Source organism: Canariomyces notabilis (genome assembly GCF_033297395.1).
Source record: "Canariomyces notabilis strain CBS 508.74 unplaced genomic scaffold N656scaffold_34, whole genome shotgun sequence".
NCBI lineage: Eukaryota > Fungi > Ascomycota > Sordariomycetes > Sordariales > Chaetomiaceae > Canariomyces > Canariomyces notabilis.
The window spans coordinates 133,241-260,494 of NW_027041856.1; the positions used below are offsets into that span (position 1 = coordinate 133,241).

At 55.0% G+C, this 127,254-nt stretch overlaps 40 protein-coding genes and 1 non-coding gene across 41 annotated transcripts in view; 19 read left to right on the top strand and 22 right to left on the bottom strand.

Annotated features, from left to right (window-relative positions):
- Positions 1-1,964, top strand: part of N656DRAFT_761987 (uncharacterized protein) — a 3,253-nt gene extending 1,289 nt beyond the window's left edge. Inside the window, exon 2 of the mRNA XM_064813256.1 lies at positions 1-1,964. This exon is cut by the window's left edge and continues 872 nt beyond it. Within this exon, the coding sequence (XP_064665751.1) occupies positions 1-1,752 (1,752 nt within the window). The 3' untranslated portion in view covers positions 1,753-1,964.
- A 401-nt stretch (positions 1,965-2,365) lies between these two features.
- On the top strand, positions 2,366-4,550 carry N656DRAFT_740393 (dihydrolipoyl dehydrogenase). The gene is made up of 5 exons (XM_064812797.1): positions 2,366-2,529; positions 2,598-2,653; positions 2,711-2,790; positions 2,861-3,565; positions 3,634-4,550. The coding sequence occupies exons 1-5, from the start codon at positions 2,471-2,473 to the stop codon at positions 4,249-4,251; spliced, it is 1,518 nt and encodes a 505-aa protein (XP_064665752.1). The 5' UTR covers positions 2,366-2,470; the 3' UTR covers positions 4,252-4,550.
- A 235-nt stretch (positions 4,551-4,785) lies between these two features.
- Positions 4,786-7,278, top strand: N656DRAFT_839948 (desaturase-like protein). The gene is made up of 2 exons (XM_064818921.1): positions 4,786-5,414; positions 5,509-7,278. The coding sequence occupies exons 1-2, from the start codon at positions 5,209-5,211 to the stop codon at positions 7,055-7,057; spliced, it is 1,755 nt and encodes a 584-aa protein (XP_064665753.1). The 5' UTR covers positions 4,786-5,208; the 3' UTR covers positions 7,058-7,278.
- A 1,264-nt stretch (positions 7,279-8,542) lies between these two features.
- On the top strand, positions 8,543-9,304 carry N656DRAFT_848824 (uncharacterized protein). The gene is made up of 2 exons (XM_064819313.1): positions 8,543-8,847; positions 9,021-9,304. The coding sequence occupies exons 1-2, from the start codon at positions 8,785-8,787 to the stop codon at positions 9,153-9,155; spliced, it is 198 nt and encodes a 65-aa protein (XP_064665754.1). The 5' UTR covers positions 8,543-8,784; the 3' UTR covers positions 9,156-9,304.
- Positions 9,305-11,619: 2,315 nt separating this feature from the next.
- N656DRAFT_784468 (ARM repeat-containing protein) lies at positions 11,620-16,078 on the top strand. Its single transcript, XM_064816176.1, has 9 exons — positions 11,620-12,179; positions 12,308-12,470; positions 12,563-12,730; positions 12,793-13,450; positions 13,522-14,408; positions 14,457-14,575; positions 14,635-14,714; positions 14,787-14,946; positions 15,083-16,078. The coding sequence occupies exons 1-9, from the start codon at positions 12,112-12,114 to the stop codon at positions 15,615-15,617; spliced, it is 2,838 nt and encodes a 945-aa protein (XP_064665755.1). The 5' UTR covers positions 11,620-12,111; the 3' UTR covers positions 15,618-16,078.
- A 10-nt stretch (positions 16,079-16,088) lies between these two features.
- N656DRAFT_784469 (uncharacterized protein) lies at positions 16,089-17,608 on the bottom strand. The gene has a single exon (XM_064816177.1). It carries the CDS (start codon positions 17,370-17,372, stop codon positions 16,293-16,295), a length of 1,080 nt encoding a protein of 359 aa, XP_064665756.1. The 5' UTR covers positions 17,373-17,608; the 3' UTR covers positions 16,089-16,292.
- A 553-nt stretch (positions 17,609-18,161) lies between these two features.
- Positions 18,162-22,618, top strand: N656DRAFT_792711 (uncharacterized protein; the record flags this gene model as incomplete). The annotated part of the gene is made up of 12 exons (XM_064817104.1): positions 18,162-18,707; positions 18,747-18,798; positions 18,838-18,842; positions 18,879-19,181; positions 19,212-19,304; positions 19,347-19,640; positions 19,674-20,002; positions 20,039-20,190; positions 20,224-20,309; positions 20,349-20,405; positions 20,439-22,129; positions 22,201-22,618. 12 exons carry the CDS (start codon positions 18,162-18,164, stop codon positions 22,616-22,618), a joined length of 4,026 nt encoding a protein of 1,341 aa, XP_064665757.1.
- A 60-nt stretch (positions 22,619-22,678) lies between these two features.
- N656DRAFT_817380 (uncharacterized protein) lies at positions 22,679-26,174 on the top strand. Its single transcript, XM_064818400.1, has 11 exons — positions 22,679-23,267; positions 23,397-23,494; positions 23,535-23,818; positions 23,900-24,005; positions 24,142-24,327; positions 24,369-24,535; positions 24,574-24,601; positions 24,669-24,731; positions 24,905-24,961; positions 25,008-25,222; positions 25,453-26,174. The coding sequence occupies exons 1-11, from the start codon at positions 23,117-23,119 to the stop codon at positions 25,673-25,675; spliced, it is 1,578 nt and encodes a 525-aa protein (XP_064665758.1). The 5' UTR covers positions 22,679-23,116; the 3' UTR covers positions 25,676-26,174.
- On the bottom strand, positions 26,175-28,238 carry N656DRAFT_444872 (peptidase C14). Its single transcript, XM_064809672.1, has 4 exons — positions 27,966-28,238; positions 27,411-27,794; positions 26,912-27,350; positions 26,175-26,587 (listed from the first exon to the last, which is right to left on the bottom strand). The coding sequence occupies exons 2-4, from the start codon at positions 27,790-27,792 to the stop codon at positions 26,344-26,346; spliced, it is 1,065 nt and encodes a 354-aa protein (XP_064665759.1). The 5' UTR covers positions 27,793-27,794; positions 27,966-28,238; the 3' UTR covers positions 26,175-26,343.
- A 2,211-nt stretch (positions 28,239-30,449) lies between these two features.
- On the bottom strand, positions 30,450-33,120 carry N656DRAFT_784473 (uncharacterized protein). The gene is made up of 2 exons (XM_064816178.1): positions 32,660-33,120; positions 30,450-32,408 (listed from the first exon to the last, which is right to left on the bottom strand). The coding sequence occupies exons 1-2, from the start codon at positions 32,691-32,693 to the stop codon at positions 30,682-30,684; spliced, it is 1,761 nt and encodes a 586-aa protein (XP_064665760.1). The 5' UTR covers positions 32,694-33,120; the 3' UTR covers positions 30,450-30,681.
- Positions 33,121-34,476: 1,356 nt separating this feature from the next.
- Positions 34,477-36,231, top strand: N656DRAFT_696252 (uncharacterized protein; the record flags this gene model as incomplete). Its single annotated transcript, XM_064810691.1, has 1 exon — positions 34,477-36,231. A coding segment is annotated over one exon (1,755 nt), but the record flags the coding sequence as incomplete, so codon positions are not given.
- Positions 36,232-37,962: 1,731 nt separating this feature from the next.
- On the bottom strand, positions 37,963-39,071 carry N656DRAFT_792715 (uncharacterized protein; the record flags this gene model as incomplete). Its single annotated transcript, XM_064817105.1, has 2 exons — positions 37,963-38,919; positions 38,997-39,071. The coding sequence occupies 2 exons, from the start codon at positions 39,069-39,071 to the stop codon at positions 37,963-37,965; spliced, it is 1,032 nt and encodes a 343-aa protein (XP_064665762.1).
- A 2,372-nt stretch (positions 39,072-41,443) lies between these two features.
- On the top strand, positions 41,444-43,959 carry N656DRAFT_718485 (uncharacterized protein; the record flags this gene model as incomplete). Its single annotated transcript, XM_064812286.1, has 3 exons — positions 41,444-41,824; positions 41,892-43,623; positions 43,697-43,959. 3 exons carry the CDS (start codon positions 41,444-41,446, stop codon positions 43,957-43,959), a joined length of 2,376 nt encoding a protein of 791 aa, XP_064665763.1.
- Positions 43,960-44,549: 590 nt separating this feature from the next.
- Positions 44,550-47,536, bottom strand: N656DRAFT_848833 (nucleotide-diphospho-sugar transferase). The gene is made up of 2 exons (XM_064819314.1): positions 47,133-47,536; positions 44,550-47,065 (listed from the first exon to the last, which is right to left on the bottom strand). Exons 1-2 carry the CDS (start codon positions 47,289-47,291, stop codon positions 44,981-44,983), a joined length of 2,244 nt encoding a protein of 747 aa, XP_064665764.1. The 5' UTR covers positions 47,292-47,536; the 3' UTR covers positions 44,550-44,980.
- A 3,176-nt stretch (positions 47,537-50,712) lies between these two features.
- N656DRAFT_718657 (response regulator) lies at positions 50,713-52,936 on the bottom strand (the record flags this gene model as incomplete). Its single annotated transcript, XM_064812297.1, has 5 exons — positions 50,713-51,377; positions 51,443-51,638; positions 51,693-52,574; positions 52,641-52,781; positions 52,865-52,936. 5 exons carry the CDS (start codon positions 52,934-52,936, stop codon positions 50,713-50,715), a joined length of 1,956 nt encoding a protein of 651 aa, XP_064665765.1.
- Positions 52,937-58,301: 5,365 nt separating this feature from the next.
- Positions 58,302-59,121, bottom strand: N656DRAFT_784486 (uncharacterized protein). The gene has a single exon (XM_064816179.1). It carries the CDS (start codon positions 59,020-59,022, stop codon positions 58,522-58,524), a length of 501 nt encoding a protein of 166 aa, XP_064665766.1. The 5' UTR covers positions 59,023-59,121; the 3' UTR covers positions 58,302-58,521.
- Positions 59,122-59,228: 107 nt separating this feature from the next.
- N656DRAFT_802049 (uncharacterized protein) lies at positions 59,229-63,192 on the bottom strand (the record flags this gene model as incomplete). The annotated part of the gene is made up of 4 exons (XM_064818200.1): positions 59,229-60,346; positions 60,393-62,488; positions 62,544-62,692; positions 62,752-63,192. 4 exons carry the CDS (start codon positions 63,190-63,192, stop codon positions 59,229-59,231), a joined length of 3,804 nt encoding a protein of 1,267 aa, XP_064665767.1.
- A 1,473-nt stretch (positions 63,193-64,665) lies between these two features.
- Positions 64,666-66,404, top strand: N656DRAFT_792720 (cysteine proteinase; the record flags this gene model as incomplete). The annotated part of the gene is made up of 6 exons (XM_064817106.1): positions 64,666-64,968; positions 65,023-65,117; positions 65,175-65,271; positions 65,319-65,500; positions 65,563-65,771; positions 65,827-66,404. 6 exons carry the CDS (start codon positions 64,666-64,668, stop codon positions 66,402-66,404), a joined length of 1,464 nt encoding a protein of 487 aa, XP_064665768.1.
- A 939-nt stretch (positions 66,405-67,343) lies between these two features.
- Positions 67,344-68,361, top strand: N656DRAFT_718687 (CDP-diacylglycerol-serine O-phosphatidyltransferase; the record flags this gene model as incomplete). Its single annotated transcript, XM_064812301.1, has 4 exons — positions 67,344-67,416; positions 67,526-67,621; positions 67,715-67,908; positions 67,987-68,361. The coding sequence occupies 4 exons, from the start codon at positions 67,344-67,346 to the stop codon at positions 68,359-68,361; spliced, it is 738 nt and encodes a 245-aa protein (XP_064665769.1).
- Positions 68,362-69,353: 992 nt separating this feature from the next.
- Positions 69,354-72,730, bottom strand: N656DRAFT_832531 (threonyl-tRNA synthetase; the record flags this gene model as incomplete). The annotated part of the gene is made up of 13 exons (XM_064818663.1): positions 69,354-69,840; positions 69,901-70,450; positions 70,507-70,518; positions 70,609-70,871; positions 70,922-71,048; positions 71,104-71,129; positions 71,180-71,571; positions 71,652-71,709; positions 71,771-71,790; positions 71,861-72,107; positions 72,164-72,175; positions 72,246-72,305; positions 72,364-72,730. 13 exons carry the CDS (start codon positions 72,728-72,730, stop codon positions 69,635-69,637), a joined length of 2,340 nt encoding a protein of 779 aa, XP_064665770.1. The 3' UTR covers positions 69,354-69,634.
- Positions 72,731-73,005: 275 nt separating this feature from the next.
- On the top strand, positions 73,006-75,549 carry N656DRAFT_762036 (uncharacterized protein; the record flags this gene model as incomplete). The annotated part of the gene is made up of 4 exons (XM_064813257.1): positions 73,006-73,828; positions 73,962-74,121; positions 74,191-75,314; positions 75,372-75,549. The coding sequence occupies exons 1-4, from the start codon at positions 73,416-73,418 to the stop codon at positions 75,547-75,549; spliced, it is 1,875 nt and encodes a 624-aa protein (XP_064665771.1). The 5' UTR covers positions 73,006-73,415.
- Positions 75,550-76,193: 644 nt separating this feature from the next.
- N656DRAFT_792724 (uncharacterized protein) lies at positions 76,194-78,216 on the bottom strand (the record flags this gene model as incomplete). Its single annotated transcript, XM_064817107.1, has 5 exons — positions 76,194-76,355; positions 76,428-77,018; positions 77,074-77,187; positions 77,247-77,896; positions 77,961-78,216. 5 exons carry the CDS (start codon positions 78,214-78,216, stop codon positions 76,194-76,196), a joined length of 1,773 nt encoding a protein of 590 aa, XP_064665772.1.
- Positions 78,217-80,609: 2,393 nt separating this feature from the next.
- N656DRAFT_784493 (uncharacterized protein) lies at positions 80,610-82,651 on the bottom strand. The gene is made up of 3 exons (XM_064816180.1): positions 81,860-82,651; positions 81,593-81,785; positions 80,610-81,514 (listed from the first exon to the last, which is right to left on the bottom strand). The coding sequence occupies exons 1-3, from the start codon at positions 82,183-82,185 to the stop codon at positions 81,014-81,016; spliced, it is 1,020 nt and encodes a 339-aa protein (XP_064665773.1). The 5' UTR covers positions 82,186-82,651; the 3' UTR covers positions 80,610-81,013.
- Positions 82,652-84,206: 1,555 nt separating this feature from the next.
- N656DRAFT_772030 (Metallo-hydrolase/oxidoreductase) lies at positions 84,207-85,106 on the bottom strand (the record flags this gene model as incomplete). Its single annotated transcript, XM_064813897.1, has 1 exon — positions 84,207-85,106. The coding sequence occupies one exon, from the start codon at positions 85,104-85,106 to the stop codon at positions 84,207-84,209; it is 900 nt and encodes a 299-aa protein (XP_064665774.1).
- Positions 85,107-87,121: 2,015 nt separating this feature from the next.
- Positions 87,122-89,035, top strand: N656DRAFT_718654 (cysteine proteinase; the record flags this gene model as incomplete). The annotated part of the gene is made up of 6 exons (XM_064812296.1): positions 87,122-87,206; positions 87,261-87,497; positions 87,568-87,681; positions 87,745-88,523; positions 88,628-88,858; positions 88,934-89,035. The coding sequence occupies 6 exons, from the start codon at positions 87,122-87,124 to the stop codon at positions 89,033-89,035; spliced, it is 1,548 nt and encodes a 515-aa protein (XP_064665775.1).
- Positions 89,036-89,493: 458 nt separating this feature from the next.
- On the bottom strand, positions 89,494-91,019 carry N656DRAFT_446691 (uncharacterized protein). Its single transcript, XM_064809673.1, has 6 exons — positions 90,818-91,019; positions 90,567-90,747; positions 90,335-90,451; positions 90,117-90,234; positions 89,956-90,027; positions 89,494-89,868 (listed from the first exon to the last, which is right to left on the bottom strand). The coding sequence occupies exons 1-6, from the start codon at positions 90,847-90,849 to the stop codon at positions 89,594-89,596; spliced, it is 795 nt and encodes a 264-aa protein (XP_064665776.1). The 5' UTR covers positions 90,850-91,019; the 3' UTR covers positions 89,494-89,593.
- A 171-nt stretch (positions 91,020-91,190) lies between these two features.
- N656DRAFT_802059 (NAD(P)-binding protein) lies at positions 91,191-92,705 on the bottom strand (the record flags this gene model as incomplete). The annotated part of the gene is made up of 8 exons (XM_064818201.1): positions 91,191-91,289; positions 91,340-91,675; positions 91,731-91,889; positions 91,945-92,086; positions 92,141-92,232; positions 92,283-92,377; positions 92,440-92,516; positions 92,575-92,705. 8 exons carry the CDS (start codon positions 92,703-92,705, stop codon positions 91,191-91,193), a joined length of 1,131 nt encoding a protein of 376 aa, XP_064665777.1.
- Positions 92,706-93,014: 309 nt separating this feature from the next.
- N656DRAFT_784499 (PCI-domain-containing protein) lies at positions 93,015-94,861 on the top strand. Its single transcript, XM_064816181.1, has 2 exons — positions 93,015-93,504; positions 93,589-94,861. Exons 1-2 carry the CDS (start codon positions 93,237-93,239, stop codon positions 94,479-94,481), a joined length of 1,161 nt encoding a protein of 386 aa, XP_064665778.1. The 5' UTR covers positions 93,015-93,236; the 3' UTR covers positions 94,482-94,861.
- N656DRAFT_802061 (Gaa1-domain-containing protein) lies at positions 94,729-98,376 on the bottom strand (the record flags this gene model as incomplete). The annotated part of the gene is made up of 9 exons (XM_064818202.1): positions 94,729-95,268; positions 95,369-96,422; positions 96,488-96,733; positions 96,790-96,900; positions 97,303-97,474; positions 97,534-97,721; positions 97,790-97,871; positions 97,954-98,091; positions 98,193-98,376. 9 exons carry the CDS (start codon positions 98,374-98,376, stop codon positions 94,729-94,731), a joined length of 2,715 nt encoding a protein of 904 aa, XP_064665779.1.
- Positions 98,377-99,272: 896 nt separating this feature from the next.
- Positions 99,273-102,600, bottom strand: N656DRAFT_718638 (aconitate hydratase; the record flags this gene model as incomplete). The annotated part of the gene is made up of 4 exons (XM_064812293.1): positions 99,273-100,757; positions 100,827-100,879; positions 101,696-102,407; positions 102,490-102,600. The coding sequence occupies 4 exons, from the start codon at positions 102,598-102,600 to the stop codon at positions 99,273-99,275; spliced, it is 2,361 nt and encodes a 786-aa protein (XP_064665780.1).
- A 438-nt stretch (positions 102,601-103,038) lies between these two features.
- N656DRAFT_784501 (uncharacterized protein) lies at positions 103,039-104,214 on the top strand. The gene has a single exon (XM_064816182.1). The coding sequence runs from the start codon at positions 103,428-103,430 to the stop codon at positions 103,875-103,877; it is 450 nt and encodes a 149-aa protein (XP_064665781.1). The 5' UTR covers positions 103,039-103,427; the 3' UTR covers positions 103,878-104,214.
- A 747-nt stretch (positions 104,215-104,961) lies between these two features.
- On the top strand, positions 104,962-105,569 carry N656DRAFT_784503 (uncharacterized protein). The gene is made up of 3 exons (XM_064816183.1): positions 104,962-105,160; positions 105,215-105,394; positions 105,444-105,569. Exons 1-3 carry the CDS (start codon positions 105,111-105,113, stop codon positions 105,556-105,558), a joined length of 345 nt encoding a protein of 114 aa, XP_064665782.1. The 5' UTR covers positions 104,962-105,110; the 3' UTR covers positions 105,559-105,569.
- A 753-nt stretch (positions 105,570-106,322) lies between these two features.
- N656DRAFT_784505 (uncharacterized protein) lies at positions 106,323-108,815 on the top strand. The gene is made up of 3 exons (XM_064816184.1): positions 106,323-106,559; positions 106,646-106,693; positions 106,762-108,815. The coding sequence occupies exons 1-3, from the start codon at positions 106,451-106,453 to the stop codon at positions 108,432-108,434; spliced, it is 1,830 nt and encodes a 609-aa protein (XP_064665783.1). The 5' UTR covers positions 106,323-106,450; the 3' UTR covers positions 108,435-108,815.
- Positions 108,816-109,536: 721 nt separating this feature from the next.
- N656DRAFT_t140 lies at positions 109,537-109,636 on the bottom strand. The gene has a single exon. It is a non-coding gene; the product is annotated as a tRNA-Ser (tRNA).
- A 940-nt stretch (positions 109,637-110,576) lies between these two features.
- On the bottom strand, positions 110,577-110,813 carry N656DRAFT_718729 (uncharacterized protein; the record flags this gene model as incomplete). The annotated part of the gene is made up of 1 exon (XM_064812302.1): positions 110,577-110,813. The coding sequence occupies one exon, from the start codon at positions 110,811-110,813 to the stop codon at positions 110,577-110,579; it is 237 nt and encodes a 78-aa protein (XP_064665784.1).
- Positions 110,814-111,804: 991 nt separating this feature from the next.
- Positions 111,805-112,011, bottom strand: N656DRAFT_684830 (uncharacterized protein; the record flags this gene model as incomplete). Its single annotated transcript, XM_064810609.1, has 1 exon — positions 111,805-112,011. A coding segment is annotated over one exon (207 nt), but the record flags the coding sequence as incomplete, so codon positions are not given.
- N656DRAFT_848851 (uncharacterized protein) lies at positions 111,981-112,516 on the bottom strand (the record flags this gene model as incomplete). Its single annotated transcript, XM_064819315.1, has 2 exons — positions 111,981-112,338; positions 112,398-112,516. The coding sequence occupies 2 exons, from the start codon at positions 112,514-112,516 to the stop codon at positions 112,053-112,055; spliced, it is 405 nt and encodes a 134-aa protein (XP_064665786.1). The 3' UTR covers positions 111,981-112,052.
- Positions 112,517-113,206: 690 nt separating this feature from the next.
- N656DRAFT_792735 (uncharacterized protein) lies at positions 113,207-114,480 on the top strand (the record flags this gene model as incomplete). The annotated part of the gene is made up of 4 exons (XM_064817108.1): positions 113,207-113,225; positions 113,282-113,381; positions 113,443-113,589; positions 113,667-114,480. The coding sequence occupies 4 exons, from the start codon at positions 113,207-113,209 to the stop codon at positions 114,478-114,480; spliced, it is 1,080 nt and encodes a 359-aa protein (XP_064665787.1).
- A 412-nt stretch (positions 114,481-114,892) lies between these two features.
- On the bottom strand, positions 114,893-115,782 carry N656DRAFT_718497 (uncharacterized protein; the record flags this gene model as incomplete). The annotated part of the gene is made up of 2 exons (XM_064812287.1): positions 114,893-115,559; positions 115,622-115,782. The coding sequence occupies 2 exons, from the start codon at positions 115,780-115,782 to the stop codon at positions 114,893-114,895; spliced, it is 828 nt and encodes a 275-aa protein (XP_064665788.1).
- Positions 115,783-117,429: 1,647 nt separating this feature from the next.
- N656DRAFT_718658 (uncharacterized protein) lies at positions 117,430-118,536 on the top strand (the record flags this gene model as incomplete). Its single annotated transcript, XM_064812298.1, has 1 exon — positions 117,430-118,536. One exon carries the CDS (start codon positions 117,430-117,432, stop codon positions 118,534-118,536), a length of 1,107 nt encoding a protein of 368 aa, XP_064665789.1.
- A 3,873-nt stretch (positions 118,537-122,409) lies between these two features.
- On the bottom strand, positions 122,410-125,709 carry N656DRAFT_784513 (uncharacterized protein). The gene is made up of 2 exons (XM_064816185.1): positions 123,156-125,709; positions 122,410-123,066 (listed from the first exon to the last, which is right to left on the bottom strand). The coding sequence occupies exons 1-2, from the start codon at positions 125,649-125,651 to the stop codon at positions 122,803-122,805; spliced, it is 2,760 nt and encodes a 919-aa protein (XP_064665790.1). The 5' UTR covers positions 125,652-125,709; the 3' UTR covers positions 122,410-122,802.
- Positions 125,710-127,254: the final 1,545 nt, after the last annotated feature.

Genomic DNA, 127,254 nt, shown 5'->3' on the forward strand with positions numbered 1-127,254 from the left:
GCCAATATTCCGGAGAAGCGAATACGCGAGAACCCATACGTTGCCCCCTCGACAGGGCGGACTACGAAATACGTGCCTCCATCATTACGCAAGGAGTCCGGGTCCGACACTGAACTAGCGACCCGCATTCGCAGACAGACACAGGGTCTGGTGAACAGGATAACCGAATCCAACATGCTGAGCATCATTGGGGACATTGAGAAGCTGTACCGAGAGTATCCTCGGCAACATGTTACCTCTTCGCTGGTCGATTTGCTGCTGATCCAGGTCTGCGACCCAACGAGCCTGCCAGACACACTCCTCATTTTGACGGCCGGCTTTGCCACGGCTGCTTACAAAGTGCTCGGAACCGACTTTGGAGGTCAGCTCATCCAGGAAGTGGTGGAGCGGTTCCAGAATTACTACGAAGAAGCCAGGACTGCTGCTTTGGAGCGGCCAGATGTACCGAAGCAAACATCAAACCTCATCACATTCGTCTCAGAGCTCTACAATTTCCAGCTCATCGGGCCCAATCTGGTTTTTGATTACATCCGCATGCTGCTGGAGAGCCTTTCGGAACTCAATGCCGAGCTACTGCTTCGTATCGTGCGAATGTGCGGCCCTGCTCTCCGGCAAGACGATCCTATGGCGCTAAAGGACATTGTTTCATTGATTCCCCCGGCCGTTGCCAAAGCAGGCGAAAAGAACCTCACGGTCAGGACGAGATTCATGATCGACACGATCACCGATTTGAAAAACAACAAGATGAAGGCCGGCGCGGGCGCTTCGGCGGTCATCTCGGAGCACACCACTCGGATGAAGAAGCTCCTTGGCCAGCTCAAGTCAAGAAAGCTCAAGGCAACGGAGCCCATGCGAATGGGTCTAAAGGATATTCAAGATGCGGATAAGAAGGGTAAGTGGTGGCTAGTGGGTGCGAGCTGGGCAGGAAGGCCGTCCGATGAGAAGGCTGCAAAAAACGCAGCAGGTTCCGACAAACACGACAGTGATGACGAGAGCATTGTCTTGGATGATGTAGAGGATGGCCCGGACCTAGGTGAGCTGGCTAGGGAGCAGGGCATGAACACCGAGGTCCGGCGATCCATCTTCATTTCCATCATGTCAGCCATGGACTACCAGGACGCCTACTTCCGGATCCTCAAACTCCGGCTCAACAAGGAACGCCAACGGGAGATAGCGAACGTCGTGATCCGGTGTGTCGGTGCAGAGCAGCATTATAATCCCTACTATACGCTGATAGCCAGGAGGCTCTGCTCGGAGCAGCGCGAAGTCAGATGGGCGTTCCAGTCGAGCCTCTGGAAGCTATTCGGGCGGATGGGCGAGTCCGGTTTCGGCGACGAGGACGAGGAGGTGGACGAGGAGGAAGACGAGGCGGTGGCGATGAGACGCCTGGTCAACACGGCGAAAATGTTTGGGGCACTCGTCGCGGGCGGAAGCTTGGGGCTTGTCGTGCTCAAACGTCTGAACCTCCTGTATCTGCAGAAAAGGACACGGGATTTCGTCGAGATCATGCTCGTCACTACCCTACTGGAATGCCAAGGCGGCGAGAGACCGGACGAGGCCATCACAAAGGTGTTTTCGGCGGTCGACTCGGCCCCTGACTTGGCCAGGGGTCTGAAGTACTTTCTTAAGAAGGTTGTCCGCAAGACTGACCTGGCTGGCGGGAAAAAGAACACGAGGCTTGTCCGGGACGGATGCAAGCTGGCCGAGGCAGCGGTTGAGAGCGCATTGGCCAAGGCTGAGGAGCTAGTATGATGAGGTCGAAGGGCGAAAGGCGAAGAGCGAAGACATTTGGCGCGTCGAGGAGCATACCTAAGTGAGCTAGGTGCTCAGGCAAAGGGCGTTTACACCGAGGCGAAAATGATGTCACGGAAAGAGGACATTTTCAACTGCCTAGGTAGAGCATGTAACTACCTGACTTTACCATTTTATCTATAGAGATACCCAGGTATTGATGCCATTTGGATGCTGCTCTCCAAAAGTCAACTATGAGCATAATCACGTAAGCAGTCGCATCCTTCAGTTCGGAGATTCAGCAGCGGCTGCTCGAACGTTCCCTGGGACTACAGGGGCAAAGGAACGGCAGTGGCCATGTGGTGACCTACACGACGGAAGAGTGCGGCATTTGGCGGCATTGTGGGTTCCGATGACGGCCAGGTCCCGGACAGGGCCGGAGGCTGACGGGTTGACACCGGAAACTGGGAAAATTTATAGCGGTCTCGCGGCCAAGCCACTGCAAAGTGCAAACAGTGCAAAGCACCCCCTGACCAATCCCCGGCTTAAGCTTGGACGAATTGATTGGAGACGCTTTTTTTCCGTGACAACAGCGCCTCAAGCAATCCCCAACAAACTTTCAGCGACACATCCGCCACGAATTCTCGACGCAGCGTATCTTGCGCCGGACATTCTCTGGGCAGTTACTCTCTTGCCTTTCTTTTGCGCCGCCAATTTCGAGACCGTTCCAGCAGCCAAGATGCTGTCACAGAGATTAATAGGCCGGGCAGCGGTCAAGTCTGCGTTTAGGCCGTCAGGGTAAGGACCGTTCCAGCTCCATGCGCAGAAAATGACTCTGGTGGCTGACTTTGGGTCCCTGCATCAAGGCTACCCTCAATTGTCCCTGCATCCAGATGGAGGAGGACGTATGCGACAGAGGCTGGTTAGTAGTGGCGAAGGAGGTTTGGATTGGCTCTTACGGCTGACTTGCTGTGTGCAGAGGAGAGAGACCTCGTCATCATCGGCGGCGGTGTCGCCGGCTACGTCGCCGCCATCAAGGCTGGCCAGGAGGGCATGAAGGTAAGACAGGACGGGGGAACGCAAAATCTGCCAGATAGCAACAAGGAGCTAAACAGTCTTGGACAAACAGGTCACATGTATCGAGAAGCGCGGCGCACTCGGCGGAACCTGCCTCAACGTCGGCTGCATCCCGTCAAAATCGCTCCTCAACAACTCGCATCTCTACCACCAGATCCTGCACGACACAAAACACCGAGGCATCGAGGTCGGGGACGTCAAGCTCAACCTGAAGCAGCTGATGAAAGCGAAAGAGCAGTCGGTCTCGGGCCTGACCAAGGGCGTCGAGTTCCTGTTCAAGAAGAACGGCGTCGAGTACATCAAGGGCACGGGCTCGTTCCAGGACGAGCACACGATCAAGGTGCAGCTCAATGACGGTGGCGAAACCAGCGTCGTGGGCAAGAACATCCTCATCGCGACCGGCAGCGAGGTCACTCCCTTCCCGGGCCTCGAGATTGACGAGAAGAGGGTCATCAGCAGCACGGGCGCCATCGCTCTTGAAGAGGTGCCCAAGAAGATGATTGTCATTGGTGGCGGCATCATTGGTCTCGAGATGGCGTCGGTGTGGTCGCGGCTCGGAGCCGATGTCACCGTGGTTGAGTATCTGGACGTGATTGGTGGGCCTGGCATGGATACCGAGATTGCCAAGAACATCCAGAAGATCTTGAAGAAGCAGGGCATCAACTTCAAGACGAGCACCAAGGTCGTCAGCGGCGAGAAGACAGGTGACGAGGTCAAGGTCCAGATCGACTCTTCCAAGGGCGGCAAGCCCGAGACGGTGGGTTCTTTTTCTCATTATGTCCCAAGTTATAGAATATCTTGGGGCAGAAGCTGACCATGGCACAGCTCGAGGCGGACGTTGTCCTCGTTGCGATTGGCCGTCGCCCGTACACGGGCGGTCTCGGCCTTGAGAAGATCGGGCTCGAGCTCGACGAGCGCGGCCGCGTCATCATCGACTCGGAATACCGCACCAAGATTCCCCATATCCGGTGCGTCGGCGACGTCACTTTCGGCCCCATGCTGGCGCACAAGGCCGAGGAGGAGGCCGTGGCGGTGGTGGAGTACATCAAGAAGGGCTACGGGCACGTCAACTACGGGTGCATCCCCGCCGTCATGTACACGTTCCCCGAGGTTGCGTGGGTGGGGCAGTCGGAGCAGGACCTGAAGAAGGCGGGCATCAAGTACCGCGTTGGCACGTTCCCGTTCAGCGCGAACTCGCGCGCCAAGACCAACCTGGACACGGACGGCATGGTCAAGATGCTCGCGGACCCGGAGACGGACCGGCTGCTGGGCATCCACATCATCGGCCCCAACGCCGGCGAGATGATTGCCGAGGGCACGCTGGCGCTAGAGTACGGCGCCTCGAGCGAGGACATTGCGCGCACCTGCCACGCGCACCCGACGCTGGCCGAGGCCTTCAAGGAGGCGGCCATGGCGACGCATTCCAAGCCGATCCACTTTTAACGTGTGAGAGGGCGCAAGAATCTGGGCGTGGGCTTTCATGTGTACTCCTGTAACTGTAGTTTTGTTTTCCCTTTCGTAAGGCATTGCAGTATTGGTAAATGGACTCGGCCAGCCGGCAAGGCAGCTTCAAGCACTACATAATTCTGTTTTCATTGCAGGCGAGCGACGGAAGCAGCGCCGTCTTGGCTGCCGTTTGTTGCCGAGGAATAACTACGGTTTACACATAGAGCATGGATGGGTTTCACATGAGGCTACGGTATGGCATCTCGCAGCCAGATAGTTATAGATTTGAATTCATGGTACAGTAGTTATTGCATTGATCAGGTGAAGGGTGAAATACCTAAGGTAACGTATCGTAACAAACAAAGGCCCCCTATTCCCTACCAATTGTCAACTCCTTCAACAACACGTGGATAGACAGGACTCGGGAGAGTCTCATTGCCAAGCCCATGTAAGTTTGTAAGTTGAAGGTAGTGTCAAACCCTAACCCTTTCTGTACAATCATCACGTTAATTTCACCTGCCCCTTGCAGGTTCCGCTCCTTCTCCTTGGCGATCCATTTGATGATCGTACCACAATTCGAGCCAGGCACCGTGCAACCTACGGTCTGTCCAGAACTTCCACTCAGGTCTCTAGTTACCTTACCTTACCTGTGTTCATACATGCCACCAGGTGGGCATGTCGCGAATCTTTGACGACAGCAGGCACTCGCTGAATTGAACCGGAATAGCTGTTCACGGCAACTTTCACTAACTTACTTTACAACCGTTGTTTTGCGTTGTTTGAACCGACTCGGAGACTCTCTTGAGAGCATCAATCTGTTGTTTGTCCTTCTCGCCCCTACTACCGGTATTTGCTTCGCCAACCATACCTCACCTACCTCACTCATCCCCGGCACAACACGTCTGTGAGGGGAGCTGAACTGGCGGGCGGTGAAGGGAAAACGCAGTGAGCGCCATGGCTCAGGCAAAGAACCGGATCGGTGGCCGGACATACCCCGTCCTCTCGCGGCGCGAGATTGAGGCCCAGATCGCCGAGGGAAGGAAACTCATCATTGTCGACCAGCATGTGCTCAAGGTGGACGGCTGGCTCAAGTACCACCCGGGCGGTGACAAGGCCATTATGCATATGGTAGGGAGGGACGCGACGGATGAAGTGAATTGGTGAGATTCGCTTTATTTTTGGTTCTCTTTTTTCACATGATTTTTTTCCTGCCGAACTCACCGGGGGTGGTCTATCGCTAACTTGGGAGAACAGCCTTCACTCCCCAGAGGCCCGCCTCATGATGGACAAGTACCGCATCGGGAGGATCGAAGGACGCTGGAAGAACTTCCTCCCGCCTATCCAGGGCGGCAAGTTTCGGCCGCGGCTTAGTGATGGGGAACAGGAGGAGGAGGAGGAGGAGGAGGAGTATGACCGAGGGCTGTTTCCGCAGCTGGCTAGGTCAGAGGCCACGGCGTCGTCGAGTGCTTCCGCTTCACGCTCGCCCTCCCCAGTGTTTGACTCCCATAAGGCTGAGACTGGTTCTGGCCTCCGTAACCGCCTAGCCGCAGGCCAGGGTTCGCCATCTGCCACGTCCCTCTCGTCGGTCGACGATGCGGCGCCGGAAGGGCCGATTGACGGCATGGCCCACTTGGATGTGCTGACGCGGAAAGAGATCAAGCTCGACCTCGCCAAGTACCCGCCCCCAGATCCGGCCGTGCAAGATGCCATCGTGGAGAAGTACCGTCTTCTGCATGAGCGCATCAAGGCCGAGGGCCTTTACGACTGCAACTACTGGGCTTATGCCGTCGAATCAGCGCGCTATGTCACCTTTTTCGGCCTGATGGTTCTTTTCCTTCGGTGGAAATGGTACGCAGCCAGCGCCTTTTTCCTCGGCGTCTTCTGGCACCAGCTGGTGTTCACGGCCCACGACGCGGCGCACATGGGCATCACGCACAACTTCCAGATCGACTCGCTAATCGGCGTCTTCATTGCCGACTTTCTCGGTGGCCTGTCGATCGGCTGGTGGAAGCGCAACCACAACGTGCACCACATCGTGACCAACTCGCCCGAGCACGACCCCGACATTGAGCACATGCCCTTTTTCGCCATCTCGCACCGCTTCCTGGGCAGCCTGCGGTCGTCGTACTACGAGCGCGTCATGGAGTACGACGCGGCCGCAAAGTTCTTCATCTCGCTGCAGCACCACCTGTACTACATCGTCCTGCTCTTTGGACGCTTCAACCTGTACCGGCTGTCGTGGGTCTACCTGATCATGGGGCAGGGGCCTCGGAAGGGCGCGGCGGCGTGGCACCGGTGGGTCGAGATCGCCGGGCAGGTGTTTTTCTGGACCTGGTTCGGGTACGGGGTGTTGTACAAGAGCATCGACAGCAACTGGTCGCGCTTCGTCTATGTCATGGTCAGCCACATGGTGACGACGCCGCTGCACGTGCAGATCACTCTCTCGCACTTTGCCATGAGCACGGCCGACCTGGGTGTCGGCGAGTCGTTCCCGCAGCGCATGCTGCGCACCACCATGGACGTCGACTGCCCGCCCTGGCTCGACTTTGTGCACGGCGGGCTGCAGTTCCAAGCCATCCACCACCTGTTCCCCCGCATCCCCCGGCACAACCTGCGCAGGACGCAGCGGCTGGTGCAGGAGTTTTGCGACGAGGTGGGTATCCCCTACGCCCTGTACGGCTTTGTCGACGGCAACAAGCATGTTGTTGGCCGCCTCGCCGACGTCTCGAGGCAGGCGGCCATCTTGGCAAAGTGTCAGAGCGTGTTGGCTGGGGCTGGGACTGGGCATGGGCATCACCACTGAGCTTACACGTACTACACTAACGTTAGTGTACTACTGTAAAGTTTGTGGTGTTGGAAGAGGTACTGATCTTAGGTTGGAGGATTTGGTTAATCACAATGTGCTGTTTTTCTTTTTTTGGCCTGTGCTATTACACTGCGTCTCGTCTCGTGTGAAGGCATCTCCCCCCAGGCCCTTCGGGCTGTCTGCTCCGGATCGTGGCAGAGATCCTGTCACCGCCATTCTGTGCCTTGGTGGCGATGGTGTTCACCTACGATGTTTTATCGACGCGGACGCTGGATGCAACAGACAAAGTACCTAGGTAGGTTTAGCCTATGAGTGCACATTAGGCCCTCCTATGACATCCCAAGTCTATCCTCTCAGGCGGGAGCCAAGGCACTGGATCAGCCCCTCCTTTTCCATTGCATCCTTCGCATGCAATGCTACGCTAGCAGACGCAGTGCTACTGCCGCTCCATGCGTCCGCGTTCCTTTTAACCATGGACTCGGTTCCGATTCCTTGTTCCTCCCAATTACGGAGTAGTGGTCCTTAATTATTGTTTGATGCCCCAGACAGACCAGGGAGCGGCACAACAAAAAAAAAGAAAATCCAAGCTGATGCTCAAGGGAGCTGAACAACACAAGTAGCGTTGCCGAACCTGCTCATAGTTTATCTCGGCCCGTTCCTGGTGGTGTTGTGCACGGCAACTTGAACCGACTACAACAGCAACTGATGTTAACTAGGTAGTACTACTTATCTCATCCAAAGTGCCTAGGCTCGAGCATACACTGTGTAGATCGCTACTCACAATGCAATAGGTAGATCGGATAGATAACGCTGGACCATCTTTACACTCTACGCTACTTTCCATCTCTTCTTTCACAGCTCTGATCAAAGTCCCATCCCAGCCCGGCATTCAGTTCCCGGCCTGCTCCCCCACTCCCGGTCAGCTTCGGTTTGGGCGAAGTCGCTCGCTGACTTGCATCAGCTAAGTTCCCCCGGCCACTCTTTCCCCCCAATGAGATTCTGAAGCGCCATCATGCCCATGTCGACAACAACACCCATGTTCCTTGCTGGCTTAACTTAACTCAACTCTTGCCTCGAGGACTCAAGTTATTTGTAGGTACTTGTACCATAGACGTCACCGAGTGGGAACCCGGCCAAACATGGCTTCTCTCTGGTTTGCTTTGCTTTGTGGAGACCGCTATCTCAGATGTCGTGATCACGGGTCTTGCCGACAACACCAAAAGAAACGTGGGGAGAGCTGGACATCAGACTGCAGAGGCCCAACAAATTACCGGCGTACCGTCAGCTTTGGGAATTGCGGCGAGTGGCCATATGCGCTGTGTGTATCTTGGCTTGAGATTTTTCTGCTGGAAAAAGCAACTCTTGATCCAGATGTGCAGGGCACCGAAATACCGGCGAAGGCACCAGTACACATACATACACTAGCATAATAAATTGGACAGATATTTCATCCTGCTCCATCCTCGTCTTAGATATAAGACGACGGAGGCTGTTTATCCACTCTTCCCATGACCGACCGACCTTCAGGATTCAACACCTTCCATCCAAATTACTCTGAGCCAAGAACTACCGCTCATGTCAGGCGCCGCCGTGATCTAGCCTCGTACTCCGGCGTAGAAAGCAAGCCTACCTCGGTCCCCACCTTCAGCCTTACTCGGTACAATACCGTACAATAGATAATACCCTCAGCTACCTGACCTCAGTCAAGACGGAGCACAATAACCATGGGCAAGGGCAAGATGGACGAGGCGGCCGCCGAACGGATCCGCAAGGCTCGCGGCGAGAAGGTAAGTAGACGTTAGTTAGGTGTTGTATACCCTGCATAGTACACATCCTTGCCCGCCTACCTCGGGAACTCCCTGTCCCTCCCAGTTATCGTTTCCCTGCATCACCCGTATCGTTTAGGGCTCAAAGTAAGTTCGGTTACCAACGGTGTCAAACTAAATCAAACACACAACAGGACGGCTTTGCCCGCCGGGCTTCGATGGCCGCGCGGCAAAATAAGCAGGGCGGCGAATCACCCTCTGGAAAGAAAGGGGACAGTGGTGGTGGTTGGGGAAGCAAACAGCAAGGTGGGAATAAGGGGAGCAAGTAGGAGTTGTGCTGCCAGTGGCCGAGATGAGGAGCATTAGAGAGAAAAGGCGAATCACATCCGATGGAGATGGAGTTGGGGGGGCTGGCATGATGTTGGAGCGAACCGCTTCCCCCAGACGGATAGGACCGGAGACAGAACACCGACAGTAGGCTCGAAATGTATGGGCGGGTGGGCGGAACTGTGGGGGAAGGAGGCGCGCGTATAATCAGGACAGCTCTCCCCCTCCTCCCCTTGAACCCTGACGAGACGAGAATCCACCAGTGAGGAGGTGGGAGGAACAAGTAGCGGCATGCAATGGGAACCTACCTTAACGTCAAATCATGGCAAGCCCCAAGAGAGGGATACCGGCGAGAGAGAGGCGGGGGCCGATGTCACAGACACGTGGTTGTTGGGAGCACCACATGACGGGTGCGACAGGAGCGGTCCGTGGGGAGGGACGGGATGTCTTTGCTTTTGCATTTGCATGGCGGCGGCTATGTATTGTATTGTGCAAAGTAGTTGCCGGGTTCGGGATTGGTTCTGTAGCCGGCGCTGTGGGCGACACAATATGCCCAATATGCAGGGTCGCGGTCAGCACCCCCGAGGTTTTTTGTTGGTGGGGGAAGTACAACAAGGCTTCGAGTGTCTCTCGTGCGGTTGGTTGTCCCAGTTCCTGTACAACCGGTAGGGAAGTCTGTTTCCTCAAAGACAGGGGGGAATCAGAAGTCGTAGCTTACCTCTTGAGACTCCTGCCGAATAGACAGTCCGCTCGCCGTGACTTTTAGGGCTCTCTCAAGTGAGTTGAGGCTTATGGCGTGCTTGGCCTAACCGATCTGTCTCGGGTAGCTTCTCCTGGGCTGTTCACCGGTTGCAGGGTCAGTACAGTACTTCGTAAGTATTTGCTGATATGAACGTACGTACTGTAGCTCTTAAGTACCTATTGCACACACATAAACATGCAAGGACTGGGTACACAGGACCAATACTTATTTAAATTGGCAAGGGTGTGGCTTGAAGTCAGGCCATCTTGTTTCAACCGTGAGTCCAAATGCAGACGAGGGGACCAGTCAAGTCGAGCGGTCAGTCATCAGTAGGCTCTCCGGTCTTCAGTATCTTCAAGGTAGAGTACCACGGACAGGAAGACCGGATGGACCTCAGAACCTGATGGGGATTTAACCTCATCACTGGGCGGTGTCTCCGATGCGCCGAATGACGCCCACCCGCTCACCTGCAACGGAGCAGGCGCCGCAGCTGACAAGCCCCCAGCCGTCTGGTAAGGTATCTTGCTACAGGTATTATCAGCAGCAGCACATACCAAAGCCGAGGCACTCGCAAAGATTAGAGGGTGGCATTCACCTCGCACACAGTAATGCCTTGTCATGAGATATCATGAGGCAGTCTCAGCACCGTGACGGAACTGCTCAGAACTAGAAGCCTGGATCCTGAGATCGACAATTTGGAGATGCCAGGCACACCAAGTTCAGTAGTAGGTACCTATAATGATGTGATAACGCTGTAGTTAGATAACTTGTAACACGCTGCAGTGCGCCACGGCAAAGTCAGTTTGGCGTATTTGGCGTGTTTGGCGTCCGGTGCTGGGCTTGTCTACGGATCGAGGATAAGTGTTGGTGAGAGACGGTTGAATAGGCCCGGGCATGAGACGACGAGAAATAAGCCACGCTGTCTCGCCCAGGTCCTACTCCCTGAGTAGTATCTGGGTGAAAATTGCGAGATTGGCAGGTCATACTTCGTATAGCCCACCGTGGAGCGCGATGTTGGAACGACGAGAGGGAGGGTGCTCTTTCCCCTACCTCTCCGTACACTAGTTTCCAGGTAGGTTCCTTCTGCGCACCTCAACCTTACCTTGTTCCGTACAATACCCAAGGTATGTATCTGTAGCCTACCAGCTAGGCTGAGCACGTTTTCAGCGTTCTCACCCCCTAGACGATGTAGTCGGCTAACTTCTTGGCGAGAATGGAACTTTATGGTGTTGTACTGACCCCAATTCTCTTTGAACGAAGTAAAAGTAATGAAATGTAAACATCCAAGGTACCCAAGGTACGTTAAGCGTGTGCCGGATTCAACAAACGGATGATGGATGGTGCTCTTTCACTTCAGATGTCGATGGCATTGCCTCTTTTCCACACTAGCTTCAACTCAATGCTGCGAAGGCAGGCACGGCCAACGTTGGATGCAACTCAGGCGCGACGACGTTTGGAGATGCTGAGGGTAAGCCCCGAAGTGCCCAGCCATCATCGACGCCTTGCCCTTTCTTTTGTTTTGGCGCTTGCATGACAATTGATGAGAATTCACGGATAAGCTTCAAACATTGCAGTGGCATTTCAGGTTGCATGTCACAGATTCACGAAGCAATGAGTACAGTACGGACACTGTAGTGGTTACTGTGAAGTACATGCAGTGCCATGATCACTCACTGCAGTGCACCCACATGTTACGGTCTGAACTGTGGTCGGCAGCGACTGAAGGCATCATCAAATTAACAACTCCGACTCATCAATGTACATGGAATACCAACATCATCTTTGCTATGCGGTGATCCTGCATCGTCCGGCCACCATTACGGGTCCCACATATCGTCCCCGCTTTCGACTGATCTTTTGGATTGGAAGCTTACCCGCTGTAATAGGATTGTACTAATCTACTGTATTGCTTTACCTTACCGTCCCACAGTCTGCCACCTTCCTGCCCAACCGACAAGACACGGCGCAAGTCAGTCTGGTCTCCGGTCGCACATTCGACAGAGGCAATCAACTGGTGAGACAGGCCCGAGAAATACCGACCTTCCTCCGTCCGGCAACGCACTGCTAGTGGCACCGTCCCGTCGCCGGGAAATCACGACGTGCATCCCGTCCCTCTCCAAGTTCCATGAGGCTTGCACGTGCACAGTAACGCAGGGGAGTCGAGGCCCTGAAGGGGGAGGACTCCGCAACAGGGGAAAGGAGAAAATCTGAGAGCCATGGACGCCGCTATTCAGCGGGCTCTTAATGATAAGCTCTACGATAAACGAAAGGTTGGCGCATTAGAGTAGGTCATCATCTATCTATCTGCCTTTGCCCGTGTGTCTCACTGCCCGTTCGGGTTCCATACCCGTCGATTCTCGTCATAATATTAGCCGAATCTCTAACCGCCAGCTCTCTTCCCCCCTGACATAGACTCGAGCGGGTCATCCGCGAGCTCGTCGCCGCAAGCGACTACGCCAGAGTTGAGTCCATCCTCGACCAGCTCTGCAACGAGTTTGCCTATGCCGTCCACCAGCCCCATGCACGAAACGGAGGTCTGATAGGCCTTGCTGCCGCCGCCATTGCTCTTGGCTCGGTACGTCTTCCCCCCGTTCCTGCATACTATTGTACGAGCCAGAGTCGTTCACTCACACTCGCCCCCCTTTGTCTCTCCCCCGCCATGTTTAGGAGCTTGCCAGATATCTCGAAGTTATCGTACCACCCGTTCTAGCTTGCTTTACTGATCAGGATGCCCGCGTCCGGTACTATGCGTGCGAGGCTATGTATAACATTGCCAAGGTAGCCAAGGGGGAAATACTGATATACTTTAACCACATATTTGATGCCCTCTGCAAGGTATGTTTACTTGATAGCCTGCTGTTGCTGGTGGAATCTGACCTCAGCACCTGGATTCTCAGCTGGGCGCGGACTCAGAACTGTCGGTAAAAAACGGCGCCGAGCTGCTGGATCGCTTGATCAAGGATATCGTCTCGGAATCCGCCGCCACATATGTTTCTGTCTTGGAGCAGCCACCGCCATATAAGGAGGACGATAAGGGCGCCCCAGACGAGACTGTTGAGCTGCCCACAGCCTTCTCTCTGAAACGCTTCATACCGCTACTCAGGGACCGGATATATGCGCTTAACCCTTTCACCAGGACCTTCTTAGTTGGCTGGATCACTCTTCTTGATTCCATTCCCGATCTGGAACTGGTCACTTACTTGCCCGAGTTCCTCGGCGGCCTGTTGCGTTTTCTCAGTGACTCGAACAGGGACGTCCATACCGCCACTCAGGGCTGCTTGGACAAGTTCCTCAACGAGATCAAACGCATTGCCCGCATCAAGAAGGGCATTGCCGAGAGCAAAAAATCCAGGGGCGATGGCAAGCGCAAGCGGGTCGACTCGGTCGACAGCGGGAGCGCCCATCCCCAACTGGAGGAAGGGGACGAGATCGAGTCTGAGACGGCCGACGATGACGACACGGAGAGCGAGGATGATTGGATCCCCGGTCAAGATGTCCAAATCAACTACAAAGCCATCCTTGAGATACTGACTGCCACTCTCGACTCGCCGATGGGTAAGTTCGATTGCGTACAAGGTACCGTGTTAATACTGGCATGGTATGATGCTAATGCCTTTCACCAAAAGAAGACGGCCTGCTCGAGTCGCTGCGCTGGGTAGTCGAGTTCCTTGATATCTGCCCAGAAGAAGTGCTGCCCTTTACCCCAAAGATATTGGCCCATCTCCTGCCCGCCATGGCGAGTGGCGTGGAGTCAATCCGCCAGGCCGCTGCTCGAGTCAACACATCCTTGATGGACTACGTCGTCTCCCTCTCTGACGAGGCAGAGCTGGGAACACAGGCCCCGTCACGGACTCCTGGACCCGCCCCACCAGCCGGGGAGAGACCAGACGGCACCACAAGCGCCCGGGCTTCGCTCTCAAGCTCGAGGGAAATCGATTTGCGCAGTCCTACGCCGGCGCAGGCAAAGGCCACGGGTCAGACACTGACCCAGGACACCCAGCCTCAGGCAGACCTCGACTACGCTGCTGCCGTGAACTCACTGACACTGCTGTTTCTCAACGACCACGAGGCCACTCGCGTCGCCGCACTCACGTGGCTCATTATGCTGCACCGCAAGGCGCCGAGGAAGGTACTAGCATTCAATGACGGGACGTTTCCGGCTTTGCTAAAGACGCTGTCGGACCCTGCCGAGGCGGTCGTGACCAAGGACTTGCAACTCCTTTCCCAAATTTCCAGGAACAGCGAGGATGACTACTTTACAAACTTCATGGTCAACCTGCTCCAGCTTTTCTCCACGGACAGGAAATTGCTCGAGACGCGTGGGAACCTCATTATCCGCCAGCTCTGCACCAGCCTCAGCCCTGAGCGCATCTACCGCACCCTGGCCGACTGCATCGAGAAGGAGGAGGACGTTGAGTTTGCAAGCATCATGGTCCAGAACCTCAACAACAACTTGATCACGGCGCCAGAGCTCGCCGAGCTAAGGAAACGGCTGCGGAATCTTGAGACCAAGGTAACGTCTCCTCTGCCCTTGGATATTTGCGTGAACTGACAGTGTCAGGACGGGCAAACCTTTTTCGTTGCCTTGTTCCGCTCGTGGTGCTACAACGCCGTCGCCACCTTTTCCCTGTGTCTACTCGCCCAGGCGTACGAGCAAGCGTACAACCTCTTGCAGATATTGTTCGACTCCACTCTTCACTGCCCTCACCAGCTTCCAAGATTTGCTGACAACTTGCCAGTGCCGAGCTAGAAATGACGGTTAGCATGCTCATCCAGATAGACAAGCTCGTGCAGCTCCTCGAGTCGCCCGTTTTTACCTGTAGGTACTGAACGTTATCCTATTCAAAGCATGTGGCCGGCTGACTCACGACTACGCACACCGCCCGTCTAGACCTCCGCCTGCAGCTCCTCGAACCGGAGCGCTACCCACACCTGTACAAGTGCCTCTACGGGCTGTTGATGCTGCTCCCGCAGTCGTCGGCCTTTGCCGCCCTCAAGAACCGCCTTAACTCGGTCAGTTCGATCGGTTACCTGCACATTGCGCCTAGACCGTGAGTTTTACCCCTGTTTCTCCATCCTATTCATGGTTTTAACCTCGTCTGTCCTCTCCGACTCCTGAAATGCTTCTCAGCGACTGCAAACCAAAGTCGCACCACGACTTACTTGCTCATATGCTGACATAAGCAGCAACGCCACCACCCCCAGCGTTCCATCATTTGACCGCCCCAACCGCCTCAAGGGGAGCAGAGAGGAGGGAATCATCCGGTGGAATGAACTGCTCGAGAAGTTCCGCAGCGTGCAGGAACGTGCAAGGAGAGCCAGACGTGCGGGCGGGCCAGAGGGCGATGATGTCGGAATGGGCATGGGGATGGGCGAGTTGAGGATTGGCGGTGGTGGTCCCGGTGGTGGTCGTCTCGGTGGCGTCGGCGGCGGGGGTGACGACCCCAGGCAACCTCATCTTCTTCATGACCCGATGGGGAAGATGGGTGCTCCTGCCGGGGGAGCTGGCGGTATGGGCAGCGCTGCTGGCGGCGCCGGCGGAAGGAGTGGCGCTGCATACCCCGGCGTTGGAACGCCGGTTGGTGTCAGGGCACCGACGCCTACTTCGGCGGGTGCTGGTGCGAATAACAAGGCTGAGCCGCCCGCAAAGGTGAGATCCGGGTTGGGGAGGCAGTTTGGAAGGCTTGGAGGCGCTGTTTCAGGGCGGAGCAAGCGCAGCTAGTTTTACTTTTCTCTCTCCTGTTTCTGTTTGTCCTGTTTTTGTGCTGCGGTCATGGCATAGCTTTGGGCTCCGGGGGTGCTGTTTGATTTGGCTCTGCTTGTTATCCTCCAAATCATATGGATACGGCTGGGGTAGGGTTTCGCGTATTTTCTGACAGCGAATGTTTCCCCCTAATTGCATAGAGGCTTGCTCATGATTCTGGTCAACTTAAGGTCAAGGTCAAGCCGGTGATTTGTGGATGCCGCCGGCGCAGAGATGGCGCGCGCTACCCCTAGTCCCCGGGAAGTGAGACTAAACGGCTGGGCAAGTACATACGGCAATGGTGCATAGGAGGGCCAAAATCCAAACAAAGTGAAGCAAGGAAACGGGACGGTAACGGTGAACATGTGGATGCAGTTGTACTCGGTTCACTTACTGAATTGCCGTCTTGTACAGCAAATTATGACTGATATCTATTTCAGTGTACATGTATCAACGTAAACTGCAAAACTCATTGTTGCCACAACAACTACTCCTTGGGTGTACATACAAGTACTATCCAGTACAAGTCACAAGGTCCGTACAATCCCCGCGCGGCTATTTGTAACCACTCGTCTAGCGGACAGTAGATCAACACAACCCTCTTCCTCACCCACATCTCCGTCGGCACTCTTTACTTCCTCCCTACCCCGCAATCTACCCCAACCCGGATCGCCCCCCTCCCCCACCCTTTCTAGGCGAAGCCCGCTCGACCAAGCCCTCAAACACCTCGTCGCGGCGCATCTCCATGCGCCGCAACTCGGCTCGCAGGCTCTCGAGCTCGTGCCGCGCCCGCTCCGTGTCGGGCGGCAGGCCCTGGAACGCGCGCACCTGTGCCTCGAGGTCCTGCTTCTGTGCCTGCAGCGCCAGGTAGGACTCCTCTTCCTGTCGCACCTGCTCGATCGAGGGGGTATTACTGGTGGTGGTCGGGGAGGAAAGTGATTTAGCCCGATCCCGCAGCTCGGGTACACGTGAGGAGAGGGCCTTGATGCGGCGCTGGGTTTCGAGGTTTTGGAGGGCCAGGGTGGGAGGTGGATGGTAGCCTTGCCATTGCTGCCATGGACTTGATTTGTCGTCGTCGTCGTTGGCTTGCGGTTTGCGGGCGGCTTCGGGGGCGTTATTGTCATTGTCGTCAGGATGCTGGTGAGGTGAGGGTGAGGGTGGACGGAGAGAGGCGGAGAGGACGCGGGTGCTGGCCGCTTCGCGGTTCATGTAACCCGTGAGGACATCCAGGCGAGAGAGTGTCTGTTCCAGCGTCAGAGACTCGGCGGTCAGCCTGATCAGGGACTCGGCCAGGGATGGCGGGGTTGGATGGGCGATTCCGCTCTGGACCGCCAGCGCGGCCATGCTGTCCAGCGCGATCTGTCCGTCGCGGGTGAGGGACCTTTCGAGAGAGGCGAGAATTGCTTCGCGGGCGTCGCCGAGTGGGTTGTTGTTGTTGTTGTTATTGTCTGGCTCGGACTGTGAGTGTGACTGGGCCTGGTGGGCTCGGAGTTGGTCTAGCGCCTCGGCCTCGAGCCGCGCGATCATGGCTCGCTCCTCGTCGGCTGCCTCGTTGGCGACGGCGAGAGCCAGTAATACCCGTAGAGTGTCGGCATTGCGCTCAAAAGATGGCGGGCCGCGGGGGAACTTGCGGTGCAGCCAGGCGTCGATGTAAGACCAGTCTTTGGCAGCTGAGGCGGCGGCGCGTGCGACTGAGGGCGAAAATATTGCGGCGTTTGGGGGAAGATGAGCCATTTTCACTCGCTGGATTCTAACTCGTAGGCCATGTATGATGATAAAACTGTTGTTGACGGCTGCGGCTTGATGCTACAGAAACGTCTTAGAGTAGCTGCCGGTGTGAAACTGTGAAGCCAGCCAGTTCCACTTCGCACCGCAGATAATGGTTGTTTTAGGGCTGGGTATTATGTGAGAGGTCAAATTTATGGCATATAAGATGAAACTCACACTTATAAAGTGAGGAACACCACATACTGTATTCACCAAAAGTTGAAGTTCTCATTTAGTTACTCGGCGAGGCCTGTAGTTAGGGTGTGTAAGTTGACCCCTGCTCCTTCTTGAATCTGGCTTGCCGTTTGTCTGATGCCGGGAGTTGAGTGGGGCTACCATCGTAAGTAGGGAAGTGAACCAGGGTTAGAAGTGAACCAGCCCCATACGTCGCTAGCTAATGCCAAGCCGTGGGAGAATCAGGATCAGCTCCCATTGGCCGTGGTTCACTTCTAACCCTGGTTCACTTCCCTACTTGCGATGGTATGGGTCACTTCAGCCTGACGACCCCACCAAGAGCCGTGGGCTTTGTTGATTGGCCAATCTGCTCAAAGTAAACAAACCCTTGCGAGGGCCATTCATGCCTCGTCACGTCAAATGCTTGGACGCGACTTCTCCGCCCATAACTACCATTATTCTCAGTCGCCGCCGCCCACGAACGAAAGAGACATTCTCGGCCCCAGACCTCAAAATTACTGCCCATGACGAGACATACATCGATAGCAAACGCGATTTAACACCACATTTATCCGCGGCGCCATGGTACAACCGGGCATCGGCGGTCTCGACACGCCGCGAACCAACGTGGGGGACGCGACTTACCTTAGCCGCAGGCCCGACTTCGACATATCACAAGAGTTATCCTTTCAGTCACCCTCAAAGGACGGGAATCTGTTGCACCAGCTCCGCAACGGCAACCGCCCCAGCCTCAAGACCCCGCGCGGGAGTCGCGCCCCGTTTGCCGATCGGCAGAATCTCCCCGCTGGCCTCGGCGGGCCCGAATTCACGCCGCTGCTCAAGTCGGCAACTAGGAACAGCGCCAGACGGCATGCCGCTGGCAAGGAGAACGGCCGAGCGACGCCCGCCTTCCTCGACAGAATCGACGAAGACATGACGCCCATGCCCGCTGGCGAGACGAGCATGTACGGCGCCTCTCGCAACACGTCATCCTTTATGACCAACACCCCGCTCCCGGTCATGGACAGCAGTAGTACAGCGTCCACCCCCGTGGTCATGCGGCGCCGCGACAATGCAAAAGGGCCCCTCGAGGACGGAAACCAGTTGTCCCTGCGAGAGCAGGAACATGTCATTGACAAGATAGAAAAGGAGAACTTTGGCCTCAAGCTCAAAATCCACTTTCTGGAAGAAGCGCTCCGCAAAGCCGGCCCTGGATTCAGTGAAGCTGCTCTCAAGGAGAATACCGAGTTGAAGGTAGACAAGGTAACAATGCAACGGGAGCTGCAGCGGTATAAAAAGCACCTCAACTCGGCAGAAAAGGACCTCGAGAGCTACAGGCAGCAGATACTCGAGATGCAGGAAAAGGCCAAGCGGAAGTATGCCGACGAGAACCAGCGTGCCGAGATGGACCGGCTGCGGCAGGCACTCGAGGACAAGGACGCCGAAATTGACCATCTTCAAAGGCAGCTCGAGGGCGAGCAGGGTGAGCGTGACAAGATCGAAAAGTTGCAGGATGAGATTGGCGACTTGGAGGCCGACCTTCGGAGGAAGGACGACATCATCACACAGCACGAGGATGAGATTGAAGAGCTAAGGGATAAGGTAGTCGAAGGCGAGGAGCAGCTGAAAAAGACGCAACGACGCATGGTGGAGCTGGAAGAAAAGGCACAGGACGGGGACCGTCTCCAAGAAGCCAAGGACACCATTGAGGACCTCGAGGCCAGTGTGCGGCGGCTGGAGCAGCAGATTGACGACATGAAAGACAAGCTTGACGACGCAATCTCGCAGAGAAACCGCGCCGAGGCGGACCTGGAGGAGTTGCAGGAGGAAATGGCCAACAAGTCTGTCGTCACCAAGGGCCTCTCGCGGCAGATTGAGGAGAAGATGGCCCGACTGCAGGCCGAAGCCGACAAGGCACGCCAAGAATGCAAGGCACTAGAAGACGAGCGTTCGGCGCAGCAGAAGGAGATGGATGGCATGAGGGCCAAGCTGAGTGAGGCTCGCGAGGAGCGCGACTCTGCCGAGCGCCTTCGTCTCTCCCTCGAAGCTCAGCTGGAGACGGTACATACGTCTCGGCGGAAGGAGATGGATGAGCTGAGGCACCAGCTCAAGGAGGCCCGAGAGGAGCGCGACTCGGCCGAGCACATACGTCTGACGCTGGAGTCCAAACTGCAGCAAGCACAGGCTGATCTAAACAGGAGAGCTGACGAGAAGGAGATTCTCCAAACCCGCCACGATGCATTGACAAACGAGTCAGTGTCACTTCAAAGAGATGTCTCCAACCTTCGGAAAACCGTCGCAGAGCTTGAGGATAGTCTGGAGCGGGAGCGGCAACACGGGCTTGATATCGAGCGTGACATCCGGAATCAGTTCAGGGAAGAAATCGAGCGGCTAAACGACGAGATCTCGGACCTCCAAGCCGAGTGCCGTGAGAAGGATAACCTCTACGACAATGATAGCGAGAAATGGGAGAATGAACGTCACAACCTAGAGTCTGAGCGAGACCGCGCCGAGGAACGGGCTGCTGGCCTCCAGCGCACTATTGACAGGCTGCGAGATGCCGAGGGTGCCTTGTCGGACAAGGAATCCAAGCTGCAAGAGGCCCTCCAGAGTGAAACAGAACGCCACAAAAAGGAGGAGAAAGTCTTGAGCACGCAGATCGAACAGCTCCAACACGATCTAAGCTCCAGGCAGGCCATGTTGGAGGACCTCCGCAATGAGCTGTCAGCCGTCAGGGACGCGCTTCGCCAGTCTCAGCTGGACTGCCAGTCACAACAGGAAAAGGTCGAGGCACTCGAGGACGAGGTCGAAATCTTGCAAGCCACAGTCGACGAGGAGTCGGAGAAGGCACGTTTCGAGCTCGAGCAGGCGCAACAAGAGTGTGACCGGTTGAAGCAGCAACTGCTTTCTCTTCAGGCAACCGCGGACTCGGCGAAGGCTTCTCCAAGCGCCAAGCAGACAAGCGAGACCGTCTCTCGCCTAAGGTCCCAGCTTACTGATGCCACTGACGAGGTGTCGAAGCTTACCGAGGAGCGCCGGACACTGCAGGACCGGTCGGCAAGCTTGGATGCGGAGCTTCGCTCCGTCCGGGCTTCACTCGAGAAAACGAAGGCGGAGCGCGATGAGCTTGAGGCAGAAATCGACCGCCTCAAGGAACACGGCGAGGACACTTTCAAGCTTGACCAGGAGAGGCTCGACTTACGCGTCTCCAAGACAAAGCTAGATTCCGAGCTGCGTCGGCTGAAGGAAGAAAACAGGGTCCTGGATGGACGTCGGCGGGAGGTTGAAGAGTCTCTGGAAAAGGAAATCGAGAGGGCAGCCGCTGAGGAAGATCGGCTCCGGGATGAGATCCGCGACCTGCAAACACAGTTACGACAATCATCGAATAGTCAAGAGCTCGCGGCGCTCCGCCGAACCATCCGCGAGCTCGAACGGCGTGTTGAGGACTATGAGACGCGGCTGGCTGCCTCCCAATTACCCGCTCAGGGAGGCGACGGAAATAGCGAGCTCTCGTTTCTCCATCGTGAGCTTTCTGCTGCCAGAAAGAAGGAAATCGAGCAGCTAAAGCACGATGCTACTCAAAAAGAGACCATAAGGTCGCTCAAGCGGCAAATCGCCGACCTGGAGCGCAAGGTGCACGAAGCAGCCCTGGATCGTCTGGCGACATCCCCGGGATCGTCAAATGGGGGCTCAGCGCAGAAGGCCGAAGTCTCGGAGCTACGCCAGCAACTGTCCACGGCCAACCAGTCAATGCATGAGCTGAAGAAGGCGCTCCGCGAAGCCGAACGGAAAGCCTCCGCCTCCGCGCGCGAGCTTCAGGCTCGTCTCGAGGAGCTTGATGACGAGAAGTTGGTTCTCGAGCAGGCTCTGGAAGACGCGCGCAGCGCTGCGGAAGAGTCCGCTGCGGCACACGAGGAGGCACTGAAAAAATACAAGAGCAAGCTAGAGAAGTACAAGCGAGAGCGAGACGGTCTGGCTGCCCGCCTACGGGAACAGAATCACAACAATAGCAACCACAGCGGGCTCAGCGAGCTATCCCTCGAGGAACGGCGCGACCTGCACAACATGCTGCGCGAGTCACAGGTCACAGCGGACAAGCTCGACCGCGAACTGCGCGAGCACCGCGAGGCGCTGGAGGAGCTCATGGGTGTTGAGTCGTCCCTCCGCAAGAAGCTGGACCGAGCCCGCAGCGAGAGAGCCGCATATCGGGCTAGCGCCCAGAAGCTGCAGAAAGACTTGAAGAAGCTCAAGGTGGAGAAGGACAAGGCCGAGGCTGAGGCAGTCGCTGCTGCCGCCGCGGCTAATGAGGAGCGCGCCTTGGTCCTTTCATCGCAGAGCGCGGCCAAGCCGGGTCTCAGGAATGGAGTAGACACGGACGCTATCATCCGGGCCGCCGAGGCCGCCGAGCGGAGGCACGAGAAGGAGATCCGCGGAATGGTGATGCAGATGGAGTGGCTTAAGGCATGTTGGGAGCGCGAAGCAAGGCTGCGTGGCGACGCCGCCTTTGCCAAGCACTACCTCATGCTGCAGGTACAGATCCGCGACGCCTGGTACGTTCCCGTTCCCCCCCCCTTTTTTTTTTACCTTTTTTTGAGCTAACCTCGTCCCCCCAACAAAACAGCAACAAAGCCGACCTGGCCATCATCAACCGCATCCGCGCAGAACTCAACCCCTCCGCGCGCTCCTCCGCCGCCGCTGCAGCGCTGGGCCAGCTCAGCCCCGTCCGCGAGCACACGCAAACAACCAGACGACGACAAGTTCTTCCGGCAACCGCCAATTATAACCCTGGTGCCACCAATGCCGGTGCAATGAAGCGGGTCCTCAGTGCGGTGCGATTTGTCGTCCGCATGCAGATTGGGGCGCGCAACTGGGCCCGCCACGAGCAGGTCCGCCGGCGGCTGGCCGACTGCTTTGAGGACATGGAGAGGGAGGAGCGCATCAGGAAGATGAGGGATCTCTGGCGCGCAAAGGTGGCTACTGGTACTACTAGTAAGGGTGTTTCTTCTGGTGCGGGTACTTCTGCCGCGGCGGCGGTGTGAAACTATTGTAGAGAGGGAGTTTGGGGTTCGGGATATTGGGTTTGTTTCCGCTGAAGTGGACTGGGCTGGACCGGGCAGACTAAACTGGGCTGGGCTGAGTTAGACTGAGTGGTTACTGTTCATCTCGGTTGGGTATACCTTGTCTTGCCTTGGGTTGCCTTGCTGTCATGATAGGGATGTATTCTTTTGTTTTTCACTTCCTGCTCATGGCTGGCGCGGCTCATCCGTTGGTTGGTATTGTACTGTACATTTTTGGGCGACTTGATGACAGGAAGTTGGCGGTCGGTCTGCATCAGGTTTGAACACAGGTAGTATCTTTTATCACACAGGGGTAGGGTATGGTCTTGACGTTCTGTACGGTCAAGCTGCTCATTGGAGCTGGCTAGTTCTGTAGTCATGGCTTTTATACGGTCCTTAGGACATGATCCTCAGATTGTAGGCCGTCTGGGAAATTGTGAGGGTGAGAAATGAAAGGGCTGTTATCTTCTAGTGGGCTTGATGGTCCTTCTAAGCAAGGTAGTGATTATGGTACTGCTCGCGCTCCCGAGTGTCTGCGGTTGTCTGAAGAGGATTGAAGGAAAGGTGGGATTGGGTTGTCCAGTCTTTGGGTGTAGCGTCCTCTTCGACTCCCTCTTGAAGCGGGACTGTAGTATGTAGGATAAGTCGGGCTTTGTAGTGTCTAGGTACTCTAACAGGAATGCTGAGATAAGTACGAAGCAAAGAATACAGCTCGACGGGAAGGGGAAAAGCTCAGTTGACTGTAACTTTGCAGCTACAGAGGGCATCTGGCGGAAGCGGTTGGGGAAGGAGAAGGTCAGACTGAACTGGGTATATAGGTCAAGTCCACCTTCCTACTTTCACCCCCCACCGGGTAGAGTGAGATAGGTGCCTTAGTTAGGTGGTACACAGCAGACAGCAAGCACAACATACCAGAGGCCCTCAGTTCGATTCCTCTCAATCCGCTCCCCTTAGTTCTGACCACGGCCATCTCTTGATCGACCTTTACAGCCATACTCCTAAGTGCATCCGTCCTCCGAGGGAGGACACCTCGTGCTATCTCGCTCTACGCGAGAGTGACGAGGGCTGGGACAGCCAGCACCAGGAGTCGCAGAACTCCATCACCTCAAGATTGCGAACCCCCGCCCGACTCATCACTGTCAATTCCCAAGAAGGCGTTACACCATCCAGGAGGCTACAAGAGTAGCAGAGTCAGTCGACGGACAGTTTGGGGGGTGTCGAGGATCTGGAGGCAGCAATAGCTGCGGGAGATGCATTCTTCAGGGATCTCAAGGAGCTGCCCCAGACCCAAGCCTACCCTGTGACAGCATTTCGACAGCAAAGGCGGCGAGGAGAATTTCAACAGCCTCCTTGCGTGTATCAAAGGTTGGTATGACATCACCAGCTCGTCTTAGAAAGCGATAAAGTGGGCTCGACGTAGGTATTCCCCTTGCTGTGAAACCTGCTGTCTATATCTGACTCGACTAGACTGGTTTGTCTCCCTCGCAAGCGCTTTGAAAATGTAGGCCAACTTTAAACGGAAGCACGGAGATCGCGTCCCCAAGGCTCATGACTTCGACAACGAAGTCATTTCACATTTGTACCGGACTATGACAACACACAAGGACTGGGAGGGAACCAACGACAAGTGTGCTCGAGTTCTTCGCCATGAACGGGGCAGGATTTCGAATAACTGCTATTCGAGGCATCTGGTACGGCCAAACGCGGAGGTGACATACACAAACCGAATGAGAGAGGTCGTGGAAGAGCCCAAGCCGAGAAGCCGGAAGCGGAGGAGCCGGAAGCGAAAGAGGAGGACGAGAACGAGAGCGAAGAGTCGGACGACTCAAGCGACGAGATTGTGGTAACGCCCACACGCCGCCCACGTGAAGCCACCAAGACAACCAGCAAGCACACGAGGTGAGAGTGCTGCTAGCTTGAACATGAACAAAACTCAGACAAGGGAGGTGGCAAGTGATGATCCATGTGGGTAGCTAGAAGGGAAAGTTAGTTGCCCGGCCCCTATCACGCTAGCTAAGCTAGGCAAATACAGGCAAAGCGAGGTGGCCAGAATGATATCCCTAAGTTCCTTGTCCGAATCTTCCTGGGAGTCAAGGTACGGCCAAGCGCGTCAGGGGTTCATGAAGGAGCCAAGGTACAGCCTAACGTGTCAGGAGTTAGTTTCAGTAAGAGCCAAATTCCAAGACAAGTCCGATCAAGATGGTAGACGATGCACAAAATACCGCGCTTTTTTGGCGACAACTACCTCCACTTCTCGACCGTCGAAAGGTGCGCTGGGTGCACTCCAACGGCGGTGTCCGATACCACATGTTTGGCAACCCGAAGGTCGGTCGTGGTGGCATAGACTATTCCACTGTATTCAGTCTCCCAGACACCATCAACTAACGGTCTCAAGTGTCCTGGACTGTCATGGGTCGGCTCCAGTGGCTTTCCCGCTCCCAACAACCCCATAAACTGCTCCATGCCGATCTGCTGTCTCTCTTGTCCGGTTCCCCTCGACTTCCTTTTCTTCCATCATGTGTTGTTCCCCAGCGGTTCGCAGTACGACTTGCTAGCCCCTGAGCCGGTGTGTCGAAAATCGAGAAGGTAAGGTACGTTAGCAAGAGCTGCAAGCTTAGGTAGGCTACAATCTCCCCACACCTCACTGGGTAAACGACCAAGATGGGTACTAAGGGCTCGAGGAACTCTTCCAGTCAGCGACAATGGAGTTTATCATCATCATCATCATGCTCATCATCTACCTAAGAACTGAGCCTTACCAACCAGCGAACAAAGCAGTTGCAGTATCCATGCAACAATGTATACCATACCTCCAGCTCATCCATCCATTCATCCATCCGACTACCTGTCAGTTACCATAAATCAGTACACTTCCAAGAAGAACTATCCCACTCTGCAAGGCCCAAGACACCGAGCCCAGATACCGTGTCCATCAACAAGACAGCTAAGCTAGGCAGGATAGCTAACCATATCCATCCACCCATCCATCGACCAAGCCAACTTTTCCTACCATCGTACATGGAAACGACCGGCTACTAGTATTATCAATATACTATATACTAGCACCAAGAGGATGAGCAAAAAAAACATAGAAACTACCCAGTTACCAATTCACTTCCCTCATTCATACCGATCGATCGATCCATCCATCGAGTCCAGCCAACATAAGTGATTAGCAATGCTTGCCTCCCGGTCCCAAGCTAACCACTCCCCTGCCAGATACCCAATCCAACTAGTAAACTACCCTACCCTACCCAAACCTACCCAACCAACACTATCAGCCGCTCCCACTAACCAACCTCACCGACAGACAACCTCCCCACAGACAACAGCGGCTGCAGCGACGACGAGCGAGAGAACGAGGGCGTAGCGACGGCATCGGTAAGCAGGGCGGCGCAGCGGTAAACGGTAACGGTCAGGCGGTACGAGGACGGTGACGGCGACGATATGGTACGGTACGGTATCGGAACAGGGCGGAAGCCATGGGACCTTAGGTAGGTACGCACGTGTATGTGTGCTGTTTGTGTGTGTGTGTGGCCAAATATGTACATCATTTCACATGACGAACAACAAATTGGTATCTATAACTCCGTGCGCGCCCAACCACCCAACCGGCAAAAGGCAAAAAGTCAGCACTCATTCATTCCTTTTGAAGAATATTAAAACGATTTAAAAATCTCTTGTGTGGCTTGAGAAATCTTTCGTGTTCAGTCCGGACACGCTTTAAACGTAGTCACGAGACAACGGGAGGACTTGGTGAAGGCGGCCAGGTGTCTCTCACCGAGGGGGTGACTACACGAGAGCTGCGGCTTCTGGGTGTAACGCGTCTGCAGCTCGTCCCGGATGCTGTTGAGCAGCTGCACATAGCTCTGCTGCGGGTTCTTCTTGAGGGCTGTGATGAAGGCCCACGACATGGCGCCCGTGGCCTGCGATGCGATGGTTGCGTCGGCCCTAGAGAGAGTGGAACGAAAAGTATTAGCCGGCGGTTTGGTCACCATGGGTGATGCCAGAAGAAAAAGAAATATCAAATCAATATGCGTCGAGGACCGGCTGGCTCGGTATACCATCGGCAAACCGGACCGCGTGCTTTGCTACAAACGCCAAGCAGCCTCGGCAGCCCAGTCGAGGATCGTCCCTCAACGAGCGATCCTGCAGATCAACGGCCCGCCAACCGAGTAAATGCACTTGGCGCCGTCCATAACGCTTGGTGGGAAAAGGGGTAAAATGCGGTGATAAAGACATCACCGGCATGCAATCAGAAAGGGGTATACGAACGAAGTCTGGTCGTCTTTGCTCCCAGAGAACATAATCACGTCGGCAGGTGACGTCTTCATAGCCAGAGAGCGGGCGTAAGCCTCTTCGCCGCCGCTAGCCTTCTTGAAGAAGCCAACGATGTTGCTAGCGACACCGCCAAGGTCGCCGCGGCTGTATGCGGATACGGCGCCGAGCAGGCCCTGGCCAGCTTCTTTGGCGAGGTTCGGCTCCTTGAGGATGCCCTGAGTGGAGTAGATGTATGGAAGATCAAGCGCAGTGCCTGAATGGCACGAGTCGAAAATGGCCGTCAGGCGTACGCCTGCTTGCAGCGGTCGCACCATGATCCTATGCATCTCGTCGTCGGTAATGTGGCCATTTTGCCGAAAATCAACTGGATAGATGACCTCGTCGTATCCATCGTCCTCGTCCCCGTCAAGATCCTTGGTCTGTCCACCATGCCCTGTGACCCATGTCAGATGCCGGCTCCCGAGGACCCGGGCGGAAACGGCACAGAACTCACCGGAGTAGTGGAAGAAGAGCGAGTCGTTGGGGCGAGCGTCCTTGACCAGCCAGTGCATAGCTCTCAGAATATTCTGCTTGGTCGGTTGGCTCATGGGATTCTGCTGGTCGTCGGTAAGGATAACCATATCCTCGCGCTTATAGCCAAAATTCTCAACCAGGTAGGCCGACATATTCCTGACATCGTTAATACACCCGCGGAGCTGGCCGCGCTGGTTGAAATAGTTGATGCCGATTAGCAGGGCTTTCCGACGCCCGGTGCACTGCGAATACTGGAAGGCAAACCCGTGGGAGCCGTATCCGTAGTGTTGAGTTGCTTGGGGCGGTGGCGGCGGTGCACTGTGATTACCGTGGACATATGAGTTGGAGTTCACCGTGGGCATGGCTGCTCATGTTAGCCCCCCAACTCCTCTTTCATGGCAGGGGCATGCTCACGAGGTCTTCCGTAATTGTTTGGAGGCGGGGGTGGAGGTTGATGATAGGTCTGCGGCGGGGGCTAGATGGCGTGTTGATTTAGTCCCTAGCACACGGAGATGCATGCCAACTGAGGACGGACCTGTTGGTAGCCATACGGCTGGGGTGGCGGCTGCTGATAGCCATAGCCAGGCCCTTGGGGAGGAGGAGGCGGCGGCGGCGGAGGCTGTTGGTAGCCGTAGCCTTGGGGACTGAGCTACGTTAGCTTCGAGTTCCAGAACTATCAACAATTCAAAGCATACGGATAGTAGCTAGCATATTGTTGCTGGGGCGGGGGAGCGTATCCGCCGGGGTGGTAGCCTGCGCCTGGATATCCGGACATGATCCGCAACTGTAGTCGACGGCGGTGCTGAAAGGGAGGTATAAGGTTGGGGCCCAAGGGTAGGCAAGTTCGGCGAGTGGCCAGAGATGGCCTCGCGAAGACACGGCGTCGAACGCGTGAGGTAGGGTGCCAGGAAACCCCGAACGCGGATTGCCCGAGAAGTTCCGGAGTTTTAATACTTCGGTTTCTCGGAAACGGATTTCGGTCCCAGAGAAGCCTCGAGGCGGTGGAGAAAAGCGGGGAGTGAAGGACGTGGGTGTGCTGACTGAGAAAAGCTTTGTGGTAGTCGATCCACCGGAGCAACCAGCATCAACACAACTTCACCGATTCTCAGTGCAAAAGCATGCAGCACTGCAGGAGTGATGTGTAGGATAGGGCGATTACATAGACGAGGAGAAGACGTGGCACAGAACCCCGGCCCAAGCCCGGGCAGAGCGAGCGGTCAAGGTAAGATAGGCTTATACCGGTACTTTGTATACGCGCATCGATCGAAGTTAAGAAAATCCAGGGGTTGAAGCTCAGCTGCAGGGGTCCCTGTCTGTTCTCTGTCAATGAGGAAGCAAAATCGATCAACGTTATTTCCGCGTTGCGAGGAGGGACGGGCGGACAGATCGTTGAACTCGCACACTTTGTTGGGCTACGTAGGGCGCTGAGAGCTCGGCATCGGATGGACACCCAAAAGCTAGTTATCAGTCTCCGCAACATTCGCAATAAGGCTGCTGGACCAATCCCGCCATGGTTCAATCCACGGCCGCCGGCTTCGGGCTAAGTGGGGTCAGCGGGCGTCAGCTGCTGGGATTGGCCACCTCGGCGCGGGATCGTGATGATCGCCAAGCATGTGGGTTGTGGATCGCGCGGGTGCAAGAGCCATTCTCAACGACCAGCTCGGTTCAGCACATCATCTTCTCTGACACACCTTGCCCCATGCGGCGCTTGTCCGTCGAGGCGACCTTTCAGCCGCCCAGGCCATCAGCTCGCTAACGTTGGCTGATATAACAGCTGATATAATCGCCTCTTGATTTTGTTGCCCTAATGCGTCTGCTGTAACGTTGTGTCCCAGCTCTGAGGACTGGAGCTCAACTAGGAAGTAATATCCTTGGAGAGAATCTCGCGCTCGCCATTCCTCGACATTTTAGACCCGAGGAGACCGTGCTTTCTCTTGGCCCTTGGGTGTTCCTCATGGCACGTGTGACAGGACAGGTGCCAAATGTCCTATAGGTGATGGACGATTTGCATGATTGCATTGGCCGAGCCAATGGCTTTCAAATGCCCATCATCCTGGATTAGGTCTGCTGCTCTTTCCTCATCTTTCAGTTTCATCACTGTTCAGTCAGGCAGTGACCTTCCTCAGTCGCACGCAGTTGTCAAACTCGTCGTGGTCTAGCGGCGGATGTTAGCAGCGCTATCCATTGGTCCTCAATCGGGATTTTCGTAGTGGGGCTGCTGAAGGCCATTGTTGGCCACTCAGAGCTTCTAGAAAAGCCAGGGCTTGAGAAGTGGGTACATCCTCCACGTGTTCGGCGACCTAGGGTTGTTGCTCTGCAAATTCTTCCCTTGTCTACGGAGTAGACTCTGCCGTACCTAATAACCCAAGGAAGGGATGTTACTATCCAGAATGGGCTGGTACGCAGCACCAAACCCAATAGATGCCATGTTGAAGCAGCATCACCGTCATGCGACGCGAGATGTCAACGTTGGTCTTCCCTTTGTCTGTTTCTCAAGCCGGGACTACCGGTGTGTTGTCTTTGATCAAAACCTTAGCCCGGACCCCTGTCCCATCTCTCAAGTTCCTTGCAACATCCAAGATGGTCAAAGTTATCATGTTCACTAGAATGGAGGGCAGATCATCAGCTCTGCAAGTGCAAGAGCCCCCGTAGTACTGAACACGTACAGTACTGTACATATATACCTTACCTTAGTTCCCGGTGGCGATGTGACAGTGGCTGATAGAGTACCAGTTTCTTGGGACACGAACCTGAATCCAAACGGCTGAGGCTGGCAATCTCCGTATCGGCAGAGAAAAGGGACCAGCCCACCACGAATCGGTGGCAAAAAATGATCTGGATGCCTCCTTTAGCTCACCGCTTGAACCCGGAACCTGCAGGTCATTCACGGGAGATGTGCCAAGGGCCGCCTCAAAATTCAAATTCGGCATATCCGGATCTAGGTAAGACGAGTCCGTCCCTTAGACAAGCTCATTCTCAAAAGTGAAGTCAGAAAGGTCCAATCTCGCGGTTTACGGCTAATACAAGCCTGGTGTCGATGTCTGTTGACCTAAGGCGCTATATGTACGCGAAATGGTTCAAGTCAAAATCGTGCTGGTCTTCGCTGAAAACTCATGTCTCTATGCACGTACCGGCAGATATATTTATCGTTCCCAACTGACACGAGATGCTCTAAGCCGCCTTTTCTGCCGCTGGTTTCATGACCTCATCTTCTCGTTTCTATCCCAACAAGCATCCAACAATCATGTGTCTCATATCCCAGTCATTTTCACATCTCCCTGCCCTTGTTTTCCAGCCTGCTCATTCTTGCCTTGATTCTCTCTCATGAGCCAAGCCATCATGCACCAGACAAGCTGCATCGCCTTGACGCGATCCTCAATCTTGAAGAAGTCGAACCATGGGCTTCTCCAGACCTCCAGCTTCCCCCAGCACCTCCCGTTTCCGGCGTCCTCCGTACCCTCAGGCTGCCCTTCCAGGACAGCGAGCAACCGATCCGGTACGCGAACCCTTACCACGCTGACATGGTGCAGCACCGAGCTCACGACATAGATATCATCATAATCTGCACCCCTGGCGCGCCCAATGGCCTCGTACCTGGCCTTTTTATCCCAAGTAGATGCCGGCGGCCGAATTGCACGGTAATTGTCGTACATAGGGTGATTGCCCGATTTTTTGAGGCGCTTAGCACCCTTTGAGTCCCTGCTGCTGCTGGGAAGAGAGAGCGCGCCAGGGCGGGAAAAGGGTCGTCGAGGCAGCGAGACAGCCTCTGCCCTTGTCGACGAGGGAGATGACGAAGGGTTCTCAGGGGGCGGGGCGTCCTTGTCACCAACCGTCTCGTCGGCACCTGACTGCATCTCCACTTCGCGGCCGATGGGCCCTCCGGGCCCGCCGCCCCAGCGTGGCTTCGTCGCCCACCAAGCGTTTTCGCCGATGCGCTTCTCGGTGCGGCCCTCGCGGGCGCGGTGCTGCGCCGTGATGAGCGCAGCGACCAGTTCGCGACCCAGGTCCAGAACCGATTCTCGGTCGGCAGCTGTCGGCCCTTGGCCGCTGCCGGCTGCAGGGAAGGTTGTGGTGTGCCTTGCGCTGACGGCGGCGAGCGGGCCTTCGACGATGCCAGCCCGGGCAGCTTCTCGGGTGGCAGGGCTCCGGAAAATGAAGGTGCACCCCGAGGAGAAGTAGGAGCTGCGCGGGGAGCTAAAGGCGTTGGATGTGATTTGTAGCCGTGGTTCGACTCGAGGTACTGACACGTTGCATGTGAAGTCGTACGCTACCAGCTTTATGAAGGCTGTGATGATATTTTGGCGATATTCAGGTGGCATCTGGGCGCCGGACCCGGTGCGGTAGAATTGCACCTCGCCGGTGGCATTCTCCGAAGCCTTGTCACTTTCGGGAGCAGCAGGGGCGGTTTGCCCGTTGCTCTCCCCTGCCTTCACAGCATCGTCTTCCAGTTTCGGTGGCTTTGATGTGTCTTCCCAAAAGGAAGTGAACAGCTCCAGGTGTCGGTAGAACTCATATGCATTCCCCAGGCGGGCTTGGGGTTGGCCCATTGGAGCCGGTAGCCTGCGGACTGTCCGGTAGGCGGCCTCGTTTGGGATGGAGAGCTCCCGTCTGCGCTCCAGATACGTCTGGCAGCCAGGTGAGAGGTTGCCCGTGTTGAGGCGTTTCCGAGTGCTCTCATTGGTGGCATGCACCTCCTCCGAGGAGAGGGCTTCCCAGACCTTAAAGTCCGGAATAAAAGAAGGGTCCGGAATCAAGGCGGACGGGGGAGCGTCCGGGATCACGTGTGCTCCAAGGGCCTCTAGGTGAGAAATCGAAACCTCGGTCGGCCGGACAATGCCCTGCAACAAGGCAGTAAGCGGTTTTGGCGTCCGGGCATCAGAGGGATCACGGTCGCGGAGCTGCGGGTAGCACCGAGGCAAATTGATTGGTGTGGGCGGGGGCACATCCTTGGGAGGCGCGTTCTGTGCTGCCGCAATGACTAGACGACCGGATTAGATCAGGTTAGACAGGGGATTGACCGGTGCCGGGGACGATCACACGAAACAACGACGGCCAAGAAGCAAGTTGCATTTGCATGATGGTGCTTATGGCAACAGCACATCCGGCAAGACCTTTCCACTTCCTCATGGTTCTTTGAGCTGGGAGAGCTCAAAGAGGGAGCAGCAGCACACACCAGAATGCAGCAAGGGAACCTGGACGTGTGAGTGCGAGCAAGAATGACCGACTTACCCATATGACCAATGTTACCAATGTTTCCGAACATGTTGGCTTGGCCGGCTAGGGCAAGTGCGGTCGATGATCAGTAACCTAAGGTAGGTGCCGCATAGGTCTCGCGGCGCAAGCCTCTTCCCCAGACGTCGGGAATCCGTAGCGGCCGTGCTCGACCTGGGAAGTGACGTGGGGACAGGTGAGGCAGATGTTTGGCAAGGTCCGGGACTCCGATAGGTAGGCGAGGTAAGTCACGCCTAGCTCCAGCTTTACGATCTGAGCACCAAAACTAACGAAGGAAAGAGCCAAATGCAGCCTCCTCTACGAAGGTACAATACAGTGTGGTCAGTGCTCTTGGGCACGTCAATGTTCCGAGTCGTTTCCACTGCGCTCTCCCCAACACTGATAGGTGATATAAAGAGTGCGCTGCGAGGAGAAACAGCAAGCGAAGTTGAGAACAGAAGAGGTGATCGCTGGCGAGGGGTTGCTTGAGAGCGGGGAGAATCAACATTCCGTTGGCAATGCATGAGATGCCACTTAGAGTAGCGAGAGGTGGACCGTGCACCCCTGGGCAGTAGCACAGTACATACACCCTGTCACCCACTGCAAGAACGCCAGATGAGAGCCCCACTTGACTGAATGTTCTTTCTTCACTTACAGCCAGGCCAACATGCTACTTGGCAGCAGCAGATATGAGCGATCAAGATAGGTCGATGGCTCTCTACGTTTAGTTCTGTCGATGAGAAGTTGGCAAGTTCAGATTCTCATCACAACGAGACTGAAACTCCTTATAGAGGGATGGTGCTAAACATTAGTACCTTCTCTACTCCGTACTGCTCGATTCGGTACTGCTCTACGACTACCCACCAGAGATTCGCGGAGTGCAACACGTATCGGCTCTGGCGATTTGTGGGTACCAGCGTTTCGAGTGTTTCCTTATCTGCTCATCGCTCGTTTCAGGGGATCGCGGCAAAATAAATCCAAGAGATTGAGAATTTGGTCTCTAAGCGACACTACGGGGAGTCCATTCTACCAGCAGATGCCGCAGCAACATTGTCTTCGAAAAACAAATCATATTCATCTGGATTGCCAGAAATTATGACCAGTCGTCCCCCAAGGCGTGTTAACGTGCTCCGAGGGCTTGGTTCGAGATCTCGCTACACTACATAAAGGGAAGGTTACCCCTCAAGGAACGGGTGCTCGGATCTTCCCCCACAATCGTCGTGCCTCAAAAGCGTCAGAGACCAGGGATCAGCCAAGCGAAGAGCCTCAGGGGTGGAATCGGCCGCCCGTCTTCGACTTTCCAACTCGGATGACGTGGTTTCCCAGCCAATCACAGCTTTCGTTGTGCCCTATTCCGGTCCATCAAACGGCAGTTCGTCCGTGCGACAAGTCAGAAGTCGTTCGAGCCGCTGACGATGTCTTCAACTCTCTTCGTGCCTCACCGTCCCGCCAAGACATGACATCGCTGTCCCGGCGGGCGTGGCCCTCCTCATCCCCAGATCTTCCATCTTGCACCGTCTCCGCCTTCCCATGGATTCTTCCCGGTTCACCTGCCTCGCCATGAGTTTCTGGTGTTGTGTTTAGCCGCGACTGTCTCGCTGTCTTGCTTGCTTGTCTCCTTTGACAGGAGCCTTCCCTTTCTTTCTTCGCTTAGAGAGTAGAGATCTTGATGATTCTCGCAACAACTTAGACGGCCCTAGCGGCCAGACATTATTCGCTTCTTTTCAATGCCCTTCTTGTTTATATTCTTCTTCTAAGAGATTCCGCCATATTTGTTTGTTTGGAGCGACTGGCCTCGCCATTAGGGAGATTGTCTACCAGGGGGAACTTTGACCATGGCCTCGAATGGCTTACCAGCGGGCGCATTCCTGACCACGATCGAGGGGCGGCGGTGTACGGCTGTTCCCCGAGTACAATCCGCGACGGCAATCGACGCAAACGGTTCCTCACAGTCTGCTGCGACAAACAGTCCCGTCCAGACAACGCCGAGTTCAACATTGGCAGCGATTCCGGTGGCAGGTGGAAACGCAGATGCCAACCCCGTAGAATCAGATTCTACGCCTCCAGCGAGTACGACGAGCTCTTCCCCGGTCTTGCTCACTTCAAGCATCCCCTCAAGCTCTGGCATAAGCTTGGGGCAAGCCACACAGGAGCGTCAGTCAGGGCCTTCGGCACTCTTACCGACGCCTCCCGCTGCGGTTCTCCCGCCAGCTGGAGGCGCTACTCTCCAGTCCTTCACTATCCTTACAGACGCTACGTCTTCACGAGAGGCAGAGCAAACGTCTGTGGTGCAGAGCAGTAAAGCTGATAGCAGCGTAATAGCGCCGGCGGTAGATACCTCAATCGCGCCCACTCCACCTCCACTGGTCCAAGGTCCAGCGGCAACCCCCCTTAGCACGACCATCGAATCGCCGCAGTCATCAGGAGACAGCGGGGCGTTCGCAGCTCCAGATGCCTCCTCAACGAACCCCGCTCTGACCGCGCTGCCCAGCGTAAATAGCAATGCAGTTCAGTCGACAGTGGCCGTGGCTGGCGGCGTCATTGGTGGCGTTGTTGCCATCAGCATTCTCGCGTTTTTCATCTGGTGGTGGAGACGAAAGCTACATCGGAAGAGGAGAAGCACGCTTCTGACACCGCTCGACGCCGTTCCGTCCTTTGACCGGAACGAGAAAGGGGGCTACATCATCACCCGCGGTAGCATAGGACCGACACCGGTGGCTGAGAAGGTCAAGAACGTGCTGGGGCAGAATTTCAGGAGGTTCCAAGGTCACCTCCGTAACAAGACGGGCGGCAGTGCACCTTCTGTGAATCTTGACCGGGGTACTTCGCAGTTCATGGACCCGAAGGGCACACGCGGTCCAGCAAATTCGGGCATCGTTGGGAGTCGGGTGACAACGAAGGATCGTTTCACGGACTGGTGGTCACGGCTCACGGCGGATATGACCTTCAACTGGCGTCTGCGCGCCAAGCCTGTTGCGACGGGCAATATGACGGCGGGTATCACTCAGGAGAAGAGCCCAGCCGTTGGTGCCCAACCCGATTTCTTGACCCTGCTCAACATGGACGACCGCGAGCTGGACCGAGAAGCCCAGAGGCGACGCGCGAGTATTTCACGCAAGAACGGCAGCGACGGCTTCCTAGGCGGGCTGAACCTCAACTTTGGCAGCAGCCCAGGGGATAACCCCTTCAGCGACACAAATGCCATCGCTCACACCTCAGCCAAGCCCGCGCCGCTCGCAATCGGTGGTGGTCAGCCCCTCAATCCCTTCAGCGACGCAAATGCCATCCGCGATGCCACGATGCCTCCTCCAAAGCCGAGCACCTACGTGGCTGACATTCGCCGCTCTCGCGGCCACTCGGTCAGCACCAGCCGGCAACCGAGTACACTGTATTACTACACCAACCGTGACAGCATCTACTCGGCAGTTGGCGGCGGCCGCGGCAGCGTGGGTGCAGGCGACGACGACAGCAACAACTTCCGCAACAAGTTCCGCTCCGACCCGTTTGACCTTGAGCGCACCATCAGTAATAACAAGAACGGCGGCAGCGTGATAAGTAGCACTGCCGGCGTCGCCGGCAGCGAGGCCAGTGAGGCCGTGCCCGTCCGTACCCCCCCTGGAGCACACCGTGCAAGGGCCGACAGCTTCACCTCCAAGTACTCGAGCGGCATCAGCCTGGGCGATGGCTGGAGCGACCCGGGCCCGGACGTCGGCCCGGCTGCTAGGTCGGACAGGGACAGGGCCTCGCCTACCCAGGAGTGGAGGGAGAGGTTGGAGAGGGAGCAGCGGATGGTAGTTGGGAATAATGAGACTTCTTCTTGGGATGCAAATATGCAGGGGCGGAGGCAAAGTGCCGGTAGCCAGAGGAGCGTCGGGGTGGGGAAGGCTATGTGATGCGATACGAAAACCTTGCGATGGAATTAAGCCGATGGTCGATGCCTTACGATATTGTTCTGGTTATGTGTGTCTCCTATTGGAGTGAATGGGTATATGTATGTATGTTCCTGCCAGCTGGTTTGAATCAACTGGGATACGGACTCTGTGGTTCGTTATCTGTATGCGCATACTGCATTATGTACAAAGAATCTTCTGCGTGCTCCTTCCTCTTCGTTCTACACTTACCCGCCTGATTAGTATTCAGTGAACAAGCGTTGCCTGAGCAGAATACGGTGTCAACCGCCTTATTGCTATTCTGGTGCTGAGACGATTACTTTGTACCTTTCCCTCAGATCATGGATCGCAGTAATGTCCAGAGAGGAGTAACTAATGAGGAAGCGGATATACCACCATCACCAAATTTCCTTCGGCTCGCCTATACGCTGTCTTCAGGGGCTGCCCGTTACCTAGCAACCTGCGCCTGCACGACTCAGGGGGAGAGCCAACATGGCTTCAGCACGGTGCATAATTCGCAATAAAACATGGGTGGACAATGAACCAATCATCGGATCAATTCGTACCTGAATATTGACTGACCTATTCCGGAACCGAACGACAGTTCTGGAATTCAGCTCGAGTATGCACTTTGATCTGTATGTACCTGAACTGATCTTGGGCACAGTACGGAGTACGTTCATGCACATATTCCGTCCCACCAACCCCTCTTCCAGAAGGTGTAGCGGGGAAGTAGGCTATCTGATTGGCCAGTTCCGGCGCGACACGACACGCGAAAAGTCGCGGGAGTCGCGTCGTCTTCCAACAACCGCGTTAATTGGCGGATTTGTACATCCAGACCAGAGCTGCCGCCAAAGAATACCTGACCAAGGCAGGCCAATTGATTTCCAGTCGTGCAATCCCATCTCCCTCGAGAAACCCATCTCCCGCCCCCCGATCCCACGTCCATCATACAAACAAGCACACACACGCTAGACCCGGATATCCTCCAACCGGGCTTGCTCAGCTCAGCCCTCCTCCAGAGCCAAGGTTCCATCCCCTGCATACTTCATATCTACACATCATTCCACCCGAATTAGGAAATAGCGTCGTCAAACAAAGGGAAGTTTCGCGATTGCTAGTAGTATCGGTACGCAGTTGATGATGTCATTTGTTGAGTTGCTGGGTCTCAATGTCGGTTCACTGGGGATGAGGTGATAGAATGACGACCTGAACTCCGAAAGGGGCCTGGGATGATCGTTGGGACACGAATAAGCGAGGTGGGAAGAAGGTTTCCGAGAAGAAAGCTGAAGGTGGCAACGCTCAGCAGAATATGAAGGGGTAGTAATCTTCCAATGTTGATAGACAGGGGAACATAGACCTAAAGGAATAGAGCCTAGATCAGATGAAGGGACAAAGGGGGTATCAGAAATCCAACGACCCGGCGCGGTGTCAAGAAGGGGAGTCGTCAAATGTAAGGCGTCTCTTTGCAACGCTGCGTGGTGTCTTGCCTCCTGTGAGGGCCACGGGTGTCTTCCAAGGCTTTTGCGCTGGACTAGGTGTCATGTGAAGGAATTCGGCAAAATCGAAGCCGAGGCCAGGAGTCGCCGGGTATGGGTTCCCACCGCCGGGAGTAGTCATCATGGATGATGGTAGCGCAAGCTTGTTCTTTGGTGGCGGGGTGGACGGAGGGTCCATCCTGTTCCTGGGCGGGTTCGCGGGCGACGGGGATGCCGCCAGATACAGAAGCAGATCTGCTCCCTCCTCGCCAGACCTGGACTCACTGACCGACCCTTTGTCCCTGGCCTTCTTAGCCAGGTTGCGGCTCCGCATTGGCGGAGTGCGGGGCGGCGATACGCGGATGCGGGTTGTGTGGAATGAGTGAGTAGGGAGATCATCTTCATCGTCCGAGTTGGCTGCGTAGTTTGTCGACGCCAGCACGTCGCTGGCCTGCCGTGACCCCAGGTAAAAGGACAAGTCTGGACCGGTCGAAGTGGTGAAGTGTTGTTGTCGTCTCGGCTTTATCGGCGATGACTGGGTGAATTGGTGATGGGTGGTGAAGGATCTGTGCGCCGTGGGAGACTGTCGTGGCCGCTTACTGGGGCTCGAGAAGATGTTGTCGAACGAGGCGAGATAGGTACGTTTCCGGTGGCCGGTACTGCCATTGCTGGATCCAATTGCATCCGAGAAGAGAGGGGCTTTGAGGGGCGAGCTCATGAGGGTCCTTGTAGGATAGGGAAGCTCAGATGCGCTCGAGGAAGAGTCGGATAGAATGTCTCCTTCGTGTACTCGCTTGCGCCGGATTTCATCCTCGAACTTGGGCTCGATCGTGTCCAGGGTCTCGTTTACTAAATTATGTTTCGTCTTGAACTGTGCTAGTGCGAGACGGTTCTGCAGTCTCCTGGCCATCTGATGCAAGCATCTCAAGTTAGCGTGCCATCAGCCCTCGCAAGGGAGGAGTTGAGACGGAACGGCCATGACGGTACCTTGCTGATTTCGGCCCTCTTGAGAACCCTATCCGCCACAGCCTCTGGCTGCTTTTTGAACGGCGACGACATCATGTTTGTAGAAACATCGATTTGCATGCATGCAGGGGAGTCGAGTCGATTCTGGTGGTTGTGGAAGAGGATTTCGGGACAGGAAATTTGAGGCCGGGGTTGATTGGATGGGTCCCGGATACTGGGCGCCTAAGCGCTGCCGTGAAAGGGAGAGGTGTGTGCGAGATGGAATCGAAACGGATTATAGCCAGCACTTCAGAAACCCCCTGCCGCGGGAATACTCTATTCGACACACAGCCGTTGGCATACAGAACAAATGCAAAGGTGGCTGGATAGGTGGTGAGATTTGGAGGACAATGGAAGTTCGAATAGGTCTGAGTAAATTCACATCCATTCCTGTGGAAACGGAAGATTAGCTGAGCACAGTGGCCCACCCACTGCATTGAACTTGCGGCACAGGGCAGCTTGGAGGGCGAATGGCAGCAGCTCGACAGGCCTGCCCAGGGATGCTTTGGGCCATCAGTTTTACCCAGGTATAGGCCATCTCCATCGTGCCCTGCCAGGCAGTTGCTTCCCCACCAACAGGCAGACAAACACACAGCAGGAGCACCTACAGTAACATTATGTAGGTAAAGCTTGGTTAACCCTATCAAGTCAGCTGCTGCCAGTAATTTAAGCAACGGACAATCTCAAATTCAGCTCATAATCAGGGATATAACTTCACCTCATGAAACCGGGATTTTGAACGCGAACCTTGGTCTTGTTGGTCAGTCCTTGTTCCTGATGAGCAACGACATCATCGGGGCCGTTGCGTTATAAAACGTGGGTCGGCATCTCCACATGAATCCAGACCTATCCCAACTCGGCAGGCTAGAGTCGATCCGACTTTTTCAACTTTTGGACTTGTTTCCCAGGCGACAACGGCCAAACATGTCAAACAGTCCAAAAGAAGGCCATCCACGTTCCACGGAGCACATCTGGGGAGACGAAGAGTTTAATACCTGCCCGACGCACAGCTACACCAACGTTACGGAGCACATAAGGTGTCCTAAAGCCTACCCGAGACAAATTTGGTAAAGTGTCGGATGATCTTACATCTGTCTGCGGTGGGATGTTCAGAGAGCTGCCGCCCTCACGTACCGCCGCTTTCAAGGAACCTAGACCTGACGGGAAGAACTGGATCCCCTGAGCGTCAGGATCCTGCATCTCATGCTTTTCCGTGTACATGCAATACAAGTAAACCAGCGGTCTCACTCGGCCTAGGTACTGTACCTAGCCCGGCCCTTAAGTGACAACGATCGAGCTTCGATGCTTAACGTTATCCCTTGACTTTGACTTAGCTCTGGGGCCTGAAGCTGATTCGAATGGCTCAAGCTCGGCGAGCTCCAAGCAAGCTCCAGAGCCCAAGCAAAGCTCCAGGAGGAACTGGCTAACGGCGATGCTTAGAGAAGGCGTGGGATTGAGAGGAATCCCAAAGTTCGTATTGAAGGATTCTTCGCTTCCTCCTTTGGACGGAAGGTGGATGGATGCAGGCAGGCCTTGCTCTTTGATCTTCAAATCTCTCCTTCTCTTTTTTCCTTTTTTTTCTTTCACACGAAAACACGGTTTGCGGCGCGGGAGGCCCTAAAACGGACAAATCTGCCATCTTTGGATTTCTGGTTTCTTCCTGTTTCACTCCGGACCTCTTCCAGGTTCCACCGCTGCTAACGTTATCTCCCTGGTCTACACACCGCATCCATACAGGGAAGGGCGGCCGACGCAATCGCTTGGAAGTTGGAATCGTGGGTCCTTTGCAGTCCGCACCTTCTCGCTGATTCACGGACAAGTTCTCCGGTCCTCTTTTCGCTCAGCCACCGGATATCTGGTTGCATTATCATCTGGCTTTGTTGGGAGATCTGGCGAAGATCTGGCGCCGGGATGGGAGATAGGCGAATCTAGAGCTGCCTTGGTCCGAGACACACAGCAGAGACAAGTCCCGGCACAGGACGGTGCCTCGCGTCTGGCTATCGAACAGAGAAAAAATCAACCACTCAATCAACGGCTCCACGGCAGCCACGATGTAACCACGGCCAATTGGAGTCGCACATACGTCATCATCAACCGCCCCGACCGTAGTGCAACTGCCGCGTTGCTCAACGGGCGTTGGCGGACCACAACATGAACGGTGAGGATAAGGGCAATTAAGACCGTTATCCGCTCGAGAGCTACGGCGTGGCACTGCCGCCTCTCTTCCGCTGCCACCAGCCTCTTGGGAAAAGCCCACGTCTCTCTTTTATGCCCGAGCCTTGTTGCCGGCGACATCTCGGGGCACTCACTCACCCAAAGCTCTTTCCAAAGTGGACTCGGTCCCCTTCTCCTGCCTTGTGTATACTGTAATATCGTTCTGCGTTTAAATCCGAATCCGAGAGCACCAGCTCAAAGAGATCGCGCCAACCATGGCGCCTTCATTATTCAATCTTAAGGAGTTGCGCCGGCGATCAACGAAGGCGAGCGTCAAGACCAAACGGTCGACAGATACTTCAAGCGAGGCTAGCAATACCACAACTCCAACCAGCGGCTCCTTGACTCCCCCATCGATAAACCAACAATCAGATCCAGCCTTGGATTTGCAACTAAAATCCCAACCGCAACCCGCTCCAGCTGCTGCTGCTCCTCCAACGCGGCCGCAGCCTCATCCCTATCCAAATGGAGCCAGCAATCGATATAGCGTTTCCGGCATGGCTGGATTGGGATCCCCCGTGCCAGCCGGGAAAGGGCCGGCTCTGCCCGTCTCTCAATACTCACCTCGCATAACCAATGTGCCGGATAGCTCATGGGTGAGTGGGTTGCGGGCCCAAGGCAGGCCTTGGTTCATGTGCTAACACCTCGCAGGTCTACCAAAAGGTTCTCCTCGTTTATGGCACAATCGGTGACTTTTCTCATCGCGCTCTTGATGGCACTCTTACTGTGAGCCGGCTTGACGACAGCTTTCCCCCGACATCTTGGCCAGTGTGCAGCTCTCGCTTCAAGGCTCTGGTGTATCTAATGCCTGGTGCCAACCGCCTGCGGTTTGACTTCTCAAGCCCGAAGCTTGCCAACAGCGGCTCTTCCAACCCTATCCACGCCTCTTATCTAACAGTTCACATGATCCCGCCCATCGGCACCCCCCCGCTGCAGCTGGCGATTCTGCTCGCCAAGGACTCGCCGGGAACCTTCGACGCGGTTCCTGCTCGGATCGAGAGGGAGGGTAATGGCCTGGATATCGCAGTCCGTAAGTTCCGCATGGCTGCGTATCTGTGGCAGGCCTTCACTGCGGAGCAAATGTGGCGCAACAAGCTCGGGCGCCGCGTCTTTAGGTTCGAGGAGGAATGGACCACGGGCACGGCGAACCAGAGAGACAGGGAACACGGCACCCTCCGCTCGGAAGCACGCGTGCACGTAATCCGCATCGACAAAACGGTGGCCGAGCTCAGGGACTTGAACATGGCGCAGCAGAATAAGAATGCAACGGACGGTGGGGCGCTCCACGGCATTGCCGCAGATGCCGTTCGCAACTACTTCAAGCCGCTTCCGGGACAGAAACTGTACGTGTCGGCCCTGCTTCTCGACTCGCACTGGGACACCAACTCCAAGACAATCCTCGGCCATGCCGCCTTAGGCGGACGGGCCGGGGATTTGCACCTTGGAATCTTCGGGTCTCACTGTCTCCAGAGCTACCCGGCGAGCTTCGAAGAGATAGTCCCGGCCTTCACCGACTGCACACCGACCGACACCAACTACGTAGCCAACGACTGCAACGACGCCGGGAGCTCATGGGAGGCGGCCAACATTGGCATCGGCGCTCACCTGCACGAAACAGGACATCTCTTTGGCTTGCCCCACCAAGAGAGCGGTGTCATGGCACGAGACTATGTCACGCTAAACCGAACGTTTCTCATCCGCGAAGCCTATTCAACTCGGACGCGGTCCAAAGGAGGCTTGGTTTCGCAAGACGACGAGTGCACTTGGCATCGCCTCGACTGCCTGCGTTTCCGCAGCCACCCTTGCTTCCGCCTGCCCAACGATCCCGTGCTGAACCCCGACGACAGCGTCCAGGCGTGGCCGATGGAGGGTGGGAATCTGACCTTGACGGCTGCTACGGGCGTGGCGTATGTTGAGATCTTCGGCGAGGACGACGACCTGTGTCACGCCTGGAGCGAGTACAACCCGGCCGAAAACGGTGGAGTCCAGCGCCTCGTCGCACTGAGCGAGCAGGATTTGAGGAGCCGCCTGCCCGAGGGCAAACGCAAGGGCAAGCTGAGAATATCGGTCAAGTCCCATGGGGGCGGCACTCTCGACATCGACGACTTTGCCAAGCTCTGCTCCAAGGAAACAGCCTGCCTGAAGCTCCCCAGCGCGGTGCCCGGGCTGCCCAAGACGGCGTTCCGCGGGAAGAAGCTCGGCCTGTCCCAGATGCAGGGCAGCGCACCCCAGGAGCTGGTGTTCACCAGCGCACTCCGCCATGACCGCGTCCTATCACGCATCATCTTCTACCACGGTGCCGCTGTGGACGGCATGGAGTTTGTCTATGACGACGACTCGAGGCAGTTGTTTGGCAAACGTGGCGGGAAAGAAGGAGGGGATGTCTTTGATATGGGTGTGTAACTCGTGTTTTTGCCCAATCGACATGCACAGCCCGCCTGACTAACCTCCCTTGGGATAACTAACAGATATCCGCCGCGGCGAGTACATAACCGGCTTCTTTGTCCGGTCGGGCTTCTGGATTGACGCCATCCAGGTCTTGACCAGCCTGGGCAGGAGATCCCCGCTGTTTGGGAATGCCCATGGCGGCGATGCGTATGTTCTTCTCAGTTTCACCGTTTTACACCGTTTCCACGCGCACATTCTCCCGCTTCCCCCGTTTTTTGCCCCTTCCCACTTTCGAATACGACAAGACCTGTGTTTGTTTGCTGACTTGTGTCTCGCTGTGTAGCCATACCCTTATACCTCCCAGGGGATACAACATTTGTGGTGTCACAGGCAGCTGCGGGCCCTGGCTGGACGGCTTTTCGGTCATCATCACCAAGTGAGAGAGAGCCCTCAGTGGGGGCCGTTCAACAAACGAAACACAGTGTCGCACACACACTTGTGTACATACCCGTTGTTGTGGGTACCTATGGATTGGTGTTGAGAGACGTGGTGCACCTTGGACACAGCCGCTAGCGAAATGCGCAAATGCTTGGAACCTAATGAGCGTTTTCCTTATATTTGAAGGTATTACATATTGGTCTAGATACGGCACCGTACCATTGGTTCTGGTACTGCAGGAGGGTAGAGCTTCTGGTATTCGGCCGGGACACAGGATATCGCAGTCAAGAGAACGTCTGGGTCTCTTAATGGGTTGGCGGTTCACAAGTAATGTGGTGCGGACATAATAGATAGAAAAGCTGCTACGTGCTCAGGGGCGGGCTGGGATAAGTACAACTACCTACAATCATAACTACTTAATGATGGGAAGCGAATAAATAATTGCCATTTTTCCTAAGCTACCGAGGCTACTTAACTGGATTCACCTGAGATCGACCTGGGCATGTATATACATACAGTACTAGAACAGACACAGGGATTGGGAACGTTCTGGTCTCGTTCGATAGGGTTTGCTAGGGGATATATGTACAATACATAGCGTTGGATAGCAATCGAGGTCCTAGCTACCCTACGTTACTGTTTGCCTAGGGCTGTCTGTCTCTCCTGTATTGTATTGTACTGACCGGACGATGTCTCCCAAACCGGGCGAGACGGAGCAATATTCCAGGGACATGAGGAAAAAAGGTAATACCAAGCCTAGTCTCTCGGGATTCTTTGTCTACCCGTATCAGCCATATAGCAGAGGCACCGTAATGCCATACACACAAGCACCGACATCTACCCAGCTGTCTGCTCCTGGTCCCAGAGGGACGGTAGGCACCTCAGCACCGGAATCATCCAGAAATACTGATAGAGAAGCGCCGAATTCAGTCGCTATCCTCATCCTCATCCTCATCCTCCTCGTCCTCCTCCTCATCAGCATTCTCCAGCCACTCCACCAGCACGCGGCACTTTTCCTTGACCTTGGCCATCTCCTCGCTCTCCGAGGCCCGCTTATCCCCCCACCAAGCCAGGATACCATCCTCCTCCAACACGTCAAGACTATACAGCTGCTGCAGCATAGCGGCGAGGAGGGTGCCTGCGCGGGCGAGTTCGAGGTGCTGCTGGTGCTCGCGCTCGCCGAGCAGCGCGCGCTGCAGGGCCAGCGCAAACTCGGCCTGCTGGGTGACCTCGTCGCCGCCGACGCCGACCTCCTTGATGAAGCGCACGGCGTTGCGCTTGGCCGTGAGGGCCTTTTCGGCGGCCTTGGTGGGCTCCAGCCCGCCATGCTGCGGGTCGAGCAGCTCGGCGGCGCGCCTGCAAAAGGCGACGGTGATGGCGCGGCGCATGGCGCTGTCCGAGGCGTTGTTGGCCAGCCGGAGGCCCATGAACTCGAGCTTGGCCGAGTCAAAGTCCTCACTGTCGTCCGCGCGGAGGGCGTCGACGAGGCCGTGGACGGCGTCGTTGTGAAAGCCGCCCCTGCTGGACGCGTCCGAGGTGAAGGACGAGACCCGACTGCGGGTCTGGCCAGCTTCGCCGGCGTGGAGAGAACTGGCTGTAGACATGTTGTCTTCGGAGTCGTAGGCTCCTGAAGCGAGGGTTGATATAGATGATGTAGAGAGGTTGAGGGCCTCGAGCGAATAGATCAGTGAGCTTTGTAGGATCGAAGGGTCTCTCTGACCTTCCTCCTCGTCGTCCGAGTCTTCATCAAAGGTGGGTAATTGGTACGACGCGCCCTTGCCAGTTGGTCCGACGAGCGACGGGTCTGTCTTGGCTGTCTTTCCTTCGTCCGCTAACAAGGAGATCCGCGGGATTGGCCTAGGCGGTAGTTGGATGTGATTATCGATCTGTACGTTGTACGAAATTAGAGAGCCCTCCGGGATCCGACAGCCAGCGCCGACCACGGCCGAACACGCTATTACTGAGTGGACTACGGAAGTACCGTCCCCTATTACCGCATCATCCCAGATGTAGCTGTCCTCAATCCTCACGTTCTTCCCAATCTTGCACCGCCTCCCAATGACACTTCGGGAAATTGAACTCCCAGCCTGGATTTCTGTCCCTTTCCCAACGGCAGATTGTGCGACTTTGCTTCCCCTTTCGACTGAGACATGGTCCTCCATGTATGAACCGCCTTTTACTCGTCTGTAGGTTTGGCCGTGCAGCAAGTTGCTGTCTGGTACAAACGGGAGTGTCCACCGCTCGAGTACATCTCTGCTGATGCAATCGTACATCTGGAGGTTGCTGGCACGAGCCGCATAGCCGTCATCTAAAATTTCGGCATAAATCATTTTCCCATTCAACTCCCAGTCCTTCAGGACGCCATGAAGGAAGTTTTTCCGCGGCAACTCGTAGTCGAAGCTTTCGGACCACAGCGCCAGTACCTCAGGGGTACAGATGTCGATGCCGCAGTCGACAAGATCGCTCCGGATCTCGAACTCGCCGTGAGAAAGAAGTGATGGATCCAGGGTCAGGTAGTGGTCACTCTGCAGGGGATGTGTCTCTTCGTATTGCAGACACCGGCCCGTCGTTGAATCAACGACGAAAACGGGAGTAATCCCCCTCGCCTTTGCCGCCCGATGGGGCTGCTCCCCGACAGATCGCAGGACCATGGTCATGCAGTTATCCGAGCTTTGTTCTCTTCTTGCGCGGTGCTTCGCAAGCACGGCGTCCAATTGGATGTTGGAAACCAAATCGCCGTGGACGAGGATGAAGTCACCGGCAATCAGGCCTCGTTTATCCAAATCGCGCAAGAAGTCGCCAACCGAGTTGGCATTGGAGACACGGATGAAGTCGAGCGTAGCGAAGGGAGATATTGTGCTGCCGGGACTCCAACGCGGGGAAGCCTGAATGTAGTTCTCGACATCCTCGGAGTGTGCGCCGCAGTATATGAAGACTTCCTGGACGCCATTTGAAGCCAGGAACTCAAGCGTGTACTCAATGATGGGGACGTTGACGAGGGGCAGGAGGCACTGTCAAGAACATTGTAGTTAGCAAAGGGCAGTACAATGTATCAATATCAGTTACTGGACGGCCTACTCTAGGCTTCTCTAATGTAAATGGCTTGAACCTGTCTTGGAAGGAGTCGGCTAGGATGACAGCTTGGAGAACGTCTTCTCTCTTGTCGCCAGCGCCGGGCTTGGCCGACTTTTTCCCCTTGGCGGCGGCCGCCCCGCCCCTGCCACCTTGCTTGGACATGTATTGATTAGGTATCTTGAGACTTGAGGTTCCTAAATGGTGAATTGTGATTTTTGGTCCCGTCAAATGGATCGTGCGATATGAGATGTGCGATGCAGGATTGTATGTGAAACTACCGTCCTCTTGTGTTTTGGCGGAAACGACAAAGCTTGGAATGTGAGTCAAAGGTTGACGGCTTGTCCCACGATTCAGGTTCGCTGCAAGGTAGTGTGGGGCGCGGGGTTTGTGGCTGCAAGGCTGATGCGCGAGGCTCGATACTTTCCAGCACGGCCTGAGTACTTTGGGAGGCCAGAAGCCCTGTTAGTGCAGCCAAAATTTTTACACGTAAAAATCATCCTCTCGACACCCTTCTAACAGAAGCTGCGGGCGAACATGTTCCTTTTCCACGTCTTGTCCAATCCACCGTTGCAAGAAAATACCACTGCAGCACCGTAGTTACTTCAACGTCGTTTTTCATTGCTGATGGCAAACCACCACCCTACCGGAGCAAACGGACCAGCCAATAGTGAAACTACGAATTGAGACCCTACAACCGGAAGGCCTGAAGATCGGCTCACATTGATAGCAATGCCGTGCAACTTACCGTTCCCGTCCGGACAGGGCCCAATCTGTGCAGATGGGCCAGAACATCACGTCCCTGAGCCAGAACCGCAGCGCATTGTGCACCACCCCCACTTTCTGCTTCCGTTTCGATCCGTCCTAACTTCGAAGATGTTTGATCAGAAGCCTCCAGCTTGCGTCATTCTTTCTAGGTGCTACGAACAGGGAGCACAGATCAAGTGACTACACTATGGTGTTCTCCTGTGTTTATTTGGCAATTGCTGCTGTATAATTCTTTTCCGTTTTGAAAGCGCCAATACCCAGTCATCCCCTCATGTTGGACTACTCAGCTTGTACAATACAGCATGTACATGCAGGAATAGATACGTACGGATACACACTCCGTTATACAGCGACATGCTCCGTAGTTGGGATGAACCAAAATGGAACCGGAGTCTCTGCCGCCAAAACTTAGGACGAAAAGCGTTTGATGCGTCAGCTAAGAGCTTCAGGAAGGAGTAACGGTTTGTATAGTGGGGGGGGCCGGCATTCTTGATAGTGTAATGTACGGAGTAGGTGTGCATGCGATAGATACTATGCATATAACGATAAAACATGCCTCGCCGACGGAGCAACAGAAGCAACCCGACAAAACTCCGTCCTGCCCTCTTACCTCGGGACGAATGGCGCAAAGGACGGCAAACAAAAAAAGGGTCACACCGGTCTTGGTGTGTCGACGGGCGCCCGGACCCTGCCTAGCGTTTCTCGGGTGTGGGAAAAAAATGGGGAGCGCTAGGCTAGCCTCGCCCAGGCCAGCCCAGACGGCAAGCCAGGCCAGCCCAGAACTTCACCGGCCCCAGGGAACAGCTGCAGGATCCGGACCAGGCTTACGCAACACGGCAGGACGGCGACACAGCATTTCGTGCAGCTCCTGACCATAGGGAGAGGGAAACGGCAAGGCACAGGGGCCATGCGAGGGAAATCCGAGCCGAATGGCGCGATCCGAAGGGGGTTTCCCCTGGTTTTGTAACATTATCCCCTGTATCGCTACTTCGTATTACACGACATTTGGGTACAAATGGCAGCTACAAGATCGATCACCAGATACACTGCGATTAGGACGAACGTGTGTGGTCTACTTAAACATCATCACCACCTCAGCCACCACCATCACCGACAAGGCAAACCGCACTAATGTATGCATAGTACACTAGCATCGGCCCGGCACTTCTACCCCAACCCAACGTGAGTCAAACTCAGACATGCCCCCTTTGCGAGGCACAAATGCACCCCGACCAGTTTGGGCCATGTGAACGAGTGACACGCTTCGGTGCAGTGCATGTATCCGAAGGCAGTCCGCCAAGCCCAAGGCAACCGAAAACCTAATCACGATGGAAACAACCGAGCGACCTGGGGACGCGGGAGCAGGAGTGCGGCTGGGGCTGGTCCGTCTGCATCCAAAACACCACATTTATATAAATGCCCAACCCACTTTCACCTGCTGCACCACACGGGTTGCCCTGTCCCTGTTCCCCCTTACCGCTCCCCTTCCCCTCCTTTACTCTGGTACACTGATGGAGCTTGTCTGCTTGCCTGCAGGATATATATACTTTAACGCACAAACACACACACGCATACATGCATACATACTCGCTTGCGTGCTCGCATGCTCGCCATGCATATCTGCGGTGCGGTGCGGGTATGGAAGCGTGCTAGTCTATAGCTAGGTGTGCGCGTGGACACCGTACATACAAGACAGGGCGGTACAGACAGGACCACTTGGGAAGCACTTGTTCACTTGTCCCCTGCCTTATTATCAGTCCTGTTTCTATCTTCTAATCTTCGCGGGTTCTAAATTTGTATAGGACCCCGATATTCCCCTTCGTTTCCCTCTCATAATGTTTCACCTTGAGCGTCCTCGGCTGCTCATACAACCCCTCCGTCCTTCCTAATCTCTCTCCTCCACCTCCTATCTTCCTCCTCCACCCCATCCCGACACTTCCGGCTGTCTTCCTACTAGTGTACGGAGTATAACGCAGACCATCACAGGGCGATGCCTACGGGTAGGGACAAGGACTCGCCGAGCCGGCCGCCAGGTTGACCGGCATCTCAATTCATGAAGGCCGCTTTCTTCCCCCCCTTCCTCTCCCTAATCTTACCTCTCCTTCTCACCTACCTAGATGCTTCCCTCCGACAGCCACACCACGACGCGACACATTCGCTCGAAGACCGACGGACGGCGTTCTTAACGATATTCATCACATTGGACTGACCCCTGAATCACCGGGCCGTCACATTCAACAGGAACATCTTTCCTGATCTTGACGACACAGCCACCGTTAGCTCGCGACATCTTGACTTCGTCATAGGCATACAGACTCTCACCGATGGATACGAATACCGACACATTTCTATCCGTTTTGGAGAAAAGGCGGGTTGGTACCTGTCTGGTCTGTCTTGAAGACTACTTTACCTATCCCATGCTTATCCAATACCAATATGCGCCCCTCTTTCCCCTCCGGAAGGCCCCCTTTCGGTTTATTTATTCGTGTATCTTATTCAACCGACCCCAGCCCCGGAACGAGACAAACAAACAGAAAAGCGCCGATGAGAATGCCAACCAGTACCACCCTACGTTTGCTTTTGCACAGGAAACCTGACCTGACCAGAGCCGAACTGATCACCAAGCATCGAGCGTCGAGCGTCGAGCGTCGAGAATCGAGAATCGAGGATCGACCGAGCGAGCGAACGAAACGCGCAGGAAAGCAAACAAGCCTGTGATGGTTTTCGTTGATCACATTACCAACATCAACCTCGAATGCTACGATACAACCTCGAGTCTCTCCCTTTCTCCCCCTCGGTTTCTCCTCTCGCCGCATGCTCATTGTGCATACGCCCCCTGACCGGGCCCGGGGCCGTACAAGCGCTGTCGTTTCTCGGGGCGATCATCTCCGCCTAGGGCGCCCATCCCTTCAGGCAAGCGCGCCAGTGCTGGATTGGCAGCCTGGGCCTGGGCCTGTGCTTGCGCCTGGGCCTGGGCCTGGGCCTGCGCTGCCGCCATATAATTCGCATACTGCTGCTGCTGCTGTTGTTGTTGTGATGTTGGTGGTGGTGGTGGTGGCGGCGGCGGACGCTGTGTGCCACCGGGGGTCAATACCACACCACCCGGCCCGCTCCCGACGGCGCTCATGTACCCGCCACCCTCTAGGGTTGGCGACGTGCCGGGGATCTGGCCGGGGGAATGCCACGACGAGGCCGTCGAGGGCGACTGTATCGGGGTGGGCTCGAACTTGACCTGGGGCGGCGCGCCGCCCGCCATGATGGAGCCCGCCATGTTGCCCATGGCTATACCCGGCGGCGGGGCGGCGGCGTACCCCTGACTTGAGGCTGGGGGACCGGGCCCGCCCGCCGCCACGTTCTGTCCAAGATCGTCGACTATCAACCCCGCCGTCGATTGCGGATCTTTGAGCATCCGCGTCAGGTGCTTCCTCAGAATACGCAACATGCCGTCTTTGGTGAAGGGCTTGGCCAAGACATCGTTCATTCCTGAGAACTGGTTAGATGGGGGGGAGGAGTGCGAGATTTTCTTGGAGCGAGCCAAGCGGACTTACCGAATTGGAAGTAGGTCTGGATATCCTCCTGCCGGATATTGGACGTCATGGCAACAATGGGAATCTGCGGAGTGACTACCCGGATCATGGCCGTTGCCGACACGCCGTCCAAATTGGGCATGATGATATCCATGAAGATGAGGTCGTACCGATCACAATCAGTGTTAATTTTGTCGACAGCTTCGAGACCGTCACGCTATCGAAAGACTGTCAGCGATGACATTGGACCCCAGCCGTCACCTTCACTTACAGCAGTCTCGACACTGCAGTCCATGCTGGTCAGGAATTTGATACCAATCCTTGCGCACGTCCGGTCGTCCTCAACGAGCAGAATGAGAGGCTTTTTGCCTCGCCACAGAGATTCGACGTGTTCTTTGGGCGGGGGCGTGATCTGGGACGGGGCTTCGGCCACGGCGCTAGGGTTACTGAGCGGTCTACTGTAGGGGATGTTGTGAATATGGTCAGCATGGAAAGGGTCTATACCCGTGGTCTGGCCCACGGGATACACCATATGCCGAGGGTCATTTAGAGGGTCATGCACCAGCGGCATCGGCGTGGCGTTCGCTTGTGTGAACATCACCGACGAGCCAGCCGAGTCGGCCGGAGACCCGTTCTGGTTGTATGCCATGGACAGCCTCTCGAGTTCCCTATCAGCCTGCGAGTCCGGAGAAACACCGTTGAGAATTTCCCGAGCGCGCCGCAGCTCGGGCGCCGGCTCGTCGGCGCCATCCGGCAGGAAACCGAGCGTCCTGGCATGAAAGTTTGTGCCCGAATGGTTCGAATGGCTGGACTGAGCCGAGTGACGGCTGTTTCGTCGCCTGTCCTCCATATTGCTCAGATGTGTGATGAGCTCGTTGGTCGCCTGGCTTTGTGCCCTAACCATCTTTTGCAGACCCAGGACCTCGGCAACCAGAAGCCTGTTTGTCTTTTCGAGTTCATAATACTGTTCTTGCAGGGCTTGGATTTGATGTTGGGACGCCGACAGGGATTCGCTCAGGACCATGATCTGCTGCGACGCTGGGAATGCGTCTTCGGCCGGCGGAGGCTTGCGAGGCGCCGGTGCCTTTCTCCGAATATTGTCCAGGTTATCTTTCCGGTCCGCCCTGAATTCAGGGTGCCGGAATTCCCAGGCCTGCCATCCCACGGTTTGGTCAACACAAAGGCCCCTACTGACCCTATGATAGACGAGCTCACTTACGTCGCGCCCATATGGTGACTCGCCACTCTCCTCGTTGTGCCTGACCTTGTGGAAATCATACTTGTTTAATTGGCGGACGAAACTCGCAAAGTTGCTGTGCTTGAAGTGTTTCGGAAGGATAGTCTTAGTGAATTTCTCGTTCTGCACCGGCAAGAGTGTCAGTGAGGGACAAGAAGCGCATCGACAGAAGGTGGCGATTCCCTCTGCGAGGGCCGCAAGCATACCTCCAACACAACAAAGCTATCGCCGTCGGCGCTCCATCGTACTACTGAATTGTACGAGGGGTCCTCAAGCATCCTGCGATCGCCATTGGTAAGTAAGACATGCAGACGACGTCACGGCTAAGTCGGCGCGGTGCGGTGGACGAGGGGCAGGAAGGGTGGGAAGAAGAGTGGAGGGTCGTACTTGTAGAGCTTGCGCACCTTCAGCAAATAGTTGTTAGCAGCGACATCCTCAAGGCTAGCTGAAGTGACGGTCTGTCGACGAGACGGGAATAGGGGTGGTTGGGCAGTGGTGGTGATGCTCACAAAGTCGCTGGAGTTGTTCCCAGCCTGTGCAGAGGCCGAGTCGCTTTCAGGCGGCATGGCTGCGGCTGTCGAGGGTTGGGTGAAGCCGAAAACAGTTTACAGAGGAAGTCGAGGCAATGCAACCGCGGGCTTCCGAGGCACCGATAACGATGCAGCCGATAAGCTCCTTAATTGCACCCTGTGGCCAAACTCCCACATCAGATGGCAAAAGTTTCCCAGCAGTTGCACACTTTTGAAGATCGGCCCCCTTTAGGTTCTCATCCCCACATCGGAGAGAGCAATGCGATGCGATGCTTTCTGGCCTGCTGTTCCTGGTCGAGCTGGTGCCGTTCCCACTTTTTTGTTGGAGGTCACGTCTCACGGGCCGAGCGTTGTCGAATCAAGGGCCCGGCTCGCGACGTAATGCATTCGGGGGCGGAGGGTTGGAAAGTGAAGGGCCGTGCGACGAACCGTTTTTCCCTGAGGGCACACGTCTACCTAGGCTGGATCATTGGCACTTGAAGAGATGGAGAAAAGGGATGGGAAGCAACGCCAGAGGGCAACCAAGGTAAGGACGTGACGGAGAGAAAGACGTTGGCAGGATCCCTTCAAGGCTAAGCGCGACGCGGCGATTGTGAAATGGATCTCGAGGGGCCTGGGAAATGCTTGCCAAGGACCCTAACGGAGTAGGTAGCCGGCGTCGGTTTTTTCTTTGGAGGGGACGCCCTGCGACGAATCGAAACGTCATTTACCTTTCAGCAACTCAAGGCGGCACGAGACGGAATTCGAACACTTTCAGCTGAAGGAGAATCAGGGGTTTGCAAGGACAAGAATGGGAAAAGGTAAAAAAAACTCGGATCTTGCCATTGAAGGTTGAGAGCAAGCCACGCCACTTTCGTCGATTTAGCACAGCGGGTTGAAGGTGACTGGGGTTCCCAGGAGCGGGGGTGAGCGGAGGAACCAGCTTGGCGGGCAATATGGGATTGTCGATGATCAGCGACGAGACATTGCACTTCTTTCAACTAGCCTCTCTAGCGTTATTAACGTGAGCTCTTTGACACAGTACGGAATAGAGATTGAATTCTATTGTAATGTACGAAACGATTTTTGTAAGAGCGTTGAGCTAGGTGTTTGTATGTCTACATGGAACAGTCATACCTGCGGCCACAGGAATGTGCCGGATGGATGTTGAGGTCCACGGTCTTTCAGCGTCTTTTTGGAGACTGATGAAAACTCGATGTTGTCGAGAGGGAGAGCATGGTGGTGCTGTGGTCTTGCTTCTTATACAGTACACGACCAGGGGTACGCCCCTGAGCTCGACACCTTCTGGAGCCGGCTGTCAAAGGGACTTTGCGCCGATATCAGTCTGTAAGTTAAATATGCGCAGTTGTTGACTGGATTCATTCAATCCCATCCTCACTTGCAGCTTTGTCATGGGCAAAAACTGCAGGTATCCAAAAGGGGAAAATTGCTCTTTTGGGCCATACAAGTGATGGTAGGACAATGAATTCAACGTTATGCTGTACTTCCATACATACTGAAGGAGCGTTAGCTAAACAGAACAGTTAGTTGAATGATTCTAGGTTTAGATCGACCGTTCAACATGCCGTGCGCCATCATCACTCCCACTTGCGGTTGTCTTTGACGGTGAACCAAAACCAGCAAGCCATCAACCAAGAACCCCCATCGAACCCGTGCCGATACCCGGTTGGAACAAGCCCCTTCCTTCCGCCTGGGACAAGCCGCAGCCAGCCAGAAAACGAGAAAAAACATTTTAAACGGCGCCTCACTTCCAATCGGGAAATGATCGACGCTGGCTAACGCAGCCTTCAGACTCGTAGAACAACGAATGTTTCTTGGCTGCGTCGTACAGCGTGCTTGCTGTCTGCTAGAGCGAACCTCATCAACATGAATTGCAACCTGGAAAATGTAAGGTAGGTTTCCTTTTCTTAACGTTGCGTATGCGGGTGTGTGTAGTGTACCTACCATAGCGGGAAAATCTGGCTGGAAGCTATCATAGCCAGGCCCTGCTATTATAGCCAGGCCAACTAGGATAGCACTGTCAACTAGCATAGCACCGTTTCCCGCATCTAATTGGTCAGAAACTCAGGATCCCCGACTTCCAGGCTCTTACAGGGACTCCTTAGCGAATTGCGCCCACTGCACTGACTCCAGGCCACAACGTTGATTGAAGCCAGGGAGCTTACAACGCCTCGACTACTCCCAATGCCTTGCAACGCCCCGACTGCTCCCCAGGCCTTGCAACGCCCCGACTACTCCCAGGGCCTTGCAAGGAATAGAAGACCAACTGCTCCCACCTAGCAAGGCCCTGCAATTCCCCGACTACTCTGTACGTAAGGCCCTGGCAGTACTACTCTCAGTGCTCTATGTACAAGGCCCTAGCAGTACTGCTCTGCACGCAACCATACGGGGAATGGGGGGTCCTACAACAGAGCTTTGGTAAGTCTGTTACGGTCGGAACAGAATAAGTTGTGGAGCACTATGCTAGCATTACCCTACGCAGGCCACAGTGGCCTGCAGGGCAGTCTTAGCTCGTTGTAACAGCATGTTCGAAGAACACTCTGTTGTATACTGTTCCCAATACATTATGTTGGAGCAATAATATACTGTTCTAACAGTAATAGACTATTGGAAGCTCTATTGCATTCGCTATATAGAACAAAAGTCAGGTCCCCGACAGGTCTTTTCTTTCGACCTATATCGGCTTGCTCTCTATACCTACCTCTGGAAGATTGAATCTACCCAGGCGGCGACGGAGAAAAAATAAGACATCTTCGCGGGAGTCGAACTTACAGTCTATAGATTACAAGTCTACAATGGAACAATTATACTACGAGCACACGTGACTGGAGTTTAAGAATACTAGACTATATAGTGCCTGGCGTAAGGAAGAGAAGGAGCACTTGAGTCTAGAGGAGCAGCAGGATACAATACTGTTGGAAGGATATAATAGAGTTAAAGCAGAATACCCTGTTACCAACGAAACAGATGATTTCTTATAACAGGCTATTGTAAGTAGGAATGAGCTGCTTCTTAGGAAACAGAATATCCTCTAGACAGCCTATTCCTCTTTGTGACGAATCTCGGTCCCCTACCACTGAAAGGGACTCCTCAGACTGAAGGTTGACTTTGAACGGGGTGAGGTTCGGTAGAGCCAAAGGGTCTACAACAAGTGCACAAGCAAGTGTTCACACAGTAGTAAAGACAACTGCTTGCATTGCTTACTGGAGAACCTCTGGCAGGTCCTCCAAGGGAATAGCTAGCTATCTAATATACTAATGATTGTCTTTGAGGATCACTCCTTGCTCCTAGTGATCTTTGTACTGGCTCACCTGGCTCACTTCGTGATCCCAGTGATCCTTTATGTTGCTCGCTCTCTCTTCTTAGTGATCCATTCTGATTGGTCAGTTGAGCGATTGGCTGCCGCAGCTCCCCGCGCTGCGGTTGTGACCATGCCTGGCCACCAGTAAGGTCTGTTCGTGACACTCTTATACAATACTATTGGTCTAAATAGATATAAGGCATCCTGTTGCAACTACCAACATGGTGTTGCAGGAATCTTGGCTCTGTTACGACACTAACAGTATTACTGCAAGCTGTTATAGGACCCCCCTCTCCCCGTATGAAAGCCCTTGACTAGCCTCCACTACATTGTGTGTAAGGCCCTGGTAGTGCTACTCTCTGTATAAGGCCCTAGCAGTACTGCTCTTTATATAAGGTTCTAACTATCGGACTAGCCTACTCTACTCCGAAGACCCTATAGGGCTAGGGACTTAACTATACTATTCCCAAGGCCTTGCATATAGAGCAGTCAAGGCCCTGAGAGGTCTTAGAAGTAAAGCAGGCCAGTCCGATAGTCGTGGCCTCATATACAGAGCAGTATTGCCAGGGCCTTACATAGAGAGCAGCACTACCAGGGCCTTACACACAACGCAGGCCAGTCAGGGGCTTGCGCGCAGAGCAGTATTGCCATAGCCTTGCATATAGAGCAGTCCTACCAGGGTCTTGCACACAACGCAGGCCAGTCAGGGCCTTGCGCGCAGAGCAGTATTGCTAGGGCCTTACATACAGAGCAGTCAGGGCATTGCAAGGCCTTAGGAGCAGTCAGGGCGTTGCAGAGCCTTGGGAGCAGTCGCGGCGTAGCAGGGCCTTAGAAGTAGTTGGGTCATTCAAGGTCTTGGGGCCTAACCTTATAAACCGTGGCTTCCTTACCTGCTCCGTACCTATGTACCTCCCCTATATAACCTTATTCTTCCTTCCCCCATTCAATTCTTATCATTGTAGTAAAGTAGTAAGTATCTCCCACGTAGAGTAACAGTCTTCGTAAGGCCTAGGATTCAGTCTCAGATATAGTAGTATTCTTGTTTTCTTCTAGAGTAAGTCGTAGAGTCCAGTTCTTAGAAGAAGAGCTTGTTCAGTTACAATACAAAGTACCTGAGCAAGCGCCTCCACTTTTGATTGGTTCCATGGATAGGTGCTATCCTAGTTGAGCAGTGCTATCCTAGTTGACAGTGCTATCCTAGTTGGCCTGGCTATCCTAGTTGTAGAGACAGTCAAAGGTTTTTTTCTATGATACCGCCCCCCATGCTATGATAGCTCTCCTCTACAGATTCCCGCTGTGGTAGTCATTGCCACTGACCAGCCTGAAAGCTGCCATTTTCCGACCGATATCACAACTTAAGGACAACGTGATACACATTCTGAAAATGCACAACCTCGACGCGGGCCGGGCGATCTCCCGGCTATCATCAATTCATCATCAGTCAGCCATCTGTTTCTCAAAAGGAGCATGGCTGTGGGCAACACCGACAGCTTCGGTGTAAGTGGGGGTTAGTGCACTAAGAAAGGTGCCTTAGGTAAGTGCTAGCATACCTTAGTGTAGAGCAGTCAGTTACAGGACCGCAGCGGCTCGCTAGCTAGACAATTTTGCATAGTGCTTGTTTGCAGCTTCGGGGGTTTGGGGGGATGCAGCGAGGGCCTCAATCCATTTTACCTCTGCAGTGGGTTTAGACTCTAGAGAGGCTTACATACGATGAAGCATGCTCTTCTTCAATGCCCATGTATGTACTGTATGTACATACATAAAGAGAATTACTCCGCGGGCACTAGTACTTTTCTATTTGGGCACTAGTCCTCCCAACACGGCACAGGGTTAGGGTTATCGCTGGCACATCCACATCTCTCTCCTTCTGACTGCGCACCCATCTTACTGCTCAACGCGAAGAGTGGCTCAAATCGCTCAAATCGCTCGAATACACCTCTTACTGCAAGGCGCTCAATTGAGCTGAATCTAGCCATTTGGCACCATCTTCGCGAGATTGTATGCGAGTTTCTTGCCTGACTAAGCTGTCTGACTAATCTGTGCCCTGTCCTGCGCCCTGTCCTGCGCCCTGCCCTCCTTCGCTGGCGACGATGTTGTTCGCGATGTGGTTGTCGGCGTTGTTGGCTTGGGAAGCTGCCCTGCTATTCCCGCTATATCGCTGTCGCTGTCGCTGTTGCTGTATCGCTGTTGCTGTCGCTGTTGCTGTATCGCTGTCGCTGTCGGTTGCGCGCCCTTGGGGGAGGAAACTTGAAGTTAGAGAGGTCGATTGGCACCATGAGCAATTCAACGCGCGGGAAATTATCGTCTTCTGTTGGAGGAGATCTCGATAACGCTCTCTAGTTCGGCTATGGTAAAGCGCGATTGACTTTGACGTGGGAAAACGATTGATTGATTGATGTGGTTGAAGTTGAAGATGGAAGGTTTGGTGTGGTGGAAGAGATTCGAAGTCTTTAGGGTCGAAGAATGGGGGGGGACTAGTGCCCACGGAGTAATTCTCTACATAAATCTCACAGCACGATTCAACTGCCTCCATATTTTACCCCCCTCCCCCGGCACACAGAGGAAAAAACAAAAACGCCATGCTATGTCTGGTTGACCCCATCCTGTATAGGTACATACCAAAATAAACTGTCCCAATCTTTCGTCTTGATCAAGTGATGGCCCTTCTCTTCATGCTCCTCATCCCAAGCCTTACCACTCTCGTCTACCAAACCGTGCGACGGGATGGGGTCAAAGGCCTTAATACTTCAACACCTTCTGCGCCTTGTCCTTCTTGCTGACCTCGGCAGCCGCCTGCGTCGAGAAGGCACAGTACCTGTCCTTGATAGCGACCACCTCGTACGTGCCCTCCTGACTGGCCCGGATAATCTTGGTGTGCTCCTCGCTTATGTCGTGTCTCGTCTCAAGCACCTGGCTCTTCTGCCCCTTTCTCGCATTGGTGCTCCTCGTGTACGTAAATTCAAACGGCGGCGTGCCAAAAAACTCAAAGAGGATCTCAACCTCGCCGCCCTCGTGTATGTCGACGCGGACATTCTTGCCCTTGCTGATCCGGACGGCTGGCATGGGGTGAATCGTCTTGGCAATGTGCACCGGCGCACGGCACTCGCTCGCCTTGTCAGAGATGCTCGTCATGACAAACTCGCCCGGCGACTCGGCCACGCGCCGAAAGTTTGTCGTCGGCGACTTGGCCTTGCGCTCGACCCCGCCAAACGTATACCACACCTCGAACGGCGGCGTGCCTGAGAGCGTGTACGAGATGCGCTCGCCCACGCAGTAGTCCGTCCGCGTCTCCAGCGGATAGATGGTGGGCGCCTCGAAGAGCTGGACCTGCACCGACGGTCCGCCGACCTCGGCTGTTGAGTGGCAACCGCTGCCGTCCTTGACATCGCGGATGCGTATCTGCTGGGTTCCCAACCGGAGCTGATGACGCGGAATGTGGAGCTCGTACGAGTTGGAATTGATAGTGGGAGTCCTGTAAATCTCGGGAAGCGCCGCACTCTGGTGTTTGATCTCGATTTCCAATGAAAATGGTGGCACACCTGTCAGCAGGACTGGGATGCCGTCCTCGCCGTCCTGCTCGGATTTGCAGTACTTGAACGTCTGCCCCGGCTTAGCAAACGATGCCGCCGGCTTTCTGTTCACCTTTTGCTGCACCTGCAGGGGCTTAAACTTCTTGTCGCTGCTGTACAAACTGTCCTCTAACGCGGTGAACTTGTACGTGTACAGGCCGGCCTTGGCCGTATCCGCCCGGATCGACTCCTTTCCGAGCGCAGCGTCCAACCGCTTCTTGCTGACTGACCCTGACCCTTGCGGTGGGTGGTGGCGAATTGTGTATTCCAGGGTATATGGGGGTGTTCCTGCGCAATGTCAGCAGCGCTCATCAGTCGCATCGGACCATCTTACCTTTCAAGGCGACTTCGAATCCCGATACGTCGCCTTCACACACCTCCTCCACCATGTATCCGGTGTCTGTCTGGGTAACGCCATGCGAGAGCGGCACCGACAGTTCGGGACGTGGGAACCAGTCCACCTCAAAAGTGGATGCCTTGGGATCAGGGACACCATGACACTGATTGTCCCAGACATCGGTGAGCTGGTAAGTGCCACGCTCCCTGACGCTAAGATAACCATTGTCGTTTTTGACAAATGACTCCCTGATCTGCGGCTTCTCCGCAGGATCGTGGTTGAGATTGGCCCACGAGACCTTCCATGGCCCCTCCCCAGTAAGGCGGAGTGGAAGCTTCACTATGGACCCTTCCACAGCCATAACCTTTCGCTTGTGCTCAATCTGGCCGAACGCAGCACGGGGGCTCTGGCGCCTAACCTGGATCTTCAACTCGTCCTGCAAGAAGTTACGGCATCCTCTCTTATCCTGAATGCTGGTCAGGCTCAACGTGTACTCTCCACCTTGCGTTAGTTGTGCCGTCTTGATCTGGTACGAGTCACCCTCAATGTTTGTGGCTTTGTGTTGCTTTCTTTTGCCATCGTGGATGAGCTCCCATTCAAGGGTGAAAGGAGGATCACCAAGCAGTAAAATGTCGGCTGAGACGACGTCACCAAGGCAGGCGCCCTTCTTGCCTGTGCTATACTGAATAAGAGCTGATGCTGCCGGCTTCACGTCCTGCTCCAGTACGTATTCCGGTCCGGAGAGCTTCTGCGCCGGATAGATCGCGTCGCCGATGCGGGTGAAGATGTATTTGTGATGCCCGGCAACACGGGGCACCAGGTCCATCTGGAATCGAAGGCCAGAAACGTGGACTTTCTCGGACCGCTGTACGCCGTTTGAGATAACATCATACTGGACGTTGAACGGCGGAGTCCCAATAAGGTCCATATCCACCCGCAGGCCGATAGAGTTGCCGGCACAGGTATCGGGAATCGGCTCGGAACGAACAGTAAGTGTGGGCTCAAGGGGGTTGAGCAGCAAGCAAGAAGAGGGCTCCTGCACCTCGCCTTCGCATGAGCTTGCAGTTACCGACTTCAAGGTGTAAAGACCGGGAGCAGAGATCTTGGGCCTGTCACGATCATTCTTGGCGTTGTAAAACCCAATAGACACCACATCGCCGTGGTCGCCACTTTCGGTAAGAGTGTCGATGGGCGAGAACTGCCAGCTCAATGTGTGTGCCGTGACCTCCTGTTTCTTGCCCTCGATCTTGAAACGGACGGGCAGTTCCTTGGACTTGCCCTTGGCAACCTTGAGGGGTCTTCCAAGATCGCAACCTTCCAGCCGCACCCGGGGTCTCTCTTTGACCACGAAACTCTGCACCAGATGCTTAGGCTTTGGCTTTCCTTCGGGGTCGTCGGCCGGGGACGCATATTTGACGATGTTTCCAAACCCGTCCTGGACTTCGTCCACAGAATATTGCCAGTCGCCACTGACGTGCATTGACTCGTTGAGACTAACTGGAACCTGCTGAGGCCGCGCCCACGAGATATCGTTGTCGTCCAATGCGATGACGCTAGTCGAACGAAGTGCTCCGAGTGGGGAGGAGAAGCCCTCTGGCTGCAGGCTCTGGAAGTGGAAGCTGTGGTCCTTGCCATTTATGGTACGGCTGTATTTGATTTTCAGCGGAGGAGTCCCTTCAACCTGCAGGGACAGGTCTGAGAGGTCTCCAAGGCACCGTCCCTGTCCTCCGACAGGAGGCCCCACCCATGCCTTTGGGCAAGGCACAACGAATGTCTGAGACGTCTTACGTTGCACTTCCAGCTTATACTCATCCAGCACTCTTCCAAGTTGATAAGCACCTGGTTTCTTAACCGGGTAGTCGAACTGAACCATGGCTTGCACGTCGTCGTGGCTCTCCCGCTTCGCCTTCCTCTCGATGTCCCGAATTTGGGTCCTGGTAAGCTTGACTGATTCTTGCTGGCCGGTTTCAAGGTCGACCCGGATAAGTTCAACCTCGACGGGAATCGTTGCGTTGAAGAATATCGGTAAAGACACAACCTGTCTGTCGCCTCCCAAGCAAAAGGGGTGAAGTTCTGGATTGAGCACGGCCGAGCTGAGCAAAAGGTCAGTTCCTGCTACCTATGCGATGGGGATACCGTCCAACCTACCCTTCTGGAAGGATATTGATAATTTGGCGACCCATGATCAGGGAAGAGTTGTGTATAATGCTCGAGAGTTTCACGTTGTGCTCCGAGATGGCGAGCTCCCGGTCGTAAAAGACTTTGACGAATCCTAACATCCATGCTTGCCAGGGGAGCTACATAGGAAGTCAGCATTCTTGGGCTTGAACAGCAGCAGGGAGGCATGAGTCTGTACCCCAAGATTGAACATGAGCATCCAGTCAAAGATAGCATGGACGAAGAAGGCCACAATCACGAACGACTGCGACAGCTCAAGCCATGGTATCCTCAGCTCGGGCAACCCGAATAGGAATGCGCAGTCTATTGCGATCCACTTCAAAAAGAGCCAAAAGGACTCTGTGTTCTCCTCAACAACCTGGGCCCAGTCGTATAGCTTCCACGCAAACAGGGCAACATAAACTCCGAGCGCATAGAGACGCTGTGTCGGGGCATCGAGAACGTTCAAGGGAATGACTGGGGCGGTATTGTTTGCGGTCGCGGCGCCTGCGGTGGGAGCGACTGGTAGGGGACTGGACGCCGTTCTTGGGGAAGGCCCTGGAGCGCCAGAAGCAGGCGCCCTAGAGCGTTGAGCTACGGGCGTCTGCGGAAAGGCGCCTATAGTAGATGCGTCGCCCATGGCATGCCGAAATACCGAGTCCCCAGAAAGAGAGCAGGCCGAGGGGGAGGGGGGGAAAGTGGTGTATCGCAGGTGCTGCACGGCAATTAATCGCAATTCTCCGTTCACAGGTTGCGGCGACGAACTTCCAGGTCAGGATATCGGTACCCAAGGTTGAGATCGCGTGAGGGCCGAACCTAAGGGTCGGACAACGGCAACAGGTTCATGGACTGCCACTGGCAGCTGCCTTGGTTTAAGTGTCGTCTTGTCAGTGCTGCAGTGCGCTGCTGTCGTTGTGATGCAGCGTCGACTCCACGCATATCTGCTAGAGCGCAGACTGCAAAAATTCCTGGCGCACGCTTTGTTAGCGGTGCTGCACGTCAATACAAGACGCGGTCCCAGATTTCTGTTGCCGCGCTGGGAACAGCTGCGTGTGTTTTGCGGCCAGCCAGAAGCCTGGCGGACTCAGCAGCTGCAACCACTTGGCGGAACTTTGCTGGATGATTGGCTTGTTTCCTTGAAGACCCCACTGAATAAGGTGTCCCCGCTCTGCAGAGCTTCCCGTCGGTGTCAACAGACGACATTCCAACGAGCTCCGTAACGTTGGTTACATATTGGATGCACTAACAGTACTGTAAAATAACGTTACAGAATTTACTTAGTTGTCGTCAATTTGAGAAGCTTGAAGCTCTCTCTTCGCAAACTCTCAAGAGTGTCTGACAAGAATGACTATTCAAACCGACTGCATTTAACGGCCTACCTTTGAATCGTTTTCGCATCTAGTGTTGATGTGAGAGTGGAAGACGATTGCGGTGGTTAAGGCAAGACGCGGCAAGAGCTATTGGACCAACCCGCTGAGCAACACTCTTGAGCACCGGTTCGGGCAGGTTTCAACACCCTGTGAGGCTCTCACGGCAAAGATACGATATCCTGCCACCTGCCACCGACATCTTGACGTTTGCACTTTCCGAAAATTATTGCCATTTGTATCATTGTCAAGCTTAATGCAGTACCCGGTTCCCACACTTGGTCGAATCATTCTAACTAACTTCTTTGTGTCGTTGGCTCGAGCAGTTGTAAGTGTCCGTTTTAAGTCTTCACCCGCCGAGCTGTTTGCATAACTTACCTGTGGCAATGACCTTGGGACAGTTGATCTGCCGGCCCTAGCCTTTGGCCAACTACCCACGGTTTGAAGGACGTCTTGGTGTGGCTTCAACCCTCAGTTGGTAAATCGTTACAGTCCTCGACGGACCTTGACCGAAGGGATGCATGGCAGTGTGCCCGGCGACAAAGCCCTGAGACTGCGGAGCTGCATGTTCGTCCGTTCCGGCCGTCAACCCGCTCAGTCAACCTCTACTCTTCTCGCAGACTCTGTTTGATTGCCCAATTGGCTCAACTCTGCCGCTTCTTTTACCCAATCAACACGTTCCAGAGCACCGTGGCCGCTCTGGTCACCTACTTCAGCACAACCGGTTCATCTCGCCGTGCCTCGGAATGGCTAGTGGGCAGGCAGCAGGTGGGCTCCTGAAGCCGGCGGACCAGGAGAATGATGATGATCTTCCTCTTCTCCCCGTCCGTCGATCGAGCCGCGTGCGCAAACAGCCAGTCGCCTTCGCCGACGATGTCCAGCAGCCGTCAATATCGCCTACCTCTGCCACGGTCCGTCGGAATCCAAAGCGAAAAGCAGCCCCGGAAGTCTTTGACATACCCGACAACCTGTTGGAGGCGTCGCTTGGGCCCTGGAAGGAAGATGAGCAATCCGAGTGGCCCAGCTGGACCGAACTGGAATCAGATCCGGTTAGCTTACTCGCTCACCCGGCTTCCACTCGTTTCCTACTCACGACCTGTTAGGCCTTCTTCACAGCTATAATGGCCCAGATCGGCGTCAAGGGAGCAAAGATAGAGGAGGTGCTGTCCGTCGAGGGTGATTTTCTGGCCAGTCTTCCGTATGTCAATCCGCTTCCATCACCGCGATTTGGAGCACCGCCCTAACACAAAAGCAGTCAACCGGTCTATGGCTTAGTATTCCTCTATGAGTATGTAGAGGAGCCCAGTGACGTATCTACCGAGACGAGTGAAGACCTGTGGTTTGCGAATCAGGCAAGTTTGCTTCCGTCTCGAGAGCGCAAGTCACTCATAATGCCCAGACAACAAACAATGCGTGCGCTACCATTGCCTTGATGAACATCGTCATGAACGCCGAAGGCTTGGCGCTCGGCCAGAAGTTGCGCAAGTTTAAACAAGATTCCATGGGGTTATCGCCACCGTTGCGAGGCAACTTGATTACGAACAGCGCCTGGATACGGACGGCTCATAACTCCTTTGCTCGGTGGGTTGCTCGCGTACTCATCTCGCTGGGCCCAGTCAATTCCACCGGCTAACGTCCTACAGGCGGCTGGACCTCTTGAATGCAGCCCTCAGTCTGCAGAATGCCGTGGACAAGAGGAAGCGGCTTAAAGCCCGGACGTCCCAGAGCAAGAAGACGAAGCTGAAAGGGGGCAAATCAACTGCGGACTCTGCCTACCACTTCGTCGCTTTCGTCCCCGTCGGACGAAAAGTATGGCAGCTAGATGGCCTCAGGGCGGCGCCACAGTACATCGGTAACGAATCGTTCAGGACATCTGTATAGTCTCAGTGCCTCTAACGAGACGCCAGGTGAATTCGCCGAGGGAGAGCACTGGACATCTGTCATGTGTCCCGTACTAGAGGAGCGAATGAAGCGTTGCGGGAATGAACAATTATCATTCAGTCTATTAGCTCTCTGCGGTGACGACCTTTCCGGGCTCAGGCGGCAGCTCGCCGCCAACGTCCGTAGCCTTGAGGAGCTCCAGGCGAAATTGCACAAGCTCCCGAGCCAGCCAGCGGCGGATGACACTGCCGACATGGACATCATCTGCAGCTCAGCGGACAATGACCTCTCCGCATACCAGATTGACGCCGAAGACATACAAAGCTTATCTGATGCTGGCGGCAAGACATTGGATACAGAGCTGAGTTGCTCCGATCCGTCTGACAAGACGGTGGAAGCATGGAGGGAATTCCGGAAGAGACTGGTCGACGAGCAGAAAGTCATCCGCTCCGAGTACGAGACGAGGCTGAAATTTAGCGGCCAAGAGCCATCCAAAGTCCTTGGCCGGACAAAGGACCACACGGCTGCTATCCACGAGTGGGTGAAAAAGCTGGCTGATCATGGGGTGTTGAAGGAGCTGCATGAGGAGACGACATACTCGTAGGACAAGGTGCACCGCTTGTTGCCAGGCTGGCTCGCCCGTGGTTTGCGATCCCGTTTGCCCAGCTTCCCGGCAATTTGGCGACGCTGGTGGGGATCTTGGCGACGCATTGTGAGAGCTATGCTGAGGGCCGTGTTGCCCGGTCTTGATGACGAGATTACTGGGCATAAGCTAACTGAACCAAGGGTCTAAGAAGTACATACAAGAGGGATCAGAGCTGCGGCATAAAAGTGTCCCTGTGACCGGTGCCCGGAGAGGGAGCTGCTGGAGGACATGACGCATATTATACCCTGTGTTGCTAAGCCACAAATAATGGTTCTGTGGGATTGATTGCTCGTCACTGGCTATCTACTACCTACTACTAGTAGTTCCCGGGCTCCCTGTACCCTACAATTTGATTCACAGTGCTCAAGCATCCGGCTTATAGTAAGTCCTCTGGCACTGGACAATTCTTATTAGTAGTCTACTTGGAAGCTTGTTCCTAATGACGTAACCAGGAGATCTGGGGTTACCACAAGCTCCAGGCCAACGCACAGCTGCGGCAAGGGCGGTCTGGCCCAGGAGCTTCCGGGGAGATGACGGCATTAGGGCCCCCGCAACGCTAAACAGAACCCTTCAGGCAGCACCAGCGGGGCTCGTACTACTCCACTTCCTGCGCCTCCCCCAGGCTGAAAACCAACCAAAACCCAGAGCCAACTGAACTGCTGTCAACGAATCGGTCCCGACGTCAACATCTGTCTGCATACATCAGAGATCAGGTTCCGCTTGGCCCATAACTTTCTTGCTCGCTCTTCAAAACCAGCGTTCGGGCGCTTAGGTCTCTGCTTTTTCTCCCAATCTTCCCTTCGGTTCACCATTGACCGCACCGCATTCTAGGAGGGCAGACAGCACAGGCACGGGCTTGGAACCTGAATAACAAGCAGAACAGACGCCAACAGCAACATGTCTAAACGAAATAGCGCCGCGGCTGCGAATGGCGCCGCCTCGAAGGAAGGCTCCGAGGTCAATCCGCCTGGTATGTCTACCACCCACGACCTACACGATCTGGGGGAGAGAATAAGCGGAGACGGGGCTACTGGGGACTGAAAGTGCGACTCGAACCGCTCCGCTGACACTCTATATAGAAGTAGACAAGCAAAGACTCCTGTTGGCCTCCGACGCCGGGCACTTCTCCCTCATCCGAGCGCTGCATCTAGCGGATCTGATTACCGAGCTGAACGGTGCGCTTCCCCCCACCTTGCTTGTGTGTTGCGTCAAACGACAAGCGAAAATCAATATAGTATCTTGCCTAACCAAAACGCCCTACATCACAGGCCTCTGCGGCGTACTCTCCCTCTTCTCCTCACTGCGCTACTGCCTCGGCGATCCCTCACAACACGGCAACCTCTGGGCGGCGCTGCTCTTCCTGCCGTTCGGGCTGTTTTTTGACGCTCTCGACGGCAAGGTGGCGCGCTGGCGGAAAAAGAGCAGCATGATGGGACAGGAACTGGATTCTCTCGCCGACTTGGTAAAGATCTCCTCCTTCCCCCTTCTTCCCCCTTTCCGCTCACCCATTTAACTAAACAAATTCATTATTGCCAACCAGATCTCGTTCGGCGTCTCCCCAGCCGCAATCGCCTTTTCCCTCGGCATGCGGACGACGCTGGACCAAGTGGGGCTCGCCTTCTTCGTGCTGTGCGGCCTGACACGGCTGGCGCGCTTCAACGTGACGGCCTCGTCCATCCCCAAGGACGCCACGGGCAAGGCGCGCTACTTTGAGGGCACCCCGATCCCCACGACACTGGCTCTCGACGCCCTCATGGCCTTTTGGCTCTCGCGAGGCACGGTCCTCGACGCCCTCCCCGGCGGCGTCTGGTTCGCCGGCTGGGGCCCGCTGTTCGAAATCCACCCCGTCGTGCTCCTTTTTGTTGTTCACGGCTGCTTGATGACTAGTCGAACTATCCACATTCCTAAGCCGTAGGATCGGGGTGGTTGGCGCTGAGTGTTGCTGTACTGTCTTCTGTTTGTTTATTGTTTTACCGGTTGATTTGGGTGGACGAGGCTGTATGGACGGAAAATGTCATGGATCATCTGGGGTTAGTCGAGATTTTGCTCTTACCTAGGCGGCTGAGAATCAAGGGACTAAAGAGAGGGAGAGGAGATTATGTATAGATGCGACTGAGAAGCCCCCGAGGCCAATACTGCCGTCATGAGGAAGGGATCTGTACTAGGTATCTATCTCACCGGCCACGAGGGATCGATGATCTCGGTAGAACCGCAGAATAGGAGGGAGCAGAACCTCTACTCTCTACTTTGAAACGTCATAACTTCGACTCAATAGTCAGCCTTCATGCCCCGGTTGTTGTATCCGAGCAGCATAGGTACAGTACTGTGCCTGAATTCGACTGACCTCGCTGCAGAATACACCAATGTGGCAGCCCATGAATATAAAGACACTTCCCTCTCCACTCAAGCACATACGACCATACCTACTGGAAAGCTCGGGATCCCGTCCGCTCTCCCCTAGATAAACCAGTAAGGGCCAGATTAGTAGTTGGGTCGGTGACGACCAGCGAATCCCTGGTGTTGTATGTTTTTTTTCCCCTTTTCCCCCTTTTTAAAAGGCTTTGGTCTCAAAACCCCCTGTTGTTCCATCCAATCCAATCCTGCCAGAGCACAATCGAGCGTCGTGTTGTATACAACATGACATTATATGATGTGAACTTGGAGATGGAGGAGTATCTCGGACTGCGTCGCCTGTGTTACATAATATTATAGTGCTCCACCACGGAGCTATCTGCTTGCCAACTCTCGTACCCCTTTTTACATGGACCGGACAGATAGTTCGTGACCATCCGGCAGATGATCTGGACAGGGAGGTGCCTGATGGGAAACTGTTGGGTATTGTTCTCCGACTTACAGGAACCCATTCTCCTGGATTTAGTTCCCATCGTTATCTCTGCTATTATCGCCGGTGGTATTGCATTGATGCCGCGTATACTGACGATTCTGATATATGTAGCTTTACAGACAATGTCCATTGAGAACCTTTCATCATATCCATAAATATATATACAGTGCTCCATGGCCAAACCTTTGTCTTAGGCGACTCTGCCCGACAAACAGACAATAGATTCGACTCTGCGGCGTTCTACGTCATAGCAGGCATTCGGTGCAACTCAGCAACGGGACAGAACCATCGTAGCACAACACGCACGCCCCATACAGAAGAGTCCTCTATAACCTTCACCCATCTAAGCGTTCTCCGCCTTGGCCTCCTTCTGGTGCGGCGGGAACGGGTTATACATCCCGCGATCGGCCTTGAGCTTGCGCAACTTCTCCACTGCCTCGTCCAGGTCATACGGCACATCTCTTGCCTGGGTGGAGGTGTCGTCGCGGTACCGAATGTTGACCTTGCGGTTCCGCATCTCGTCGTCGCCGACAACGAAGCAGAAGTTGTCTGCCAGGGGTTAGTGCTCGGCGTAAAATGAGGGAAGGCAAAAATGCAGAAGTCACTCACATTGGGCCAGCTGGCCGTTTCGGATCTTCTTTTGGAGCGTGTTGCCGCTACTATCGACATCTGTTTGCAAGGAAAATGTTAGAACGGCCAGGAAAGCCGAATCTGGGAAAACGGCAAACGTACCAACATGGATACGCTCTTTTTTCAGCACCTGAGCAACCTCCTTGGCGTAGCCCAGGAAGGCCATGCCCACTGGAATGACGATAACCTGGCGCGGCGACAACCAGAAGGGCCATTTGCCAGCAAAGTGCTCGGCAAGAATGGCTGCGAAGCGCTCGATACTGCCCGCCATCGCGCGGTGGATCATGACGGGCCGAGCACAGCCAGGTGTCAGGGGCTTCTTGACTAGCAGCGGCTTCTTCTTCTCCTTGCCATCCTTCTTCTCGTCGGCGGCAGCCTCTGGTGCCGGTATCGGAGCCGGAGCCAGAGACGGATCGGCAGCATCCGCCTTGGCCTGGTCCTTATGGGCTCCCTCAGCAGTCTGATACTCCAAAGAAAAGTTTATCGGCTGTTGGAAGTCAAGCTGAATGGTGGCACATTGCCAGGCTCGCTGTAGGGCTTAGTCAGCGGATGAACAAAAGGGGATGATTAGGCCATGTCGCATACGTTAAGGCAGTCCTATAAACGTCGAAGTTAGCACTCGTGTTTAGAGAGCGGCCCAGAAGCTCTGAAACCACAGGAGCGTTATACGATATGGATGGTACATACCAGAATGGCGATATCGATCTTTGGGCCATAAAAAGCGCCATCACCAGGGTTAAGTTCCCATTTAACCCCACCCGCGGCGGCAAAGTCGTCGAGAGCTTCCTTGAGGCGGGCCTCTGCACGATCCCATGTCTCGATCTCACCCATGTACTTGTCCGGCCGGGTGGAAAGCTTCAGTTTGAAGGTGAGACCAAGCGTGCCATAGAAGGAGCTCAGGAAATCGAAGAGATCGGCGACTTCCTCCTTGATTTGATCCTCGCGACAGACTGTCCCCAGTCAATTTGACTGAACACCAGACACAGGCCAGATGACTTACAGATATGTGCGTCGTCCTGCTGGAACCGCCTCACTCTCGTCAAGCCGCTCAACGCGCCACTGGCCTCATTCCTGTGAAGGACACCAAAATCGGCAAAGCGCAAGGGCAATTCCTTATGACTTCGTTCCTACGGTAGCTTTGTAAGTATCATGAATTCGTATGCACTAGGCTTAGCGACTTACGCGGTGGCGGAACATCATGGCGTGAGCTGTAACGCTGTTAGAAACCTCCGGGGAGAAGATACCAGCTTGAACGAACCTGGGCAGTTCATGGGCTTGAGGCCGAACTGTTCCTTGTCCACGTCGAGGAGGAACATGTCTTCTTTGTAATGAGCTAAGTGGCCTGATTGCTCCCAGAGCGCGACGTTGAACATATTGGGGGTCATGACCTCGTCGTAGCCCCGCTTCCAGTACTCCTCACGGAGGTAGTCCATGATGGCGTTGTGGATACGCATGCCATGAGGAAGCCACATGGCGGAACCGGGCGAACACTCCTCAAAGTACCAAAGCTCCTGCTGCTTGCCAATCAGACGGTGATCGCGCTTGGCCGCCTCCTCCAAGAACTTCTTGTGGGCAGCCATTTGCTTCTTATCTGGGAAGGACACTCCGTAAATTCGCTGAAGAGAGTCGTTGTTGGCGTCGCCGAGGAAGCTGAGCCACTGTCAGCGGCAACTCAAAGGATACGGTTGGAGAGAAGCCATATCATGGCCAAGAATTGGAGTGGTACATACTATGAGGAGGAATTCTTCATGATGGCAAAGGCCTCAATCCTGCCAGTATCGGGAACGTCTATTCGGGGTCAGCTCGGTTCGTGTAGACAACATTGAGGTACGAGATCAGGAGAGCTCACGAGGTCCACGGCACAGGTCACTATTGGCCCTGGAGTCAGCACTTGTCCATCCGAGACTCCCAGACTGCGGTGAGGTGAGAATGAACTTACATTAAGGGGCCGTTTCGGTAGACGGTGGTTCTTGTTCCGTCCGGAATCTTGTCCTTGATGATGTGCTGCTTGTACTTGTTGTAGGCGAACATTTTGAGAAGGTCCTCTTTACTCATTTCCAAGCGCTGGAATGGCTGCTTTTCTTTTACGATCTTACCGACGATGGCCTCGAGGGGAGCATAATCAGTGGCATGGACAGCACCTCCGTCAGGCAGAGCCATTTCGTAATAGAAACCGTTGTCCACAGCTTTAAGGGGCTTCGTCAGGATGCTGTCTACGGCAATCGAGGGAAGGCACACCTACGGGGACCGATGCATAGCTGCGAAACCGAATCAGCAAGGGGAATGCCATAGCTAGCGTCGGGTGAGCGGAAAAGAGAGGGGGCATACAGAACAACCAAATCTCCGCTCACAGGCTTCGCCTAGAATATGGGCGCTAGAATGCCCTGAGAACTTCCATGTCAGTCGTTGAGCGCTGACAGGGCTGCAGTGCGGGAGCCGTACAGAAGACAAATCTGCCCTGATCGTCGTTGAAGTCGAGCAATTCCAACTTGCAACTCTTCTCGAGGGGCCGCTCGAGATCCCACAACTGGTCCCCATCGATTCTTGCGACAACGGTGCGCTTGTACAGACTGTTGGATATGCCTTTCGCAATCTCGGCCGGGGTCGTTTCGTAGGCCTTGCCGGGCTTGACGGTGCCATCGGGCATGGTGATCTGGATCTCATGTCGCGGTTTCCTAGCCAACTCCTCCTGCTGTTCCTTGTAGAGACGGTCGAACAGCTCGATCCGTTGCTGCATGAACGCAGGAGGGGGTTGCAGTTCAATCGGCCCGGCGTCGGCGGCGGCCACAGGGGTCTTTTTTTCCTTCATGGTGTTGGCGATGGTGTTGAGAGACTCGATGTATGTTTTGCGGCAAGTCCTGACTTCCGTGAGTCAAATGGAGGGGTTGAGGTTGTGGGAAAATATGTGGGCACCTTGATTTTGAATTGCCCCGCGATCGATAAGGTGTCTCCAAGTTACCGGTAACTCCCGCGTGCTCATTACCGCGGGCTGCTATTGGCACTAGCTACATCTAAGGGTACGAAACGTACTCAACTTCGGATGATCAAGATGCTATAAACCCCAGGTTCCCCGCCATGAACTCACTCTGTTGAATTTGGTGGCTTTACTCTCTGTTCCTATCCACTTCAGAGCGTTCTTCAAGTCGCACATAGTGTACGGAAGGAAAGCCGCAATGTAATTGATGCAGACCGAACCCTTGAAGCTCGAGCCACCCACGCGGTACGGAGTATCGCGCTGATAACCAGGAGCAGCTTGTGCCATCTGACATTGGGCTGACATTCCATTGCCCCTCTTGCAGAAAACCTCGAGCTCGACATCAGTCTGGCCACCCTGTGTTACTGTAGTGTGTCGACCATTTACAAATTCGAGTTCCGCTAGTACAAGTGCATACAGACGTCGCGATCTTAACATAACCTTAAATACCGACGCGAGCCCGTTGATTACTTACTGCATCAGCGGGGAAGCTACCCCCCTGCGCTGATGCGCACATGCAATGCCTTCGCTCGAGGATTTCCCTGATGAGATCATCCGGCACATTCTGCTCTACTTGCCGCCCGAAGACAACCACGAGCGCTTCCAACTAGTCTCCCGCCGTTTGCACCACCTCGCCAACGAATCTCTCCTCTGGCGATGGCATTGCACAACATCGTTCAACTACTGGCATCCGCGCCACAAGCTCCGAGAGAAACTCGCAGCGCGCGCCTCATCCGTGAACTGGAAGGCTCTCTGGCTCCAGAGGAGACGAAGCAATCTCGAGGTTGCTAGGCTGCTGGACGAGATTCTCTCGTCAAAGGTTGGCCAGCTGAGCAGGCTGCAACAAATCTGCGAGCTGGGATACGATGCAAAGGACTATCTCCTGGACCAATGCCATGTTGATGAATCTGCAGACGACGTTTTGGCTAGAAGGTAGGCAGGAAAATGCTCTGTTCCTCAGGCTTGTCGGGTACTTGTCTCAACAGAAGGGGCCTTTGGACTGAGGCGGTGGTTTACACATCTGTCCTCCGTTCCACCGTTGTCCGGTAACTAAACGCCGTCTCAGGTATCACGCATATTCGGCCCTGGACAGCATTCATAGGGGTGTTGCGGTAGAGGTATGGTCCCGATACCAAGGCCAAGCCTTGAGTGCGAAGGACCTCGATACTGCGCTCGGTGCCTTTGACATGTTTGTGCTGCATGACCAGAACCAAGACTTGGAATATGTATGATTCTCCGTTCCATTTCAATGTTCCTGGTTATCATAGGGCACTACCCGACTAATGTTCCCCTAGATTTCGAGGACCTTGGATGAACTCGCTGAACGATTCAAAGATGAACACCCAGCCTTTGATGGAATGTCCACCAGGCAAAAGGCCCTGTCGCTGGTACGCTGGTTGCGAGCAAACAATTTCACTGGCATGGATCATCCTGAAATCAACTACCGCAACCTGAGGAACTGCTTCATCGGCCACGCCCTCTCCGATGACCAACACCAGTCTCTTCCCATCATCTCCAGCGCCATCTTCACCTGTGTGGCGGAACGGCTGGGCATGACAGCTTTTTGTCTGGCTTTTCCGAGCCATGTCCACGCAGCGGTATATGCACCACCCGGGGAAGATTTAGACGGGGCGCAAGTCGAGACCACGGATGGTGAGCAAATAAGAATGTGCCTTGATCCGTATGGATCCGACGAAGAGGTAACTCTAAGCGATTTGCGCATACGACTGGTTGAATTCGGCTGGACCCAAGGAACAGAGGCCTTTCTCAGCCCCTCCCCCGTGCCAATAATCGTCCAGCGGACGGCGCAGAATATTAAGGCAACACACGACACGATCCGCAACCTGACGGACAATGAGATCCTAGAAGCCGAGATGAAGCGCCTACGGAGCGGTCACCCGGACCTAAACATGGAGGCCGCCCTCTACGCCTCTATGTGGGCCGAACTTCTCATGAAGCAGGCGTCCAGCTTCCACTGGGACTCGAATCTCGCCTCCTTCCTCCAGAAATTTGCCCTCTCCTGGAGCGAAGACATGTGGATAGTCAGAAAGTACCTCCTCCCCCTGTACGAGAAGTTCATGGCCTCGCAAGCCAACCTGCGCCCGCGTCGCGGCTGGCACAATGTGCATGAGATCCTCGCTATGCTTGATAACCTCGACAGCCGGCAGCCCACCGTCAGCCGTCGGTACACCGAAGACATCTTTGAGCAGGTGCGCTACAAGATCGGCCAGGTCTTTCGCCACCGCCGCTACCAGTACATCGGCGTCATCAACGGCTGGGCTGCCCTGGGCACCGGCGGCTTGCCCATGCCCCATTACCTCGACGCGGCCGAGGCCGAGGAGGAAGGCGACGGCTTTGATACGATCGAGTCTGTACATGCCAGCCGCCAGGGCGCGCAAAGGACGTTCTACACTTGTCTGTAAGTCTTGGATCTTTCGCCCATCCCTTTCACTTTTGTACAGAGAGCTCACCGAAGGCGCAGAAGGTCAAATGTCGACCGCCTGCGTGTGGCCCAAGAAAACATCGTCATTATCACCGACCCCAGCCTCATCCCCGAGGACCTCTTCTTCGTGGCGGGCAAGTTCTTCAAGCGTTTTGACAGGGAGACATGCACCTTTGTCTCGAATATCAAGGAGTACTATCCCGATGATTGATTACACTCGTTACAAAGCAAATGTCCTAAGTGCGCGGTTTGAATTCGGTAGCATGGCGGGTAGATCCATGAGGGGATTCGAGAGCCGGTGCAGGCCATGGATTGCATTTAAAAAAGGTGCCATAGACCACGGCAGTCTGTTTGGATCATCTCAACGCCTCGGCCTCGAGCCGGCCTATCAATTGTAATATGTACATGATTCCAATGAGGACCTTTACGTTCGTGAAGGAATCTTATAGCAGTGGCACGACCAATATCATAGATGGCATTATCAGAGCCTTCTCTATACCCAACCCTTTCACCCCTCTCCATGGTATCCAAGGCCCCTTCCCCTTGCCTTTTGAGAATAGATAGAAGTGTATCATCCTACCCCTTTCCCCCAAACCCTCGATCATCCCAGCATCGTCTCATTATATCTTCATTCATCCCAACACAAAAACCAAAATGAAACAGGAACAGGGGGTATCTTAAACAGGACAGAATCGAAAACAGCAAGCCAACCCCATCCCAATCCAGCCCCACAACCTGGGATATACACCCTCGCCGTCATTACTGGCCCAACCAATCCCAAGAGGTACATTGAAGTACTTTTTCCGAAGGTTTTTCCATTCAGTTGCAGCAGCAAGCCGTCGGGAGTTTGAGATGTCAGTGCGAGCGGGCCCTTGCCTCGCGGCGAGTAGCCCAGCCCTTGAGGGCAACCAGCAAGATGACCCACGCCATGAGCAAGCCGACAAGGCCCATTGTGACGGTGTACATGAACATGGCGTCGAGCTCGTAGTGAATCATGCCATCCACCGTATCACTCGCCTATCCATCACACAGTGTTAGTTTCGGCGAGAAAATGACGAGCCGTCTTTATATAGAGAGAGGTAGACTTACGCTAGCCATGAAGATGATGCCGCCCGAGATGAGCCCAAACGCTGCCAGCAGCTCGGTGGGCGGTCGCGAGGGATAGACCGACTTGGGCGGGCGCAGCCAGGTGAGCAGGTAGGTCATGCCGCGGGCAAAGGAGGCGCCGGTGAGCAGGTTACCCCACTGCTTGTGTACCATGCTCGAGATCATGCTTTGCTGTGTGTGGGAGCTCATCATGATGCCAAGGAGGAGAATCACCAGGGCCGGGATAGGGTTTATGGAGAACGAGTACGTCTCGGGCTCATGAAGCTCGTCCCGGGCCTCCTCGTCCTTGTATGCGCCGTGCTCCGACGTCGACAGGGCGGCGTCAGTCACGGTGTAGTTGAGCAAATCGCGGATCCTGGTCGATTCGACAAGCATGCCGCACAGGCCGCCGCCTATGAAGAGAACCGTGATCGAGATATGCTCTAGGTCCTGGGAGCTCCATTCGCCGCCCCAGCCACCAAGATGCTCCAGGAAGATATTGGTGGATCCGTAAAAGAAAATCAGGAAACTCTCCACAAACTCGGCTGAAGGGGCACGCTTCTGGCCGAGTTTCCTGGGCCGGATATTCCACGCCTGGCAGATGAGTCAGTTTCGGGCTTCAAAGGTGAAAAAATAGGGGGACACCAACCCATCCGAGCTCGCCGAAACTGCCTGCCCACCGTCCCAGAGTGAAGATGCCCAGCCAGAAGAAAACACCGCCCTTGATCCAGTGTGCCAAGCCACTAAAGATTCCCTGGCCCTCCTGTGGATGCTCGTTAGTGCCGGTCCAGTTGGAAATCACGGCGTATGGCAGGCACTCACAAAGAAACGCCCGTAGGCGATGATGCCTGTACACAGAGCAATGAAACCGAGGATCAGGATTGTCCGGTCGACAAACTCGTAGGCAAAAAGCAAAACCTTCCAGAAACGATCCGAGATCTTGTCGGTGATCTTTGCCACAATCGAGTGGGCCTTGGTCGTGTTAGAGAACATGGGCAGGTGAGCGTCCGAGTCGTCGTCGGCGCCGGTAACGTCGACGTTGTACTCCTTGTGGCGCGTCAGCGGGGAGTCACCGCCCGATGACAGGGAGGGGCTGCGGAGCGACTCGGTCCTCGGCTCGGTACCCTGGCCGCTGTCGATGGAAAACCGGCCGTAGGGTTCTGGAAAGCGAGACTCGTGCTCGGCCATGGCCTCGGTCGACACCGGAATGAAGCCTTGGCGCTCCTCAGCGCGGCTACTCGACCTTTGACGCTTGAACATGCCCGCGACGCGCGCCAAGAGCCCAATCACTACTTGGGCGCTCACCACACAAGTCACAATCCACCCGAGCTTATGGTGCGCATTGTTCGGGTAGAGGTCAGGTGTGCTGGCGTTGTATATCACGCCCAGCAACATGCCACCCGCATTCACCGCAAGAAAGCCGAACTGAACTAGCAGCGTGTATCGGGAGCGGGCAAGTGACAGCATCACGGCTGAGCATTGTCAGCTATGCGAACTTTCCAACGGGAAAAAAGGGACACGCCAAGGTGACCTTACCGGAAGGTAAAACAAACACCCAGGCAAGGACCATCAGGCCGATATGGCCGTAAATGGCCGCCTTGTGGTTGGGCAGGGCAAAGTACGTGGGCGGATACTGATCCTCTGGAACAGGCTTATCGGCTTCGGTCATGCTCATGCCGTCCATCCCGGCCCCATGGCCATGCTCGTCGCCATGTGCAAGGACGGCCGGAACAAAGCCCAGGGCGGCAGCGCCCGCAATGACTGGCAGAAGCGAAGCTGCAAGCGCCTTCATGGAGAAACTCTCTGTTCGACAAATCACGCCGTTGTCCCCTAGTTTTGCAACTTATGGATGCGTGGTCGCGCAGTTGACTGGGGGCCGTCTAGAATTGAGCGCTTCAAACCCCGCAGTGAATGTGTGTCTTGTGTTAGGACGATCGGCCAGAGAGCAGGTCTGTCCGCGGCCGGTTTGTGTCTAAGACCCAGACTAAGGTGTCATCTGATATCCTGGAGTGCTGGGATGGGATAAGCAAGCGTTCTGTCCGGTTCCCACAAACCAAAACAAAGAGGAAAGAAATGAGATGACGAGGACCGTTCCGGAAGCAGGAAGCGGCAATCTGAGCCAGAGACGGACAGCTTTATAAAAGGCAGCCATGATCGCGAGGCCGAGCTCCGTGAGCTCTTTCCTTCTCTCGGGCTCGGAAAACTTCTTGATTGGTAATTACCCGGCCAAGAATCCAGGGTTCGGGCAGACGAGTCAGACCACCACTGGTCGGCCACCATCTCACCGTCCCCGCCCTGGCGATGCCTTCGCTCTGCAGTTTTGTTCGAAACTCCGGGACATCCGAAGCTCTGGGCGGCGGGCGGCGGGTGCCAGTTGCGGCCGGACAAGGTAACTGGGCAACAGTGTTAGCCATACTGTATGGGGTTCGTTAGAATCGTTCGAGCTTTGATCCCAAAACGACCACACGCTGTCCGACTTTAGTTTTTGCATTCGCATTTCACTCACACGAGGCAGACATCTCATCCGGCCAGCAGAGCTGCATACTTGTATGTACTTGGCCCAAAATATTTCATCACTGGAACAACTTCCCGTTCGTTGGTCTTGATGCGTCACTCCCGATGAGGCATCGCGCAGATTCGCTGGGGCCCACTCTTGGGCTCACCCTCACAAATCCCGTGTGCCAGGGCCGGGTTGGCGGGAGGTCGTGTCAGCAGTAAGGTATCATCTGACAATCATGACTTTTTACGCATATAACATCATGAACGGTATCCGTACCATCGTTATGTTTCTGTATGGATGCTTCCCAAATACGGAGGTAAGACCCAGATTGGTCTTGCAACTGGCTTTCCAAAATCATCACTTTCTAGAACTTTGGCTTCTTGCTAGACAATCTGGTGTAGGAAGATCATCACGACGCGCCGGACGCAGGGACTCCGGGAATATACGGAGGGTTGTCTGCTGAAGCCAATCCCAATGGAGGGTATGGAAGATCGAAGAACTCCAAAGACCCTGGGTGGTGGGCACAGTGTATATTAATTGCACCGGCACTCCGCAAACACCGCGCGTGACGGAACCCGCGCGTTAAAGCTCGATGCCGTCTTGCAAGGGTCCACACTACCGAGCCTCCCGCGCAGGATCTGCATGAGTCCGCCGTTGCTTAGTAAACCTGAAGATAGCCTCTCCCGCGACGCCCTTCGAAAATCACGGTACATAGGGGTCCGGTTCGACGGTTACCATGTCATCAGGCCTTTTTCAAATTGCCAGCTGTCGACTGCAGAACAATACCATGGTCAAATCCTTCAGTGGATTGGAAGTTGCCGAGTCCTTCGAAGAGCTTCTGAATATAACCGGTACGCTGCTACGCCTCTTCCGGTCTCAGGTTTGAGGTGAATCACATCAGAGTTCATTTTGAACGAGGCCCGTGCCGCAGAGGGAGAAAACAATTGCACCATCCCGCTCCCACCCCTGGTGACTCCACCTATGACGATGTTTTTTCTTCCTGATCCCTGCATCCTGTGCGACCCATCTTGCTCTGCAGACTGCAGTGTGAACGCAAGTTCGTTGGCAGTAGTGAAATACCTACAAGCTCATTCGAGAACCAGTACCTGATGTCCTTCCGCTTAGTGTACGCTACATCTATGTAGTGTACATACAGTACTGTCTACACAAAGCGAACACAACTGCGAGTCACCGCTCCCATAGGTCTACGTGTAATAATGTACCTTATGCACTTTACTCCTTTACTGTGTACACTAACATCTCGGGCGACCATGTTCAGGTATGTACCTTACACAAGGCGGCCGGGCTCTCGGTGAGGTTGGAGCATCCAACAGCAGCTCAGCATACCGTACCGTGGATGGTTCTGGTTCATCAGTTCTTCAGCCGCCAAATACATAGGTGCCCGGTATTACTGATTTACAGAAACCACCTCCTTTTACCTTGTATGTACAAGTACCTATTTTACTTTTTAGGGTGTACTTTGCGTTGATATACCTCCTACAATCCTACTTCTCATCACTGTTCAAATTTTTCAGGTTACATAGTCCCACCCTTTATGCCGTGTTCTCGCAACATACGGCCAGAAGTTGAATGAACCACTCATCCTTCAGAACCTAAACCAGCAGCAGTGCTGTGAGTCTCTCAGGCTCTATGTCTAGCAACGACCGTTACGCATCAGGTATCTCGAAAACTTAGACCTCCCATTCGAAGTCGCAAAGATACATCATTCCATCATTATCTACAAGTCGTACCATTGTAAGTAGGGTTATGGAACACCGTCAGAATTGAAACACCCCCAGCCAAACGACCCACAGAGTTTCCTGAGCAACCAATCGATGCCTGGTAAAGTGGGCCCCGTTCCATGTCTGACGGTGTTCCACAACCCTACTTACAATGGTATATACTCCAAACTGCACCAACGCTGCAGGAACCCTATCCTACCTACAGGTAATGTACAGGACCATCTACCTAACTTAGCGCCAAGAACCCTCTCCATTCCAACCAAATGAGACCCAACTCCTTCCCGCGCCTTTCAAAATTCAAAACCAATTTCAGGAATTCATGCAGGTGCTACCAGACACATGTGCGCTCAGCCTTGCATCTCCCACACCCCGTTCCGAGCAGGACCCTCCGGCCCCCCGCCCGGGCCGGCGGAGTACAGCATGTGGGCGGTGGGCTGGTCATCAAGCTGGTACATAACTTTGTCCTTGTCCACCGACGGCGACGCGGCAGCCGCCGCTATCGCCGCCGCCGCCGCCTCGGCCGTGTACCTCTTGTTGAGCTGGCGCCGGTAGAGCAGGAACGCGGCCAGCGCGAGAAGCGCCGTCGCCGCCACACACCCCACCACTATCCCCACTAGCACGCCGGTTTCGAGGCCGCTACCGCTGCTGCTGCTGCTGGTGTTGTCGCTGTTGTTGCCACTGCCGAGTGATCCCAGGTCGGCTGGGTGGGAGGAGGAGGAGGATGATGATGAGAAAGAGGAGGATGAGAACTGATCGACCGCGTTGACTGACTGCACTTGCGTTGTTTTTGTGTCGCTGGTCGTCGTGTCGGAGATAGTCATAGTGGTACTGGGTAAATCCGGGGCCGTCTGAGATTCGGATGGTTAGTGTCACTGGCGAGAGAACTCAAGGACGGGATTGATGGGACATTGGCTAAGCTGACTCACAGAAATCAGCTTGATACCCCACGCCTCGACACCTTCTTTCGTGTTGGGCTGCGTGAGTGTGATTGGCTTCTCGGTGGGCGGACTGATTGCGAGATTGGTCTCGGTGCCTGTCCACGCTCCCCCCAAGGTTGCGGTCGCATGGCAGCCGTACTGGTGATCTCTGCACATGAACGAAAAAACATTGTTGGTGACGCTGCCAACTCTGTGAGAATTCTTCCATGTCCTCCTGTCCGAACCACAGGCCTAAGTTCCATAAAGAAGACGAACCTCGGACAGCAGGTCACTGTGCTAGCTGGCTTCCCTTTGTAATCAGGCCCGGCGGTTGCGCAAGCCCGTGTGTAACCGGCCGGACAGCCGCCATCTGTCACATAGGGGACCATAGGCGTTGAGGAGGGCGGGAAGCAATCTCCCGTGGGCCAGATTCCAGTCAAGACGGGCGTAGGCGTCCCATACAAATTGCTGAAAATGCCCCTACTCAGAAACACGCGATAGTAATTCGTCGTGGCGAAACATGATGTTGGGGCGGTCCATGTCGACGGGAACGTGGGTAGTTTGTCGATATCATACGACGTGGTTGTTCCACAGCACGCCATGTTTTCTCTAAGGTTGCCCTCGAACGGAAGGATAGGGGTCTGGCTGAAATCCAAATGCAAGGAACGGTGAGAGTGAGAAGTCAAAGGTTCAGGCACGTATTACCAACGAATGTATGAATGAAGAATGAATGAATGAATGAACGAACGAATGAATGTAGACACTGGTCGAAACCCCAGGCCCGTCTCTGTCAAACGACCTGATCGATTCCTCCCTGCCAATGCCACGGTGACCTTCCGTCACTCTATAGGTACGCGCGACGTGATGACAAGAGGTGCGAGAGAACCGCATCTGACGGGGAAACGAGAAGATTCAGGTCCCACGCGTGAAGGAAGGGGGGCGGGAGATTGTTCCATGCTGCCCTATAATCCTATATCATGGGGTTGCGGCACAGCGTCAGACTGCGAATGATATTGCACATGGAAGCGCCACGAGGTATGTACTAGATACCTACCTACCTACTTGAATTGTTGGCTGAAGCGATGCGGTGGGGGCGGAATTGTTGGTTATACACAAGCATTCATCCGCCCTATAGTAGATATCTCCAAGTTGTATCCGTATTGTATTAGCGCTTTGACTTTCGAGCCAATCCCGTCACCACGAAACAGTGTCCAGCTGGCTTGCCGTCGACCATTTAACTACCTATGTGTACCTGAGTTAACTGAGTCCTTTCCCAAGGGTGCCCACTGGCAATGTCGGGTTGGGATGAAGTCGAACCTTCCGCTCTACTTTCAGTAGAGCTGGCGTCTATTCCGTTACCGACGGACACGTTGATGCTGAAACCTGTCGATGGGTGGGAGCCCGCCGAACTGCCCCCAAGCAAGGGGACGTAGTTGTGGGCATTGAAGATCGACAGGCGTGACGTTGACGGCGTGCGGTGCCAGGGCAGACATATTCCGATCACTTGTCCAGCTCGGCCGGTAGACCATCGCCGCGGCGCCGGCTATCCCGTCCTCAAAAACCCGATCAATCGCATTCTCCAGTCGTTAGACGCCATCTCCGCCGAGCATGCCTTGAAGGTCCCGTTCGAGAAAATGAAAAGGAGCAGCCTCGAGGAATTGGACTCGACGGGGAGCCGCTGCAGGCTCTAGCCCTCTTGGATTGAAGGTGCTCTCGAACAGCTGCAGGAGTATGATTATTTGTTCTCGGTATATAAACCGTAGCCAGAAAGGAGATGGTTGAAATGGTAGAGAATCATATACCCAAGAATGGAATTTATGTACCGTATTGTACACAGCTGGAGGCCCTCCAGCTTCTCAGGGTGCAGTCATACCAGGCTTGTCGGTATTAGACAATGTATTATAGCAATAGGCCAGAAGTTGTAACTCCGGTAGTGGTTGTAACGTTGGCTCGAGGTTGGCTATCCGTACAACACAGCCTGCTATATCCAATGTCATCTCAGATATCTAGGAGGATCTCAGGATACCCGCCAGCAAGTCGTGTAACAAATGAGGCGGCAGTTGGGGCGCGAGCAGCGGCCGACCGCGACGCGCCAAACTGGTTACAGTAGGTCGGTGGTTCTTGCCAAGTGGTTTAGCTTGCACGCCGCGCGCGGGTACCGTCACTACCTGATCGTCGAAATCTCTCATTTCTTGGCACTGGGGAAGTGAAATGATAGGGCTGGCTCGACGGTCGTCGTCCGCAACGGTTGGACAAACCGTCGGCCGCCTCAACGGGCCTGCGCCACCTACTCCTGTACCTAAGGTACTGTACCTTACCCCGGGCTTCACATGTAAGTACAGGGTACTTCCAGTCTACAACCCCTATTGCAAATCTCAGGGGGTTGGCGACAAATGCGGAAGAGGGGAAAAAAAGCGTGTACCTTGATGTTTGACGTTGGACACGCTATTGTAGCGTCGGTGACGTTGGAAGATAACTGTTAAACTGTTAAAGTGGTCGGCTGCTGTCAAATGTCTGGAACTGCCCAGACGACAATGCAAGTCATGGCCATCCCTCGAGATGGACTACCCAAATCGTAACCGGCCATATTGATCGTGCCAGGTGAGGATGGCAACATCATTCCTCATAAAGCGGATCGGCTTGAAGGCACCAGTCGCCACCTCTCACCATCGTCCGACACAGTAACCTTCCCCTCTTTCTCCAGTTTCCGGAGAATCTGCACAACGCCGCCAGCCGCTGCGGGGTGAAGACTTTCAGGAACATCCGAATAGATTGACCTGACCAGCTGCATCACCGTCCATGCATTTCCCGCGCCATCTCCCTGCACCGTCGCCGACGCCCCAGGATCATCATTCCTCGACCGCAGCCGTTGCACAACCTGCTCCTCCCTCTGCTGCCGATGCCTGATATACTCAGCGACCTTTGCCGGCCCGTCCTGCACGACCGGTCCGTGGCCGGGGTACGCCCTGCCGCCGAAGAGGCGGCCCATCTTCTCCAGACTGGCCGTGTAGGCCGCCAGATCCTCAAACACGGCCGTCCCATGGCCCAGGACGTTGTCGCCCGTGAACATGGCGTCCTCCTCCTCAAAGAGCAGCACCACGTGGTCGGTTGTGTGGCCCGGCGTGTGCACCGCCGTCAGGGAGGCGCCCTCGACCAGGAACCGTTGGCCGTCGCGTATCTCCAACTGGCCCGCGTCCGGCTGGTGCTTGTGCACAAGGATGGGGGTGGTGCCGAGGCCACATGCCGCGGCGAGCTGTGGGATGCCGCCCGTATGGTCGTGGTGCCAATGTGTGATGATGGCGGCTGAGATGGAAGCCTTTTCCTGCTCGAGAACCCGTTTCAGCGCCGCGATCCACGAGGGCTTGCCCTCGCCCGTATCGATGAGAAGCCGCTGTGGGCCGGTGCCGACCAGGTAGGTGTTGGTGCCCTGAAGGGTAAATTTCCCGGGGTTGCCGCCGAGGATGCGGATGCACGCCGGGCTGAGGCGCTCAACCTCGGGGAGGTGGGTTAGCTGGGTTGCCATCTTCAGCCGTGGGCCGCGCGACAGGCGCATCACTCGGCATGCGCCGGCTGTGTTGGTGTCAAAGTCCTAGACCCGTGGCTGGCTGCAGAAGACAATGTACGGCCCGGGGTCGGGTTGCCTTTCGGAGAGCTGCGGGGTATTGTCGGTCCGGCACTAGCATTCACCACTGCCGTGATGGGCGGACCGGCATGTGGTTACCTAACGTGTCGCCGTTTGTCGGTGGTTCGGCTTTCGGTCCTTGTGCTGCCATCCAGTTCGTACCTACTTTGCAGCACGTTGGAGATATGGAACCTTGTTACCAGGAGGCAGGAGCAGTCTTGCGCTCCCAGGCGCCGACTGCTGATTGGAGGAAGAGATGCAGCCTCGGTTCAGCTTCTGGAACTTCCTTGGCGGGAGGGGGGTGTCCAGGAACATTTACTAGCAATACTGTTAGTGTTGTAACAGAGCTAAGATTCCTAGAACATGCTGTTGTCACCTACAACAGCTTACCTCAATACTGTTTCTTCCAACAGTATCGTACAGCTGGAAAAGGCTGTCTAGAAGACATCATGTTTTCTTAGGAACAGCCTGTATTTGGATATATACTGTCTAGTCAGGAGCACTCATTCCTTTCTTGACAGTGTTGTATCCTACCTTCTCCTCAAGACTCATTGCTCCTTCCCTTCCCTACGCCAGGTACTACATAGTCCAGTCTTTCGCATCAGCAGTCACGCGTGCTCGTAGTGTAATTGACTGTAGATGTACTGTAAATTGTAGTCTTGTAGTCTGTAGGTCTTAAGTTCAAATCCATGTCGTGATCTTATTTTTCTTCATCTTCAATCTAGGCCTTCGTAGTTCATACCATAGTTCAGCCCGGCCCTACAGGTTCAGAGAATGACCCTGTAGAGGCCCTTGCTTTTGCTCCCCCAACACTCTTGGATCACTATGTTCAACGAATATAATGATTGCCTATTATAGTCTGTTACCCCTTAATCATTCCTAGGCAACCATGTTTAGCGAACATAATAATGCCTATACCAGTCTGTTACTCCTAGGAACACAGCTAGGAACAGTCTGTTACAATGGAACAGTCTTATGTGACGTTGCAAGGCTGTTAGGTCGGCCACTGTTATCTTCGTCAAGGGACTGATTCCACGATTTCCGGGCCAAAATGCTGTTTTGGCCTTAACAGGCTTGCCACACCTATGTTGTACGACCCCCTTCTCCCGGCATGGTTACATACTCAGCTGTTCGCGAGGTTGGGACAGACTGTGAAAACGATTGTAAACAGAAAAAATGAAGAAAATGCTATACATCCGATATGACCTACGGAGTACGTGTATGGGCAACTCAGGGAATAGGTAGTGGGGCGCTCCCGCAGCGTGTCGAGGCTGATGCCCTGTCAACACTCCATGAGTCCATGTTCCGGTATCGCCAGGGCATGTTAGCGCCCCGAGCTGAGCCGTTCCCGCCTATCGATAAGCCCTGCAGGAAGGATCCGATAAGCAATTTCCAGCCAGCCGCAACGGTTGGACACCTTTTGATGATCAATAGAGAGACATCGGATTAACGGGAACAGTTCAAGCAACTCATCAGATATCAACAAGCTTTCAAAGCCGCTCAAACAGGTACTGGTCAATTGCTGGCTCACCCATGCAACCCTGGAAACGCCGAGACTAACAACACTGTCTGTATAGTAACGTCAGGTACTAGTAATCACTGCTTGCCTGAAGCTGGAAAGCATTGCGCCCCTTGCCCTCACCTCAGCGCCACCACCGCAGCGGAACCCCGGGACAGCCTCGCTTGACGACCGGTCCACGGCGCCAATCCTGCGAAATTGTAAACGACTATTCACTTTGGCGCTTGTATCAGCGGACCGAGAAAAGAATCCCTATAAACCCAACCTTCCCCGAGCGATTGGCAGCGATTCGGATCCGAGCCTGCGTCCTACCCATCGCCCCATTCTCAAACTTATTTATACCAGACCAGACTTGGGCCCGGTACTGTCTCCGAGCCCCGGCACAGCGCTCTGCACCATGGCTGCGAGGCCCGCCACGCCGGCATCGCCCAAGAACTACAAGGTCAAAGCGCCCCAGCCAGGGCAGCCTGTGTATGGGTGTGGTAAGCTGTGCCCAGTCCAAGCGTTGCCGGCCGTCTCTAAGGCGTAGACTGCAGAACACCTCCAGCGTCTCTTCAGTCAAGACCAGCAGACGACGAATACCTCGATACAACATTACAAGGCCATTCTGCGCGCCATCTTCGACACAAACCCCATCATTCCGCAGACCGCCAAGTGCGTCGACGGCCCGGTCGTCACGTCGCTCACTCCGACATACTTGTGCTTACAATGCCCCTCGACCTTGATCGAAGAGGACCTTATAAAACATGGGAGCAAAAAATCTCACCGATTCTGTATGTTGGCGTCACACTGGGGTGGTGTCCAGGGGTTGCTCGCGCCTAATGCCTAACTAACTTGGCGCAGATGTTGACTCAAGAAGCGCTGCTCTGTACTGTCAAATGTGTGACGACATGGTCTGGGATCCGACGTTTGAGGAGCTGAGGTTAAGGAAAATGGGTACGGGCTCCTTTTTCACAGGTTCGTTTGCCCCTGAGCGTATTGCACATACTAGCGCAGCAGTTGGCTAATGGACCTTTTCAGCGCGGAAGCGAAAACACGAAGAACTATTCTCAGATCCGATCAGGGACAATCCCACATACATCTCGTCCAACACGACCACTGCATCCTGCAAGGCCAATGGCCTGCGGGGCATCTACAACGCCGGCGCCACCTGCTATCAGAACGTAGTGCTCCAGAGCTTCCTTCACAACCCCATCCTCCGCAACTTCTACCTCAGCGATGGCCACCAGAGCAACAATTGCGACACGCCGCACTGCCTAAGTTGTGCCATGGACGACATGTTTCAGGATTTTTACGCGCTCGAGAATACTAACGGGTACACGGCGGCCAACATCCTGTCTGGGTTCTGGATCAGCGAGAAGAAGGCGTTTGAGAACCTCGTGACGACCAAGGAGCAGGACGCCCACGAGTTCTTTCAGTTCCTGGCCGAGGAGCTGCACGAGCGCAACGGCGACGGCAAGAAGCCCGAGATTGGCAGCGAGCACAGCTGTAACTGCATCATCCACCAGACCTTCTACGGCAAGCTGCAGAGCACCACCACGTGCCAGAACTGTGGCGGCGTGACCAACCAGGTGCAGAGCTTTTTGGATCTGAGCTTGCCGCTCGAAAACCTGACGCAGAAGAAGGGCAAGCGGGGCGGGCCCAAGGGAGCGACCTTGACCCTTCAGGAGTGTCTCGACGAGGAGTACATCAAGTCGGACAAGTGTGAGTACCGCTGTCATAGCTGCAACTCGATGCAGCAGGCGCGCCGTCAGACCTCGATCAAGCGGTTGCCAAATGTCATGTCGATTCAACTCAAGGTACGCTATAGGAACCAGACAACCCTCATACGCACCCCGGCAAACCCAGTTCTAGCTTGAAATCAACTTCTTTTAATGGAACAGCGTCACTGACCAAAATATAGAGATTCGAGTACAAGCAAGGGCGCAACGAGCGTGCGGCAAAGATCGACACGCCCGTACAGTTTCCCTTGCAGATTAACATGCTCCCCTACACGAGCCGCGCCAGGGGCCAGGACGTGAGAGAGAACTACGAGCTGGCCCGCACCTGCGTCTACGACCTGCTCAGCGTCGTGGTGCACGTGGGCGAAATCGATACCGGCCATTACGTTTCGTATTGCCGGGTTGGTGACCAGGTGAGTTTCCTTCTTATCTGTCTTCTTATCTATCTTCCTGGTAAGCGGCGCTGACATGACCGGCGGGCATCAAAGTGGTTCGCGTTCAATGATCACAGGGTAGAACTGGCGCAAATGTCGGACGTGCTGAATGCTAGGGCGTACCTGCTGTTTTACATCGTCAGGTCTTTGTCGTAGAACGTCTAGACCGGGCTCTGAGCAGTAGTCGAAAATTCTTTTGCAGAGATGCCCTAGGATATTGGGACATATTCTCGCCCCTGTAAGCCTGCCTTGGCCGGGAAGATCTTGCTGTGGGAACATGACAGAAGAAAGTTCCCTACATTCCATCTAGACTTAGTGGACTAGAAACGCCGGTGCTGTCTGCAGGAGATGGCCCCTGTGTTGGCTGATTGTCCACTGACGGGGTGAAAGAAGTGAATGGCGTTGTAACTATGAATGGATGGGTTGACGGGCTGTCTTTTGGCGAGTACGCAGGCGTGGCATGGATGGGCATAGGGGATTGGGGGGCATGGGCATGGCAACGACACTGTGGCATTTTACACTCCTCTGCCCCAAACTGAACTACCTGGCGCTAGTATGCAAGGTAGAGAAGTGTACCGGCGTCAATACAAGTCATGGAACATATCCTATCCCCTTTGCTTGACAACCCTGGTCTTGTTTTTTGGTTCATCTACTCCAGCTCCTTACCCACGCATTCATCTCAATAACCCTTCACTTTTTGCTCACCCGCTATGCCTACTTGCCCTGCCCCTCCCCCTCCCCCTCCTCCTTTCCCTCGTCCTCCCTCTGCCGCCACTTCCAGCTCGACGACGATGACTCAAAATTGGCGTAGCAGTAAAACTCGTTGCTCAACCCCCTCGCGTGGACAGGCTCGTAGTCGGTTGTGCGCAGGCCATAGGAGCGGTACAGGCGCGTCACGAGGGACTCCATGCGCTCGCCCGTGCACACGATCAGTCTGGTCTGCTGCTGCTGCTGATGGGGTTTGGACAGCCACCGGACCGTGAGAGCAGCTTGAGTTTACGGTCAAAGCATGGTCAGTTGTGTCTCAAACGCTGGTTGGGTGGTTGAACGGAAGTGTGGTTGGAAAAGGGGGATACCTTTAGTCTGGCAGTCCTCGCTAAGAAAGGGGGGGTCACAGATGATGCGGTCGCAGGAGGCTTTTAGGTGGGCTATATATGCACGGCAGTCAAGGAGTGCGTGTCAGTGTTCAGGTAAGGCTTGATACAGTAGTTAAAAGAGGAAGGGGAGAAGGACTGACAAGGCAGCTTCAACGGCTGAGCAAAGTCGTAAAAGACAAGCTCGGGGAACACGGCAAACCGGTTGTCGTGCTCGAGGAGGACGAGTTTGGGTTTGGGCTGGCCGGGCGAGGAGGTGTTCTAGAAAGCAGAGCGGAAGCTCAATGTCAGCGATGTCTCTTGGATTCAGTCAGGGGTGTCACCCGCAAGGAGGGCCAGATGGATGGGTATTCAATCATACCAGAATATTCTTCAGTGCGACAAACACGCTCGGCGCCGAGACGACGGCAATCGTCATGTCCGAGGTGGCTCCATCAAGGAGCTCTCTTGCCAACAGCGAGGCCGTTTCGTCCGAGTACTGAGTACAGAACAAACCAGGTACTTGATCAGCAATACCGAACCACATGTATGTACCGTACTTGAACCCCCTTTCAATGAAAGGAAATACCCCGCGAACAAACAGAACGGCGTACCCAGAACTGGCTCTCATTCCAATCCTCGGTAAAAGCCTCTATCGACAGCTGGCCGGCGTTGGTTGCGGCGGCAGCGTGCTGCTCCTCGGCCTGGGCCTTGAGCTTGGCAAACTGCTCGGCGCGGGCATCGCGTTCGGCATAAAACTGTTTGAGCGCATCGAGCGTCGAAGAGGAAAGTGTCCTGAGCCCCAGATTGTCAACGCCATAGTTTGCGCAAAGCCGATGAAATAGACGTTTCATATGATACTTACAGCTCTTCATCATCACTGTCATGGCCCGTCATCTTTTACCGGATTTTGCCCTGAGCGAGAGGTGAGCGAGCGTCCAAAATCGTTGCTAATATCCATGTGAGTGAGGGGCCGAAATTTTGAGAGCGGGCACTCAATTCCCTCTTATTCGCAGATTACATTTTGGGCCTCACGTCACAAAGCAGTGTCGAAACAGCCCCTCCTCAACCCACCAGTTCATAGCGGAGCCTCACGGCGAGACGACCGTCTTGACTCTAAACTTATCATTTTGGACCGAGGCGACTCAAAGGAAATAATGTCTCTAGTTACATTGGTGAGTATATACACTCTTCCACGGTGACCAGCCTCGACCACGAGCACGCCAACAACACCAATTCTACAATTCGTCTGTAACGTGAATGTATTTCCTCTCTTCCCTTTTCTCCTTCTCCGTCGCAGGTGGCAGATCGTAGAATGTTGACGAACGGAATCCTTGCTGTTCGGGGTCAGCCCAATCCCCGGTCGAGGGGTAGAAGTGGTACATACCAGGTAGTGATAAGTCCACTTGCTAATATCGGTGGGCTCAATGTCAAGGTCCTTGAAGGTCTTTGCGGTTTCGTCAATGACCTGGTCGTGGAACTCGCGCTCGACCTCGTCGGCGGACATAATGTCCCACCACAAGACGCGGTTTAATAGGCCGGCTACGGGCTTGAGGATGCTCTTTGGCACGTTGATGTGCCTGCGCTTCTTGAAGATTTCCCGGTCCACCATCTCGGCAATCTCGGCTGTCGAGTAGTTCTTGGGCCCGTAGAGTTCAAACGTCTGCGAAGCCGTGCTGTCGTCGAAGAGCATCTTTTCTAGCGCCTCGCCGACATCGATGACCTGCGACCACATCAGGATGCGGCTACTTTGCAATGCTTGATGTGACTGCACCTACATGCACCGGCCAGTATCGCTCCTGCATGTTGTTGGAAGTGAAGAGATTCACGACGCTGGCAAGCTTGAGCAATAACTTGTCCTCGAAGCCAAACATCGGAGCAGGTCTGACGATGGTCGTCTCGGGGAAAATTTCCCGAACCACGCGCTCCGCGACGCCCTGTAGCACTAGTTAGGGGTCGCCTCCTGCTCAGAAGCTAGGGGCGGGTAGGCACCTTGGTAGCGAAGAACTCGGAAGTGGACGAGGGGTCCGCATTGTATGATGAGACGTGGATGAAGCGGTCAACATCATACTTGGCAACGGCCTCGGCAATCCGCTGGGCACCTTCAACATGTACGTCTTCGAGAGAGAAGTTCCTTCGTCTGTCAGTCCCGCCGGATTGGCTCAATTGGCGGACCATCTAAACTCACTTCGTAGGATAGTTTCGGCCGACCAAGTTGTACACGACGTCCGAATGCCTGACGCTCTCTTCGATTGACTGGGTATTCCGCAGGTCGTATTCCTAGCCACTGTTCAGCCATCGACCTCGCCGGGATGCATCGGGTCCCTCACAATGAACACGACGCGGCCTAGGTCACCGGTGAGCTTGAGATGGCGCTTGGCCATCTCCTCTCGGAACGGGACGACGACGGTGCATCCCTGCCTTGCTGCACACAGTTGCCTGGTCAGCGGACCGTCGAAATTGCCTCGGGGAGCCGGATGTCCCAACCTAGTCTGTTGACGATGTAGCGACCCAACTGGCCTGTCGCGCCGAAGACGGTAGCAGTGTGCTCGCCGAGGGAGGAGCTGCAGGCAAAGATGGTGAGCAAGAGAGAGCAGACAACTCGGGAGAAAGACAACGGACCGGCCACCCTGAATGCGGATAATCGGTTTGCCGGTGCGCGTAATGTGCACGTCGGAAATGGCCCGGCGCTGCAGTGCGCTCCGAGCAATCTTGGGCGCCGTCGACCGCACCGCAGTCGGCAGGGAGGCCATTGTGGCTGGTCGTGGGATGGGGACCGCAATAAGCGCTGCGTCTGCAATTCAATTGACGTTGGCGATGGACGCTTGCGCTGCGAGCTTCGGTCTAGCAACCGCCAATTCAATCAATTGCCTGCCCGCCGGCTCAAGCTCCCGTGCCCCACAATAACTCCTGGCGTTGATTGACCAACCGTTTAGGGCTTTAGGCCAATCATGTGTGGGAATTCCAGACGGTACAGCACTGTACGGACCCGCCGTGCACTGTGCCGTTAGTTGAGTCCCAGGCTGCCCTGCCGCGTCAAGTGGGAAGGCTCAAGCTATGGATCTGGATTAAGGCTGGCATCCCGCCTTGCTTAGCCTTCAACTTCTCAACTGGAGCCTCGAACCACACGCCATAATTTCAACACTTGATATTCGACGAGAGCTCTACAGATATCCCGCCCGAGGTACATACGGTCACAGCTGCAGCCGGAAAGACTCGCACTTGGGCATCCTCGTCCCGCTTTCACCGACAGCGCTCACGGGCCCGGTCAAAGCAGTCGAAAGATGAACGTCGACACCATCTCAGATTTCCTCGCCGAGCAGCGGGACAATGCGCCCGAGGAGCTGCAGCCGTTGGTGCTCGAGTTCGAAACACTATGGGAGCGCAAGCTGTGGCACCAGCTCACAAACCAGCTCATCGAGTTCTTCAACCACCCCGGTAGCGCCCCGCAGCGCCTCCAGCTCTACAAGGTCTTCATCCTCAAGTTCGCCGACAAGATCAACCAGCTGAAGCTTGTCGACCTCGCCCTGAAGGCGGCAACACAATGTAGAGGTACGGAACGATGCCCTGCGTACATTGTGCCAGCTTCACTCCCGGCAGCAACCCCCCCCCCTAACTGAGATACGTGCCAAACAGACAACCAAGAGCGCCTGCACTTCATGGAGGCGGTCGTCAAGAAGGTGGACCACGAAGACTCGCAGGATGCGCTGGTATTCGCCACCATCGCCGTGGCGCGCGTGAAGCTGGACCTCAACGACCTGGACGGCGCAAGGAAAGACCTGGACCGGGCCGAGCGGGTCCTCGACAGCTTCGACTCGGTCGAGACCATCGTGCACGCCGCCTTCTACGGCGCCAACGCCGACTACTACCAGGCCAAGGCTGACTTTGGCTCGTACTACCGCAACGCGCTGCTGTACCTGGCCTGCATCGACATCAAGCAGCTCAGCCCCGCCGAGCGGCGCAACCGGGCCTACGACCTGGCCGTGGCCGCGCTGGTGAGCACGAGCATCTACAACTTTGGCGAGCTGCTCTTGCACCCGATCCTGGACGCACTCGCCGACAAGGACAACGAAAAGGACGACAACAAGTGGCTGCGCGAGCTGCTCTTCGCCTTCAACCGCGGCGACCTGCAGGCCTACGACGTGCTGGCCGACCGCATCGCATCGCACCCCCTGCTTTCCCAGCACGCCCGCCAGCTGCGCGAAAAGATATACCTGGCGGCGCTGACCGAGGCCGTGTTCCGCCGCCCGCCCCACGACCGCGCCATGACATTCGCCACAATCGCCGCCGAGACAAAGGTGCGGCCCGACGAGATCGAGCACCTCATCATGAAGGCCCTCAGCCTGGGCCTGCTGCGCGGCACCATCGACCAGGTCGACGAGGTGGCTCACATCAACTGGGTGCAGCCCAAGGTGCTCGACATGAAGCAGATCGAGAACATGCGCCAGCGGCTGCAGGAGTGGGACTCGAGCGTCAATCAGCTGGGCAACTGGATCGAGAAGGCGGGGCAGGATGTGTGGGCCGTGTGAGAGGATGGTGCTGGTAGAGGGAAAAGTCATTTGTACGATACCTATGCATAATAGACACGACAGATGCTGTCATGGCCAGAGCTAACCTGGGTGTCTAATCATTCAACGATGAAGACTGCATTCGCAGCCCATCTCAAGTCCTTCCTAAGGACCAATATATCTACTTGAATCAACTTCCCAAATGTGACCGATACGCCTTCCCTTCTATTCCCGCTTCCAACAATCAATCAGAAACACACATACACACCTACTCACCCTTCACCTTGCCATCATCCCCTGCCCATGCCCCATTTGACCGCCGTGCAGAAGCAGAAGCAGGAGCGGGACGCGCCAGAACAATTAACTGGCCCGCCAACCAAGCCGGCCACCAGACACACCACACAACCACGGGCGAGTAGGTGCCCGTGACGTGCCAGGCGACGGCGGCATCACGGAGAACGCTCCGAACGTCGAGACGCCAGTAGAGCGCGCCGGCGAGGAGCACGGCCGTGGGGCTGACGGCGTTGAGCAGGACCGCGCAGGCGATGCGCTTCAATCCAGAGGTGGGCGAGGGTGAGAATGGCCGGACAAAGGACAGCGGCGCGGCCAGCAGGCCGATGATGAGCGCAAGAGAAAAGTTGAGCGTCGCCAGGGATGAGAGGAACATGCCCAGCAGCAGGAGGGAGAAGCATTGAACGAGGTCGTACTGTGCGAGTGTGAAGGTGGTCTTTGTGGCCAACAGGTGCGAGAGGACTGGCGGCAGGAGGGTGTTGAGCAGGGCGAAGGTTATGAAGAGCGGGGTTAAGGCCTGGGCGGGATATACATCATTCAGGGGTCAGTGACAGCTCACTTAGAGATTGTTTTAAAATTGTTATGTAGAATCAGAGTGGGGGGTATAGAGGGCTTACGCTTTCCGGGACATGGTTGAAGAGGTATAGCGGAATGACGGAGAGGACCTGGCAGAGGGTGACCACTCCCAGCGGAAGGGACAGGTCACGCTCGGCGGCATGGTTGGCGGGGGTTACGGTTTTGCTGTCTGCCGTTGCTTGGCCGCCGCCTTCCGAGTGTCCGCTCTTGACCCACAAGGCGATAGCCATGATAGTAAAGTTAGCGGCCACCAGCATGGCACTGGGCAGGTAGGTGCCGATGCTGACGAAGCGCTCACGATGCATGAGCAGGTAAAAGAAGAAGCTCTGGTGGAGGTGCTCCAGCAGGTTGTTGAGGCTGCGGAAGGAACCCTCAACGACGCGGCCCAGGGCCATCTCGTCCTGCCAGCCCTCGCCGAACGGCCGGAGCGTCACGGCGTCGACGTGGTACGGGATGAAGCTGCTGTGCGGGCCGCTGGCCAGGCCGAGCCCCTGCTTCAGCATGCCGCGTAGCATGGTGCGCAGGCGGTCCTTGTAGTCATCGCTGTGGCGCCACATCTCCTGCAGCGCCACGTCAATGCCCATCTGGCCGCGCGCAATGCTGACGACCGAGTTGATGAGGTCCAGGTTCGGCAGCTGGCCGTTGACGCCGTCGTAGACGATGTGCAGGCTCTCGAAGCGCCCTTCCTGAGCGTAGTCGATGGCAATGGCGCCCTGCAGTAAGCCTGACTTGAGGGGCAGGCTGGCGACGCGGGACGGGTCGTGTGCGTCGTGGTAGGCATCGACCCAGGCTTGGGGGCCGGCAATGCTGTCAGGGGTAAGCAGCAGGATGATATCCTTGGACCACAGCGACCAGCGCTTAAAGTACCGCGCCAGCGTCAGCGCCAGTGGTATGCCATTGCGGTTGAGCTCATGCTTGACGTTCTCCCATGCAGCAACCAGCACAATGGCCTCGGTAGCGTCGCCTCGCGGTGCCTGCAGGATGGCGTACAGGTTCTCGCCAGCATAGGTCCGTCCTGCAGCGTGGTAGGTGAAGTTTTGCCGGGCTGTCTTGAGACCGAGACCCTTGACGATGGGTTCCAAGCTGTTGTTGATCCTAAAAGTCGGTTAATCGAGAGCCCAAGCGTTCATCCGCAGCTATCATGTGCGTGAACTGCGTACTCGACATTGCTCTTGCCCGCCAACGCATTCACCTCGTGCTTGTAGGCCCGAAACACATTCTGGTCGCTGCCGCCGAAGTAGGTGTGTACCTGCCCAGGAAGAAGCGCGTTTTCCGATATGTAGGTTCTCCGCGAGTACTGGTCGAGTGGGAGCAGAAAGAGCCAGACGGCGCCGACGACGACGAAGAGCAGCGAAAGGTACGGCGGGAGCTTCAGGATGCGCGGATCGCGTCGCAACTGCAATGCACTGGCTGTGAATTGGTCAGTCATTTTCCCTTGGTAACTCGGTGAACAGCTTCTCACCTAGTAATCTTGGCATCTTGACCGGCTGCAGTGCCGAGGTGCTCCTCGCAGAAGCTTTCTCGCGATGGTTGCGCCTGGTGTTCTGGAACTGGGTACGGATACAGGGGCAGCCTAGGGGTGCTCGGTGTTAATGAAGCACAGTCTAAGTTGAGTTACCGTTTGAAGGGCGTCGCGAAAGTTATGCAGGAAACGGGGCATGGTCCACGCGGTAAGTAGGTATTTCGAATAGAGTACGAAATATTTCGACTCTGTACTGTAAGCATCGAGTTGGAGAAGGCAATGGTTGATGACAGCGTCAGTCGTCGAATTTCATCAAGTTAAAAGTGCGTACAGTCTATAAGTAAACAAAAAGTTGCCGCCATCGTCACCAACCCGTAGATTGCCTCCAAGTCGCGGCAGTTCATACCTGACGTGATCAAGGTGTTTATACAAGCATAAGCGATGCGCCGTACAAAAAGAAGACCATGTCAACATCAGGGCCCTAATCGCTGTGTACTGCCAACCAAGCCCAACGCAACACTCGTCGGAGGCGGAGATCCCGACGAAGGCAGCACGCCGAACCGGCCGTACGTCTTCTGGTCCACGCTGACGTAGTGTGGCAGCCGCCCAAGGAGGTTCAGCTTTCCCTCGACCCAACGCAGCACCCTTTCCGGCGGCGCCAGGAATTTCAGATATCCTAAGCCACCTGCGCGCCCATTGATTAGAAAATGGCAGAGACAGAAAGCTAAGGGAAGGGACACCCACAAATATACCCAACCAGCAACCCGGCGAGATGCCCGAGGAAACTCGAGCTCGGCACGAGAGCCGCTACGCAGAGCAGCAGCGCGATGGGCGTCGTCCACGTGGGAATATGGTGTGTGCCCACGACCAGATACGGGTTGGCCTTGTACGTGCGGATGGCCTCCATGCCGAGCAGGACGAACACCCACATACTGGTAGAATCGCGCTGTCAGCTCACTCCCTCAACTCTGGGGCAACACAAGATAGTAAGCTAGCTCACCTAGCGCCCATAACAGCCGTATCGGCCCTCAGAATCCACTTTTCCACCGCCACGTACATGAACGCCGGCAGTGTGGTCAACGCTATTGTCCAGAGACCAACGTCAGCATCCCCTTCTGTTCCCACCCGCTCACCCAAAAGGGTCAAGGCGAACTAAAGACTTACGGCCAAAGAAGAGCGCCAGCGACGTGAGCGTGCCATACTCGCTCTCAAAGCGCTCCAGCAGCGGCGTCAGCGCCAGCGCGTTCATGAGCGCGTGGAACACGTTCAGGTGTATAAACGGGAAGGTATTGAGCCGGTACACTGCATCACCCCCGTCAGCCACAACAAAACCGCAACAGATACCTTCCCCCTAAACTGGCACCACCCCAGCAAATAGACTTAGGATAAGAGGGGGTACCCACGCGTCGCAAAACCAAGCTTGTCCGGCACCAGCGCGCCCCAAGCGCGAACGTCCCACCAGACCTGCACACCGAGGATCCAGAACAGGCCGATGGCGGCCAGGACGGCGCGCGTGAACAGCGGCAGCCGGAAGAGGTATGCCCTTGCCCGGAGGGTGCTGAACCCGGCCACGTTGGGTGTCGGCATCGTTGCTGTTCTCTTCCAACCAGATTTGGTATGCCCCCGTTCTCACCCCGTCGGACGGCCTGTTTCCGGTTCTTCTTCCCTCTTGTCCCGTTCCGTCCCGTCCCAGCGCAGGGAGGGGAAACTTTTCGCGACTCAAACTCGGATGGGTAGGTATATTTAAGGCATATAATACACGTGTAGGGGGGAGGTTTGCAATGGGCCTGGCAATCGGGTGCTAGGGTAGCCGGCCTGTCGGCAGGTATACGGTAGGTATCCTAGGATTATTGTTGCACCTGCGAGAATGTTGTAGCCTTCATCGCGCGTAGTGTTTCCGATCGTCGTCCGTTGGTAAGTCGTCAATTAAACATAAAAGTACCGTCCAAGTCCAAGTGGCTCGAACAAAAGACTTCTTTGCAAATGGAAAGCTAAGCCAGACTGTCATCGCCGGAGTTGCATGGAACTTTTATTCAGCCTGTCCTTATGTAGACCCCGGATCGCACGGCACCTAATCGCGAAAATTAACCTTATCAGGCAAGACAACGTTATAGCGTATTTAGTGTTCGGTAATCGGCATTCACTGCATGATCCCCTTTGATGCATAACGGTGACAGCTACTCCGTAGTCCGTACTACATAACAACAAGGGCCATTTCCACCCAAAGTTCCAAACCATCATCATCAAATCCTCGGCACGAGAAACAATACCTTTGTACAGCCGAGCTTTATGAAGACGAATCCATTCAAATGCAAGGGCCATGACTTATACATACAAAAAGAGAAACAGTGCTGCGGATTACGCCAATTCCGGAAACAAAATCCCTGCAACCGCGCCAGCCCACACCACCCTCTCCATGTTCACTCTCATCTTCCTTCGTTGCATGTTATAGCGTATAGATCACAATCTACATGATGCTTGTTTTAGTTCTTGGCCTGCTTGGCCATCGTGTTCAGCGCGCTGCCGTTCTTGAACCACTCAAGCTGCGCCTCGTTGAACGTGTGGAGCAGCTTCACCTCGTACGGCTTGCCGTCCTTGGGGTGCACCCGCATCGTAATCGGCTTGCCAACGGCGAGCTCGGTGCACATGATGTCGACCCTGTCGTCGGGCTGAATCTTGTCGTAGTCGGCCGGGTCCGAGAAGGTCAGCGGGAGCATGCCCTGCTTCTTCAGGTTGGTCTCGTGGATACGGGCGAACGACCGGGTGATGATGGCGAGACCGCCAAGGTGGCGCGGCTCGAGGGCGGCGTGCTCACGCGACGAGCCCTCGCCGTAGTTCCAGTCACCCACAACAACCCACTTGATCCCCTTGGCCTTGTAGTCACGGGCAACGGCCGGGACAGCATCGAATTGGCCAGTCGTCTGGTTCTTGACCGAGTTGGCCTCGCCATTGGCAGCATTGATGGCGCCAATAAGCATGTTGTTGGAGATGTTGTCGAGGTGGCCACGGTACTTGAGCCATGGGCCAGCCATTGAGATGTGGTCAGTGGTAGTCTTGCCCTGGGCCTTAATCAGGATGGGCAAGCCAAGGGCATCCTTGCCGTCCCAGGGGTTGAACGGAGAAAGGATCTGGAGACGATCCGAGGTGGGAGAGACTTGGACGTTGACGGAAGCGCGGTCCTGCGGCGGAGCCTGGTACGTGTCCTGGCCCGGATCGTAGCCCCTGGAGGGCAGAGCTTCACCCGACGGAGGAGCAAGCAGGAACTCGTTTCCGTCCTTATCCTTGAGCTTATCGGTCAGAGGGTTGAAGTGGAGAGTACCGGCAATGCTCATGGCAACGACGAGGTCGGGCGAGGTGACGAAAGCATGAGTGGCGGGGTTGCCATCGTTACGGCCGGTGAAGTTTCGGTTGTAAGACGAGATGATCGTGTTGGCTTCACCCTTCTTGACGTCCTTGCGATCCCACTGGCCGATGCAAGGGCCGCAGGCGTTCGCCAGAACAACACCACCGAACTCTTCAAAGGTCTGCAGCTGGCCGTCACGTGCGATGGTGGCGCGGATCTGCTCGGAACCAGGGGTCACAACGAAGGTGGACTTGGCCTTGATGCCGTGGTTGATAGCATCGCGCGCGATCGCGGCGGCACGCGTCATGTCCTCATACGAGGAGTTAGTGCACGACCCGATTAAGCCGACTTTGATCTCCTCAGGCCAGCCGTTGGCCTTGGCAGCCTCGGCGAACTTGGAGATGGGAGTCGCCAGATCGGGGGTGAAAGGGCCGTTGATGTGGGGCTCGAGCTCAGAGAGGTTGATCTCGATCAGCTGGTCGTACTCGGCGCCCTCATCCTCGCGCAGCTCCTTCGCGTAGGAGCGGGCAAAGTCGCCAATCTCCTTACGCTTGGTAGCGGCAAGGTACTCGTACATCCGGTCGTTGAAAGGGAAGAGAGAGGTGGTGGCACCAATTTCAGCACCCTGAGAACAGTTAGTCTATGTTCTGAGCCGGGAGGCGAGGGAAGAAGACGCAAAATGGAGATGACAGACCATGTTGCAGATGGTTCCCATGCCAGTCGAGCTGATAGTCTCAGCTCCGGGGCCTAGAAGCAGTTAGAGAAGGCAACAGCGTGACAACGGACAAACAAAAGAGAGGCAAAACGGGAGGGGAAGGGGCGCTGGAGGTGCAATGCCCGTGTGTCCAAGTGTGAGCTGCTGGATTCTCTGTCAAATAGTCTCGGTCAATGTCCCAAACAAGAAAGGGCGTGTTGTATCCTGCCGCCTAGCCAGATTAATCCTTGCAGACTTCACAGGAGCGCTTCTTTACACCTGCAGCTGCAGCGGCGCGAGCAACATGTCTGGTCCCAGCGAGATGCTGCCCGAGGCTTTCGCCCTCATGAATATGTGGCCGCAGACGGAGCATCATGCCGCTAGTCTCGACGACCTTCGCTCGGCTCGACTGCCGACGGTTTTGAGGGCCTCGGGATTGGTGACGAACGAGCTCTTTCTCCCTTGGTTGACGTACGCCTCCAACCCTCCCCATCTGAATCGGTATTTCTCACTCTACACCTCACGGCGTCGTGGTGGTAGATCTTTTTGGTCTTAAGAGCATCGTGACCGCGAGGCCATCCTATGACAGCGAGTCACGGCTACCGGTTCATCCATCTTTTCTTCGGATAGTCGAGCTCTGCTATCCCCGCTAGCCGTATGGACCGATGTGAAGGTTGATTCGACTACCCCGCTCCTGGGGTCTGTCTAGGCGTACTCGCGCAATTCGCATTGTCCGCCTACCCTGTTTTTCTAGGTGTGCTCACCTGGGTACTCTGGGTCTGCTTACCTTCACACTTGGACACTTTCGGCAAGCGCGCAGCGAAGAAAAAGGGGGCAGTGGCTGAAGACAATGAAGAGGTTTTACGTACCATGATACTCAACGATGGCGCCGGTACCGCCCTTGACTGTCAGGATGCCGGCGACCTTCAGGATGACATCCTTGGGAGCAGTCCAGCCAGAGAGCTTGCCAGTCAGTCTAACACCGATAATTTTGGGGGCTTTGAGCTCCCAGGGGAGGTTGGCCATAACATCGACAGCGTCGGCACCACCGACACCGATGGCGCACATGCCAAGACCACCAGCATTGGGAGTGTGCGAGTCGGTACCGATGAGGAGACCACCAGGGAAAGCGTAGTTCTCGAGCAGGATCTGGTGAATGATACCAGAGCCGGGCTTCCAAAAACCAATGTTGTACTTTGCGCAGGCGCTAGACAGGAAATCGTAGACCTCCTTGTTGATGCTGACAGCACGCTCGAGATCTTTAACACCGCCAACCTGAGCCTCAATCAAGTGGTCGCAGTGGACGGTGGTCGGGTTGGCGACCGAAGGCATGCCGGCCGACATGAACTGCAGGATAGCCATCTGGGCGGTAGCATCCTGGCAGGCGACACGGTCCGGCCGGAGTCTGAGGTAGGAGACACCGCGCTCAATCTCTTGACCATGCGGATCGTCCAAGTGGGAGTAGAGGATCTTTTCGGCGTAGGTAAGAGGGCGGTTGAGTCTTGACCTCACAATGGCGAGGTTCTCCGACATCTTCTTGTAATTGATGAAGTTGCCCTCCTCCCAATTGTTTTGCCGAACCTGCATTTCACGATGTCGTCAGTAATCCGGACTAACGGCGCGCCGGCAGCTGAACACCGCTGGTAGCCCATTAAGCTCTTACCTTCTTGTCCAGCGGTGAATCGGACACGGTCGCCATGCGCCGCAAACCCAGGCTCGCGCTGCCCAAGGCGCGGCTCCGGGCAACGCCCAGGAGCTGACGAGATGCCAACATGGTGGTGACGTTCAGCTCGATGAGCGAAGCAAGTGGAAAATCAATTGGAGTGGAGAGTGTAACGCCAGCTGGCCGCTCGGCAACAACAACAACTCAAAGAAAACGAGGATCGAATTTCTCCCCTCGGACAGCGGTTGCAAAAGGAGGGAGAAAAAAAACTGGGTGGAGAGTTTTTGTATGGCAGAAAACTGGAGGAGGGATTTTAGATGGTCGTGGCAACGGGACCTGTTGCTACGAACATCCCTCCAGCGTCATAGCCGAGAAAGTACCTCGCCCAAATGGAGACTGAGATTGGGCCAATCAGAGCCGTTGCGATTATGCCTGCCCGCATGTGTGGGGGAGCTGTGGATCGAAGAACATGACATCCTTGTGTACATCGAATCAGGCTAGTCTTCAAACGCAAGCATCTGATTTCTCCGTCACAACCCACCTGTGCAACGCTTCCTGTCTCCTCACCAGCCTCCTCTTATACACACATCGGCGTCGTGCAATTCGTGCCTATGTGGCAGTTTAGTGTACGATGCAGGTAATGGTGCCGGGGCACTTGAATCAAGGCCAGATTGAGATCTAGCAGTTTGGACCTCAGTGTGTTGCAAAGCTGTATCTCAGGTTGTGCTGCACTGAAGGTGCTACCATTGACCGAACCAGGTCACCAGTCGAATAGCCGAGGCGCGAGTGTTACACCTGTTCGGCTGTTCCCGATTTACGCTCCAGTTCCGTCCCAAAGAAAAGCCTTTCGAACCGCTTAATGCAGGCTGAAATGAGCATTGCACACCTTATGTTGGAAGGGTTCAGGAGTCAGACAGCTCCTACTTCCATGTCACTGGATGATAGACCCTTACCTAGGTAAGCTGTTTGGCCTTGGAGTTGAGTCGTTGACAGCACGTGCTGTGTTACTCCATGCGCCTCCTGAGCCGCCAACAAGATTGAAGATAGGTACGCCCAGGAGAACATCGACATTTCGTGTAGTCGACTTCTCGAGCTACAGAACATTCAAGAAAACATGGTGTACTGCATACGTCAAGGTCCCGACAGATGTGGGCAAGATGTGCATCTGTACGCAGTCGAGCCTGTGCCACCACCCGCCGGGGGTTGCATGTGCTCACCCTACAGACCGCGGGCTGGTTTCCCGGCGGCTCTGGTCCAATCCTGCAAGGCTCACAAACTTCAAGGTGACGCATCAACTGTCGATCTTGAGCGTCTTTGCTGCCATTCGTGTCCAAGCTATCGTCGACCCGATTTCAACAATCAATTTAAGCCCAGTGACCGATTCTTGATTACCCGCACTGGACCCTTCAACTAGTATCGGTTGTTGTCGGGCTATTCCGTACATTTGATGGACGCTAGGAAGTGCGGGTACCCCACTGTACGAAGTGACTTGTGTGAATATCAATTCCCCTTGTCGCCGGGGAGAAGGAAATTTCTGCTGGCCTGGAGACGCTTTTTGTGGGGCCATCGGTAGCTGGCCGGTTCGGTGTCTTGTCGCTCGGCGGGAACATGGAGATCCGAGGGCGATAGGCGGTAGCTCCGGCTCGCATTTTCTCGTAGAAACGGCGGTGATCCTCTGCGAAGTGTGGACCACTTGAATGGAAACATTTATTCAAAAGACTCGGATCTTCAACCCCTTGGTTCCGACTGATGCATCGTCACAAGGGCCTGGTTCACAAGAATCAAGATCCGGCACCTAAAAGATCTCGTTACGCCATATCAGACCAGAACGCGCTATGTAAGCCCCCACTTACATCCGCTCAAGCGAAGGTATCACCAGACGGTATCATCTTCAGCGGTGTCCAGACGTGTAAACAGCATCGGAAACTGGCTCCAATGCTAAAGGTTGATTTGTGACGAGGGCAAGTTCCAGCACATGAAGAGAATTTCAGGTTGACAGCACAGATGGCCAACAGTTTACCTAGGTAAATACGTGATTGCTACATCAAGCCTGTCCAAGCTATGAATTTCATGGCCTGGATTACCAGATTCTTCAAGTTTTCATAGTGTCTGCTACGGTGTATACCTGAGACGGTGCCGACAAGCCTCATCTTACAATATCATGTTAGTAAGAAGAGGATTTTCCCCGCATAACACGATATAGATACCGCAAAGTCGTTCCTTGCTGAGCCACTTCGAAGAACGCTATAATTCCACAGATTGACCACAGTAATAAGCCACAAGGATTCATATACAGCTTGGATCTTGATCAACTGGTTTGCTGTACTTGTCACAGCTGTTGCGTTCAAGGTGAGATGAGAATAGTGAATACAGAGACATACCGTTAAATGAATGTTCAACAATGGTGGCGTTCGTACGATAGAAAGATATATCGCCTTGGCGCCCAGCTACAATTGTTACTGCCGAGATTTTCCCACACACTCGACCTCAGCTCTCAAATCTCTCTGAAGTCTGAATGCCACCATAACCAGCCACACTGAAGTCTAACTCATACAATTCCACTTCAAAATCACAGCTCAAGCATAAACGGGACACTTGGCGTCACAGCACTTCCTGTCATCATGGGTATCTTCGCAAAGCGCACCAAGGCAAAAACAAGACGGCGGGTGCGGTGAGTTTGGCCGCACAGACCACATCAAATTCCATTGACTGATGCCCTCGACAGCGACCTCGACCAGATCCAAGCCGATCTCTTGTCCCCGAGGCACCTAAAGCAGTACAAGGAGACGAAAGCGGCTGAGGACCTGCCTGGCCTTGGGCGCCACTACTGTATCGAATGTGCTAAGTGGTTCGAGACAGAGACAAGTCTCGTGCTACACAGAAAGGGCAAGCCTCACAAGAGAAGGTGAGTGCCAGAACAGCTAATCTTGGTGTGTCCTGCTCACGAAGAACAGACTCAAGCAGCTGCGCGAGGGGCCCTACACACACGAGGAGGCTGCCGCTGCCATCGGCTTCAGGACCGACAATGGGCCTGAGAAGCCGAAGACCAATGACGTTGAGATGGCATGAGCGGTTTGAATCTCGATTATTCTCGTAATGGCAGATGGCGGCCTTTTTTCGTTCAATAGCATGGTAAAGGCGTTGGTTCTCAAAGGAATGTGCATACATAGATGGCCGGCGTCGGACTGAGGGAAATGTAAAGGGAGATTTACCTGCGCTATGCTCGCCACAGCTGAAATAAACACAGTTGGCATGTTATTGCAAACTTTGGATGAACATCATTGGGCTGGGCAGCGAAACATGGAAAAAAAAAATGATTAATGGAAGATTCGAACCCAAAAAGAGAGGCAGGCGTTCGAGCCCGGGCAGCAGTCTGGGACAGTACCATTCGTCGACCAGTGGCTATCTAGGAATTTTCTCAACGCCTACACTGGAACCGCTACGCCAAATTGCCATTGGAATGGCTCAATGACGTACCGGCTCCTGTTGACGACCTGAAGCCAAAAACTTCCCTATACACCCCCCTCCCCACCTACCACATGGTCACCCGGGCAGCCCTTCGTTGTCTGTCCGGGCCGGCCTGTCCATAGCCGCCAGCCCACGCTTGTTCTTTTACCTTGACAAACCCGCGGCAACAATCTGGAAGCAAAAACAGCTTGTAGTACTCCGTACCGTCTAGACAGTATCGGCGCGCCTCGATGCCACGCATGCCGTTCGATAGTTGCATACGACGCTTTAGATGCATCACTTAGAATCGTTATACACTAGATGAAGCTGAGACGAGGTTCCAGATCTTTGCCCCACCTGCTCCACAACACCCTTGCCATCGCAAGCCCAGACGTGAAATTGTTAGCGCGAAACCGTTTGCGATCCATCCATCCCACCTTCAGCCAGTGATGCGATCTCCATGGTTCTTGCAACCTGGTTTTCGCGAATCTCGAGCCTTACAAGACGGGTAGTCATGGGCTCAACGGCGTATTCGGCGTACAACAATGGCTCGGCCAACACCAACAGCACACATACAGTGACTGCCCTGAGCCGTTGGTCCATCCTCAACAAGCAGCTGCCAGGTCTGGACCATCCAACCTCCAACATTCCCTCCGGCTTGCCCCATCTGAGACGAGATTGACCTTGACTGACCATTCACCGCCAACAGCCGTTGATAAAATCAAGTCGCTCCATGTCTACGACTTTGACAATACTCGTAAGGACGCCCATCCTTCGCGCTGCGCTTGGCCGCAAGCCGCTAACATGTTTCTCATGACCGCGCAGTCTTCAAGACCCCGTTACCGAACCCCAAGATATGGAATGGCCCTACAATAGGCACGCTGTCAAACCCAGATGCCTTTCTCAATGGCGGGTGGTGGCACGATTCGCGCATTCTCGCCGCAACGGGCGAAGGCCTGGAAAAGGAAGAGCAGCGTGCATGGGACGGATGGTGGAACGAGAAGATTGTCGAGCTCATCAAGCTGAGCACAGAACAAAAAGACGCGCTCTGTGTCTTGCTCACAGGCCGCTCCGAGTCCGGCTTTGGTGATCTGATCAAGCGCATGGTCACGAGCAAGGGACTCGAATTTGACATGATCTCGCTCAAGCCCGCCGTCGGGCCCAACAACCAGCGCTTTGCAAGCACCATGATATTCAAGCAAATGTTCTTGGAGGCTCTGATGGAGACTTACAGGCACGCCAACGAGATCATCATATATGAGGATCGGATAAAGCACGTCAAGGGGTTTAACGACTTCTTGGTGGAATATAACCAGAGGAAGAATGCGATTGACGGCTCCGCCACAAGGGGGCCCATCAATGCGAGGGTGATCGAGGTGGCCGACATGGCCACATACCTGGACCCCATCGTTGAGGTCGCTGAAGTGCAGCAGATCATCAACGAGCACAACGCCGCCCTGTCCAAGCGGGGGCGCGGCATCCGGGGTTCGCGGCTTGCCATCAAGAAGAGCGTGTTCTACACCGGCTACATGATCAATAGTGCTGACACACAGAGGCTTCTTGCCCTTGCACAAGTTCCTCTGAACCTTCCCGACGCTGAGCTCAAGCTGCACGGCAACAACATCATGATATGCCCGCGGCCGTGCCCGCACAGCCTGCTGGAAAAGGTGGGCGGCATCGGGAGCAAGCTGACATGGGAGGTGACGGGCACGGCGTGCTTTGAGAACACGGTGTGGGCGGCGCGTGTGCGGCCCGTGCCCGCGACGGCTAGGTACCACGCGAGCGGGCCCGTCCCGCTGGTCGTGCTGGCACTGCGCAAGGGCGCCCGCCACGTCGACGCCGGCAAGATCCAGAACTGGCAGCCCGTGCCGCCCGACAAGGCTTTTACGTTTGAGACGACGGTTGGCGAAAAGATTCTCCTCCGCGTCGACGGCCACGACCACTACGCCGACAGTCAGAACGTACTCCCCGCCAAAACCGCCGCCAACAGCAACAAGCGCAAGCACACGGGCGCCGCTGACGATTTCCGCTCCCGCCAGAGTCACGGCTCCTCTGTCGGGTCCGCACCGCAGCAGAGGCAGTTCCACCACCAGGCCAACAATGGAGGTGGTGGTGGCCGGGGCGGTTCGTCCGGGAGGGGTGGGTCTTTCCGCGGAGGCGGCGGCGGGGCAAACCGCGGGTTCCGAGGCGGCCAGCGCGGGGGAGGCGCGCAAAAGGGCCGTGGCGGGCGCGGTGGTGGCGGCGGTGGCGGCGGTGGTGGCGGCGGCCCCGCGTTTTACAAGTCGCTTGATGATTTGGGCGCTAGGGATACTCAGGGTGGATTTGCCCAGATGTATGAGGACGAACCCCAGACGGGAGGGTTCCAGAACCAGCAGCAGCAGCAGATTCCCACGGGGCCTTCCAACCCAAGGAATCCGGGCTATTATGCTGGGCAGCAACCGTCGCAGTTCCAGGGCGGTGGCTATCAACAGCAGCAGCAGTTGAATAACTACTACTAACTAAGCCGGGCGAGGGAGTGCAGGTCGGATTTTGTCGGGTGTGTGTTGAAAGACTACTGCTTAGTCCCAAAGTATGGACCTATCTCGGGTATGAGGGGCTTTCCTTTTGCAGGGCGAACATGGAGTATAGGGCATCTTCATTTTCCTCCCAGGATTGTCATACATGAGGGACTGCACACTCTTCTTACTTTCGCAAAGCATGGTCATGGAAGAGGGGATACCTTGGAGTTTTGGTCGGAAGGTAAAAAAGAGGAAATAGCAATGGTACGCATGCTGGCTTAGGATGTTGGGGGATTCTGTTAGGAAATGGGAGTTTGTCAGGTGTATGCTGCGGCAGATATTGTTGTTGAGATAATCCGGTCGACAGAGTAATGAGATGCTTTGATTAACACTATATCGGCCTCGTCAGACTGCGCTGCTCTGTTGCTGGTATCAAGTACGTGCCCAGTAAGTCTCTCAGTGCGGGTGGTTTGTGGCTCCGTAGATGAGCCGGTGGGATATGCAGTATCTATGTGCATTTAGGGTAGAAGAATGGTGATGGTTTCGAGGCAATAGAGTCCTGTCAAGCTCAACATTCTGTATGCGAACGGCAGTGATGTCCAGCGACGAACATCAACAACTACTTAGGCTGAAAGGGGTGGGTTGTCAGTTCTGTGTCTAATCTCAAGGGCCAGGCACAGCAAGTGTGGGGAGGATCACTGTTTCTACGGGCAGGCTCAATCTGGGGTCTGTCTCTGTCACTGCAATACGGATGGCAAACAATAAAATACAAAAACAGAGAAAAGGAGGGCTGACTCAAAAGAGTCAAGGAGAAAAAAATATCCGACAGCTATGTACAAGATTTGAATTTTTTGGGCCAACAGTTGGCATTGCACAAGGATATGCAAGTCTGTCATACCCTTAGGGTTGTTTGTCTGTCTTGAGTCTGATTTCAGGGGTCGGGTCTGCAAAGGAGGGGTACCTCAACACTTTCTGTGCGGCAAGCTTATTCACGTACTCTCAAAGGCTATCTCTCTGAGACAGGAGGAGGAAATGAGCAAAATTAAAGAGAGAGAAAAACGAAATGGAGGCGAAATCCAAAAGAAAAGTCGAAAAAAATATCCGACAGCTACAAGATTCGAACTTGTGAGGGCGAACCCAACAGATAGCATTGAACATGAGTAAATTCAAGTCTGTCGCCTTAACCACTCGGCCAAGCTGTCTGATTTCTTGTTATTTGAGCTTGGAATTGCAAATAATGTAGGCAAGGAAACACCTCAGAGTATTTCTCCCCTAGCCCCTGAGTGAAGTTCCCCTGAGTACCTGCTCACAGCTGAAGCATAGCCATGATTAACCACTCGGCCAAGCTGTCTGATTTTGTGTCATTTGAGCTCAGAATTGCAAATAATGTAGCCAAGAGACCATCCCAGGTCTTACCCCTTACCCCTGGGCCAACCTCCCCTGAATATTTGTCTTCTTACAACCGAAGCATTCCCCTGATTAACCACTCGGCCAAGCTGTCTGATTTCATGCTGATTTGGGCGGAAAATGGTGTAATGTTGCTGAGGGAGCATCCCAGGTGTTACCCCTTACCCCTGAGCTAACCTCGCCTGGGTTCTGGAGTACTCGATTCTGCACACTACTGGAATACATGTGATGTACTGGAAGGGAGAGTTTGGCTTGTAGAAGGTATGTGCGAAAGAGTACGGTCAGACAGTTGAAGACTTCAACAATCGACTTGAACTTCAGGTTGAACTGAGCTTGAACGCAACAGACTACTGCCCTGTGTGTGGACCTCTGAATGCACTGTGTATGTGGGGCCGGGGTGGCTGCAGTGGCACGAGACAATTTCGAGGAGCAGATGTTCAACGCTTCCAAAAGCCGGCAACTACATTTAAATCCAGTACATACATGATTGGAAGCCCATGAAATTCTCTACGCAACCTGCCAGCTGTTTCGTGACTATCCGCATTCAGTGTTGCTTTCCATGAATTCCCGCTGTGGTTGAGCAGCGCACTCTGAATGCCTAGCTGATTTGTCTTCCGGACAACGCCAGATCTATGAAACAGCTCAAGCTCGCTGCTCAGGGCTTTCCTCAGTTCATAACTCCCACGTTGGAACGGCGAGTGGCCAAGGTGCCGATGTTCATATGTGAGGTTAGACTCAGGACTTGCTCTCAGGCCGATCCGCCGCCGTCACAATCCTCCTCTGCTCCTCGGGCGAGAAGAGTGCCGTGCCCTGCTGTAGCGCGCTCACCAGGATCTGGACCGCGTCGTTTTTAAAGTCGTCGGCAGCGCGCACCTTGTCAAGATCCTCGGCGAACTCTTTTGTGGCACGCTGAAGGTAGTAGGATGTGAACTCGGCGGCAATCTCCTTGTCCGACTTTACAGGTGCCGCCATCTTGACAAATCGCGGGGCAGGAATCGAAAATGGCTTCTCTCGGCTTGTCGATGCAAGAAAGATTCGAGGGTTTGGAGCGGTGTGGAATCTTGGGATATTGAACTTTGTTGCCATACAATCCTGTCTCGACTCTCAATCGAGTTCCGTTTTTATTTTGGTACTGCTGCTGACTAAGCAAGAGCTTTTACGCAGGAACTTCGTCTCAGAGAGAAACCCCCAACTAGATCACGTCTCGTACGAACCCGACGAGATGCTTCCTACCTGCCCGTCGCACAAGCCAGAGACCAGCGATCACACCTGGAAGTGTTTGTTGTGACTGACGCTGTGACCTAAGAAAGTGGCCAAGATAAGGTAGGCGAGGATAAACGACCTGCCTATGTACCAGATACTGCTGGCTGGGACAAGTTCAAGTTTGACCCGTGTCTATGGACACGGAAGGATCGATCGAAGTCAAAGATTGTCCGTGCCTGTCCCACCGATGGGCCTGTGGCTGCGAGCATGGTTGTCGGCCCTTTCCTTCTAAGAAGGTGCGTCAGCTCTACCTGCCTTTATGGCGAGATTTCATCAGATGAAGACCGTGATATCCTGCTCGCTCTGCGTCGCAGTTTCAAACGCTTCCCACTTCATGCTCCCTCGGTCCCCGCCTACAGGGTCCTCAGACGCCCTAATGACTTGGTCCTCCGGTCTTCAATGCTCCAACCGTCACTTTCTTTTTCATCCCCTTTAGGTGCATCGTATCTTACCTCCATCGAAACATGACCTTCCCATTCTATAAATCCTCACACAGGCAGGTCATCGCTCCCTTCATAGTCCGCCGCTCGGAGTGCCGCCACATCAGCCACGTCAACAGCTTGGCGTCCTGAAGAGATGGCATCTCTTGTCGCTCGAGAGACGAGTCAAACGCCAAGAGCAAACGGTTGATCCGCTATGAAATTGGGAGCGTACGGAACGTGTCAGGGTGGACGGCCTTGAGAATGCCCTCGTCGCCCATTAAGCGTGCGTCATGTCGGCGCACACCCCGCCCGAACTCGGCGCGGGCATCGCGCCAAGGACCTGCCCAGACGCGGGCATACATGCGCAGCGCCCGGGAACCAAAGGCAACGGGAAGACGCTCCCATATCCAGGAGCAGTTGAGCTTGCAAAGGTGGGAGAGGCGGGCGACAAGTTCGAGGGGCACGCTCGGGAAGACGGGCTGCATGTCGACCGACTGCTATCCCGTCCTCCATGCCGCAGTCCAGCTCAGGGAAGACACGCAGTTTGGTAACGCGGTCGCGGAGGTAAGTTGTCTGGGGTCCTGGACGGTGAGGCGGCAGGTGTGAAGGTGCGGTGCATGCAATCTTCTGACATGTCCAAGGGCTGCTTGAGGATACGGATGGTTAGCCAAAGGCCTTCGTTGGGCGGATCAGGGCAGCTCATCAGCAGACTGGCGTCCGAAATGACCCCAAAGTCGTGCAGCGCGTTAAAACCGGCGTGCACTTGGGCTGAAAAGTGGGCGTTGACGGCCTCGAACTGGTCCGGCGGCACCCTGCACTCGAGGGGTGCGCCAGGCAGGTCAACCGCGTCATTTCCGCGCCGAGATTACACTCTCGCAGGCCGACATAACAGAGCGGCCGGCTCGCGTTGTAGGCGTGGAATGTCTCGAGAACAGTATTGAGGATGGCATCATGGGAAGGCCGCGTGGCTGAGATGTGCTGAGAGGTCATGGTGAAGATGCTTGCATGGCGGCTTTGCAGCGTCTCAGGGGATAAGACGGGCAGATGCAGATCCGACGCGCGCAACTAAGGGACTGGTTGGGCAATGCCAATGTCCATGGTGCAGGCCACACCCGAGAAGTACGACGAGCCATCGTGCCAAGATACATTCTCGGCATTTGCCCAGTTCAAGTCAGGGTAGGAATCGCCTTCAGCGAGTCTCGGAGGAGACTATCGCGTGGCTGATGGAAGTGAGTGCACCAAACCAGAGCAGCCTTTGTGACTCTGGTCTTGAAGCGAAATCTGGCTGCGCGGGATGTCTAGCCAGAGGACGCCTTGACAGTTAAGGTAGACACCGAGTTGCAGCCGATCGGGCGGATCCCGGATCGTATTCAGGCGGACAATGCGATTGGCCAGCCCCGGATCGGCAAGTCACGACTTACATGTTGAGGCTCAGACTAGTAAGTCTCCCTAGGCTCGACGGCCTACATCGATCGCGAGATACGAAAGAAAGATAGGACGGGAAGACAAGTATATATTCCCAATCCGTCATGTCTGCATTGAAGATGGTTGGGAGTTGGAGGATTCAGACCATGACCGGGATCGACCACTGCGACCAAAACCTTCAGTAACCTCACTCAGATCGGCAGTTTGGTGTTCAAACCATCGCAAGTAGTCCGAGACTCTAGACGCTCCGCTGCCATGGAGACTGGGGAATATGGTACGGTTCGCCTCCAACCACCAAACGAACATACAATAGGCTGACATTGTTGGCAGTCCCGGGCAGCGTCTACTTCTACGCCCCAAACAAGGGCGCGCCAGTGTTCTTCGCCGTTGGCTTCTGCCTCTCCGGACTCTTCCACATATACCAATGCATGTACGTTGTCAGGCAACTCCACTATTCCCCCAAAATTTACTGACATGAATGATGGCATCAGCCATTACCAAAGTTGGAGACTGACAGGCCTCTACGTCTTCTGTTCCATCCTATTCACGGCCGGCTTCATCGTCCGCGAGATAGGCGCCTTTGACTACGGGAACCTGGTCAAGTACATCGTCAGCATATGCCTCATCTACGCCGCTCCGTACGTCCCCAAACCCCCTCAGCCAGTCTAGCACCATTCCGGCTCCTTACAATCATGCTAATCAATTCTTCTGCCAGTCCCATCCTCGAACTAGCAAACTACAACATCCTCGGCCGCATCCTATACTACGTCCCATACCACTCGCCCATCCACCCGGGGCGGGTCATCACCACGTTCGCCTTCATCTCCTTCATCGTCGAAGCTCTGAACGGCACGGGCGTGTCGTACAGCGTGAACCAGTCGCTGTCGTCGTCGCAGCAGGAGATCGGTCGCTCGCTGCTCAAGGCGGCGCTGGTGATCCAGCTGGGGGTGCTTTTCCTGTTCCTGTTGCTCGCGGGGACTTTTCACGTGCGGTGCCGGCGGGCGGGCCTGTGCGGCGGCAAGAACCCGGATAACCCGAACGGCAAGAAGCTTGCGAGCGCGCTGTACACGCTGTACGCGTCGACCACGCTGCTAGGCGTGCGCACTATCTTCCGCGTCGTCGAGTACTTTGCCATAGCCCAGCACAACTTTTGGGAGCCGGGACTGGATCCTAGCAGCTTGAGTGTCGTCATCCGGTACGAGTGGTACTTTTATGTCTTTGAGGCATCGCTCATGCTCGTCAACCATGTCATGATCAACCTCCGCCACCCCAGGCGGTACCTACCTAAGAGCGCAAAGACGTATCTCAGCGTCCTGGACGGCAAGACCGACGTCACGGGCCCGGGCTACGAGGACGGTCGGCCGTTTTGGCAGACGCTGGTGGATCCTTTTAATCTGGCTGGTTTGGTGACCGGCGGAAAGAGCGAAAGGCAGAAGAGGTTCTGGGAGGAGGAAGGTGGGCGTGGTGGGGATCATGATGCCGCGGTGAAGGGCAGTCAGAACTTGAAGATGGGGGACGACACGGTTTAGGGAGGATCCGGGTTGGTTCATGGACCAACGAACCATAACTCCGTTTTGATGAGTAAGGTGTCCAAGGTACTAGTGACTGGCGTCAGAGCACACAGCGGCGAACACGTGGTTCACTGCCTACATATGTTAGTCTTCACAGATCTATAGCAGAGAATGTACTGAAGATGAACTTGAATTTGAAAGGTCTGTCGTGTCCCTGGCTCCAAGCCAGCAATAAGGCTAGGCTTTATCGTTCATGGACGTAGTCTGAGTTTCTACCAGTAAAAGAAGTCACTGATCGAGTTCAGAATCTATTCCTTAGCCTCCTTGACTCTGAGATTCTAAGACGTGGCACGATTACTCTATAGAGGGATCTTCAGAGCTGTGCTTCAAGTTTTGATTCCCAGCTCCAATATTCTGACGTTTCGATGCATTAAGCAGCTTCTAGCTGGCCCACGGCCCGATAGTAAGCCTGAGGATCTCGATATCGTTCGGCTAAGTGGCAAATGTTGAGCCTTATAAACATTTCTTGTTCTTCCGCAGAGCTATCAAACACCGCTTCCTCAGAGTCGAGCACCATGATCCTCCCATCCACGAGCTGAAAGTTTCCTAAGTGGGCATCTCCATGTTGCACGCCGAATACATGAAGCGCTTGGTGACATGGCTGCAGTAGATCTGAAAGCTCCTGCAATGTGAGGGTAAATCCCTCTGGCGACACTAGGGAGACGCCCTTTAGGCGTTCAAGCAAAAGGGCCCTGGATCCTTGGTAGTGCAATTGGCCGTAACACCTTGGTATAACTACCCCCTGAAGCGGCTGCAGGCGATTGTACGCTTTCACTTCTGTGTCGAACCCCTCGTCCAGAGACTCCTGGTCACGGCCTTCCTCAGGTTCGTCGTCTTTTTTCTGTATCTTTAGGACGGCTTGATCGGGAAGGAACCATTCGACAAACACGGTTTTCAACCAGAGTTGGACATTGGCGGGAAGGAATGCCACGCAACGAGCAACCAGCAACGCTGTTGTCGATGAGAGAATACGCAAGTGTAGGACGTGAGGGTGATTGTGGGTCAGGTTGGTCGCGAGGGCTGAGATGTAGCGGGTTCTGAACCAAAAGTTCTACGGTCTAGTTAGCTAGATTTTTGAAAAGACTGTGATTCTGCCAACGGAGCACGTGCAATGGGTGTTGCTGGTGACTTATGTTGAAATTCGCGAAGTCGAGCAGCTGAGAGACGGTATTTCTCAGGTTCCCCAGGAATTCTGTACTTGGGCAACTCTATTTTCTGGTGGCCTATAGGACGAGGCGGTTGGTGTGCGTCAGTATCCATCCGGAGATGGGATTGTAATCCCAAATGTCGGCCGATATCTGGTGTAGAGTAGAGCTCCTTGGGGTTGAGATTGTGCTTGATTCTAACTGAACTCGCAACGTTCAAGCCGGTCATCAAGATCTTTTCTTTTCTTTAGGAATCAGGTTACGAGGATAGCTTTCCTTCCCCTTTCCTCTATTAGTTCGAAAGCAATGAAGTACTTTGAGACTTGTTGTGTTGATAATACTCTAGATCTCTTCCAAGACGTGATAGAATATTGCTAGAGTTTCGTTACGATACCGATAAGGGGCTCCTCAGTACCTGGCTAGGTTAAAGTCCGTAGTGTGTACTTCGTACCTGCCAGGAAAAATCATGTGATACCTTAGCAAGTCACGAGTCTTCCTCACAACCATCGAGATTCGAGAGCCTGCTTTAGGAAAGCTTATTAGGTACGCTCCTTATTGCTGCTTCAGCCTGGGAATATCGCTCGGGTTTGCCGCGAAACAGAAGGAGTGTTTGTGCGTTCGGACTGGGGAGGTGCACCTGTCAAATCGTGGTGTTACATGGGGTTAAGGTACTTTCCCTTTTGTAAGGCAAAGGCTCTCCCCACTTGACAGGTCTCGGCGGGTTCTTCTCGCCCCGATCCTCCTGTCAGCTTTGCACTGGACCCGACAGTTCGGAAATAACATGTTGATGCGAGTCTTGGCCTCTCTTATACCAATAGACCTCGGTATGTTCCAACAAATCTGACCAACAGGACCTTCTTATGAAGTGTCAAATTGTTTCGTTTCCAACTCATGTTTCTCGATTGATGAATGATGACTTGGAGCCTAGTGGGCTCGATCCTGCTGTGCAAAGATAGCCTTTATTCCTTTGCTTACAGTACTCGGTACCTCTTTTTGACTTGTCTTGACTGATTCAAGTTGAGTAGCGGCCGTCAGTTGAGGCTCATTTCGCAAAGCACAGCCTCGAGGATCACTCCTCCAGTGCCATATTCATCTTCGTGGCACATGGCAGCGCCCAAGAACTAGAAAGACTGGATGGACAAAGACAAGACAACAAAGAGTCACCGAAAGAAGGGCTTATTCTTTCTCTTTTCTGGAAATTCTGCTGAGAAGGGAGAGCCAAACATCTGAACTTCATGTTGCACGGTGCACGCTTCGAGAGCGTTGTGCGACAAAGGCTTGCAGCCGACCCTTGTCACGCTGGGGACTGGAACTTGTGGCTGTTTGCTCCGTTCGACTCCGTTTGAACGTCCACCGTGGCCCGCTGCAACTTCGGCCAGGCTGCCGTTTTCGAAGTGGCGCACCAACCGAATATTAACCCCTGTCCCTGCTCGCGGCGGTGCATCGACTTGGCTGACCTTCGTACAATACTTCCTTTTCCGGTCGTTACAACACCCCACTCCATATTCGCTGGGCCTCTTTAACACTGGGTCCTCCCATTATCCTCAGCTGGATACTCCTTGGACCTAACGGCTCTGCTCAGCTGATATCAACACGCCATTCCCTTTTTTCCTTTGGACGGGGCTCCCGCCCGACATCTCTGTGGCCCCTTTTAGTACCACTGTTAACAAGGGAGTCGCCCACAGTTGTCCTTCAGGCTGTCGCTCAGGCTTCATCTGCCCTGACGATGCAAACACCGTGGAGGCCAAGGACGGAGCCCGTCATGAATGGGAAGTCACAGGAGGAGCGATGGGGTCCCGAGTTTTACGTGCACCTGGAGTTTCGAGTCGGATGGACCAGAAAGCCACAACCTCCAAAAACTCACCAGGTCACTTATAGGTCTCGTTACGCACGCGAGAGATCCCCTCAGTTCCCGCGCCAAGTTCCGGCTCCAAACACCAACTATCTCGCGGCCATCCACAACTTTGAGCAGACCCAGTCGAGGATGCGCCAGATGCGGCAGAGATTTATGAGTGCTCAGCAAAATAGACCCAACCATCAGATGCAAGAGTACTACCAGGATCAACCACAGCACCAGCAACCCCACGGCTATCTCCAGGTACCCGCCATCCAGGAGCCGGAGCGTCCGACCAGGGCTGATGCGCGGCCGTCGCACGAGCGGGGGAGGTCAGCGCCACCGCCGATCGGGGAGAATCCCTGGGATGTCAACGTCCCGCAGGGGCTTGTGAGGAACTCGGGCATGTCAGTGGGCACTTCCTGGGTGGAGGGCATGGGGAAGCCTCTACCGCCAGCGCCGTCAGAGTTTCGTCTAGGAGAGGGAGGGGAGCCATGGTCAGCCTGGGACCTGCCGCTGGGACTCGATCCGGACCGGTATCCGAATGATGATAATGAGGAGCCGTCCTCAACACCAGAACCACCTAAGCGCGACAGGTCGGTGTTCGCGACAAACCCTGCCATGGTATCCACCTTCTCGCCCGGGCCGAGCACGACACCACCACCACCACCGCCACCACAACCCGCCTCGCGGATCCGTGATGTGGAAACGGGGAGAGCGCGGGAGCTGGGGCAACTCTCGGCGGCCATGATGACGGTGGACAACGGCTTTGAGAACCAGTGGTGGTACCGTGGGCCGAGAGAATCCGTCCACACCGACGAACCGCGGACCCCCGAGAGCCCCGCCGCCCACAGCTTGCCGGAAGTGCCTACCTTTGAGCCTCTGAGCGCCGAGGCGACTGAGTGGGTGCCCACGGGCGTTGTCTCGCCCTTGACCGAGGTGCCGTTTACGCCGGCGCCGACCCAGGCCCTCCAGCGGAGCATGTCGACGCGGTCAGAAGAACTCTGGTTCACCGAGAAAAGCACCCCAATGTGATAATGTCCGCATGGTTATGGCAACGACTTCACGGAGAACATGGGCATATGTGGTCGACAGGGCGTTCAGGGGCGAATCATGCGGCTGGGTAGACAGCCTTGGAGGGACGCACATAATGACATCTAGTGAGCCTTGGGCTCGGCATCTACAGGCAACTGATTGTATGACTATGGAAGAACGTCACTGGCATCTGCAGCGGGTTTTTGGATTTTGGGGGTTTTGGGTCTCTGACTTGTACACGTACAGGCGTTTTGGGATACCGGTTGGGTTGTTTTTTTACGGCGGATATTCCCCAAAAGGCTTCATCATGTGCTTGCTTTCGTTTCTACGCTCTTGCACCGACTTTACATGATGCTTGGAGGACCTCCTAACAACAGCTAATCTAATTTTCGAGACTATCAGAATCCTTTTTGGGGTTCAGTTCTCGTCATCTTTTTGCGTTCAGTTCTCGCCAATCCACGTTGCGTTCTGTTGGTGTTTTCATCTCTCCTGTGCCGCTGCCATGGAATACAACAAACCTACCTACAGTACCAATTGTATCCCCTGGTCCGGCTCTCGTAAAGCAAGCCAACCGCGACGGAACGCGAAAGGAGCAAGGGCAGGCCTGCTTTTGGATCTGGCCCCCGTCAAGCGATGCGGCGAAGCATGTCTTGCTGAGCTGGTAATTTACTAGCAAGTTTGCAGTGACGGTGCAATCCAGATACATGACCTTGACATGTCCTGAAATAAGAAGTTGGGGGTGATTTGGAATGCGATGTGAGCGCTAGGAATAGGGATGGAACTGTTTGCTCGGCCCGTCTCTCGCCTCGGCTCTCTCTCAAGGGCACCGATGGTAAGGGTAAGGGGGAGGCTTGACATGGGACCACACGGGATGGGGATGACTGCCGGTCTGTCTTGCAAGACTCGCAGTACGATACTACATACGGATACATCCATCCAAAAGAAGAGAGGTGAAATGATGGTTAAGGGAGCCGTCCTTGGCCCCTTGGGTTGCACTGCGCCGGGCGGCGAGACGCTGCTCGCTTACTATTCTCCCTACCGACCTACTGGACAGCGGTTGTTGCTTTCCAACGAACTCTACAAGCGCTTTCTGCTGCTGCTGCTGCTGCTGCTACATATGTGTCCAGATACCGAGGCGGAGAATCCATTCGGTTGGCTTCTCACCGTTTGGCCGCCATTATAGAGGGGGTAGAGAGGACTCGGAGAAAGACTCCGTCGTCGAGTTTTCTTTTTCAGGCTTTGTGGGCCATAGCAAGAGGGCTCCTGACCACCACAGACTGTATCCCATCATCGCACAGCATGGAGCATCAGGGGCTTACTGCGGGAATGGAATTCTAGATCATCCGATGCAGAATTATGTACAGCAGCCCGCCGTTCTCGACTCGTCTCTTGCGGTACTTGTGCTTCAGGGGACCGTGACTGGATGAGTTTATGGCCGCTAACTTGGCCGGACCGGTCCGTTCGACGGAGGGTTGAGTGCCGAGAGCTGCAGTGTGGTAGTGGCCAGGCATATACATATGTAGAATACGTGGTATTGGTGAGAGGGGGGGGAATGAGAGGGTGAAGGGACCCGTAGGCTGCCATATTTACTGCAGAATTACTGGCTACAAGTCATGTTCGATCCCACTTCTGCAGCTCTCTGCTCACCGGGACGAGATGAGTACCCAGAGTTCCAGCAGCAGCATGTAGTAGCAACCCAGTGATGGGCTGAAGCGGTGCCTCGCTGGGCGAGGAGTGGCAGTAACCACCCCAGGCTGCCGTATTATTTGCAGATGCTGTTTGGACCTATCCTGCCCAATCCGCTGTGCTCCATCAGCCAGAGTCGACGACGTGTAGAGAAGGTCGGCATAGTCCAAAATTCCAGGGTCAATCCGCCGCCGGGGAAGCCGCCGGCAATGTGCTCCTAGGCTACCATGATGCACCCATCACGGTGAGGAAATTGGCTGCTTAGCTGAGGTACTGTACGGAGTAGCTGTGGCGCTTTACCAAGCAACCTGAACGGGACCGCCGGGGGAGCGCGGCCCTTCTCCGGCATCCCGCGGCTCTTTTCGGTCTTCAGGACGGGCAAGACCAGAACGGGTGCCCCTGGGAAAACCATGTCATGGTATAGTACTATCGGTATTGGGTAAACATGATACAGAATGGGACTCGGGAGTATATGGGAGGAATTTATCTCGGATTGTCCAAACGTAGCTTCGTACCTGGTCTCCATGATGACGGCCTACATGAGGCAGCAACTGAGTTACCAGCCGAACCAGCCCCGACTGCTAGGGCGACCATCGACGATGTGAAACCATAAGACGGGCCTAGTAAATCTGGCCCAGGATCATCTGGAGATCTCTGCTTCTGGACGAAGCAGTTGGCCAGACCTCATCTGGTTACGCCTCTCACAGCTGGGTAGCAGTCCTCTTCTGAGTAATCCACCTGGACCTGGGGAGGAGAAGCGTTTTTCAGATGAGATACCGGTGGTCCGGTACAATGGATGCCTAAGGAAATGCTACACACCAGCCAGGGGCTGTAACGGTAGCTAACGTTAGACGGCGGTTACTCAGTTGGCTTCTACTAACTCCTGCTCGGCAGTAGGGCAGTAGGTCAGGTACGGCAGCGGGAGCAGCGTTACTACAGAGGATTGCGGTGATCGTGATCGGGCTGGACAGAGACGAACTCCTTTCTGGTAACTGCGGAGTAACGTAGTGTAGACCAGATGCAGGGGGTGACAGCGGCTGCTGTCAAGTCAGGGGAACGGTGCTTATTAGAGCTCCCTCGAGTCAGGGGATGGCGTTATTGCCCTTGGGCCTTCCTTCATTCACTGCGTAAGCAGACGTACTGTGCAGTATAATGCACCCGTTAGTTGCGTGATACGTTGGGCATGTGTAAGCAAACATCTAGACATGACGTTCGGCGTAACGTTGGAGCAGACGAGCGTCCTTGTTCCTTGAGCTGAGAAGGAGTTGAAGGAGTTTTGGATTTCAGGGCAAGCCATGTGCTTCAAACGAGCGAGCATCACGCTGAAGGGTTCGAGTGAATGACGGAGGAGCGAGCAAGCAGCTCCGTCGCCCGTCGTAGCCCCTGTCCGTAGAATGTTTGCTTTGGACCAGGCAACAACATTAAAGTCTCGGCTCCTCGGGGCATGTTATATCGTTAGCCAATCTCCCCGTTACCACCGGCAGGTGTATCTTACAACCCACAGCAGCGTGTTATGCAGCTGTTTACCAACGGAACAGCCAGCAATTTGTGTCCCTCGGCGACACGCACGGTGCGAAGACGCGAGGTAGGATTCAAGCTTTCAGAATTGTGCTGCCTAGCTGCAGCTTGCTTGCACTGAAACGCCCATGTCACCCATCATTGGCGATTTACCCTGTATCGATCTCGGCTCTCGGATTCACCAAAACCTTATTCGGATTACCAGCTGTGAAGCGGAGCGCCGGATCTGGATGGCATGCTTTTCTGAAGCCCTTCTCCTTCCAAAGGCTGCAGGCGAACCAATCTGTTAGTGAGCGTATCGGGGCTCTGAGCAGCTGATTGTCACTAATATTTCGCACAGGAATTAGTAGACTCAGTATTGTAAAACTCTATGGGAAAAGACATACCTCTGAAAGCCCCTGGATTCAGCTCAAAATTCCAGATATCCTCAATATCCATTTTCGTACAGATCGAGGCCGCAGATGTGTACCGTAACGTTACCCCTGAATGTGGCTGTGATTCCGCTCCCCACAGCGTCTGTGCTTTGAGTGGCACCGTTTTCATCCCCCAGATGCCCTGCCATTCCGAACTTCTGGAACTTTTGCATTCTCTTCATCGGGATGAGCCGTCAGGTGGCGTCATACTGTACTACAGTAAGTCTCTGATATGCGAAGACAGGATTGACACCTGTACATACATTATACGTTCGGTAATAGACACTTCCATGGGTAAGTTGAACTGATGAGTATGGTCCCCTAATAAAGAAGGCCTATCCAAAATAAGAGGCAATCAGTCCATACAGCCTGCCTCATGATTGGCAAGGTGATACCCAAAACTAAAACCTTTTGATCGCTCGCGCTCCGATCTAAGTTGGTAAATCTCAGCGCCAGCCAGAAAGATGCTTGAAAACGTCAAGTTGAAACCACCACCAGCCCGTCAAGAAAACGGGCAAACATAGAAAGCAGCAACAATGCGCTATGCCAACAGACCAGAACCTGCCCCTGCCTGGTTTCGAAGGATAGGGGATCAAAAAGATCCGAGAACAAAATGGCCAAGGCAGGCCTGGTTCGAGGCTCCTAGACTCTAGGGCCCCACGCCTCCCTCCCTACCCTCTTCGGCTTCCCAAATCGCCGTCATCTCCATCGGCAACCCTCCAGCCCCGCTGGCGCCGGCACCAAACAAAGGGTTGCTCTGCGGCGGCAGGGCGCCGGTACCGGCCGTTGTTGTTATAGACACGGGCGATAGCACCGGCGAGCTGTTGCCGCTTCTTTTATTACTCTGCGCGTCTGCGCTAGTGCCGACGCTGCCGGCGCGGGACGTCGAGGTGCGCGGCAAGACCTTTCCTGTCTGTTTCAAGAACCGCCTTGGTTAGCAAGATATATTATACCAGGAACTCCCATGTTGAAAAGGGGGAGGTTAGAAAGAAGGCAACATACCTGCTTCGCCCACCTCAACCCACAGCTGTTACACAGATCCCTATTCCCGCTGGGCCCCCTCCTCCACTCGGGGGTGTCCCGCTTGTGGCAGTTGGCACAGTCTTTCACCACGGCACTCCCGCCGCCGCCCGCAGCGCCGGCGCCGGCGCCGTCTCGTTTCCTCCGCTTGCGCTTCTTCTTGCTGGCCATCAGCTGCGTCAGTTCCCCGGCCAACAGACGGTTGACCTTTTCCATCTGCCTGAGCTCGTACTGCCAGCTCGTGCATCGCGTCGTCTTGAGCTCGTCAAACATGTTGTCGTCGTCCTCGGCCTCCAGCGTGGCCGCCGTGGGGAGTTGCTGGTGGTCCTGCGGCTGAGGAGCAGCGGGGCTGTCTTCGGCAGTGATGACGCCCTTCATAATTGCGTCCTCGGTTGCACCACCACTTCTTCCGCCAGCAGAAGAAGAAGCAATGGCTCTCGGTGGCGGCTTAATGGCCCGTGTCTGCGCGATCAAGAAGCTAGGGTTCTTCTGCCCGGGCTCGGAGGCATCACCAGGGTAAAACGTCGTTTGCACCTGCAACGGCTGGCCCCTCCTATGGTACGCCAGCGTATGCTTCAGCGTGACGATGGCGCCTCTTCGAGCCTTCTCAACGGCGCGCCCAAACTCGTCCCTTGACTCCTTGCGCAGAAGGTCGTGCATGCTCGTACCCTCCAACTCAGCAGGCTGGAGATCCAGCAGCGAGCGCACCCCGGACGATGCGAACAGAAACATGCCCGAGGCCGACAGCTTGGACCAGAACTCGCCATCGGCGCTGCCAATTCCGCCGTGGGCATCCACGTCCCTGCGCTGTAACGCATACACGGGCCGTCTTCTCCCCACTAGCATGACGCACCTCCTTCCCTTCCCCTGCTCCCCGAGAAGCGTCCCGTGGCTCTCGAACCACATATACCCGCTGTGCTTCCTGCGGATCCGGAACACGAGATTGACGGGCACGTTCACCTGCACCTCCTTGAGCTCCCTCATGACGGGCACGATGTCCGACGGGTGGCAGACACTCGAGAGCGAGTTCCCGACCAGATCACCGACGTCATACTCCAGCAGGCGCTTGCACGCGGGCGACAGGTAGAGGAACAAGCCCTTGAGCGAGAGCACATGGACCAGGTCGTCGGCGTTTTCGAGGAGCATCTTGTCCCAGGCGTGGCGGTGCCAGTCCGAGCTGGGCCCGCCGGGATCGAGCTGCTGTAACAATCCGGAAACGTCGTCGACGCTGATGGTCTGCCCGCTCTCGAGGTCCGCCTCGCGCGAGGAACTGGTCGCCGGCAATGGCGGCGGCGTCGTCTTGATGTACGGCCCTACCCCCTCAACCCGGCGATAATCCACCTCGACCTCTAAATCCTTCCCTCCAACAGACACTATGCCGTGCCTTTCCGTTTCCCCCGTAGCCGCCTCAACAGCAGCCGAAACGGCCTCGGGACACTCGACCAGATCAATCTGGAACCCCACGCAGTATTTAATCTCCCCTTCGGGGGTGTCATCCCAGGGAATGAAGACCATAGTAAGCAAATTCAAAAACGGCCTGCCTCCCTTCCGATAGTTGATTATGCCCTGCTGGATCTCTCTGCGCTCGTCCATGGCGCGCTTGAGATTAAAGACAGCACCGTTCTCGACGAACTCGCGGCGGGAGCCGGCCTCGACTTTCCCCGTGGGGCTCTGCAGGAAGCGGCAGTTCTGGCCCAGGATCTCGTGCCGGCTGTAGCCCGTCAGCTTCTCAAAGTTGTCCGACACGTAGACGATGGGGCAGTCGTTGAGCGTCACGTCGCACACGACAAACGAGCACGACATGTCGACGGCGCCGATGCGCAGCGTTGGGTTCTTGCGCGTCGCCACGTACCACAGCGCGCGGAGCATGTCGAACCCGGACCTGGAGTAGACGTTTCGGGCCTTTTTCTGGGGAGAGTTGTGTTGTGCCAGGCCCGGCGGCAGGGCGGGGCCTGCTGCTGCGGCAGTGGCTGGTTGTTTACTGGAACTCGACGGGGCGGGTGAGGGCGCTGCTGCGCTCGGCTGGGCGACCGACGCTGGTGAGGATGTATGTTGTGGTGTTGCGGAAGCTGATGATGACGAGGCGGCGAAGGATGCGGGAGTCGGAAGGGAGGAAGAGGAACGAGCCATGGCCATGTTCGGCTGGAAACGGTTGAAACTCGGATCCACCATCATACTGGGAGGAGGAGGTTCCCGTGGGTCGCCTGTGCCGTTGAAAGCCTCATTCCCGCCCATCATGGCGCCACCGTCATCTCCGAAGGAGATGCCCGAATCCAAAGGAAGGGTGTCGACGGCCATATCCATAGAAAAGTCCGGATTGGCCGTGTTGAAAGCCGAAGTCCCGTAGCTAGCGCCCAGATCCGGCGTCCCAAAGGCGTCGATCGAAGGGGGATTCGCACCCATTGGGCCCATGTTCGAATTGGCCAAGGCCGCCATGTCCACGTTGGACAGCGTCGCATAGTCTGGCTGAGCGGACATGGTCATGAAACCGGGCTGGGGAAAGGAGGAGCGGGTTTGACCGGCAGGCAAACCTACAAACCCCCCCAGACCGGAAGCCATGTCGGCGTGCGGACCGGCCACGTCGTGGCCGAACTGGAACCCCTGGAAAGCGTTGTTGAACCCCACCATGGACAGGGGCAGCTCATCTTGTCCTCCTGTTTGCCGCGCAGTAGCGGCCAGCGAGCTCCCGTACGGCAAGCCCACGCTCCGTCTCCGCTGGAGCTCGTGCGAGTTTTGGCTGACTATGTCGTCGAGCGAGTCGGCGCCCGGGAGCGGTGGCAGATCGGACATGGCGGCCGTGGAGAACCCGTCATCACCCTGGTCCCTAAGCACCCCAAGCATGCGCCGCGTCTGGCCCTGTAACCGCTGAGCCTCCTCCTCCTCCTCAGACGACAGCGCCGACGGGTAAAACAGACTGCGGTGCATTGTCGCAGCATTGGTGGTGTTCGTGGTTTTGTTATTGTTTCTTTTTTCTCCTCCCTTCTGAGCCGATTTTGGACCCCAAAGGGGCTATGTACCTCAACCGGCCGGTACTCTGTTTGTCATTGCACCGTTTGGAGGCGATGGCGACAGGCTTGACGCTTTCTCCCTCTTTTCTTGTATCAGGAGCCAATCGGTTACATCAAGGAGCAGGTTGAGTGGAAGCAGGCGCCGCGCGAGCGTGGTTGAGCGGACGTGAGACTTATTTGCGATTGACTGTTCGATCAAATCAGTCTCCTTGTTCTTTCCTTCCTGGCCTGGTAAAACAATCCAATTGCAAGCGCGATGGCGGCAAACAGGACTGAGGACGCCCCACGTACAGTGCAAGTACAGCACATGTACAGAACTCTACACGCAGTTTTCCCACAGCACCAGAAGAGCGAGAACAAAAGGGGCGTGATGCTGGTGATCAATCCTTTCAATTGTTTCCTTTTCTCTAATACTTAAGTGACTGGATAGAGAGGTTTGCGGAGAGGTTGCGATGATGGGGTTGAAAATGATAGGAATGGGGAATCGATGCGGGGTGAGGGAGGTTGTCTGTCGTCTAGAAATTCAACTTCAACCTCCCTAGATACCGAGGTATTTGTATTGTACAAAGTCTCGATGTCTAAACAACAAGCTTGCCGGTACATCAGAGAGGATGGCCACAGAATGTCGATACACGTGTAGAAATGCTCTTCTTCTGTCTTCTGTCTTTTGCCACTGGAATTGCTAGGCTCTCTAGGGAACAAGTTTGGTCTTGGACTACGAGCGCTGGGATTTTTTTAAGGTTAGTTCCATAAGTTACCGGCAACATGCATGGGTGCAGCCCGGTGCCGGTCCCGGTCGGGTGCCAGCCAGGACCCGGAGTCGCCACCGATCGTCCCCGTTTATCTTGGTTTCCCAGATTACTTGGCATGCGTTTCACTAAGCCCAGTCTTTGCAGGCTCTAACCCCGAAACGAAAACCATCTTGGTCTGCAGTTCACTACTGTAATCACTGCATGGCGATGGGGCCAGACAGGGCGTTGAATTGACCTTTGTCATAGAACATCGGATCTTCTTATTGTCTTGGCTGTTGACTTCCTCATCCTTGCACATACGTAGACGGACACGGCCAGGAA

Bases quoted from the DNA above. Each gene is read 5' to 3' on its own strand.
- N656DRAFT_740393 (XM_064812797.1), top strand. From the start codon at position 2,471: ATGCTGTCACAGAGATTAATAGGCCGGGCAGCGGTCAAGTCTGCGTTT. The intron at 2,654-2,710 runs GTTAGTAGTGGC...TGCTGTGTGCAG, and splicing joins GACGTATGCGACAGAGGCTG to AGGAGAGAGACCTCGTCATC. The intron at 3,566-3,633 runs GTGGGTTCTTTT...ACCATGGCACAG, and splicing joins AGGGCGGCAAGCCCGAGACG to CTCGAGGCGGACGTTGTCCT.
- N656DRAFT_839948 (XM_064818921.1), top strand. From the start codon at position 5,209: ATGGCTCAGGCAAAGAACCGGATCGGTGGCCGGACATACCCCGTCCTC. The intron at 5,415-5,508 runs GTGAGATTCGCT...TTGGGAGAACAG, and splicing joins GCGACGGATGAAGTGAATTG to CCTTCACTCCCCAGAGGCCC.
- N656DRAFT_848824 (XM_064819313.1), top strand. From the start codon at position 8,785: ATGGGCAAGGGCAAGATGGACGAGGCGGCCGCCGAACGGATCCGCAAG. The intron at 8,848-9,020 runs GTAAGTAGACGT...AACACACAACAG, and splicing joins GCAAGGCTCGCGGCGAGAAG to GACGGCTTTGCCCGCCGGGC.
- N656DRAFT_784468 (XM_064816176.1), top strand. From the start codon at position 12,112: ATGGACGCCGCTATTCAGCGGGCTCTTAATGATAAGCTCTACGATAAA. The intron at 12,180-12,307 runs GTAGGTCATCAT...CCCCTGACATAG, and splicing joins CGAAAGGTTGGCGCATTAGA to ACTCGAGCGGGTCATCCGCG. The intron at 14,715-14,786 runs GTAGGTACTGAA...CCGCCCGTCTAG, and splicing joins CGAGTCGCCCGTTTTTACCT to ACCTCCGCCTGCAGCTCCTC.
- N656DRAFT_784469 (XM_064816177.1), bottom strand. From the start codon at position 17,372: ATGGCTCATCTTCCCCCAAACGCCGCAATATTTTCGCCCTCAGTCGCA.
- N656DRAFT_817380 (XM_064818400.1), top strand. From the start codon at position 23,117: ATGGTCCTTCTAAGCAAGGTAGTGATTATGGTACTGCTCGCGCTCCCG. The intron at 24,536-24,573 runs GTGAGAGTGCTG...AACAAAACTCAG, and splicing joins ACAACCAGCAAGCACACGAG to ACAAGGGAGGTGGCAAGTGA. The intron at 24,602-24,668 runs GTGGGTAGCTAG...AGGCAAATACAG, and splicing joins GGTGGCAAGTGATGATCCAT to GCAAAGCGAGGTGGCCAGAA.
- N656DRAFT_444872 (XM_064809672.1), bottom strand. From the start codon at position 27,792: ATGCCCACGGTGAACTCCAACTCATATGTCCACGGTAATCACAGTGCA. The intron at 27,351-27,410 runs GTGAGTTCTGTG...CATGGGTCACAG, and splicing joins GCTCTTCTTCCACTACTCCG to GGCATGGTGGACAGACCAAG. The intron at 26,588-26,911 runs GTTCGTATACCC...CACTCTCTCTAG, and splicing joins AGCAAAGACGACCAGACTTC to GGCCGACGCAACCATCGCAT.
- N656DRAFT_784473 (XM_064816178.1), bottom strand. From the start codon at position 32,693: ATGTTCGGAAACATTGGTAACATTGGTCATATGG. The intron at 32,409-32,659 runs GTAAGTCGGTCA...CCGGTCGTCTAG, and splicing joins TGGTAACATTGGTCATATGG to TCATTGCGGCAGCACAGAAC.
- N656DRAFT_848833 (XM_064819314.1), bottom strand. From the start codon at position 47,291: ATGTCCAAGCAAGGTGGCAGGGGCGGGGCGGCCGCCGCCAAGGGGAAA. The intron at 47,066-47,132 runs GTAGGCCGTCCA...TGTTCTTGACAG, and splicing joins TTACATTAGAGAAGCCTAGA to TGCCTCCTGCCCCTCGTCAA.
- N656DRAFT_784486 (XM_064816179.1), bottom strand. From the start codon at position 59,022: ATGGAGGCAGTTGAATCGTGCTGTGAGATTTATGTAGAGAATTACTCC.
- N656DRAFT_784493 (XM_064816180.1), bottom strand. From the start codon at position 82,185: ATGGCGTGCTGTGGAACAACCACGTCGTATGATATCGACAAACTACCC. The intron at 81,786-81,859 runs GTTCGTCTTCTT...CAGAGTTGGCAG, and splicing joins ACAGTGACCTGCTGTCCGAG to CGTCACCAACAATGTTTTTT. The intron at 81,515-81,592 runs GTGAGTCAGCTT...TCCGAATCTCAG, and splicing joins GGGGTATCAAGCTGATTTCT to ACGGCCCCGGATTTACCCAG.
- N656DRAFT_446691 (XM_064809673.1), bottom strand. From the start codon at position 90,849: ATGACGGGCCATGACAGTGATGATGAAGAGCT. The intron at 90,748-90,817 runs GTAAGTATCATA...TCTGGGGCTCAG, and splicing joins GACAGTGATGATGAAGAGCT to GACACTTTCCTCTTCGACGC. The intron at 90,235-90,334 runs GTATGATTGAAT...TCTGCTTTCTAG, and splicing joins TCGCACTGAAGAATATTCTG to AACACCTCCTCGCCCGGCCA.
- N656DRAFT_784499 (XM_064816181.1), top strand. From the start codon at position 93,237: ATGAACGTCGACACCATCTCAGATTTCCTCGCCGAGCAGCGGGACAAT. The intron at 93,505-93,588 runs GTACGGAACGAT...CGTGCCAAACAG, and splicing joins GGCGGCAACACAATGTAGAG to ACAACCAAGAGCGCCTGCAC.
- N656DRAFT_784501 (XM_064816182.1), top strand. From the start codon at position 103,428: ATGATAGACCCTTACCTAGGTAAGCTGTTTGGCCTTGGAGTTGAGTCG.
- N656DRAFT_784503 (XM_064816183.1), top strand. From the start codon at position 105,111: ATGGGTATCTTCGCAAAGCGCACCAAGGCAAAAACAAGACGGCGGGTG. The intron at 105,161-105,214 runs GTGAGTTTGGCC...TGCCCTCGACAG, and splicing joins AAAACAAGACGGCGGGTGCG to CGACCTCGACCAGATCCAAG. The intron at 105,395-105,443 runs GTGAGTGCCAGA...CACGAAGAACAG, and splicing joins GGCAAGCCTCACAAGAGAAG to ACTCAAGCAGCTGCGCGAGG.
- N656DRAFT_784505 (XM_064816184.1), top strand. From the start codon at position 106,451: ATGGGCTCAACGGCGTATTCGGCGTACAACAATGGCTCGGCCAACACC. The intron at 106,560-106,645 runs GTCTGGACCATC...CACCGCCAACAG, and splicing joins CCTCAACAAGCAGCTGCCAG to CCGTTGATAAAATCAAGTCG. The intron at 106,694-106,761 runs GTAAGGACGCCC...ATGACCGCGCAG, and splicing joins CTACGACTTTGACAATACTC to TCTTCAAGACCCCGTTACCG.
- N656DRAFT_784513 (XM_064816185.1), bottom strand. From the start codon at position 125,651: ATGTCCGCTCAGCCAGACTATGCGACGCTGTCCAACGTGGACATGGCG. The intron at 123,067-123,155 runs GTATGTTGCCTT...TTCTTGAAACAG, and splicing joins GGTTGAGGTGGGCGAAGCAG to ACAGGAAAGGTCTTGCCGCG.